The sequence below is a fragment of the Pleurodeles waltl genome, chromosome 1_2 (genome assembly GCF_031143425.1).
Source record: "Pleurodeles waltl isolate 20211129_DDA chromosome 1_2, aPleWal1.hap1.20221129, whole genome shotgun sequence".
Taxonomy (NCBI): domain Eukaryota; kingdom Metazoa; phylum Chordata; class Amphibia; order Caudata; family Salamandridae; genus Pleurodeles; species Pleurodeles waltl.
This window is the reverse complement of record NC_090437.1, coordinates 92994203-93138381: the sequence shown is the minus strand read 5'-3', so window position 1 is coordinate 93138381 and position 144179 is coordinate 92994203. Positions and strand designations below refer to the sequence as shown.

Here is a 144179-nt window from a genome sequence, read left to right as displayed (position 1 = left end):
GTCGCTGCTCCTTGAATAGGAGGGAGCTAATGCCAATCAGGCTGGCTTTGGTTGTTTTTCAGGAAAACTTTAAAGGAAAGAATGTGGTGGTAAAGATGGACAATCAGGTGGCAAGGGCATATTTGAACAGACAGGGAGGTACAAGGAGCATGTCCCTCAATCTGATTGTATCCCTGATTCGTAAATGGTTGGAGGTTTATGTTCTAGGACTCAGATCAGTTAACATTCAGGAGGAGATGAACTTCTAGGCAGACTGTATTAGCACAAACATGCCCTCTTTGGTGAGGTACCACTTGTCTCTTCCTCAGTTCCACCTGGTCTGTTAGAAATTCAGGATCCTGTGGTTGGATGTTTGCTTCCCTGGAAAATGCACAATATCCTCCTTTTTGCACGGAGAAATCTTCTCCTCTAGCATGGGTGGTAGATGCACTGGCAGTCAGTTGACCTATGTTTTTGTTTTAGAATTATGAGGTGATGATATTTCTATTTTTATATTTTGAGCGTATTTTGTTTAAGTAATGATTTGTGATCTTAATTGACTTGCACTATGTTTTAGGGCAACGGGCGAATAAAGCTTGTTTTTATACCTAAACCTAGTTGACCTCCGGGATTGCTAAATGCTTCCCCCACAATTCTTCTCCTTCCAAAAGTTTGCCAGAGGTACTAGTCATCACAAGAGCCTTTCATTAAACATTATCATCTTTCTGTTTGTGATGGTTTAGATGGCAATTTTGGTTCCAAAGTTCTGTCTGCAAGAATGAAGTATTTGTTGTTTTTCTAATAAACATATATTGCATCTGTATGGTGTGGTGGAATGTTTTTTATCGCTTGGATACACACTCATGTGTAACCACTGGGATGAGTATTTCTTTTTTATTTACCAGTGTTTGGTTAACTAAAACCATTACACAATTGATACACAAATAAAAGATCATAAAATACTAAAAGGCCGATTTTAAGTTAAAATATGCAACTTGATTGTGGAATATTTGTAGGAGGCTGGCCTGGCCTATAGTGGGTACCAATGGTACTTACACCTTGTGCCAGTTCCAGTTATCCCTTATTAGTAGATTAGTAGTGTTCTAGCAGCTTAGGCTGATAGAGGTAGCTATAGCAGAGCAGCTTAGGCTGAACTAGGAGACATGCAAAGCTCCCACTATACCACTTATATCATATAGGTACTATGGATGTCATTACAACCCTGGCAGTCGGTGTTAAAGCGGCGGTAAAACCGCCAACAGGCCGGCGGAAAAAAAAGGAATTACGACCGTGGCGGAAACCGCCAACATAGACAGCCACTTTAACACTCCGACCGCCAAGGCGGTACAAACAAACACTGCGGCGGTAACCGCCAACAGACAGGCGTAGGACAATGTACTGCCCACATTATTGCAAGCCACCAATCCGCCACCTTTCCGGGGAGGATTCACTGCGAACAAAAATAGGGAGGAAACAGGACTTGGAAGGGAAAACGCTCACCTCTACACATCCCACGAGGAACCAGGACACCATGGAACCAGAACTTCAGATTCTTCCAGCCCTTATTTTCCTGCTCCTCTACCAGGAGCACGAACGCCGGCGGCGAAGACCACGGTGAGTACTGCACCTACGACACAGGGGAGGGGGGAGGGAAAAAACAGTGACACACACATGCAACACGCAAAACCCCACCCTCACCCACGACAACACACACACCAATACATCATGGTACATCACAGTTACATCCCCCAACCCCCCCTGGAAGAATGCAAGGACAGAAGGAAATGAGTCGAATGATTGTAATATATACAAAGACAGTAATAAAAAATATATACATATATTAAGATATTCACACTATAAACAAATATATACACCAAGAATCCAAGTCCAAGGTCTTCCACTATCATAGTCCGTGGACCACTGGGCCCAAAAGGCATGGGCGAGGCCCACACTCAGTACCCGAACAAGACGGAGAGAACACTGCTGGGGCATCAGATAGAAATAAAACAGGCACCTCAGGGGGAAAGGAAGTCGGATGAGTGCATGACGCCAGATCCACGGGGGGCTCGATGCCCATTGATGCATCCTGGGGAGTGCAAAGCCAGAGTCTCTCAAGTCTCTCCAGTGGGTGGGTTGCCCACTGCTATATCCTGGGGAGTGCAAAGCCACAGTCTCTCAAGTCTCTACAGTGGGTGGGTTGCCCACTGCTAAAACCTGGGGAGTGCAAAGCCACAGTCTCTCAAGTCTCTTCAGTGGGTGGGTTGCCTACTGCTATATCCTGGGGAGTGCAAAGCCACAGTCTCTCAAGTCTCTACAGTGGGTGGGTTGCCAACTGCTATATCATGGGGAGTGCAAAGCCACAGTCTCTCAAGTCTCTCCAGTGCGTGGGTTGCCCACTGCTATATCCTGGGAGTGCAAAGCCACAGTCTCTCAAGTCTCTACAGTGGGTGGGTTGCCCACTGCTATATCGTGGGGAGTGCAAAGCCACAGTCTCTCAAGTCTCTCCAGTGGGTGGGTTGCCTACTGCTATATCCTGGGGAGTGCAAAGCCACAGTCTCTCAAGTCTCTCCAGTGGGTAGGTTGCCCACTGCTATATCCTGGGGAGTACAAAGCCACAGTCTCTCAAGTCTTTCCAGTGGGTGGGTTGCCCACTGCTATATCCTGGGGAGTGCAAAGCCACAGTCTCTCAAGTCTCTCCAGTGGGTGGGTTGCCCACTGCTATATCCTGGGGAGTACAAAGCCACAGTCTCTCAAGTCTCTACAGTGGGTGGGTTGCCCACTGCTATATCCTGGGGAGTGCAAAGCCACAGTCTCTCAAGTGGATAACATTCTCCACTGGTTTCTGGAGGGGACTTTGTGCCCAGAGTGCTTCATTCTGCCAAGGACAGAGGTAGTGGATGTGATACTCCACTGGTTCTGAAGGGGGCTTTGTGCCCAGAGTGCTTCATCCTGCCAAGGACAGAGGTAGTGGATGTGATACTCCATTGGTTCTGGAGGGGGCTTTGTGCCCAGAGTGCTTCATCCTGCCAAGGACAGAGGTAGTGGATGCCTTTCTCCACTGGTTCTGGAGGGGGCTTTGTGCCCAGAGTGCTTCATCCTGCCAAGGACAGAGGTAGTGGATGTGATACTCCACTGATTCTGGGGGGGGCTTTGTGCCCAGAGTGCTTCATCCTACCTGTGGCGGCCTCAGTAGCATCGGAATCATTGGCGCTCACTGGCCTGCGGTGCTGCTGGCTGCGGTGTCCTGGGCAGCGGTGCTGCTGGCGGCGGTGTCTTGGGCAGTGGTGCTGCTGGCGGTGGTGTCTTGGGCAGCGGTGCTGCTGGCGGGGGTGTCTTGGGCAGCAGGGCTGGTGGCGGCGGTGTCCTGGGCAGCGGTGCTGCTGGCGGCGGTGTCCTGGGCAGCGGTGCTGCTGGCGGCGGTGTCATGGGCAGCGGGTATGGTGGCGGCAGTGTCTTGGGCAGCGGGGATGGTGGCGGTCTTGTCCACCGTGCAGATCTTCCCAGACTTGCCGGTTTTACTGTGCCCCTCTTCCCCACCTTGGATGGTGGCGCAGCTGTCTCCACACCCCCAACTGTACCCCTGGGAGCGGCTTTGGTGGCTGATTCCTTTCCCCTCTCCCGCCGGGCACTGGGCAACTTTTTATGCTTTACAGGTGGGGGACTGTCCGTGCTCTGGCTCCTTGCCACACTGGCTGCCCTGCTGCCTGGCGCACTCCAGAAGCCAGTTACTACTAGCACCACTGGTCCTGCAGATGTTGTGGCTGAGGTGCTGGGTTGGGACCTGGAGAGTCGGGCCCTAGGAGACTGAAGGGGTGGGGAAGGTGAGGGAAAGAGGTCAAGGTTGGACAGGAAAAGTTTCTTAGGAACACTGGGACGGGTAGATGGAGGGGGTTTGGGAGTGGAGGAAGAGGTAGTGGTTGTAGGAGGTGTACGTTTGCTGACTTTGGGTGAAGGTGCATGGGCTGGAGGCTGTCGTGAGGTGGATGGCTGTTGGGTGGGTGTGTGGCTGCGTTTGTGTACCAAGTGAGCGGGGTGTGGTGGTGGGTTTGCTGGTGATGGAGGTAGTGGCTGAGGATGTAGTGCATGCAGGTGTGAGTGCAGACGAGACAGGGAGGGAGGAGGGAGATGAGGAGGAGGGGGACACAGTGGAGGCAGTGGATGTTGGTGTATCTGCATGTGTGTGATGCTTGCGTGATTGCTTGTGGGTTGTGTGGTGCTTATGTTTGCCAGAGCTTCCCTTGTGTGGTGAGGTGTGTGCATGCTGGTCTGATGGTGTGCTTGGGATAGGCTGAGGTACAGGGGTTTGGGTCTGGGTGGAGGAAGTTGGAGCAGGGAGGCTAGAGACAGGGACAATGGCTGCCATCAGTGCCAGAGTCTGAAAAGCTCGCTGATGGGCTGCCTGACCAGAGTGAATGCCCTCCAGGTATGCATTGGTTTGTTGCAACTGCCTCTCTACACCCTGGATGGCATTCAAAATGATAGACTGCCCAACAGTGAGGGACCTGAGGAGGTCAATGGCCTCCTCACTGAGGGCAGCAGCGCTGACAGGGGCAGGGGCTGAGGTGCCTGGGGCGAAGGAGATGCCCACCCTCCTGGATGAGCGGGCACGGGGCAAACGCTGAGGGGCTGCTGGGAGGGCGGTGCTGGTAGGGTGGTGGCGGCTGTACCTGTAGATGTGGGGGGCACAGATGGGCCCACCACCGCAAGGGAGCTCCCATCAGAGGAGGAGTCCGTATCGCGGGTGTCAACTTCTGTCCCCGCCGTGGAGCTCCCCTCGCCCTCCGTCCCACTGGTAAATTCAGACTCCGTAGTGTCGCCCTCCAGGGCCATGTGGGATGCAGCTCCCTCCTGCTCCGGTGCCACTGCTCCTCCGCCTGATGATGCTAATGCACACAAGAACAGGGAGACCACAAAAAATGGGGGGAAGACAGAAGAAAGACATGTTGAGTGCATGCAATACCGCTACCGTTGTCGGACACTACAGACACAGAAGCCCCCTGCACTACGCAGCGCATTTGGAGTTCCCTATTCAATCCCAGGGACATGGGTTACAAGGCTATGCCAGATTGCTGCACACATGGATGTCACAGGAGCCTGACTAGGTGTAGTTGGCACTGTACACAGGTGGGGTGGGGTGCCACAGGGCCTGCCTTAAGAAGGGTCCTTGCCTACTAAACTCACCCTGGCCTAGGGGAACCCACAGCCCACCTCCCCCACCCAGACACCTACAATGCGCGCTGAATCAGCAGAATGAGAGTGTACTCACCCCCTTGTGGCTGCTGTGATGCCCTCAAGCGCCCATCCAACTCCGGATACGCCACCGCCAGGATCCTGAACATCAGGGGGGTCATTGTGCGACGGGCACCCCTCCCACGTTGGGAGGCCATCCCCAGTTGGGCCTCCGCTGTCTTCTTGCTCCAGCGGCGAATGTCCTCCCATCTTTTCTGGCAGTGGGTGCTCCGTCTGTGGTAGACCCCCAGGGTCCGGACTTCCTTGGCGATGGCACGCCAAATGTCCTTCTTCTGGTGGGCGCTGACCTACAGGAATAGTACAGGGGAAAAAGATAAGTTATTACCGTCCGCACCGTCACAGTCATTGGCCCGCATCCCTATCCTTGACATGACGCACATGCACTCACCGTTGTTTCAAGAATGCCTCATTCGCCCCCCCTATCTTTCATCCACACCACTCCACACAGGCATTGCCCATACAGCATGCTCACAGTGTACTTACCTCTTTGTCTGGAGGACCGTAGAGTAGCATGTACTGGGAGAGGACCCATCTATAAGTTTCTCCAACTCCTCCATGCTGAAGGCAGTGGCCCTTTCCCCAGACACACGAGCCATTGTCTCTTCCAGACTGAGGTCAGAGCAGCACTTGCAGTGTAGGTCCTCTCCTGTCGAAGATCAGGTATCAAGTGATTGAACAGAGAGAAAATGGCGGTCACGTCCTCGGCGGTGCGTACCGTCACCACCGGCGTACATCGTCATTGGCTCCTGGGATCCGTAGGGTCCAATGTTAACTAATGCAGGACTGCGCCGCGATCTTCGACCGCCTACCACGACGGTGTACAACGCCAGCGCAGTAACCTCATATCCCATTGTCTCACTTTACAGGTCAGGCAGCCGCCATTTCATGGGCCCACATGGCATTATTTTGGACTGCGTCACACATATCTAGGCCTTGCCTAAACACTCATACAGGCATATGTCGATTTGCTAATATTTCTGAGTATGCTGTGTTTACGTACCTCAGAGTTGGTTGACTCTCTGCTCGCTGTTCTCCTCCATAGGCACCGTCCGCTGGGGCATGTGAGGGGATGGTGGCATCCTCCGGTGTACAGACCGCTGGTGGACCTGTCGACAATGGAGGAGCGACATGTGATCATCACCTACAGACTTGATCGTGCGACAATCCAGGAACTGTGTGCCCAGTTGGAGCCAGACCTATCAGCCATCCCACAGGAATCCCCCTCATGTGCAGGTGCTGTCAGTACTCCATTTCCTAGCAAGTGGGTCATTTCAAACAACAGTGGCCATAGCATCAGGGATGTCCCAGCCTATGTTTTCCAACGTGTTGTCCAGAGTGTTGTATGCCCTGCTGAAATACATGCGGAGCTACATCGTTTTCCCTCAGGTGGAGGATTTTCCTACAGTGAAAGGTGATTTCTATGCCCTGGGACATATCCCCAACATAATAGGTGCCATTGATGGGACACATGTGGCCTTGGTCCACCCCGCAGGAGTGAACAGGTTTACAGAAACTGGAAGAGTTACCATTCAATGAATGTGCAGATGGTGTGTATGGCCGACCAGTACATCTCCTATGTGAACGCCAAGTTTCCTGGCTCAGTGCATGACGCTTACATTCTGCGGAATAGCACCATCCCTTATGTGATGGGGCAACTCCAGACGCACCATGTGTGGCTATTAGGTGAGGACATGGACCCTATACAGTGTGGATAGTTGTCTGGGTCTGGGGTTGTCCCTAAGGGTTAGTGTGTGTCTAACAGTTGTCCCTCGACATGGCGGTGCCTCCTGTCCACTAGCGCTGGTGGAGGTGGTGGGAAGTTCATCGTCCAGGCTAGTGTCAGGGGCCCCTTGTTGTGCCACAGTGTCCCTCCTGGTGTTGACAAGTTCCTTCAGCACGCCTATAATGGTGCCCAGGATGGAATTGATGGATTTGAGTTCCCCCCTGAAGCCCAAATCCTGTTCCTTCTGCAGCCGCTGGGTCTCCTGAAACTTGGCCAGTACTGTTGCCATCGTCTCCTGGGAATGGTGGTAGGCTCCCATGATGTTGGAGAGGGCCTCGTGGAGAGTGGGTTCCCTGGGCCTGTCCTCCCCCTGTCGTACAGCAGCCCTCCCAGTTCCCCTGTGTTCCTGTGCCTCTGTCCCCTGAACCGTGTGCCCACTACCACTGCCCCCAGGTCCCTGGTGTTGTTGGGGTGGTGGGTTAGCCTGGGTTCCCTGTAGTGGTGGACACACTGCTGATTGACGTATCCTGGGGACAGAGGTATGGGCCCGCTGGGTGGGTGCTGCGCTGGTGTTTCCAGAGGGGGAAGCTCTGTAGTGGCCTGTGCCTGTGTGAGGGGAACCGTCTGTCCCGAAGTCCCAGATGGGCCGGGCTGGTCATCTTGATCCAGTTGGACAGAGCTGCTGTCATCACTGTGGGCCTCTTCTGTGGATGGAGTGGACATATCTGGACCCTCCTGTCCGGTGAAGTTGGGTAGGGGTCCTGCAGGGGTGTAAAGGCATGATTATTGCATCTGTGTGTGCCATGGTGTGCAATGGGTGGGTGACCGTGTACCCCAGTGCTTAGATTCCTGTGTAGGACCCTGTGTGATAATAGTTTAGGGGGATGTATGAGTATGTGTAGTGGCCATGCATTGGTGATGGGTGTCCATGCTTTTGTGTTACATGTAGGGCTTGAGTTTGGGATGTGTGGTTTGTGATATTGGGACATACATGAGGAGTTGGGGTGATGGGGGTGCAGGCGAGGGTGGGGGTATGTGATAGCATGCAGGTGGGTGGGGGATGTAATAGTTAAGATTTGCCTTACCAGAGTCCATTCCTCCAGCTACTCCTGCGAGGCCCTCAGGATGCAGTATAGCCAAGACCTGCTCCTCCCATGTTGTTAGCTGTGGGGAAGGAAGTGGGGGTCCGCCGCCAGTCCTCTGAACCGCGATGTGGTGTCTTTAGACCACGGAACACACCTTCCCCCATAGGTCATTCTACCTCTTCCTGATGTCATCCCTAGTTCTTGGGTGCTGTCCCACTGCGTTGATCCTGTCCACGTTTCTTCGTCATAGCTCCATCTTCCTAGCTATGGTGGTGTGCTGCACCTGTGATCCGAATAGCTGTTGCTCTACCCAGATGATTTCCTCCACCATGACCCTGAGCTCCTACTCAGAGAACCTGGGGTGTCTTTGCGGTGCCATGGGGTGGTGTGGGTGGTGTGTGGGGTGGTGTGTGTTGTAATGTGTAGGGTGATATTTAGAGGTGTGTTGTGTGAGGTGCGTGGATGTTGTGTGAGTGATGGCGGTGAGTGCCTGTGGATGCTAGTTTGTAGATGGTGGTGTCTCTCTCTGGCCCTCAGTCGCAATGGTGGCCTAAGGGTTTGTGGGTGATGTGGGTGTGTGTTTTATATTGTATTGGATGTGTGGGAGTGGTGTGTGTATGTGTATCAGGTGTGTGTATTTGGAATTGTCCAATGTGGTTGTGTTTTGTAAATGTGTGTGTATTTTGAGTGCAGCGGTGTGTACCGCCAATGGAATACCGCGGTTGAAAGACCTCTGCGTGGATTCGTGGGTCGTGATAGTGTGGGCGTATTCCTGTTGGCGTGACAGTGGAGGTTTTGTTATCAACAGTTTATCACTGACCTTTGGTGTGGCGGACTTGTGTGGGTGTCTGGATTTTGGCGGATTCCGAGCTGTGGGTCATAATGACCGTGGCGGAATTCAGCGGCCGCAGCAGTGTGTTGGCAGTCTTCTGCACGGCAGTAAGCGGCTTTTACCACCAATGTTGTAATGACCCACTATATCATAAGAAAGACAATACTCAGAGTTACTAAAAATAAAGGTACTTTATTTTAGTGACAACGTGCCAAAAATATCTCAGAGGATATACTACTTTAGGAGATAAGTAAAATACACAAAATTTACACAGAAAACCAAATCAGGTAAGTAACACAGTCAGAAAGTAGTGCAAACACTGTAGAATACAATAGGATGCAATAGGCCTAGGGGCAACACAAACCATATACTAAGAAAGTGGAATGCGAACCACGAATGGACCCCTAGGCTAGTGTAGTGTGTAGAGGGTCATTGGGAGTGTACGAAAACACTAAGGTTGTCCACCCCAAGACCCTGGAAAGTAGGGATAAAGTAATACTATTTCCCCCGAAACACACTAAAGTCGTGATAGAGGATTTTGCAAAGACCACAACAGACTTCAAAGCACTGAAAATGGATTCCTGGACCTGAGGACATGTAAAGGAAGGGGACGAAGTCCAAGAGTTGTGAAAGTGTCCAGGGGGAGCAAGAGCCCACTAAACCCCGGATGAAGGTGCAAAATGGCTGCATCTGGATGGAAGAAGCTGAAGATTCTGCAACAACGAAAAGCGCTAGGAACGTCTCCTTTATGCAGAAGATGTGCCACGGCGTGCTGGAGGATGCAGAATTGTTTTCTTGGCAAAATACTGCAAACAAGCCTTGCTAGCTGCAAGAGTCACGGTTGAAGAAAAAGGGTGCTGCCCGGGCCCAGGAAGGACCAGGATGTCGCCACTTGGGAGAGGAGACAAAGGGGTCCCTCAGCAATATAGCGAGCCCATGCAGAAGAAGGAAGCACCCACAGAAGTCCTTCAACACGGGTTCAAGAAGTCTGAACACAGCAGTCATCTCAACACTGCAAAAGAGGGTGCCACGACACCAGAGATCAACTCAGAGAGCTGAGCATCGCAGGACAGAGTGCTGGGGACCTAGGCTTGGCTCTGCATGCAGGATTTCGTGGAAATGTGCACAGAAGCCCTTGTAGCTGCGGTGGACAGGATTACTGTCTGGAGAGAGGAGCCAAGGACTTACCTCCTCCAAATTTGGACATTTGGACCACTGGACAGTCTGGGTCACTTGGGTCCACCACCTGTGTTCCAGGGGCCATGCTCTTCAGGATAAGAGGCGTCCCAGAGTACCGGTGACGCTGAAGTTTGGTGCCTGCTGGAGCAGGGGGAAGATTCTGTTGACCCACAGGAGATTTCTTCGTGGCTTCCAGTGCAGGATGAAGGCAGGCAGCCCCCAAAGCATGCACCACCAGGAAACAGTCGAGAAAGCCGGCAGGATTAGGCACTACAATGTTTCTGGTAGTCTTCTTGCTACTTTGTTGCAGTTTTGCAGGCGTCCTGGAGCAGTTAGCGGTCGATCCTTGGCAGAAGTCGAAGAGAGAGGTGCAGAGGAACTCTGGTGAATTCTTGCAAGTTGATATCTGAGGAAAAGCCCACTGGAGAGACACTAAATAGCCCTCGGAGGAGGATTGGCCACCTAGCCAGGTAAGCACCTATCAAGAGGGGTCTCTGACGTCACCTGCTGGCACTGGCCACTCAGAGGCCTCCAGAGTGTCCTCACACCTCTGCAAACAAGATGGCAGAGGTCTGAGACACACTGGAGGAGCTCTAGGCACCACCCCTGGGGTGGTGATGGACAGGGGAGTGGTCACTCCGCTTTCCTTTGTCCAGTTTCGTGTCAGAGCAGGGACTGGGGGTTCCCTAAACCGGAGTAGACTGGCTTATGCAAGGAGGGCACCATATGTGCCCTTCAAAGCACTTCCAGAGGCTGGGAGAGGCTACCCCTCCCCAGCCTTTAACACCAATTTCCAAAGGGAGAGGGTATAACACCCTCTCTCAGAAGAAACCCTGCCCAGACCTCAGGAGGGCAGAACCGTGTCTGTGGGGTGGCAGCAGCGGTAGCTGCAGAGAAAACCCCAGAGAGCTGGTTTGGCAGTACCTGGGGTCCATAGTGGTGCCCCGGGGATGCATGGAACTGGCTCCCCAATATCAGATTTGGCATGGGGTGGGGACAATTCCATGATCTTAGACATGTTACATGGTCATGTTCGGAGTTACCATTGTGAAGCTACACATAGGTATTGACCTATATGTAGTGCACTCGTGTAATGGTGTCCCCACACTCACAAAGTCCCGGTAATTGGCCCTGAACTATGTGGGGGCACCTTTGCTAGTGCAAGGGTGCCCTCACACTTAGTAACTTTGCACCCAACCTTCAGCAAGTGAAGGTTATACATATAGATGATTTATAAGTTACTTAAGTGCAGTGAAAATGGCTGTGAAATAACGTGTGTTATGTCACTCAGGCTGCAGTGGCAGTCCTATGTAAAGGTTTGTCTGAGCTCCCTATGGGTGGCAAAATAAATGTTGCAGCTGATAGAGCGTTCTGTCCTAATAAATTACCTGTATTTGGACGCTCTTGGGTCGATGAATCTTTTGAACAAGTGGGGCTCTCTTCACCCGAGATTAGTCAATTTAATCAAATCAATAATCAATAACGAACATAAGCAATGCCCTGATCAACATAACACTTCACAATTAATCCAGAAAACATTTCGGCGAACCATGACCTTCCGGCCATGAATAACCACACCAGTTTATTCAAAGTTAATGAATTTATTTCCCTATATTAACAAAGCTAGCACGATATAAATGTGTCTCAACACCAAATGATATATGTAAATGAACATTAATAGCTGTCCATAACGGCGAAAAAGATGCAATCTATGCAGCATTTGAATAACAATGCATTCGATGATAGCAACGCAAACCACTAAAACTATAATCTGTAATGGGCTAATTGCATACATTAGTCAGCATAACAAGGTCTCAAATTGCATCGTGCGACAAATGAATCCTCATCTAACCTCAAATTAGCATCTGCATGTGGGATTTCATGCAAAAAACAATTTAGAAACATTGATTTGGAAAACTCCTAACTAGGGCTCTTATCAAAAATCAGCAGTTGGTTACCTAAAAAGAAACACAATGCAATTGTACATTTTCCTTTCATATTTACCAAATTCAATCAGCATTCAAGGAAGTCTTCGTCTCACAGGTACCGGTTTCGATCAGCATGGGACGGGGGCAAAGGGGGCAGGGTGGACGGGGCAATTGCCTCACAGCGGCAAGATAAAAGGACAAAACTACTACTTTATGCAAAGGGGCAAATCGAAGTTAAAGTCTCTAGGGCGAGAATTACTTAAAGTCTTTCTCTCGATTAGAGAAAGCATCAAAGTATCATTCAAAATGGCGTCGAACATCAATTGGCATCGTAGAAGATGGCAAAATGACGAGGTCGGCAAGATGGGCCATAATGGCTGCAATGGGCAATAATGTCCTCAATGGGTGCAATGGGTAATGGCCGCTTTCTTCTTGTGCACCAGGTTTAAATAAACAACAGTTCAAATCCAGTAGGGTCTTCCATTGGAGGGTTCATAGGTTGGCTTCAAATTGTCCAATCAAAAACAACAATTCACAAGCTTCTACCTAGGCATACATTATCCTTGGAGTCGGGAACGTAAGTTGCAACATATTTTACCAATTAACTCACTTTCAGAGCTTCCATTGTCTGCACCTGCAGATTGACCTTGGAGCAAAGAAGAAGATGCCAGGCTGGCACGAAACCTTAAAGATAAGCATGTGAACCGATCTCACTGGAAAAGTACAGCTTCAAGCAAGAATACACGTTTTATTAGCACATTAGAAAAACACGAGCATCTAAACCGTGAGACAAGGCAACTAGGCCGAAGCCTCCACTAAAGTTATGCTAAGTTAAAACATTTCAAACAAGCAAATCATGGCACACGTTTACGGTTATGTCAGATTAGTACAATTCTAATACATCACGTTATATAAAGCACGCTTATAAATGTTGGCGAACTACTCTGAGGGCACATTTGTCCCCGTACAATCTTTATTAGTTCGGTTAAAGTCACACTTGATTATTGCGGCACTACGTTTATGCGCTAATAAATGTAAAACCTTTGTTTCTGCGTCATCAATCCCTCCTCTGATGACTATTTGTCATCACACAAAACCATTCCCACAAATTTTATTCCATTAAAATTCTGTCAGTTCTCTTTGCCTTTTAGTTCCCCTTGTTCTTGCCTTGTATTCTTCTGCCATTCTTTTCATTATTTTCTCTTCCTTCCTTCTTTTAATTCTTGCCATGATCATTAGTATTCCCCTCTTTATTCCCCAAATCCCAAAGATGCAAATTAGTACTATTAGTATTCCCTGTATTATTTTTAGTAATATTCCATTCCAAATGCCACCAAGCCAATTTCCCACTGAAGCAACTCCCTTTCCAACCTTCTCCCAAACTCCTGGTTCTTTCAATTCCTTCAAGTCTGCACTCTCTTTTGTTAGATTTGCAAGCATTGTTTTAATTTTCACACTGTTGTCTGGTATATACGTGCAACAGTGACGCGCACCAAGCATTTTGCAAACGCCGCCATCCTTTGCTAAAAGAATGTCTAGGGCAAGCCTGTTTTGAAGAGTCATAGCTCTTTCTGCTGCAAGTTCAGCATCCATCAGGATTATAGCACCTGAAAACTTTGTCAACATGTTATCCACTATAGTAGACAACTTTCTTATTTTGATGGAATTCAACACAACTCCCAATGAAGGAATAATGGCTCCAAATATATCTCCTACCACAGCAGCTGCGGTCTCTCTTTTCTGGATACGATGAGATCCAGGCGTCTTTGGAATCACCGATAGGTCATCCAGTTGATAAACCTTTGGGAACACTATACCCAAATAACATCTCCCCCACCATCCCTTTGGAAGACGATAATAGGCATTATGCCCGCAAATGTAATATACACCAGGTATGACAGGGTCAAGTCCGTTCAGCATGAATGTCCATTTGGCCTTAAAGATAAACGTATGTTTACATTCACTCGCTCCCACGAAAATGTTATCATAATAAGATTCACCACGATATATACAAAATTTCCCTACATGCCAAGCGTCTAAAGCTATTTTTCCTTGTGTTTTTATTGCGGCAAAAGCATAATTATCTGCTGAAGTCCTCTTACTTAGCTCTTTTTCTAATTTCGCATTCATTTGTGCCCTTCTATCATCTGTGCGATCTAAAAAGCTTATTTCTACTGCAGAGAGCGAGCAGGTAAGGTTTTCCCTATGAGCGTGAGCTGTTTCAAAAGGTTGCATTGGCTCGAAAAATTCCCTCATTATTTTAGCATCCCAATCTTTAGCAATCTGGCTTAGTTACGTTATTATAGGAACATATGCAAAGGTAACATCATAATTTGAGTAAAAATACTGTATGTTAGTTTGACCATAAAATCTAGAAGTTACTAAACTACATGTAATCCCATATGTAAGAGGCATGTGGTGATAAGTCACCCCTTCCGTTACCAATGTCGGTATCTGTGTACACACATAACAATCTTTCGCATCCATAGTCTCAACATATTCTGTTAGCAGGCGATAGAAAACATTATACGAAAGTTCCTTCTTATCATGCACGTGTCTCTCATCTAATTCTAGTCTTTTCAATGCGGTTAGTTCAGTGACAGTAACAGGAGCAGAAGTAGAAGCATCAATTTTCTCATTCTCACCCTTACCACGCGTTGCAAGCACTATTGCCATTATTATTAGTACACATGCAGTTATCAAGCCTATACACGCATATTTACAATATTTCACTCTACTTTTTTGTGTAGCGTACTTAGTCATGATCTGTATAGAATCAGAGAGCTAGAAGCACTTATAAAGAAACGATTTAGCAATTAGTTACAAAGCTGAACGAGCGCAATGTTCACACAGTTTTCTTCAGGAGCCCAGTCACTTATCGGTTAGCAGCATTTGTCTCAATTCGGCAATAACTCAGTCTTTTATCAGTTAGCAACGTTGTCTCAAATCGGGTTTAAGAGTCAATCAGGTTATCAAAGTCTTATCAAGTTAGCAAATGTCTCATCCGGTTTAGCAATGTCTCAGCTGGTTGTATCACGTTAGATTATAGCAAGCAATGTCATTTATCAGTCTTTCAGTCAATAGTGTCCATAAAACTTTTCTTTTCTATTGGTATCTCTTCTTCTTCGTTCTCGAGGCTAAGAGATACAAATTCGTCGGTCCAATCGTCATTGACTACATATGCCCATTCTGGACCGGAATATCTCCTGTTTGGTATCCTTTTCCTTTTCAATTTTGCATCTCTCTTTGATTCTGCCTCACTGGTACTTTCCTCTTTGGCCAAGTCTTTTTCTTCACTTGATGTTGGTATCACGACAGACACTTCCTTTCTTTTCTCTTTCACTCTTGGCCCTTCACCGTCATTCAACGTTTCTCTAGTTCTTAGTTTTACTGATGATATACTTGGTCTTCTCTTTGCACTGTGTCCACTTGATGGACCTGCGATCTCTTCTGAAGAAGTTTGAACAGTTTCGTTCTGTTCTGCCTTGTCCCCTCCTTCTGGGGAGTCAATCAGGTTTTCCTTTTCTTTTTCTGTACCGTCTGCTTCTGGGAAAGCCCTTCTCTGATCAGGCTCTCCTGCTTCTTCACCTCTTTCGAGCCCTTTGTCACCGTTAATTTCTTCAGGCTCTTTGTCACTTTCAGCTGCTTCGTCGCTGTCTGAGGTTTCTCCTTGGTCTTCCCCAAGTGAATCGGTTGTTTCGTCCTCAGAGAATATTTCTCTCTCCTCTATTTCTGCCTGTTCGCTTCTAGTTCTGTTTTGCTCTGTCTCAGCGCTCGGCACTTTGTTATCAGGTACTGGCAGTTTCAGCGCTTCAACTTCCTCATCTGTGGGACACAACACTTTCTTTGTATGACTGGCGTGGATCCAGTTGGGAACTCCCGCACACTTCACAGCGGTAGTGGTCGTCAGGATCACTTGGAAAGGGCCTTTCCAACGGGGTTCCAGACACGACTTCCTCACGTGCTTCTTTATCACGACCCAGTCACCTGCTTTCAGTGTGTGTCCTGGACCTTGAATCGGTGACAAGGTGGTTGCTTCCACCTGGTGAGAGAAAGAGCGAACCACGTCAGCCAGACCTTTGCAGTAGTCTAACACCATATCATCTGTAATATTCAAAAGCGCGTTTGCGGGAACTGCAGGAAGTCTCATGGCCCTGCCCATGAGAATTTCGTGCAGGGACAATCCAGTCTTTCTGTCAGGGGTGTTTCTCATTGACATTAACACCAAAGGCAATGCGTCAGGCCATTTCAAATTTGTCGATGCACATATTTTCGCCATTCTTGATTTCAGTGTACCATTCATTTGTTCCACCAGTCCTGAGGCTTCAGGGCGATAGCTACAATGCAGTTTTTGCTCAATGTTCAGCGCTGCGCAAAGTAACTTTATCACCTCGTTATTGAAGTGACTTCCTCTATCTGATTCTAAAGAGATCGGGAATCCGAAACGTGGTATCAACTCCCTCAACAATAGTTTTGCAACTGTAAGGCTGTCATTTCTACGTGTGGGGTATGCTTCAATCCAGTGACTAAAAATGCACACAATCACCAACACATACTTCAGACCTCCATGCACAGGCATCTCAATAAAGTCCATCTGCATTCTGCTGAACGGGCCACCCGCCCTGCCAATGTGGCTCACGTTCACAACCGTTCCCTTTCCTGGGTTCATCTGTTGACAAATGACACAACGATGGCAAACTGCTTCTGCAACTTGACGGAATCTGGGGGTCAGTTTTGAACAATCTTATCATGGCATCTCTCCCTAGGTGAGCCTGCCCATGATAGAACCGCGCTAGCTGCGATAAGAGACTATTTGGTAAAACAAATTTTCCTTCATTTGAAACCCATAACTCATCTGGTCTCCTTGTACATTGTGACTTAATCCAGGAAACTCTTTCATCCTCCCTGACGCTATTCTGTAATGCTTTTAGTTCATCCATTGTATCCACGACCTTCAAGGCAAATGCTTCAGCTGGTTCGAGCTCTGGCTCACTTATCAAATTCCATTCATCCCTGAGCAATATACAGTTCAAGGCACAAAATCTTGCGACCTGATCCGCATAAGCATTTCCCAGGGAAACATAGTCCTGTCCTTTTGTATGAGCACTACACTTTACCACTGCAATTTCGGCTGGCATCTGAATGGCGTGTAACAATTCCCTTATTCTCTCCCCGTTTTTCACTGGGGACCCTGAAGAGGTCAGGAAACCTCTCTGTGACCATAGTTGCCCAAAGTCGTGCACAATTCCAAACCCGTACTGACTGTCAGTGTAAATGGTAACCTTCATCAATGTAGACAGTTGGCATGCTCTTGTAAGGGCTACAAGCTCTGCTACTTGTGCGGAATAGACTCCTTGAAGCCAGGACGCTTCCAAGACACCTGTTACAGTACATACAGCATATCCTGCTTTCAATATTCCCAATGCATCTCTTAAACGTGACCCATCAACAAAAACAATTTGGTCATTTTCATCAAGCTTAGTATCCTTGATGTCAGGTCGGGGTTTTGTGCAAAATTCAGTCACCTGAAGGCAGTCGTGCTCGACGTCTTCAGCATTCTCAATTTCAGCATTTTCACCGGGAAGCAAGGTTGCTGGATTCAACGTAGTGCACCTTTTCAGCTGCACATTCGGTGAGCCCAGAATTATTGTTTCATACCTTGTGAGTCTTGCTCCAGTCATGTGTTGCGTTCGGGAGCGGGTCAAAAGTATCTCAACTGAGTGAGGGACCATGACTGTTAATGGGTGTCCCATCACTATTCCTTCACTCTGAGTGAGGCTGATACCAACTGCTGCTACGGCGTGCAAACACCCTGGCAGTGCTGCTGCGACCGGATCCAAAGTAGCTGAAAAATACGCTACTGGTCTGTTTATGCCACCATGGGCTTGGGTCACGACAGACAAAGAACATGCATCACGTTCATGACAAAACAATGTGAAAGGCTTTGTGTAATCAGGCATACCTAAAGCTGGGGCCCTGCACATGCATTCTTTCAATTCAATAAAAGCATCCATCTCATCTCCTTTCAGCTCAATTTCATCCAAGGCATCCTTCTGGGTCAGTTTCAGTAAAGGCTTTGCTAGAGTTGAGAAGTTGGGAATCCACTGGCGACAGTAGCTCACCATTCCCAAAAACTTCCTCACCTCCCTCCTCGTCTTTGGTGGACTCATTTGAAGTACACTTGTTATTCTTTCCTTCATTATTCTCCGTGACCCTTTCTCTATTTGATGACCCAAGTATTTCACTTTCTTCTGACAGAACTGCAACTTTGAAGGAGACACCTTGTGTCCATTCCTTCCCAAATGGTTCAGTAGAGCAATGGTGTCGGCTGTGCAGCCACTTTCTGTCTTAGATGCAATCAGTAAGTCATCAATGTACTGTACTAGGGTTGACTCGAATGGCAATTCTAACGCTTCCAAGTCTTTCTTTAGAATCTGATTGAAAATTGACGGTGACTCAGAAAACCCTTGAGGAATTCGACACCAACTGTAAACTCTGTCTAAGAATTTGAAACAAAAGAGAAATTGGCTGTCCTCATGAAGAGGCACCGAAAAGAATGCTTGTGACAAGTCGATGACTGAGAACCACTCGGCATCGCAAGGGACTTGAAACATTATCACAGCTGGATTCGGTACTACAGGGCAGCATTTAATTATGATGTCATTTATTTTCCTCAAGTCCTGCACGATTCGGACCTTTCCACTCGGCTTTATTAGTCCCATGATTGGTGAATTACATGGACTGCTTAACACTTCTTTCAATACTCCCTGTTTTACAAACTCGTCAATGAGTTGGGCAACTTTCATGAGGGTGTCTTGTGCCATGTGGTATTGTGGGGTCTGGGGAAAGGTTACATTGGGTTTTACGGTCACTTTCACTGGTTCCACTCCTTTCACCAATCCCACCTCTTTTCCTGTCATATCCCACACTTCCTTTCCGACTGTTTCCCGTAATTCAGCTGGAATATCTTCTTCAGTTATCATCGGACAAAGGTTAATCAGAGGATATTCTTCATCGACAGTTTCCATCTCATCCCCTTCTACACTGTCCTCTTCTTCCCCATCACTGCTCGTCTGAATTCTAATTCCATCGTTCGAACACATAATCGAACATCCCAATTTGCACAATAGGTCTCTCCCTAACAGTGCTATCGGGGTTGAGTCACATACCACAAAATTATGTAACCCTTGATAGTTACCAATTCTGACTTGTACTGGATCTGTGATTGGGTTCGTCAGGTGCCTGTTTGCTACTCCCACTACTTGAACTGTTCTCCCTGAGAGTGGCAAATTTGGTACTTCAATGCTCCTAACAGTTGAACGTGTGGCTCCTGTGTCAACCAAGAATGAAACACGATGACCCATAACTCTTCCCTCCACATATGGACCCTTTTGATCAACTTCCAAGGATGCTGCAAGCACACAATTTCCCTCCTCATCGGAACTTTCACTCTCCCATACATTGTTTATTCCATTCTCACTGTGTAGTGGGAACTGTTGTACTGTGCCATTTGTACTCATCACCTGACCCGAGACCTGTGGAGGAACCATCACTTGCTGTTGACTCACTGGTGCCAAGGGTATTTGCATTTGCTGATTAGGTACCATTGGAAACTGCTGTTGCATTGGCTGCATTTGCGTCATCTGCATACGGGGCATCTGCATCTGCTGCGGCTGCATGGGCTGTAATCCCTGCAGCTGATTTATGGTCTGAAAATTTGGGTTTGGACCTCTCATTTTCGGTCCCCTCATTGTCTGGAATGCATTGACATCATTGTTTTGCTGACCAACACCTGCACCTTCCTGCACCACCATCGGGCACTCGCGTTTCCAATGCCCGACGATTCCGCACACGTGACACGGCATCACCCTTTTCATTGCCTGCACACCATTCGGAATCGCAACAGTGTTCAAATCCGGACCATTACTCCCAAAGCCTCCTCTGCCTCTGCCTCTCGCCTGTGGCTGAAACACCATATTTCCCTGCGGCTGCGGCTGTGGTATCTGCTGTGGGAACCCTTGCAACCCTTGCAACCCTGTCTGAGCTGCTCTAAGTTGCATCACCATCACTTTCTCTTTCAACCTTTTCTGTTTCACTTCAATTTCGTCGCTACAGTATTTCGCATAATTCAACACCTCATCAATAGGTTTCGACTGCCAACAAATCAAATGCGTCTTTATCATCTGACTTATCTCTGGTCTCAGCCCTTCCACAAATCTAAACACAAAATGAAGCATGTCCTTCGCCTCTATTGTTTCCGTGCCACTGTAGTTCTTGAACGCCTTCAACAACCTCTCATAGTAACCATGAATCGACTCTTTAGCCTCTTGGGCAGTTCGATCAATCTTCTGCCAATCCACATTTTTCGCGGCAACCTTCGTCTTCAAATGCTCAATCACCTTATAGTACAAGCTCATTACCATAGGTGATGGTGCACCCGTATCCCTGTCTCTCTCTGGTTCACTTGTCGGCCAACCTACAGCCCTTTTGCAGTCTTCCCACAAATCTGCCGGAACCACAATCTCAAAGAGGGTGTTCAGGTCTTCCCAAAGACATTTTGCAAGCTTCACAAACCTATCAGTCTGTTGATACCATTCAATCGGTTTCTCTCTCAGTTTGGGAAAATCATCCGTAAAAGACTGAATGTCGCTTCTGTGCCACGGTACATGTATTAATTTTCCCCCTGCTGTCTCCCTCATTGGTAACATGGTTATTGCATCACTACTCTGTGATCTTTTCTCGTTGTGCTCTGGGACACTGTCTTTCCTCTTTTCCTTTTTCTTTGCCCATCTGCTTTCCCATTTGTCTAAGCACCTCCACACTTGTGCACTCTGCAGCAATTCTCTAAGGTGCGTTTTCATGCCTGCTGACCTCATGTGTTCAAAGTCTGTGGTCCCGAAATCCAATCTATAGCTCCTGCTCAAGTGTTTTGTCTTGTCTATCTCAACCCCGTTTTTGTCAGCTATTTCTTGCAACCTTCTATGTACCTTGTTCACTTCTCTCGTAATCCTGGGACATAGATACCTCAGCTCTTCTTCCGAGTAGGACTCTAACCTATTCAAACCCATAGTCCCTTCCACCAATTCTTCTGCTTCCATGTTCAACCTTACCCTATTCAGATAGTCTTCTCCCTTCCCACTGGCTGAGCTTTGTGTGGAATTCAGACTGTTGAACCACTGTGTTAGCTGTTGCGCATTCAACCCCATCAGTGTAGCATTCACATCGACTGCCATTGATGGTTGCGGCAACTTTTCAGTGTTCGATGATAGCGGTATCATCAGTGGGGGACTCGACCTCACCACTGTTGACTGAGCACATATGGGACTAAACTCCATCAAGGACCCAGATCCAGTTGGCTGAGCCGCTATCGGAGTTGTCTCTGGAGTGTTTTCTATGCACCTCCTTTCCGTCCCATTCTGCACCACTGATCCTTGACCGCTCATACCTGAGTTAGGCTGAATGTACAAAGGTACCGGTGGACCTACAGTAATGGGTAGGGATATCGCATCTGGGTTCTGTCCATTCCCCAGGTTCTGAGGCATGTTCATTCCCACACTATGGGTCATCATTGCCGGCATGCCCGTCTGACTCCCCGTCATCTGAGCATGTGCGGTTCCCCCCTGCATCTGCTTTTGAGGCATCAAAAACTGGGTTGATTCAGCTTGTGCCAATGTTGGGTTGCGACCATTCTGTACTCCCATTACGGTTGGATCTAGAATCATTCCCGTACTGTTGTCACTGCTGTAGTACCTTGGGACCTGCGGCTGATAATTTTCTGCTGTTTTCAATATAGGCACATCTGGATATATTCTCCTAACCTGCGGTATCTGCGGGGTGAACAGTAAACTCGGGTCCTTAGATCCCGATGGCGTTTCTGAATTCGGAGTTTCATTATTCTGTACCGGTGCCGGAGGGGCAGAACTGGTACTTGGACCTTGTTCACTCTCTACATAAGGTGGTGGACGGTCGTTCAGCAATTGCATGATGAACTCCTCATCCTCCGACTCGTCTTCTCTCCTTAACTTTTCCTCGTCCTCTCTATCTTTGGAACACCTCCTGTTTGTCTTACAGGTAGCTTTCTTGCCTGTCGCCTCTTCTTCCTTAGCAATTGCGGGAAACAATTTTATCCCCTGCAATATATCTGACCTCCACACCTTCTGTGCATTATCCCACCTAGCGTCCGCTAGTGTCTTTTCTACCTTTCTTATCCTGGTCTCGAACTTCTTTTGCTGTTGCTGTCTAGCCATTAGTTCCCAAATCGCTAGAGCCTCAAACTGTGCTGGCCTTGGAGGTACCTTCATGTCGTACATCGCGAATCTCAAATTCTCTAGGATCCTTATATTGAATGTCCCATGGATCGGGAACGCTACGCTCCCATGTCTCTCTGTCAGCTTGTGCCATTGCTTTAGCCAAAGGCACGGAGCTACCCCCCTTTCCTCCATTACAATGTAAGCTGGTGTACCTTCGGGTGGCGTCTCCTCTCCTACGCTCGCTTTAATGTAAGACTCCCCCTTCATCGCACTCTTTAATGCTTTCAAACATTTCATTTTCTCGTCTTTTATTTCACAAAATTTGTAATCAATAAGTGACTTTAATTCCCGGAATACTCTTCGCTTGCCTTTCCCCTTCCAATCGAGCCCCACGGACTGCGTCCAATCCGTGCGTGACCCTTCTCTGCAACCAACCTATCCCAGCGCGGCTCCTAGTGACGTCACACTCACACACTCTGCGGCTGACAAAGCCTCGCGGCTAGTCCTCCTTCACTCAGCTCCTCTCGTAACAACTTCTGGCATGTATCGCGAGCAACCAAATAATAATAAAACAGATCTGTCGGTTTACTACAGGAAGGGTAACACAATCGCTTCAGGACCTTAGGGATTTTTCACTAGCCTCGGCAGTTATTCCATCTTTCTCGGTCCCCACTTTCGCAAGCAAAATCTGACCCGCAGATTCTGCTCTCAACTTGTCAGTGATCTATTCTAGTGCACTTAGAATTTGTCAATGCCCGAAGTCGAAGTTTTCTTCCACTCCCTTAACACACGTACCGACTCGTTGACCACGCCCGGTCAACGTATTAAACCGACCAGACCACAACATAAAACAAGTGTCTCATACACTTTTCAACATACTCCGGAGTCTCTTGACCTCGCAGGGCCCGTCTCAACAACAACAACCACGTGGACCTTTTTCTGCACAAAGCGCCACATGCACATGAAGTTCGACGACTTCCCTACTCTCACACTCGGAGTCGCACCTCCGCTATTCTCTAAAATCCTCGCAACCTTTTCAAACAATCTGCGGCAATAAGCTGTGCAAGCGCAAAATCCTGACTTCACTCATACCGTCACTAGTACCGCCAACGCCGATTTCACACCTCCATTCTCTCCATTCGCAAGCTCCGAGATCCCGGGAAAGTCGCGGGGGACTTAGGGCATCATCATTCTCTCAATCTGTTTTACCCAAGAAAAATCTAATTCAACACCATATACCTCTCGAGTGGGGTCTCAAAGAGCGCAACCGTTACCTCTCGAGTGAGGTCCCAAAGGGCGAAACCGTTACCTCTCGAGTGGGGTCCCAAAGGGCGAAACCGTTACCTCTCGAGTGGGGTCCCAAAGGGCGAAACCGTTACCTCTCGAGTGGGGTCCCAAAGGGCGAAACCGTCCTCTGCTACCATCTACTGATAGAGCGTTCCGTCCTAATAAATTACCTGTATTTGGACGCTCTTGGGTCGATGAATCTTTTGACCAAGTGGGGCTCTCTTCACCCGAGATTAGTCAATTTAATCAAATCAATAATCAATAACGAACATAAGCAATGCCCTGATCAACATAACACTTCACAATTAATCCAGAAAACATTTTGGCAAACCATGACCTTCCGGCCATGAATAACCACACCAGTTTATTCAAAGTTAATGAATTTATTTCCCTATATTAACAAAGCTAGCACGATATAAATGTGTCTCAACACCAAATGATATATGTAAATGAACATTAATAGCTGTCCATAACGGCGAAAAAGATGCAATCTATGCAGCATTTGAATAACAATGCATTCGATGATAGCAACGCAAACCACTAAAACTATAATCTGTAATGGGCTAATTGCATACATTAGTCAGCATAACAAGGTCTCAAATTGCATCGTGCGACAAATGAATCCTCATCTAACCTCAAATTAGCATCTGCATGTGGGATTTCATGCAAAAAACAATTTAGCAACATTGATTTGGAAAACTCCTAACTAGGGCTCTTATAAAAAATCAGCAGTTGGTTACCTAAAAAGAAACACAATGCAATTGTACATTTTCCTTTCATATTTACCAAATTCAATCAGCATTCAAGGAAGTCTTCGTCTCACAGGTACCGGTTTCGATCAGCATGGGACGGGGGCAAAGGGGGCAGGGTGGACGGGGCAATTGCCTCACAGCGGCAAGATAAAAGGACAAAACTACTACTTTATGCAAAGGGGCAAATCGAAGTTAAAGTCTCTAGGGCGAGAATTACTTAAAGTCTCTTTCTCTCGATTAGAGAAAGCATCAAAGTCTCATTCAAAATGGCGTCGAACATCAATTGGCATCGTAGAAGATGGCAAAATGACGAGGTCGGCAAGATGGGCCATAATGGCTGCAATGGGCAATAATGTCCTCAATGGGTGCAATGGGTAATGGCCGCTTTCTTCTTGTGCACCAGGTTTAAATAAACAACAGTTCAAATCCAGTAGGGTCTTCCATTGGAGGGTTCATAGGTTGGCTTCAAATTGTCCAATCAAAAACAACAATTCACAAGCTTCTACCTAGGCATACATTATCCTTGGAGTCGGGAACGTAAGTTGCAACATATTTTACCAATTAACTCACTTTCAGAGCTTCCATTGTCTGCACCTGCAGATTGACCTTGGAGCAAAGAAGAAGATGCCAGGCTGGCACGAAACCTTAAAGATAAGCATGTGAACCGATCTCACTGGAAAAGTACAGCTTCAAGCAAGAATACACGTTTTATTAGCACATTAGAAAAACACGAGCATCTAAACCGTGAGACAAGGCAACTAGGCCGAAGCCTCCACTAAAGTTATGCTAAGTTAAAACATTTCAAACAAGCAAATCATGGCACACGTTTACGGTTATGTCAGATTAGTACAATTCTAATACATCACGTTATATAAAGCACGCTTATAAATGTTGGCGAACTACTCTGAGGGCACATTTGTCCCCGTACAATCTTTATTAGTTCGGTTAAAGTCACACTTGATTATTGCGGCACTACGTTTATGTGCTAATAAATGTAAAACCTTCGTTTCTGCGTCATCAATCCCTCCTCTGATGACTATTTGTCATCACACAAAACCATTCCCACAAATTTTATTCCATTAAAATTCTGTCAGTTCTCTTTGCCTTTTAGTTCCCCTTGTTCTTGCCTTGTATTCTTCTGCCATTCTTTTCATTATTTTCTCTTCCTTCCTTCTTTTAATTCTTGCCATGATCATTAGTATTCCCCTCTTTATTCCCCAAATCCCAAAGATGCAAATTAGTACTATTAGTATTCCCTGTATTATTTTTAGTAATATTCCATTCCAAATGCCACCAAGCCAATTTCCCACTGAAGCAACTCCCTTTCCAACCTTCTCCCAAACTCCTGGTTCTTTCAATTCCTTCAAGTCTGCACTCTCTTTTGTTAGATTTGCAAGCATTGTTTTAATTTTCACACTGTTGTCTGGTATATACGTGCAACAGTGACGCGCACCAAGCATTTTGCAAACGCCGCCATCCTTTGCTAAAAGAATGTCTAGGGCAAGCCTGTTTTGAAGAGTCATAGCTCTTTCTGCTGCAAGTTCAGCATCCATCAGGATTATAGCACCTGAAAACTTTGTCAACATGTTATCCACTATAGTAGACAACTTTCTTATTTTGATGGAATTCAACACAACTCCCAATGAAGGAATCATGGCTCCAAATATATCTCCTACCACAGCAGCTGCGGTCTCTCTTTTCTGGATACGATGAGATCCAGGCGTCTTTGGAATCACCGATAGGTCATCCAGTTGATAAACCTTTGGGAACACTATACCCAAATAACATCTCCCCCACCATCCCTTTGGAAGACGATAATAGGCATTATGCCCGCAAATGTAATATACACCAGGTATGACAGGGTCAAGTCCGTTCAGCATGAATGTCCATTTGGCCTTAAAGATAAACGTATGTTTACATTCACTCGCTCCCACGAAAATGTTATCATAATAAGATTCACCACGATATATACAAAATTTCCCTACATGCCAAGCGTCTAAAGCTATTTTTCCTTGTGTTTTTATTGCGGCAAAAGCATAATTATCTACTGAAGTCCTCTTACTTAGCTCTTTTTCTAATTTCGCATTCATTTGTGCCCTTCTATCATCTGTGCGATCTAAAAAGCTTATTTCTACTGCAGAGAGCGAGCAGGTAAGGTTTTCCCTATGAGCGTGAGCTGTTTCAAAAGGTTGCATTGGCTCGAAAAATTCCCTCATTATTTTAGCATCCCAATCTTTAGCAATCTGGCTTAGTTACGTTATTATAGGAACATATGCAAAGGTAACATCATAATTTGAGTAAAAATACTGTATGTTAGTTTGACCATAAAATCTAGAAGTTACTAAACTACATGTAATCCCATATGTAAGAGGCATGTGGTGATAAGTCACCCCTTCCGTTACCAATGTCGGTATCTGTGTACACACATAACAATCTTTCGCATCCATAGTCTCAACATATTCTGTTAGCAGGCGATAGAAAACATTATACGAAAGTTCCTTCTTATCATGCACGTGTCTCTCATCTAATTCTAGTCTTTTCAATGCGGTTAGTTCAGTGACAGTAACAGGAGCAGAAGTAGAAGCATCAATTTTCTCATTCTCACCCTTACCACGCGTTGCAAGCACTATTGCCATTATTATTAGTACACATGCAGTTATCAAGCCTATACACGCATATTTACAATATTTCACTCTACTGTTTTGTGTAGCGTACTTAGTCATGATCTGTATAGAATCAGAGAGCTAGAAGCACTTATAAAGAAACGATTTAGCAATTAGTTACAAAGCTGAACGAGCGCAATGTTCACACAGTTTTCTTCAGGAGCCCAGTCACTTATCGGTTAGCAGCATTTGTCTCAATTCGGCAATAACTCAGTCTTTTATCAGTTAGCAACGTTGTCTCAAATCGGGTTTAAGAGTCAATCAGGTTATCAAAGTCTTATCAAGTTAGCAAATGTCTCATCCGGTTTAGCAATGTCTCAGCTGGTTGTATCACGTTAGATTATAGCAAGCAATGTCATTTATCAGTCTTTCAGTCAATAGTGTCCATAAAACTTTTCTTTTCTATTGGTATCTCTTCTTCTTCGTTCTCGAGGCTAAGAGATACAAATTCGTCGGTCCAATCGTCATTGACTACATATGCCCATTCTGGACCGGAATATCTCCTGTTTGGTATCCTTTTCCTTTTCAATTTTGCATCTCTCTTTGATTCTGCCTCACTGGTACTTTCCTCTTTGGCCAAGTCTTTTTCTTCACTTGATGTTGGTATCACGACAGACACTTCCTTTCTTTTCTCTTTCACTCTTGGCCCTTCACCGTCATTCAACGTTTCTCTAGTTCTTAGTTTTACTGATGATATACTTGGTCTTCTCTTTGCACTGTGTCCACTTGATGGACCTGCGATCTCTTCTGAAGAAGTTTGAACAGTTTCGTTCTGTTCTGCCTTGTCCCCTCCTTCTGGGGAGTCAATCAGGTTTTCCTTTTCTTTTTCTGTACCGTCTGCTTCTGGGAAAGCCCTTCTCTGATTAGGCTCTCCTGCTTCTTCACCTCTTTCGAGCCCTTTGTCACCGTTAATTTCTTCAGGCTCTTTGTCACTTTCAGCTGCTTCGTCGCTGTCTGAGGTTTCTCCTTGGTCTTCCCCAAGTGAATCGGTTGTTTCGTCCTCAGAGAATATTTCTCTCTCCTCTATTTCTGCCTGTTCGCTTCTAGTTCTGTTTTGCTCTGTCTCAGCGCTCGGCACTTTGTTATCAGGTACTGGCAGTTTCAGCGCTTCAACTTCCTCATCTGTGGGACACAACACTTTCTTTGTATGACTGGCGTGGATCCAGTTGGGAACTCCCGCACACTTCACAGCGGTAGTGGTCGTCAGGATCCCTTGGAAAGGGCCTTTCCAATGGGGTTCCAGACACGACTTCCTCACGTGCTTCTTTATCACGACCCAGTCACCTGCTTTCAGTGTGTGTCCTGGACCTTGAATCGGTGACAAGGTGGTTGCTTCCACCTGGTGAGAGAAAGAGCGAACCACGTCAGCCAGACCTTTGCAGTAGTCTAACACCATATCATCTGTAATATTCAAAAGCGCGTTTGCGGGAACTGCAGGAAGTCTCATGGCCCTGCCCATGAGTATTTCGTGCGGGGACAATCCAGTCTTTCTGTCAGGGGTGTTTCTCATTGACATTAACACCAAAGGCAATGCGTCAGGCCATTTCAAATTTGTCGATGCACATATTTTCGCCATTCTTGATTTCAGTGTACCATTCATTTGTTCCACCAGTCCTGAGGCTTCAGGGCGATAGCTACAATGCAGTTTTTGCTCAATGTTCAGCGCTGCGCAAAGTAACTTTATCACCTCGTTATTGAAGTGACTTCCTCTATCTGATTCTAAAGAGATCGGGAATCCGAAACGTGGTATCAACTCCCTCAACAATAGTTTTGCAACTGTAAGGCTGTCATTTCTACGTGTGGGGTATGCTTCAATCCAGTGACTAAAAATGCACACAATCACCAACACATACTTCAGACCTCCATGCACAGGCATCTCAATAAAGTCCATCTGCATTCTGCTGAACGGGCCACCCGCCCTGCCAATGTGGCTCACGTTCACAACCGTTCCCTTTCCTGGGTTCATCTGTTGACAAATGACACAACGATGGCAAACTGCTTCTGCAACTTGACGGAATCTGGGGGTCAGTTTTGAACAATCTTATCATGGCATCTCTCCCTAGGTGAGCCTGCCCATGATAGAACCGCGCTAGCTGCGATAAGAGACTATTTGGTAAAACAAATTTTCCTTCATTTGAAACCCAAAACTCATCTGGTCTCCTTGTACATTGTGACTTAATCCAGGAAACTCTTTCATCCTCCCTGACGCTATTCTGTAATGCTTTTAGTTCATCCATTGTATCCACGACCTTCAAGGCAAATGCTTCAGCTGGTTCGAGCTCTGGCTCACTTATCAAATTCCATTCATCCCTGAGCAATATACAGTTCAAGGCACAAAATCTTGCGACCTGATCCGCATAAGCATTTCCCAGGGAAACATAGTCCTGTCCTTTTGTATGAGCACTACACTTTACCACTGCAATTTCGGCTGGCATCTGAATGGCGTGTAACAATTCCCTTATTCTCTCCCCGTTTTTCACTGGGGACCCTGAAGAGGTCAGGAAACCTCTCTGTGACCATAGTTGCCCAAAGTCGTGCACAATTCCAAACCCGTACTGACTGTCAGTGTAAATGGTAACCTTCATCAATGTAGACAGTTGGCATGCTCTTGTAAGGGCTACAAGCTCTGCTACTTGTGCGGAATAGACTCCTTGAAGCCAGGACGCTTCCAAGACACCTGTTACAGTACATACAGCATATCCTGCTTTCAATATTCCCAATGCATCTCTTAAACGTGACCCATCAACAAAAACAATTTGGTCATTTTCATCAAGCTTAGTATCCTTGATGTCAGGTCGGGGTTTTGTGCAAAATTCAGTCACCTGAAGGCAGTCGTGCTCGACGTCTTCAGCATTCTCAATTTCAGCATTTTCACCGGGAAGCAAGGTTGCTGGATTCAACGTAGTGCACCTTTTCAGCTGCACATTCGGTGAGCCCAGAATTATTGTTTCATACCTTGTGAGTCTTGCTCCAGTCATGTGTTGCGTTCAGGAGCGGGTCAAAAGTATCTCAACTGAGTGAGGGACCATGACTGTTAATGGGTGTCCCATCACTATTCCTTCACTCTGAGTGAGGCTGATACCAACTGCTGCTACGGCACGCAAACACCCTGGCAGTGCTGCTGCGACCGGATCCAAAGTAGCTGAAAAATACGCTACTGGTCTGTTTATGCCACCATGGGCTTGGGTCAAGACAGACAAAGAACATGCATCACGTTCATGACAAAACAATGTGAAAGGCTTTGTGTAATCAGGCATACCTAAAGCTGGGGCCCTGCACATGCATTCTTTCAATTCAATAAAAGCATCCATCTCATCTCCTTTCAGCTCAATTTCATCCAAGGCATCCTTCTGGGTCAGTTTCAGTAAAGGCTTTGCTAGAGTTGAGAAGTTGGGAATCCACTGGCGACAGTAGCTCACCATCCCCAAAAACTTCCTCACCTCCCTCCTCGTCTTTGGTGGACTCATTTGAAGTACACTTGTTATTCTTTCCTTCATTATTCTCCGTGACCCTTTCTCTATTTGATGACCCAAGTATTTCACTTTCTTCTGACAGAACTGCAACTTTGAAGGAGACACCTTGTGTCCATTCCTTCCCAAATGGTTCAGTAGAGCAATGGTGTCGGCTGTGCAGCCACTTTCTGTCTTAGATGCAATCAGTAAGTCATCAATGTACTGTACTAGGGTTGACTCGAATGGCAATTCTAACGCTTCCAAGTCTTTCTTTAGAATCTGATTGAAAATTGACGGTGACTCAGAAAACCCTTGAGGAATTCGACACCAACTGTAAACTCTGTCTAAGAATTTGAAACAAAAGAGAAATTGGCTGTCCTCATGAAGAGGCACCGAAAAGAATGCTTGTGACAAGTCGATGACTGAGAACCACTCGGCATCGCAAGGGACTTGAAACATTATCACAGCTGGATTCGGTACTACAGGGCAGCATTTAATTATGATGTCATTTATTTTCCTCAAGTCCTGCACGATTCGGACCTTTCCACTCGGCTTTATTAGTCCCATGATTGGTGAATTACATGGACTGCTTAACACTTCTTTCAATACTCCCTGTTTTACAAACTCGTCAATGAGTTGGGCAACTTTCATGAGGGTGTCTTGTGCCATGTGGTATTGTGGGGTCTGGGGAAAGGTTACATTGGGTTTTACGGTCACTTTCACTGGTTCCACTCCTTTCACCAATCCCACCTCTTTTCCTGTCATATCCCACACTTCCTTTCCGACTGTTTCCCGTAATTCAGCTGGAATATCTTCTTCAGTTATCATCGGACAAAGGTTAATCAGAGGATATTCTTCATCGACAGTTTCCATCTCATCCCCTTCTACACTGTCCTCTTCTTCCCCATCACTGCTCGTCTGAATTCTAATTCCATCGTTCGAACACATAATCGAACATCCCAATTTGCACAATAGGTCTCTCCCTAACAGTGCTATCGGGGTTGAGTCACATACCACAAAATTATGTAACCCTTGATAGTTACCAATTCTGACTTGTACTGGATCTGTGATTGGGTTCGTCAGGTGCCTGTTTGCTACTCCCACTACTTGAACTGTTCTCCCTGAGAGTGGCAAATTTGGTACTTCAATGCTCCTAACAGTTGAACGTGTGGCTCCTGTGTCAACCAAGAATGAAACACGATGACCCATAACTCTTCCCTCCACATATGGACCCTTTTGATCAACTTCCAAGGATGCTGCAAGCACACAATTTCCCTCCTCATCGGAACTTTCACTCTCCCATACATTGTTTATTCCATTCTCACTGTGTAGTGGGAACTGTTGTACTGTGCCATTTGTACTCATCACCTGACCCGAGACCTGTGGAGGAACCATCACTTGCTGTTGACTCACTGGTGCCAAGGGTATTTGCATTTGCTGATTAGGTACCATTGGAAACTGCTGTTGCATTGGCTGCATTTGCGTCATCTGCATACGGGGCATCTGCATCTGCTGCGGCTGCATGGGCTGTAATCCCTGCAGCTGATTTATGGTCTGAAAATTTGGGTTTGGACCTCTCATTTTCGGTCCCCTCATTGTCTGGAATGCATTGACATCATTGTTTTGCTGACCAACACCTGCACCTTCCTGAACCACCATCGGGCACTCGCGTTTCCAATGCCCGACGATTCCGCACACGTGACACGGCATCACCCTTTTCATTGCCTGCACACCATTCGGAATCGCAACAGTGTTCAAATCCGGACCATTACTCCCAAAGCCTCCTCTGCCTCTGCCTCTCGCCTGTGGCTGAAACACCATATTTCCCTGCGGCTGCGGCTGTGGTATCTGCTGTGGGAACCCTTGCAACCCTTGCAACCCTGTCTGAGCTGCTCTAAGTTGCATCACCATCACTTTCTCTTTCAACCTTTTCTGTTTCACTTCAATTTCGTCGCTACAGTATTTCGCATAATTCAACACCTCATCAATAGGTTTCGACTGCCAACAAATCAAATGCGTCTTTATCATCTGACTTATCTCTGGTCTCAGCCCTTCCACAAATCTAAACACAAAATGAAGCATGTCCTTCGCCTCTATTGTTTCCGTGCCACTGTAGTTCTTGAACGCCTTCAACAACCTCTCATAGTAACCATGAATCGACTCTTTAGCCTCTTGGGCAGTTCGATCAATCTTCTGCCAATCCACATTTTTCGCGGCAACCTTCGTCTTCAAATGCTCAATCACCTTATAGTACAAGCTCATTACCATAGGTGATGGTGCACCCGTATCCCTGTCTCTCTCTGGTTCACTTGTCGGCCAACCTACAGCCCTTTTGCAGTCTTCCCACAAATCTGCCGGAACCACAATCTCAAAGAGGGTGTTCAGGTCTTCCCAAAGACATTTTGCAAGCTTCACAAACCTATCAGTCTGTTGATACCATTCAATCGGTTTCTCTCTCAGTTTGGGAAAATCATCCGTAAAAGACTGAATGTCGCTTCTGTGCCACGGTACATGTATTAATTTTCCCCCTGCTGTCTCCCTCATTGGTAACATGGTTATTGCATCACTACTCTGTGATCTTTTCTCATTGTGCTCTGGGACACTGTCTTTCCTCTTTTCCTTTTTCTTTGCCCATCTGCTTTCCCATTTGTCTAAGCACCTCCACACTTGTGCACTCTTCAGCAATTCTCTAAGGTGCGTTTTCATGCCTGCTGACCTCATGTGTTCAAAGTCTGTGGTCCCGAAATCCAATCTATAGCTCCTGCTCAAGTGTTTTGTCTTGTCTATCTCAACCCCGTTTTTGTCAGCTATTTCTTGCAACCTCCTATGTACCTTGTTCACTTCTCTCGTAATCCTGGGACATAGATACCTCAGCTCTTCTTCCGAGTAGGACTCTAACCTATTCAAACCCATAGTCCCTTCGACCAATTCTTCTGCTTCCATGTTCAACCTTACCCTATTCAGATAGTCTTCTCCCTTCCCACTGGCTGAGCTTTGTGTGGAATTCAGGCTGTTGAACCACTGTGTTAGCTGTTGCGCATTCAACCCCATCAGTGTAGCATTCACATCGACTGCCATTGATGGTTGCGGCAACTTTTCAGTGTTCGATGATAGCGGTATCATCAGTGGGGGACTCGACCTCACCACTGTTGACTGAGCACATATGGGACTAAACTCCATCAAGGACCCAGATCCAGTTGGCTGAGCCGCTATCGGAGTTGTCTCTGGAGTGTTTTCTATGCACCTCCTTTCCGTCCCATTCTGCACCACTGATCCTTGACCGCTCATACCTGAGTTAGGCTGAATGTACAAAGGTACCGGTGGACCTACAGTAATGGGTAGGGATATCGCATCTGGGTTCTGTCCATTCCCCAGGTTCTGAGGCATGTTCATTCCCACACTATGGGTCATCATTGCCGGCATGCCCGTCTGACTCCCCGTCATCTGAGCATGTGCGGTTCCCCCCTGCATCTGCTTTTGAGGCATCAAAAACTGGGTTGATTCAGCTTGTGCCAATGTTGGGTTGCGACCATTCTGTACTCCCATTACGGTTGGATCTAGAATCATTCCCGTACTGTTGTCACTGCTGTAGTACCTTGGGACCTGCGGCTGATAATTTTCTGCTGTTTTCAATATAGGCACATCTGGATATATTCTCCTAACCTGCGGTATCTGCGGGGTGAACAGTAAACTCGGGTCCTTAGATCCCGATGGCGTTTCTGAATTCGGAGTTTCATTATTCTGTACCGGTGCCGGAGGGGCAGAACTGGTACTTGGACCTTGTTCACTCTCTACATAAGGTGGTGGACGGTCGTTCAGCAATTGCATGATGAACTCCTCATCCTCCGACTCGTCTTCTCTCCTTAACTTTTCCTCGTCCTCTCTATCTTTGGAACACCTCCTGTTTGTCTTACAGGTAGCTTTCTTGCCTGTCGCCTCTTCTTCCTTAGCAATTGCGGGAAACAATTTTATCCCCTGCAATATATCTGACCTCCACACCTTCTGTGCATTATCCCACCTAGCGTCCGCTAGTGTCTTTTCTACCTTTCTTATCCTGGTCTCGAACTTCTTTTGCTGTTGCTGTCTAGCCATTAGTTCCCAAATCGCTAGAGCCTCAAACTGTGCTGGCCTTGGAGGTACCTTCATGTCGTACATCGCGAATCTCAAATTCTCTAGGATCCTTATATTGAATGTCCCATGGATCGGGAACGCTACGCTCCCATGTCTCTCTGTCAGCTTGTCCCATTGCTTTAGCCAAAGGCACGGAGCTACCCCCCTTTCCTCCATTACAATGTAAGCTGGTGTACCTTCGGGTGGCGTCTCCTCTCCTACGCTCGCTTTAATGTAAGACTCCCCCTTCATCGCACTCTTTAATGCTTTCAAACATTTCATTTTCTCGTCTTTTATTTCACAAAATTTGTAATCAATAAGTGACTTTAATTCCCGGAATACTCTTCGCTTGCCTTTCCCCTTCCAATCGAGCCCCACGGACTGCGTCCAATCCGTGCGTGACCCTTCTCTGCAACCAACCTATCCCAGCGCGGCTCCTAGTGACGTCACACTCACACACTCTGCGGCTGACAAAGCCTCGCGGCTAGTCCTCCTTCACTCAGCTCCTCTCGTAACAACTTCTGGCATGTATCGCGAGCAACCAAATAATAATAAAACAGATCTGTCGGTTTACTACAGGAAGGGTAACACAATCGCTTCAGGACCTTAGGGATTTTTCACTAGCCTCGGCAGTTATTCCATCTTTCTCGGTCCCCACTTTCGCAAGCAAAATCTGACCCGCAGATTCTGCTCTCAACTTGTCAGTGATCTATTCTAGTGCACTTAGAATTTGTCAAAGCCCGAAGTCGAAGTTTTCTTCCACTCCCTTAACACACGTACCGACTCGTTGACCACGCCCGGTCAACGTATTAAACCGACCAGACCACAACATAAAACAAGTGTCTCATACACTTTTCAACATACTCCGGAGTCTCTTGACCTCGCAGGGCCCGTCTCAACAACAACAACCACGTGGACCTTTTTCTGCACAAAGCGCCACATGCACATGAAGTTCGACGACTTCCCTACTCTCACACTCGGAGTCGCACCTCCGCTATTCTCTAAAATCCTCGCAACCTTTTCAAACAATCTGCGGCAATAAGCTGTGCAAGCGCAAAATCCTGACTTCACTCATACCGTCACTAGTACCGCCAACGCCGATTTCACACCTCCATTCTCTCCATTCGCAAGCTCCGAGATCCCGGGAAAGTCGCGGGGGACTTAGGGCATCATCATTCTCTCAATCTGTTTTACCCAAGAAAAATCTAATTCAACACCATATACCTCTCGAGTGGGGTCTCAAAGAGCGCAACCGTTACCTCTCGAGTGAGGTCCCAAAGGGCGAAACCGTTACCTCTCGAGTGGGGTCCCAAAGGGCGAAACCGTTACCTCTCGAGTGGGGTCCCAAAGGGCGAAACCGTTACCTCTCGAGTGGGGTCCCAAACGGCGAAACCGTCCTCTGCTACCATCTACTGATAGAGCGTTCCGTCCTAATAAATTACCTGTATTTGGACGCTCTTGGGTCGATGAATCTTTTGACCAAGTGGGGCTCTCTTCACCCGAGATTAGTCAATTTCATCAAATCAATAATCAATAACGAACATAAGCAATGCCCTGATCAACATAACACTTCACAATTAATCCAGAAAACATTTCGGCAAACCATGACCTTCCAGCCATGAATAACCACACCAGTTTATTCAAAGTTAATGAATTTATTTCCCTATATTAACAAAGCTAGCACGATATAAATGTGTCTCAACACCAAATGATATATGTAAATGAACATTAATAGCTGTCCATAACGGCGAAAAAGATGCAATCTATGCAGCATTTGAATAACAATGCATTCGATGATAGCAACGCAAACCACTAAAACTATAATCTGTAATGGGCTAATTGCATACATTAGTCAGCATAACAAGGTCTCAAATTGCATCGTGCGACAAATGAATCCTCATCTAACCTCAAATTAGCATCTGCATGTGGGATTTCATGCAAAAAACAATTTAGCAACATTGATTTGGAAAACTCCTAACTAGGGCTCTTATCAAAAATCAGCAGTTGGTTACCTAAAAAGAAACACAATGCAATTGTACATTTTCCTTTCATATTTACCAAATTCAATCAGCATTCAAGGAAGTCTTCGTCTCACAGGTACCGGTTTCGATCAGCATGGGACGGGGGCAAAGGGGGCAGGGTGGACGGGGCAATTGCCTCACAGCGGCAAGATAAAAGGACAAAACTACTACTTTATGCAAAGGGGCAAATCGAAGTTAAAGTCTCTAGGGCGAGAATTACTTAAAGTCTCTTTCTCTCGATTAGAGAAAGCATCAAAGTCTCATTCAAAATGGCGTCGAACATCAATTGGCATCGTAGAAGATGGCAAAATGACGAGGTCGGCAAGATGGGCCATAATGGCTGCAATGGGCAATAATGTCCTCAATGGGTGCAATGGGTAATGGCCGCTTTCTTCTTGTGCACCAGGTTTAAATAAACAACAGTTCAAATCCAGTAGGGTCTTCCATTGGAGGGTTCATAGGTTGGCTTCAAATTGTCCAATCAAAAACAACAATTCACAAGCTTCTACCTAGGCATACATTATCCTTGGAGTCGGGAACGTAAGTTGCAACATATTTTACCAATTAACTCACTTTCAGAGCTTCCATTGTCTGCACCTGCAGATTGACCTTGGAGCAAAGAAGAAGATGCCAGGCTGGCACGAAACCTTAAAGATAAGCATGTGAACCGATCTCACTGGAAAAGTACAGCTTCAAGCAAGAATACACGTTTTATTAGCACATTAGAAAAACACGAGCATCTAAACCGTGAGACAAGGCAACTAGGCCGAAGCCTCCACTAAAGTTATGCTAAGTTAAAACATTTCAAACAAGCAAATCATGGCACACGTTTACGGTTATGTCAGATTAGTACAATTCTAATACATCACGTTATATAAAGCACGCTTATAAATGTTGGCGAACTACTCTGAGGGCACATTTGTCCCCGTACAATCTTTATTAGTTCGGTTAAAGTCACACTTGATTATTGCGGCACTACGTTTATGCGCTAATAAATGTAAAACCTTCGTTTCCCCAGCCTTTAACACCAATTTCCAAAGGGAGAAGGTATAACACCCTCTCTCAGAAGAAACCCTGCCCAGACCTCAGGAGGGCAGAACCGTGTCTGTGGGGTGGCAGCAGCGGTAGCTGCAGAGAAAACCCCAGAGAGCTGGTTTGGCAGTACCTGGGGTCCATAGTGGAGCCCCGGGGATGCATGGAACTGGCTCCCCAATATCAGATTTGGCATGGGGTGGGGACAATTCCATGATCTTAGACATGTTACATGGTCATGTTCGGAGTTACCATTGTGAAGCTACACATAGGTATTGACCTATATGTAGTGCACTCGTGTAATGGTGTCCCCACACTCACAAAGTCCCGGTAATTGGCCCTGAACTATGTGGGGGCACCTTTGCTAGTGCAAGGGTGCCCTCACACTTAGTAACTTTGCACCCAACCTTCAGCAAGTGAAGGTTATACATATAGATGATTTATAAGTTACTTAAGTGCAGTGAAAATGGCTGTGAAATAACGTGTGTTATGTCACTCAGGCTGCAGTGGCAGTCCTATGTAAAGGTTTGTCTGAGCTCCCTATGGGTGGCAAAATAAATGTTGCAGCCCATATCTCCTGGAACCCCAATACTTTGGGAACTATAAGGGTGTTCCAGTGTGCCAATTGAAAATTGGTAAAAGTGATCACTAGCCTAAAGTGACAAATTCAAAGGCAGAGAGAGCATAAGCACTGAGGTTCTGGTTAGCAGAGCCTCAGTGACACAGTTAGTCACTACACAGGTATACACATTTAGGCCACAAACTATGAGCACTGGGGTCCTGGCTAGCAGGATCCCAGTGAGACAGGCAAAAACAAACTGACATACATGTAAAAATGGGGGTAACATGCCAGGCAAGATGGTACTTTCCTACAGTATTACAGAATTGCTTGCTGACTAATTGTGCGCGCATGCCCTAAGCTCTCGGTCTCCAGGAGCTAGCTCCTAAATTTGTCCAAAAAAATCACCAGCCTGCAGCTAAGCTGCACATCGTCCCCTTTGAACCCGGACAAAATCGCTGGCCTGCACCTACACAGTCCCCTTTGAAGCAATACTGGTCCGTAAGAGCTTTTTGCAGTCCATCATAGTACTTTTGCAGAAGCATATCTGATGGATCAGTGTTTCCGGAGCCAGCCCACAGAGCCAACAGGTGCCCGTCATGTTACCTTGCATCCACCTGGGGTGATGGACATATGTTGGAAGACAGCCCATTCGGTATTTCATGACAGCTGCTTTAATCCGTGGAATGACTGCTACTCCCAGGTAAGACTGTGAGACAAGGCTATCGTATGATGACAAGAAGAGCCAGGCATGGCTTCTTTTCAATAAAACTTATTTGTCCATTAGCTGTGAGAGAGACTTGACTCTTTCATTGCACGCTCGACGAGCTGGTACCAGTAGTTGGGATGAGTATTGAAGTTTACCAGTAACTAAAAGCTTTATTACTTGGCCTCTAGGAACATTACATTCACTGGAAGTATTGCAATCTTGTGAAATTGTACTGGAAGTATTGCAATCTTGTGAAATTGTAAACTGGTCTCCTTGAGGAGTGTCACTGGTCATCACCAATACCAACTCCCTCACGGTCTTTCTGGAATTGAATGTAACAGATATTTATGACAGTTTTTTCACACTTTTAAAACGCATGGCAGAATGCGTTGGAAAAATTGAGGTAAGTGAGCTCTTCATCGTCTGCTAGAAGACAATTTGAAAAACATCGGGTTCGCCTCGCCCTCCTCTTGTAATCCTTTTTTATTGCATTTCCCATCTGAAGAGAAACATGCTCGGAGTTAAATTAACAATCAGCAAGGCGTCCATCCTGGCGCGCGGCCACCACCAACACGCGTGCGGCAGAGGCAACACGCCTCGTCTTCAAGAGCCTTTCACAATCGGAAGTTTAAGTATTCAGATGGGGAAACCGCTCATCTTAGCTGCCTTTTGTATCCTATTTGACCGTTGACCCACTCTCTGTAGTTACAGTGCCTATTCATCACCAGCGAAAACACAAATAAGAAAGCAAACACGCAGGGAGCGGCCGCAGGAATAGCCCCAATAGCAGAGAATTCCACTGAGCTACGTGTGGAAAAGGCAGTTTTAAAGCATGGTGGTGGTGGGGAGAAGTTAGCAAAGATGCAAAAAGCCGTCTCAACGAGCAAGGAGAAGTCATAGTATATGACTTTTGGGCCACAATGTTCTGCTTGTAAGGTTGGTGATGCGAGCGAGCGGGCGGGATCCTGACTGTATTGTTGTGGTATCACCCTGCGCCGGCAGCAGCAGGGCCGGTTTTTCAGGTCATTGTTTTCTCGTCTCGCCCTCTGTGCCGCTCACGCTGGGAGCATAAAGTGGACGCTGACAGCAGAGGCGGCAGCGTCTGGAGTGTTCGGCTATTTAAACACTGCTGCACGCTGCGCTGCAGGGCGAGCACTTTCCATCACATGACCCGCCGTTGGGCGTTTGGACCTTCATTGAAAACAGGATCAGTCAGCAGCGCCCGAAGCACCGTAAGTACGCTTCGCAGAAGCAAAGGCCACCTGGGCAGAGGGGGCGGGGAGGCTGCTGGGAGCCTTGTGCGCTGCTGCAGGCTGCTTAGCGACGCCGAAGGTGATCCGCGGCGGTCCAGGGAGCCCGGTTGGTGGGGTCGCCTTCAGACGCGGGACCCGACCGCTTCGCTGGAGCGGTGCGACTCCCTCTCTCTGTCAGGACAGAGCGACAGTAAGCTGCTTAGGGCTGCGCACGTGAGAGCTGAGACACTGGCAGCGTGCGCAGAGAGGGGGACTGAAAACCGATACCTGTGCATCAGTGATGCTGCCACCGTGGACCATTGCACTTGGGATTCACCCCGCGGCGGTTACATCCAATTATATCTGCTCAGCGTGTTTCTGAAAGCGAATGGAGACCCCCGCGTGCCGCGTTTTTGTGTATGAGTGGAATGGGTGTGTAATGTGTGTTTTAAGCTGTCATCGGGTCCTGTGCAAACAGAAAACCTGACTTCGGCTAGCGCGGAGGCCGTACGCGTTCCCATATGCTAAACAAACTCATTGTTTTCCAAATATGTAGTATTCCAGTCTCTCGTGTGAGGCGTTCACTTCTAAAGTGTTTTTCTTGGGCGAGTGGCTGTTCACAAAAAGGGGCGCGTTATCCGCATACAGTGCAAAATTAGACAAAAAAGGCCATCGTTGGTCTATGCCAGTGCTTAATTTGAGCCGGTGGGTGTAGGTAAGGACCACAGTCACTCATTTTTGGGACCGGCACTTAGGGCCTGATTACAACTTTGGGAGGGTGTTAATCCATCCCAAATGTGACGGATATACCACCTGCGGTATTACGAGTCCATTATATCCTATGGAACTCGTAATATGGTGGGTAGGATATCCGTCACATTTGGGACGAATTAACACCCTCTGCCAAAGTTGTAATCAGGCCCTTATTTTTCTTCTCAGGTTTTGTACCCGGAGCAAGGGAGGTGAAAAACACGCAGGTAGGAAAGAAGGAGAAAGAGAAATACGTTAAACAGTGATAAAGGGGGATAGTCTGGATGAAAAAGAACATGAAAGAGTGAGATAAAGGCTCAGGTAGTGTGTGTGTGGTGGATGAAGGAGGCAGAATCACAACTAGGCAGCCTTGGTATTCGGCAGCCCAGACAGATAGTTGTCGCCACCGGCCTCTGCCCAAAATTTTGCCCCCCCCCTCCCACTTATTCTTTCAAAAATTAAGCATTGGGCTAGATATGTAAATGTACGTGTAATGAGTTCTTGCTAGCTGACCTGTTCACATCCTGCTGACATGGATGTGTGGGGCAGGGAAGACGCCCTGTCCCGTGAGGCAGGGCCATGCAGCATTCCCTGCCCCTGACATCATGCCCAGCTACTGGAATCCAGGCAGTGTATTTGACAGGCTCACGTGGCATCGTAAAGCACAAGTTTGTCGCACGTAAAAATAATTTAAAGGTTACACTCGGATTCCTGGGCCTGTTCTCCTTTACATATGACTGACAAGCCACCATTGGAGATAAGCGCACTGAAGAGACAAAATAAAAATAGAAAGCAAAAACAGGTGTTTGTCGGGTTATGCAAGGATACAAGTTATCCTGGCATTTCTTCCTTGTAACAATAGATGATTGTGTGTGGTATTGAAAGTACCTACATAGACACCTCTGCTGTTAACTCAAAAATACTTTATCCACAGGCCTTAATTTGTTAAAAATTTTTTTAAAAAAGAGTGCCGGTGCCCAAAGCTCTGCTCAGAAGCCTGACACTGGTCCTTTTAAACGTTGTGGCGCTAAATGCGTAGTTTTAAATCCACCTCATGCCTCTTTACTACACTTCCAGACAGTCCCTGCATATTTATCCCACTCCTGCAGTTTCCTGCTTTCTCCCTTTGTGACAGTTTTTCTCTCTTTCTCTTCCCCCTTCTTTCTCCAGGGTATGTTTATCCCTTTCTTGCTGTCACTCAGTGTCTGATGAGTACTGGTGCTAAAAAATGTGTGCGGTGGACCCCACCGACCACCACTGATTCAAATTAGGCACTGCTTTTCCAAACCTAACCCTCTATGGATCTGTTTAAAGGTTTTTCCAGCTTTTCTCTTTTTTCCTATCAAGTGTATTTTGTGGTTGCTCACAGGACAGTTTTTGCAAAGGAGACAGCTATATAGGGGGCGGGGCCTGCACAACAGTTGCTGAGGGAGTGTTGCAGGTATCCGTGGTCGCTACCAGGAAGGCTTGGCCATGGCATTGTCCAAATGCCTGGTTTGCCTGTGTACCAAGGGGACTTGCGAGCCATTGAGGCGAAAACTCTAGTTTTCAAGGCACTGACCCTTTCCAACTTTAAGGCACTTTTGTAAAACTAAATCTGCCAAACGAAAGAGAGCTTAAAGTTAAACAACAGATATAAACACATTGGGGCTTATCTACAAGACCTGTGCGCCGCCAGTGCATCACTTTTTGTGACGCACTGGTGGCGCATAGTGCAGGCCCATGTCTACAAGGCCACGCAAAGCCACTTTGCGCTGCTTTTCATGGCCTTGTAGATATGGTGTAAGGCAACGAAGCGCAAGTCGCTGCATTGCCTTACACTGTCTCAGGGAGGTATTCCTTGGAAGTTGCGGTGGGTTTTCACACACAATACCCATGGGTTTTGAAACACACACAGATTTACAAGAATCTGTAAACTTAGGGAATGTGTCAAAATCCTCCGCAGGGGAGGCACAACAAGGAGAAATATCTTTATTTCTCCTTGTTTTCTCCTCTGTGTGATGCAGCAGGCATAGAGGAAACCCCCCCCCCCATGTATTCTTTTTGTGTAGTAAGTTTCCCTTCCTGCACAGAAACAATCCTGTCCACAACGCAGGCATCCTTGCATCATGCTGCAAGGGTGCCTGTGTTGTTGCTAGGCAGCACATTATGAACCAACGCAGGGGGAGAGGACAGAAATGTGCTGTATCTTGTAAATACAAGTGTCCAAACTGGGGTGGCATGGTGAGCAAAATAATTGATGGATTAAACCCAGATCTGTGACTAGGGGTGAATGTTTGTTTGTTTGATTCCGCATTCCGTCCATCATTTGTGTTTGTTTGTCTTTGTCTCCATAAGTGCACCGGGTATACCCAGACGTGGGTCCTGGGCTCACTATGCCACTGGATTCAAGCTAGCCCGGCTGACGAAGGGTGATACTTTGAAACCGGTCCTAGGACGCTTGTTTCCGGTCCAGGGAGGACCTGGCCTGGCAGCTCGGGCTGGACTGTTCCCATGGGGAATAGGGTCAAGACTGATTTGCATATGGCTGTGTCCAAACTGGGGTGCCATGGGGAGCAAAAGAATTGATGGATTAAACCCAGATCTGTGACTGGCAGTGAATGTTTGATTGAGTCCGCATTCCGTCCATCATTTGTGTTTGTTTGCTTGTATCTTGTAAATACAGCACCTTTTTGCTCTTTCCCTGTGGCGCGGCGCAGCAAGGTTACTGTGCTGCCCTGCGCCACAGGGCTTGTAAATAAGCCCCATAGCATCTAAGTGAAGTTTCTGTATTGGCAAGACAGTGTTACTGAAACAGTTTTCAAAGTAGGGATGCTGCGGCCAATGTAGCAGTGAAGAAATAGTGACACCAAAAAAGCTAGGCTTTTTACAAAGAACAAATACATCAAATGAACCATGCCCATAAAGCAGGCGAGTGGCAAAGGTGAGGTATGTGACCAGTCGTGCTTTTTGGAGTACACTGCATGCATGGCGTGGTAAGAAACTCTAATTTACAGATAGCAAATTTTCCTTTAAAATAGCCACAAAATTTGCACTGACATGCAGTTTTATTGATAAAACTATATAGCACACAAACGCAAATGTGTGGAAATCGAGTTTCAGGAAATATTTGTCAATGACACATCACAACGTAAGATGTGGTGATTTATTTTGATCCTATTAAAATCTTTGTTCCCTTCACACGCCAGAGTTGTAAAAAATGTGCTTCATTTGTACTTTTATAATTGATAATATATTTTACATTATTTGTCCAGTTCATTTGGAGGTCTCCCACTTTATTGTGTTAAGAAAATTGTCACCTTACAGTCTTTCATATCACACTCCCTGCACCCCAGCAAAATTGTCAGGTAGTTCACATTACAAAATCCTCAAACTTTGTAGTTCGAGGGAAAAAAAAGTAAACAACTATCTTCGTGTTAAAAGAATAAGCAGCAATTTGTCAGTCATTCAGAGAACTTTATTCGGCAATTGCCATAAAAGTGCATACAAAAGACACATATTACGAATCTGTAAATAGTATAAAACACGATTAAAAACTGTAAAACAGGTTCTAAAAGCACTGTGTAAACATCCGGCCTAAAACCCCTTGACATGTAACAAATAAATATACTAAAACATGATTAAGAATCGCAAAAACACAAGTTTACAAATATTGTCACGGAATAGAAAATCTCTCACAAACATATAGAGATTAAAATAAAGTAGACCTTTTCCTAATGCTTAAAGAAGCTGTAACAACATTTAGTACATGATAACAGATTTGGATATCTGGCAATCTCTGAAAATATAATAAAGCTTCCTTGTAATGGATAGGTCTAAGATGACGTAAAATGGGTAAAATAAAACCCTTTCTAGGAGCAGCATATAAAGAGCAAAGGAGAAAAAAATGTGAGGTGCTCTGCTTTGATTTAGAATCACAAGGGCAGGGTGGTAGGTCCTTTTTCCAGATACATGGTTCGGGAAAGGCTACCTTGAAATTAATTAGATTAAATCTAAAAAAAGTTAAGAGAGAAGATTTTTTAGAACTTGAAAACCAGATCAAATAAGGTTCAAGATATGGGACAGTTATAATCCGGGTATAAGGATCAAAAGATTTCAAATTCAGGGAGCTATAAAGTCTCAGCTCTGATATGTGCTCAAAATAAATTGACTTCAAGACAGACCTAGAGTTTGTGGTTAACAATTGAGGTTCTTCAAACATGTACCTAAGCCCTAGCTTCTCAAAGGAGTTTCGCAGAAACACAAGCCAGGGAATCCTATTTGAGTTGTCCAATTGTAAGCAATCAGAGATACAGTCTTGAACAAGTTTTGCTGCAGGGTTCAGCCAGCATCTAATCCAGAACAGTAGAGGAGCGATAGAGACCCTGTCCTCCAAAAAACATTGACCAGTTTCCTCATGGCTGATGATGTTTGCTATACATTTTGGAACCGTCAGTAGTCTACGCAGGAATTTGTTTTCGGCACTTTGGAGAGAGGGTATTTTATTGTAGCCCCAAACTCCAGCCCCGTATAAGACTGCTGCAGCACACTTGGAGTTATAAAGTGTTTTTATCTGTGCAAGAGGTCTGTGACCTAATTTGCTGGTAAAGCGAAAAATCGCTTCATTGTTCCTTGTCAACTGTTGGAACTTAAAATTAATGTGTGTCTTCCAGGACAGAGAGGAGCTCATATACATACCTAAATAACAAAAGTTGTTTACCTTGTTTAAAGTATGTCCTCCCATAATAAATTGTTTAGACTTTGTATTACGTGGGCCACATGTCATAACAAAAGTCTTGGGGTAGTTTACTTTCAGATCAAGGTTCCACATAAAATTGTAAAATAGATCCAAAAGTCCCTGTAAACCATTTGCGGTACGGGCAATTAAAACTGCATCATCATCAGCATATAATAAAACTGGAAGCGGTCTCTGGCCCAACTTTGGTACATCCATTCCATGTTTTACCAGCGAATCGTAACGCCCATTGATATATATCAAAAAAAGAAATGGCGCTAAGATACATCCCTGTCTTACGCCCCTTGTTGACGGAATAGAAGAAGTTCTCTGACCATATAAACCTGTCTGAACTGAAACCGTTAAATCTGTATGTAGGCGTTTAATAAGCTCCAAAAGGGACGTATCACAACCTAAAGCTCCCAGAATTTGCCATAGCTTTGACCTATTAACCATATCAAAAGCACTAGTTAGATCGATAAATGCCATATGAATAGACTCTTTTTTGGCTGTCACGTATTTACTAAGTATCAGATTTAAAACTTGCTCAACTGTGCCTACACCGGGTCTCAAACCAAATTGAATTGGGGATAAAATCTGGGCCTCAGCCACCCAATCTTCTAGCCGGGAAAAGGTCACACTTCCTAAACTCTTTGCCGTTGAATCAATAAGAGAAATTTGTCTATAACAGGAAGGATCTTGTCTGTTTCCTTTTTTGAAGATGGGAACAATGATAGCCGATTTCCATGAAATAGGTACATTACTATTTACCGCGCTATTCAACACATTTGTAACTAAAGGACCCCAAAGGTCAATTTCAGATTTGAAAAGATCAGCGGGGACCCGTCAGGGCCAGGAGCCTTTCCCTGCCTTAGCCGATTAATGGCGCATAAGACCTCATAGAGATCAAAGGTAATATCTAGGGCCTTGGTGTTAGAGTCTAAAGTGGAATATGCAGTAGGATTATCTTCTGTATACAGGTTATCATTATCATAATTTCCTGGGCTAAATACTTTCCTAAAATGGGTCACCCATACATCCTCTGCAATAAGTCAATCATCGGCCTTAGTGTTGTTATCTGAAAAGTAAGGGTGATTTATCACCTTCCAAAATTTAGAGGTGTCCTTCAGCTCAGCGGCAGCCAGAAGTTCATCCCAAGCCTTAGACCTAATTTCGACCTAATTTCTGATTTCCTTTTTTCAAGAGCAGCCTTATACTCTGCTCGTCCAAGTTTAACTAGTTGGTGGGAGGGGGAACTGCTTTAAGAGCATCTTTAAGTTTTTTATGAGCAGAAGAGCACACAGAATCAAACCATCTATGGGCCACTGGCCCCTTCAAGGGCCTGTCCACCACCAAGGCTTGCGAGATATTAGTACTTAAAGATTCAAATTCATGGACCATACAATCAGGTTCTAACTGCTGAGATAGACACTTATTAATAGAGTTAAACCTACTTCTTACGATTTCCTGATTAAAAGATTTTGGATTTATTTTGTCCCATTTTAAGCGTAAACCGCAATTTGGATTGTAAACAGTACTGGCTCTCAGACTTTTGTTCTTAGGAACCTGGTTAATTTTTAAATCCAGATTAATGCTGAGGGGATTATGGTCACTGGCGCAGTGAGGCGTGATCTTAAATTCTTGAATAAGATGATAATCAGAGGAACCAATAAGTATATAATCAATAATGGTCCCCTTCGAGTTCCCTGTTAAGGTTGGTATATTACAGGCATCAGCAGCCAGTTTCTCTGTAATGTGTACTAGATCAAACTTACATATAAAATAGTTTAGGGCATCTCCTTCAGTAGTGTGAATAAAATGGATAGATGACTGTCTGCCCTCATCAGGGAAGGCACACATATCCGTGTGTTCCTTGCTATACAAAGGAGTGTTAAAATCGCCCACCCATAGTGTAATAAGATCGCTATCCTGTAAAACATTTGATGAATCAATGAAGTCTGCTGCCTCTTCCAGGTGTCCCATAAGCAAACCCCGGGGAATATTATTATACATTTTTTAAATCAGAATATCTTTTTGTCCACTAATAGATACTAAAACAACCATAAAATGGGGGGAAGACCAGATTAAGGACACGTTTAATAGAGGGAGATGTAAGGATACGAGAACTAAAAGGCCGCCACGTGCTCTCCCCATTGGGGAGGTTATAGCCGGCTGACACAGAGAAGTAAATCCATTCAGGGGGAGCGTATCCTTAGACCAGGTCTCCTGTAGACAAATTATGTCATAAGAAGAAATGAAGCTCCTCCAATCCACGTTGTCAGTTTTAGACCGCAACCCCGCTATATTCCAACTAAGCAGAGTTAGTGGCCTAAACCCAGGACATGGTGTTAAAACTCTGGTATTTATAGGAGATGACAAATCCGATGCAGATTTTCCTGCGTCCCTAGTACATCCATTGTATCCGTTCCCAGCTATGGATCTCTCCATGTTAATAGGGCAGGGGTAGACCGAGGCTGTCTGTCAATCGTTCTCATCAAAATAATTGAGCCGTAAACCAATTGCTAGTGGGTACATTTACCTGCAATTGGGACCTTGCTGGGTCAGGTATGTGGGTTCTTAGGTTAGTAGCAGAGCGTGGTGGTAGGAGCACGGGGTCATAAAATTGACACAGAGGATGAATTTGGATCCTATTACATGACTTATTGCATTGATCGGAGTTGGTCAAAAAGTAGTCCACTGAACAAGAGTTTGCAAAACTTAAAACAACATAGGGCCTGATTCTAACTTTGGAGGACGGTGTTAAACCGTCCCAAAAGTGGCGGATATACCACCTACCGTATTACGAGTCCATTATATCCTATGGAACTCGTAATACGGTAGGTGGTATATCCGCCACTTTTGGGACGGTTTAACACCGTCCTCCAAAGTTAGAATCAGGCCCATAATCTCCTTCCTCAGTTTTCTTTGAATATCCAACCCTCCTCACTCTGCGGGCCATAAGAATCTTGTAATTATGATGAAAATTAGGTTTAATATTGGATTTCAACCAGTGACCAGCTTTCGTGATTAGGGATTGGGTATCTTCAATTTTGGAACTCACCAAAGGGGGAACATTTGATAAAACCAAAACATACGGATTGCAATCTGGGGGTAAATGTAAAGAATCTGCATAGTTTGTAGGTTTATTATGACCCGTAACATGCAACCTAGAGGAACAGACCTCCCTGGTCAGCCCCTGTACAGAATCGGCAGCTGAGTTTCCTTGGCCAGAAACGGCCTGTAGATCGGGCAAGGGATTCCTTGCTCCATGAGGTAACAAGGTAGATGGAGGGTTGGTTTGATGAGCCGGGTCTTGGCTGTGAGATTTTCCCGTTCTTACTAAACCTGGCTTGAGTAAATGAGATAAAGTACTGGTCACGTCGTTACGAAAGCAATCGAGCTTTCTAGTAATCAGTGTAATAAGTTTCGCCTCTAAGGTTGCACAAAAAGAATTGAGTATAGAATCAATAACACTTGTGAAATCTTCAGGGGCATCCTTTCTCAGAAAACATTCACAGGTGGAAACCAGGGAAACTGGGTCTTTAGCACTTAAAACCGGAAGGATGGGTGTTCTCTTTTTAGGGCCCAAAGCCTTTTTAGTATTTTTAGACTTTTTCCCGGCATTCCTCTTGTTCAGGGGAGGAGAGTCAACCTGAGAACAGGAGCTTTCCACAGGTGAAATAGCAAATGGGGTAGAAGAATTGTTTAAATCTGTGGGAAGAAGTAAATCATGGCCTGACTTTATAATACTATAAGGCAGGGCCGGTAGTGAGGGCCCGGTTCTTGAATTAGTGTTTATATGAACAATAGGTTCCAGAGGGGGCTGCTGAACAGTGCTTTGGACAGCCCCAATCCTTTCTTCTACTTGCTCTAGTTCAGATTCAATGGCCCCATCACAGAAGATAGATAGCTGGTAATGGAGGACTGGAGAGAGCTGGGCCCACCTTCCCCCTTTTGCAAGTTAATCTTTCTCTTCTCCATTATAGATGACTGTCTCCCACGGCACCTTTTATCAACTTTAAAAGAATTTACTGCAGAACGGGAGGAAGAAACATTAGGGGGGGGCCCAGCCCGGCCTCTTCCGGTCGATGACGGGCGAAGGACGGGCCCGCCCTTGGCCCAGGCGCGTCCCGCGAGGCGGGATCGCTGTGAAAGATTTAAAGGGCTCCTGCCCTTAAGGTGCTGCTGCCTCCGCCTCCTCCCGTGCACACGCTGCCAAATCGCTTCCCGCGAGGCGGGAGCGCTGTGAAAGATTTAAAGGGCTCCTGCCCTTAAGATGCTGCTGCCTCCGCCTCCTCCCGTGCACACGCGTCTAAAGACAAAGCCTAACATTTGACATCTGTATATGAATGCACTGTAAATTGAAAATGCAATTTAAAGTTGTCTTAATTGCTCATTCACCATCTGAACTCCATCATGGTTATTTTCGGGCTGCTGCAGCACCCCAGCAATTCTACATCTAGCACCTATGAGAGTTGCTGCGTTTGATATGTGGCCCTTTGAAGACTTGTAATCTCTGAGAGAACTCTAATGAACCTTGAATTTTCATGTCTTTTTTTTGCTAATCTGTTTAGTAGTCCTATTGGTTTCATGGGGTCCCCCTAAATTAGCTTCCAGTGAGGGGAATCCAGTGGTATTCCTGCTTTCCTTGTCCCATAATTTTGTACTATTGAGAGCAGATACGTTTTTCAATGTCCTAGATTGCCTTGTGTATTTTATAGAAAGACTTCTGACATATAGTCAAAATGATGATATATGACACACGTATTTGCAGATCAGTTGTGGTGAATATAACATAGATTAGCTCCTTAAAGAACTGAACACTCAACATTGTACTTTGGTATTAAACGTGAGAGGCACAGTGATATCTATCCAGTAGCGGAATTGTACAACTCAATTTCAAACCCGGAAAACTAAGCTCAAAACCTACTCCACATGAGCAAATTATTTGATCCTCTCAATTTACAACACTTAATTTTCTTTGAAGCATTTTAGCTCAGGATGTACATCATATACATGTATAATTGACTATCACGTTGCTCCATATATTATGGCCGTATTGGCAATACATTCAGTGCACTTAGCAAAACTGACTTGACTTGGTTTATTCAGGACAGAATCACCAGGGCATTGGGGTAGGATATAAAAAGGAAGTAGTCAGAAAAGTAGCCCCCCATTTTGAGCCATACCTTTATTGACACCGAGGGGGTGAATCTTAACATTTCCTAGCATGGTTCCTTTTGCCCTCCTTCCTTCCAGCTGTCATTCCTTTTACTCATCTTGCTTTAACCCTTCCATTAACTTGTTATTCACCATACCTCTGATTCCCCTTCTTTCTTTTCACCCATCTCTCCACCATTGCTTCCTCCCATCATTTGCCCTTTCTTCCATTGTTCCTCCCTTACACTATCCCTTTCACTCATCCTTCCTTTCACCTTTGATTCCCACCCTCTTCATCCTTTCTTTACACTGTTCCTTTCATATTTGATTCTTCTCCATGCCCTACTTTCCTTCTTATCTTCTTCAATACTTTCTCTTTCCCACCCTCTCAATTTTCCTTTATCTGAACTTTTTTTTTCCCTGTTCACATCATTTTCTGTGCAGGTTCAAGCTTCCACTGGATTATTGAATGTTCCTAAGTTTATTTTTATCAACTTGTTTTTAATAAACGCCACTTAATTCAGTGATATAAACTAATATACTAAATTAATACACATGTAGAAGGAGTATTTATAACATTTTAGAGTATGTTGTATGATTTACATCCTAAATATATTGATGACTCGTGTTTTGTCCCTAAGGTCCAAGCCACATCCTGGCTCGGCTCTTTCTATACTTATGCTGGCCTACCCACCTCTCGTGGAAAAGCACACTTTTGAGATCTAACATTACAGGTTTGGTGGGGTGTTGTGAGGGTAGAGTTGCAGTGATGATGTTGGGTAAGCTAGGTGGAAAGGACCTAACAAGGCCAGTAGTAGCCAAGATTACACCGTGACAATCGCTGGTGAGCAGCGAAGCAGGGCAGGGTACTCGCCAGTCAGGTGCATTAATAATTTCTGCTCCTTCTCCTCCTGCTTGGGCTGAGGTCTCGTATAGAGTGGGAGAAAACATTGCTGTGAGTGTTGAAGATGTGCACTTTTCGGCTGGAAATTTATTGTAACATTGGATAAACAAACCGTGCTTGCCCACCCTAGTGCAGGTAAAAGTATACATTTGACAACAGAATATTGTCATAGGCACATGACTACATTTCTCTGTATAAAGTGATGAGATTGTGATCGGGTAATCTAAACAATAAAAATATGCAGGTAGGTACTTGTTCTTAACCTGAACGTGAAACACACTTATCTAGAGAAAGGTGGTGCTGGGCTTGGTCTTCTCTGCAGTCTCACCCTCAAACTTTGTGTCTTCACCCCTCCTGCCTTCCGAACCCATTGTTGTTGGCTTTTATGGCTGTGCACTTTACCACTGCTAACTAGTGCTAAAGTGCTTGCACTCTCCCCTTAAAACATGGTACACTTGGCGTACACCTAACTGGCAAATTTAATTAAATTATAAGTCCCCAGTAAAGTGGTACAACTTGTACCTAGGGACTGTAAATTAAATGCTACTAGTGGGCCTGCTACACCTATGCGCCCCCCACTTATATTTCCCTTTAAAAGATTAATCAGGGCTGCCATTGCAGCCTATAGTGCAGTTTTAAACTGCCAATTTGACCTGGCAAAATAAACCTTTCACCAGGCCTAAACCTCCTTTTTTAGTACATATGACACCACTGTAGTAGACCCTAAACAGCCCACAGGGCATGATGCATTGATTTGTATTGTATTGTCTTTAAAAAGTTGGACATGTACTTCTAATTTTTACTTGCCCTGGTAGTGAAAACCCCCTTAATTCATTTTTCACTACTGTGTGGCCCACCTCTTCCTTAGGATACCATTGGGTTACCTTATTTAATTTAATAAGTGATGACGTTTGTTTGTGATTAGGTAGGCATGCCATGTTCAGTCTCGAATGAATTGTAATTTAAAACCATCTTTAATGGTAAAATTGGCTTTTAGATAACAATTTTGAAAATGCTACTTTTAGAAAGTAGTCATTTTACTACCCTAAACTTTCTGAGGCCTTCTATGAATTTCCAGCTGCCAGGGCTGCCTCATCAGGAATGTGGATTGAGCCCAGACAGTGAACAGTAGCACCTGTATGGCTTGGAAAGGATCATCCTGCCAGGATGAGGTTGGGGGGTGGGGGGAAGTTAGGTGCGGAACAGTTCTCTGCCCCACTTACATTTCAAAGGAGTTGCCTCGGCACACTCACAAATAACCTGAAACCAGGCTTTTGTCACCCAGACATATTGGGACCTGGGCAAAGAGGCTCACAATTCCAGAAGCATATGTGGGGGGAAAAACTCCAGAAGCTTCTTCAACTTCTTCCAATTTGTTATTTTACTCAGCTGTATTCATTAAGTTTTCCAAGGGGTGCAAAATGACACAAGCAGTATCATCTTAAAACTTAGCTGTACATGGTGATGCGTATTGATGACCAAGGTTTAAGATACTTGAATCAACACATATCAAAATCAATGGAATCTTATGTAAATTGTATACGTAATTGCCCAAGCATAGTGCTGAGATGTAACATTACCTCAAATCGAGAGTGCAAACATGAAAAAGTATAGAAAATCAAGGGGGGAGGGCTCTTGTCCTTCTTGTCTCAGTTTAAGCCTCTCATTAAGAGAAACAAAAATAAAGGTGAAGCATTTCCTTGGGAGTGGCAGGAGTGGGGGGAGGTAAAAGGAAGGTGGTCGGGGGGCAGTCAGCAAATGTTATCAAGACAAGTTGCAGACCCTCTCTTACGTAGCAACTGAGCCTTCAAGAGAGGGAGTTCGCAGCGTGCTTTCTCCATACATTGTTCAAAAAGCTGCACAGCACGGAGGGACTTGGCAAGAAGCAAAGTAGTTCAAGTCTGGACATGTAGTTGGTGAGAGAGTCTGGTAGTGGTAAACCTCTTCTTGTGATTGCTAATGAGTGGGGGATGTGTTCCATTGCTAACACATGCCACAGTCTGTTGAACCTATAGGGGGCTGGGGGGGAGAGGTGATCTCTATTTTTCCCACCAAAAAAGAGCAATCCATTGTTTTGCCATTCCTGTCATATAGCTGAGGGTTGTCCAGTCAGAGTGTGTCACACCCTCTAACTGAGTGGTTTGTAGGCCTAAGATTAGTATGGCCAGGCTTGGTGGAATGGGATAGCTAAGTGTATTCTTAAACTGACTCAAGATTTCTTCCCAAAAGGACTGGATCATTATGCAGGATCACCAGATGTGCAGAAAGTCGCTACTGCCTAGGTACAGTGGCAACATGTGGAGAGGCGGTAGGGAACATTTTGTTGAGCCGCAACAGCTTTAGGTATCATTGGTACATTATCATGTATGTATTTGCCCTATGGGAGATCCTTCTATGGGTTTTGAGCAAGACTCTCCATAGTCCTTCCATTATTTGGTAGTTATGGGGATGCCCAGTACCATTTGCCAGCGAGTTTGATATGGGTGGGTCACAACCACTATGCAGTCTTGCAGCGCCTGATATGTGTTGGGGATGAGGCCCTGTGTACCCTGATATGATCGATCATTTTCTCAAAAGGCAAGATAGATCGAGTGGTAGTCACAACATTGTAGGGGTGCAATGGTTTAATTGTAATGGGTTAATTGCAACTATTGGAGGCAGGAGGATTCAGATAGTTGAAATTCAGTTTTGGATTGTTCAAATGCCTTAAAGGGGCCCCTTGTAAAGAGATCACTTAGGGGGTCATTCTGACCCTGGCGGTAAAAGGCTCTTACCGCCGGTCAGAAGACCGCCATCATACCGCCGCGGCCACGGTAAACCGCCACAGTCATTCTGACCCACAACTGCCAAACCGCCAAAAACCCGACATCCACTGAAGGCCGCCTCATCAGCGGTCAGCGATAAACTGGAGATGACCAAACCTCCACCGTCACGCCAACACAAACACGCCCATGCCATTACGACCCACGAATCCACGCGGCGGTCTTTCAACCGCGGTATCCCATTGGCGGTACACACCGCCGCGCTCAAAATACACACACATTTACAAAACACAGCCACATTGGACAATTCGAAATACACACACCTGATACACATACACACACCACACCCACACACCCATCACGATATAAAACACACACCCACAAACCCCCACAAATCGAAATTCAGAGACAAGGCGCAATACACAGAGAGAGAGCACAGGGAACGCAAACCACAACACACACAGGAACCCAACATCATCACCCACACCACATCTACGCACAAAACACCACACACCACCACACTCATCACCACAAACACCACCCCACACCTCATCCACACCACCCCATGGCACCCCAAAGACACCCCAGGTTCACGGACCAAGAACTCAAGGTCATGGTGGAGGAAATAATCAGGGTAGAGCCCCAGCTCTTCCGCACACAGGTGCAGCACACCACAATAGCCAGGAAGGCGGAGCTATGGCAAAGGATCGTCGACAGGGTCAACGCTGTGGGACAGCATCCCAGAAATCGGGAAGACATCCGAAAGCGCTGGAACGACCTACGGGGGAAGGTGCGGTCGATGGTGTCAAGACACAACATCGCTGTGCAGAAGACTGGCGGCGGACCCCCACCCTTCTCCACCCGAATTCACAGCATGGGAGCAAGAGGTCTTGAACATCCTGCATCCTGAGGGCCTCGCTGGAGTAGGCGGAGGAATGGACTCTGGTAAGTCTAATCTCAACTACTTCACCCCCCCCAACCACCAGCATGCCAACCCACACCCCCACCCTCACCCCTAACCCCCAGAACACATACTCCCTGTTAATGTCTCACCAGCACAACCCACCCAACCCACCCCAAACCCCTGAATGCCAACACAAACCATGGACACCCATCACCTAAGCATGACCACTGCACATACCCATCCCCCCCCACAAACCACCCTCACAACTCCACACACATGGGACTGCAAGCACTGGGGGACAAGGGCACCCACAAATCGGACGCCACGGCACACAAAAGCAATAACCATATTATTTTACCCCTGCAGGGCCCGAACGCCAACACACCGGCCAGGAGGGTCCAGATTTGTCCATCCCACCCCCAGAACAGGCCCCCAGTGATGACAGCAGCTCTGTCGACCTAGAACCTGATGACCAGCCCGGACCATCGGGGACCTCTGGACAGTCGGTTACCCTCAGTCAGCCACAGGCCACAGCAGACCTACCCCCCTCAGGAAACACCAGCACAGCACCCACCCAGCGGCCCATGCTTCTGTCTCCAGGACAGGTCAAGCAGCGGTGTGTCTACCAGTACAGGGCACCCAGGGTAACCCACAACCCCAACAACAACAGGGACCTGGGGGCACTGGTAGTGGGCACACCGTCCAGGGGACAGAGGCCCAGGAACAAAGAGGAACTAGGAGGGCTGCTGTGCGACAGAGGGAGGACAGGCCTAGGGAACCCACTGTCCAAGAGGCCCTCACCACCATCATGGGAGCGTACCACCACTCCCAAGAGACGATGGCGACGGTCCTGGCCAGGTTCCAGGAGATCCAGGCCATGCAGGAGGGCCAGTACATGGGGTTCCGGGAAGAACTGCGCAGCATCAGTTCCGCAATGGGTACAATCGTGGTGGCACTCAACCAGATTGTCACCACATTGCGGGACCATGTGGCCCCCCAAAGTGCCCCTGCCACTAGCATGGAGGAAGAACAGCCCACCACCTCCGCCGGCGCTAGTGGTCAGGAGGCCCCGACACAACAGCAACGGCCCTCCCGGACCCCACCCCCTGCAGAACAAGAACCACCCCGCAAGAAAGGCCTGAGATCGAGGAAGAAGACAGAGTAGGATGTCAAGACCCCCGCCATGCACGGAAACCCCCGGATGTCATCCCACTGTCCCACTTGTTTACCCTGTCCAACCTTGAACTGCCCCTGCTCCACCTTCCACAGGCATATGGACAATGGACCTGTAGGAACGACAGTCTGGACACTGCCATGGACATGCCTCCACCATCACCCTGTTTGAACTATACACCTTTTTTAAAACTTCAATAAACACAATTATTGCACATTAACCAACTGGATTCTGCTATCTATTTATTTAAACCAAATGTATTCGATATAACCAACAAAACATTTCTAGTTACATTGTGATGACAACATACCAGTGTCACACAGCGGTAGTCCATGGGGAAAAAAAACAGAGGGCACTCCGTGGGGATCAGATCACTGAAATAGGAAGTGATATACACAACTGAGTTACCATACATTGGGGTGAAAGGTCAGACAGTAGAAAGCCACTACAGTTACAGATATAATACAATGCAGGAGTAGATTCTTACCTGTGTGTCACTGGAAATACTGCAGTATCACTCTGTCCCTGTTGTCTGTGTCGTCCTCTTCGTCTTCCTCCTCTTCATTCTCCGCAGGCTCCACAGCGGCCACAACACCACCATCTGGACCATCCTCCTGCAGGAAAGGCACCTGGCGTTGCAAAGTCAGGTTGTGAAGCATGCAGCAGGCCACGATGATATGACACACCTTCCTTGGTGAGTACATTAGGGATCCACCAGTCATATGCAGGCACCTAAACCTGGCCTTCAGGAGGCCGAAGGTCCGCTCAATCACCCTCCTAGTCCGCCCATGGGCCTCATTGTACCGTTCCTCTGCCCTGGTCCTGGGATTCCTCACTGGGGTCAATAGCCAAGGCAGGTTTGGGTAACCAGAGTCACCAATTAGCCACACACGGTGTCTCTGTAGCAGTTCCCTCACATAAGGGATGCTGCTATTTCGCATGATGTACGCGTCATGCACTGACCCTGGGAACTTGGCATTTAAATGGGAGATGTACTGGTCAGCCAAACAGACCACCTGGACATTCATCGAATGATAATTTTTACGGTTCCTGTACACCTGCTCATCGTCTTTTGGGGGAACCAAAGCCACATGGGTACCATCAATGGCACCAATGATATTGGGAATGTGTCCAAGGGCATAGAAATCACCCTTCACTGTAGGCAAGTCACCCACCTCAGGGAAAATGATGTAGCTCCGCATGTATTTCATCAGGGCAGACAACACTCTGGACAACACCTTAGAAAACATAGGCTGAGACATCCCAGATGAAATGGCCACGGTAGTTTGAAATGATCCACTTGCCAAAAAATGCAGTACTGACAGCACCTGCACTAGAGGCGGAATCCCTGTGGGTTGGCGGATGGGTGACATCAGGTCTGGCTCCAGCTGGGCACACAGTTCCTGTATAGTGGCACGGTTGAGTCTGTAGGTGAGTATGACGTGTCTTTCTTCCATTGTCGACAGGTCCACCAGCGGTCTGTACACGGGAAGATTCCTCCGTCTCCTCGCAAGTCCCAGCGGACGATGCCTAGGAAGGACAACATGGAGCACAGAGTCAAGCAACCCACAGGTAAGTGCCCACAGCATGCACAGTACACGAATCTCTCGGGATTGAATGGCTAGTATGATTGTCGGTGCAAGGCCTAGGTATGTGTGACGCAGTAGGAATGAAGCCATGTGGGCCCTTGAAATGGCGGCTGCCTGACCTGTGAAGTGTGACAATGTGAAGTGAGGTCATTGCGCAAGCGTGGCACACCGTGGCGGTAGGCAGTCGCAGTCCGCGGCGCAAAGCCGCATTGGACAACATTGAACCCTATGGGTTTCAGGAGCCAATGGCGGTGAGCGCCGGCGGTCGCGGTACGCACCGCCGCGGCCGTAACCGCCATTTTCTCTCGGCTTGATCACACGAGACCTGAGCATCCACAGGAGAGGATCTATACTGCAAGTGCTGCTGTGACCTCGGTCTGGAAGTGACAATGGCTGCTGCGACTGGGGAAAGGGCCCCCGCCTTCAGTTCCGAGGAGTTGGAGAAGCTTGTGGACGGGGTCCTCCCCCAGTATGCGCTACTCTACGGGCCTCCAGACCAACAGGTGAGTACACGGGGGGCAATGCATAGTGCCCAATGCCTGGGCTGAGTGGGGAGGATGTACGATGGAGGGGAGGGCAGCGAATGACGAATGCATGGCACGACAGATGAGAGCATGTGCCACATGGCAAGGTTGGGGAGGGGGGGCCACTCACATCGAGCATGCAGAAAAGTGATGATGTTTCTCTTCCCCCCCGTACATGTCACATAGGTCAGCACCCATCAGAAGATTGACATTTGGCGTGCCATCGCCAAGGACGTCCGGGCCCTGGGGGTCCACACCAGAAGGGGCACCCACTGCCGCAAGAGGTGGGAGGACATCCGCCGCAGGAGCAGGAAGACCGCGGAGGCTCTGCTGGGGATGGCCTCCCAACCTAGGAGGGGTGCCAGTCGTACCTTGACCCCCCTGATGTCCCGGATCCTGGCGGTGGCCTACCCCGATTTAGATGGGCGCTTGAGGACATCACAGCAGACACAAGGGGGTGAGTACCAGCACATTCAGCTATTTTGCGCGCAGTGGAGGTGCCTGGGTGGGGGAGGAGGGCTGTGGGTATCCCTAGGCCAAGGCGATTTCTGTAGGATAGGCCCGTCCATGAAGTATGGTCCTGTGCCCCCGCCCCCCACCTCTGTAGGGTGCCTAGTAACGCGATTCATGGACCAGTGTATACTGTGTGGGCAGTTGTCGCCCATAGGCTTGTAGGGCATGTCCCAGTGAATGAGTAGTGTACCCCAAGTGCGCAGCGTAGTGCAGGGGGCTTCTGTGTCTGTCCTCTCCGCCAACGGTGTCCCCAATGCATGCACTCAACTTGTCTTTATGTTTTCCACCCCCCCCCATTTTCTTTGTTTTACTGTGAATGTGTGCATTAGCATCATCAGGCGGAGGAGAAGTGGCATCGGCGCAAAAGGGAGCTGCATCTCACATGGCCCCGGAGGGCCATGCAACGGACTCCGACATGACCAGTGAGACGGAGGGCGAGGGGGGCTCCACCACGGGGACCCGTGGAGACGGCAGCGACACCGACACGTCCTCGGAAGGGAGCTCCCTTGCGGTGGCGGCAACATCCGTGCCCACCGATCCTACAGGTACAGCCGCCACCCAGCGCACCAGCTCCGCCCTCCCAGCAGCCCCTTGGCCTTCGGCCCGTGCCCGCAAGGCCAGGAAGCCGGTCATCTCCTTCGCCCCAGGCACCTCAGGCCCTGCCCCAGTCACCCCTGCTGCCCTCAGTGAGGAGGTCATTGACCTCCTGAGTACCATCATTGTTGGGCAGTCTACCCTTTTGAATGCCATCCAGGGTGTGGAGAGGGAGGTGCATCAAAGCAATGCATACCTGGAGGGCCTTCATTCGGGTCAGGCTGCCCATCAACGATCGTTCAACGCTCTGGCCTCAGCACTGACGGCAGCGATTGTCCCTGTCTCCAGCCTCCCTCTTCTGACTCCCTCCACCCAGTCCCACTCCCCTGTTCCTCTGCCTATCCCATCCACACCTACAGACCAGCCTGCACACACCTCAACACCCAAGGGCAGCTCATCCAGACATAAGCACCACAGGACACACAAGCATTCACCCAAGCAACATCCAGATGCAGACATGCCAACAGCCACTACCTCCTCTGTGTCCCCCACCTCCTCGTCTCCCTCCTCCCTCCCTGTGACGTCTCCACACACACCTGCAAGCACACCACCATCAGCCATTGCACCCATCACCAGCACACCCTCCACACCAGTCCGCACACGTGCAGTCACCACCCCCACTGCCATGTACACGTCCCCTGTGTCCTCTCCCAGTGTGTCTGTCACCCCCGCTTCCCAACCACACAAACGCAGGCAGGCACCCAAACAACAGCCATCCACCTCACGTCAGCCTCCTGCCCAAGCACCTGCACCCAAAGACAGCACAATTGACTCTCCTACAACCACATCCTCTTCCTCCACTCCCATACCCACTCCAGCCACCATTCCCATGGCTCCAAAGAAAATTTTCCTCGCTAAAGTGGACCTCTTTTCCTCACCTGACCCACCCCCTCCATCCCATAAGAGTTCCACAAACACCTCAGCCACCACCAGCCCAGCAACTCCAAAGAACGTCGTGCCTGGTTTTTGGAGTCCACCCTTTCCTTGGGCTGGGACATCGTCCAGCAGCAAAGGCACAGCCAGCCCCCCCCCCCCCCCGGGAAGAGGACCAAAAAACTGAAGGGCAGGCGCGACAGGCCTGATACGCCTGCCCCCAAGGAGGGTAGCCTTGCACCGTCACCTGTCACATCGGGTAAGGGAGCCAAGGGTCACTGACAGTCTGCCAAGGAGGGCAAGGGCAGCAAGGAGCAAAAGGCAGGGAGCAGCCGACCTGGCCATGAGGGCCCCACCAGCCCCATTCCGGGGGTATCGAAGGAGAGCCAGGGCCCCAGGACTCCATCACAGGAGGGCCCCGCAACGGAAAGGTCCGATGCAGACTGAGCGGCAAGTATTGGCCAGGTGTGGTTCACTGGAAGCACAAGACAGGCACCGCTGAACAGGGCCCCCCCGTGACCAGAACTGCTGAACAGGGCCCGCCGTGAGAAGCACCGCTGAACAGGGCCCCGCCGTGACCAGAACCGCTGAACAGGGGCCCGCCGTGAGAAGCACCGCTGAACAGGGGCCCGCCGTGAGAAGCACCGCTGAACAGGGCCCCGCCGTGAGAAGCACCGCTGAACAGGGCCCCGCCGTGAGAAGCACCGCTGAACAGGGCCCCGCCGTGAGAAGCACCGCTGAACAGGGCCCCGCCGTGAGAAGCACCGCTGAACAGGGCCCTTCCTGTCAAGCACCGCTCCGCTGGGCCCTTCCTGTCAAGCACCGCTCCGCTGGGCCCTTCCTGTCAAGCACCGCTCCGCTGGGCCCTTCCTGTCAAGCACCGCTCCGCTGGGCCCTTCATCTCAAGCACCGCTCCGCTGGGCCCTTCATCTCAAGCACCGCTCCGCTGGGCCCTTCCTGTCAAGCACCGCTCCGCTGGGCGCTTCCTGTCAAGCACCGCTCCGCTGGGCCCTTCCTGTCAAGCACCGCTCCGCTGGGCCCTTCCTGTCAAGCACCGCTCCGCTGGGCCCTTCCTGTCAAGCACCGCTCCGCTGGGCCCTTCCTGTCAAGCACCGCTCCGCTGGGCCCTTCATCTCAAGCACCGCTCCGCTGGGCCCTTCATCTCAAGCACCGCTCCGCTGGGCCCTTCATCTCAAGCACCGCTCCGCTGGGCCCTTCCTGTCAAGCACCGCTCCGCTGGGCCCTTCATCTCAAGCACCGCTGGGCCCTTCATCTCAAGCACCGCTCCGCTGGGCCCTTCATCTCAAGCACCGCTCCGCTGGGCCCTTCCTGTCAAGCACCGCTGGCCCATTGGCAGTCCTGGTTCTGTGTCAGGCAGGCTTTCACGACGCACTCTGCCCACCATGCCTCCTCCATGACCAGTGGTCTCTGTAATCCACCTGATGGACTGTGGCTTTGCACTCCCCAGGATGGCACAGTGGGCAATCCACCCACTGTAGAGACTTGTGAGACTGTGGCTTTGCACTCCCCAGGATGGCACAGTGGGCAATCCACCCACTGTAGAGACTTGCGAGACTGTGGCTTTGCACTCCCCAGGATGCCACAGTGGGCATGGAGGCCCTTCGTGGATCTGGCGTCGTTCACTCATGTGGCTGAGGTGCCCCCCCTTCCCTTCCCCCTGAGGTGCCTGTCTTTTTATTTTAGTGATGCCCCAGCAGTGTTCTCTCCAATGGACTCGATCTCGTGTGTGGGCTTTGCCCATGTGTTGCTGCACATTGGCCCACGGACATTTGGACTTTGAATGACTGGGCCGGACTTTTGCTACTGGTATGGATAGAGTTCTAGATGTCGATTCATTCTTCATATATTGCTATGGTAGCTATACTTTATTGTTGCAATAATATGGTTCTACTTTTACATTCATTGCCTTTTGTCTTTGTTTTTGGGGGGGGTTGGGGGTGTCACTCTGACTTTTTTATCTGCATAGGTGTGTAGATATTTCGGTGAGGGTGGGGGTGGGTGTGTGGCGTATGTGTGTGCCCGTAACCTTTCCTCCTCCCCCCTCCCCTGTGTCGTAGGTGCAGTACTCACCGTTGTCGTCTGCGGCGAGGTTCGTGATCCTGGAAGAAGAGCAGGAAGGCAATGGCTGGGAGGATGTGGAGTTCGGGTTCCATGCTGTTCCGATTCCGCGTGGAGTGTGTCGAGGTAAGCGTTTTCCATTGGAGATGTCTGTTTCCGCCGTGTTTTTATCGGCGGGTCTCCCGCCCCGGAAAAGGTGGCGGATTGGTGGGTCGTGATAGGGTGGGCGGTACATTGTCTGCCGCCTGCCTGTTGGCGGTGACCGCCGCGCTGTTTGTTTGTACCGCCGTGGCGGTCGGAGTGTAAAAGCGGCGGCCTGTGTTGGCGGTTCCCGCCAGGGTCAGAATTCATATTTTTAGGCCGTTAGCCTGTTGGCGGGTTGGCCGCCGCTTTAACACTGACCGCCAGGGTCAGAATGACCCCCTTAGTGTCCTGCCTTCACCACACTCTCGGGGAACAAGGTTGCATAAAGTGCAGGAGTGAAGTCATAAACCCAATTTCTAATTGGTATATGGTTGCTTCAAGCATTACATTTCTGTAGCAAATGTGTGCAAGTTTGGCTTTTTCTGGACATTAATGCCACTCTTTGGGATGCTTACATAGTTTGGTTTCCAACGCTAACCAGTTGCTCCAGTTAGGCTTCAGATTGCCCTAAATGCTGGGTCCGGACAACATGTTGAGGGCCTGTTACAGTACTTGCAAGCAGCTAGTTTTTGAGTACTATTATACCTTGAGGGGGTAAATATTTACCTGTGCATTTAGCATCTAGATTTGGGAACCATGATTGGCAAACTTCTGTAGGTGTACATTTACCCCCTCTTCATTCCTCTGCTCCTGGTGAAAGTAAGTGAACATACATCAGCAGGAACTTTGTCTGACTTGTTCTAGGGTATATCTATGTAGCTTTCACACACGTTTTAAACAGTTATGAAAACGTTCAAGTTACAGTGTGTGTGAAGCCCTAAAGCCAGTGCAGATTTTGCAAGTTCCTCCGGAATGTTCTGTTACTACCTCTCAGGCATCAACTATGTCTTTCGGGCATGGGGAGCAATCTGAAGACTGAACCTGACCTTCCAGTTCCACACCTTTTCATTGTATGCATTAGAAGTCCATGTAAGCATCAGCCTGTCAGCGTTTGGGTCACAGATAAAATATAAGAGCTGTCTTTTCGTCCATAGCTTGAGGCTGAAGTAGAAATCTGAGTCTGGGTAGTCACTTCGTTGGATCCTTCTCAGCCAATTAACTGTTTATATTCCATTTACCCTTCTCCTGGGGGGTAGTAAGGTTGGGGGGTGGGGGGAAGCAGAATGAATGGGCCATGAAAAGGATATTTTTTTTCTCCATAGTATTTTTTTCCTCAATATTCGTTATCCTCTAGTTCTAACCCTTTTTTTGTTTTTAGCATTTTATTACAAAATCCCATGACAAAACTACACAAGAGGAAGCTTTCCCAGCATTACCTCAAACCATATCACAAATTGTCCAAGAAAAATCTTTACCAATAACTATCCCAAGTTAAATGCCTCCATATTAGAATCAAAATCACCGCAGTAAAACCATTGATGTACCAAATCGTCTCTGTGTCCCACCACAAGTCCCAATTATGGATCAAGAACTATCCCCTGGAGACTAGTATCTGGTTCTTGGTTGCTGGACCATTCTATGACCTGAGCCTAGATCTGTTTCTCCTTTATACATGCCTTCTTGTCTCTCCTTGAATTTAGAGCTTTTTCCTCCTTTTTCCTGAGTCTCTCTCTTTTTAACTCTGCAATGGCCTTCTCTGGGCCAGACGTGACTATAGCAATGTCGTCGGTGTAGGCCTATACTTTAGTATCTATTCCCTGTTGGTGCATCAGTATTATCAGGGGGTTCGATTCTAATTTCAATAATAGGGGGTTGATATACAATGCAAAAAGCAGAGGAGAGCATGGACACCCTTGCCTGGTACCTCTCTGTATTTCCCCAGACTTAGCACCCACAGCTGGATACGGGCCATGGGCTTATAAAATAATGATCTTATTGCATTGATGTATCCTGAACCTACCTCCAAACTGACCCATCTTGGTCCCCAGGTATTTCCAAGAAGCCCTATCAAATGCCTTTTTGACATCTATAAAATCAGAGCCATAGGACTCCTGGCCGCATCAAACAATATATCACATCCAGGAGAATGTGATCTGTGGTTCCCCTTCTAGGTATAAACCCTTGCTGTCTAGGAGATAAGATCTTCACGATCACTAAGCTCAAACATGTGGCAAGGACTTTTGCATATATCTTAGCGTCGCTATGAGTTAGCATTATCGGCCTATAAGACCCTAGCTATTGAGGTGGTTTGTCGTTTTGTTTTAGAAATACTACAATATTATCCATGCACCATGACTCAGGAGAGCGGACTGCCCTTTCTGAATTTGCAGAAAAGTCGACAACAGATCTTCCCTTAACTGCAAGGTGAAAGTTTTATAAAATTCTATTGTGATTTTATCCACCCTGATAGCTTTACTCGAGGTCAATTCTCTTATTGACATTTGAAGTTACTCCCAGGAAAGAGGGGCATCCAGTGAATTTGGATCCTCTATGCTTAACCTTTCAAACTAAACTGATTTTAAAAGTTGTACCAAATTTCTCTCTGCTTCCTCCTCAGCTATTCCAGCTCCATAGAGTTTTGCATAGTACTCTCGAAATACTTCTCCCTTATTTCCGATTAAGAGTTTTCTGCCTAATATGGATGGCCAGAAGATGCCCCACCCGCTCACTATGTTCATAGCAACCCCTCTTCCTTTTGATAAAGTCTTCTGCAGCCTTCTTTCCATATTCTATTAATCTCAGCTTTAACTGATACAACCCTCTATTGAATTTTTTCAATATCCTATCTTCTCGTCACTGCTGAAAACCCCATCTCAGTTTCTTCCAGACCTTTATATAGCTAATTTATATATGTTTTTTTTTTTTCTTTCGATGATTTCATGTAAAACTAGGCGTCTTTCCTGTATCCATGCCTTAAAGGCATCCCATATTGCCCCGGCTGTTACACTCCTCCTGTTACTCTCCATAAACATAGGGATTCAACCCTTCATATGTTGAATATTTGCTTCATCAGTTAGTAGAGTTCATTCGAAAGTCCATTACTGAATATTTGATTTCAATCTTGTCCCTTCTAATCCCAACACCACTGGGTTATGATCTGACATTACTCTGTGAAAACTTTCTGTCGCAGAACCATTAGCCAAATTACGCCAGAAAAAAAAAAAGTTGTCTGGCAGAGCATGTAAATGATGTGGGGGAGGGGGTAGTAATATGTAAAACCTGAGTCTGACAATTTTAATTCAGACCAGGCATCAATAAGCCCATGATTAGATACTAGTTGAACCAATGACCTGTAGACTTTTGGCTTCTGCCCTGAATACGAGTTCACCCTCCTCTACTTGCCCCCTCCTTATGTTAATATTAAAATCCCCACATATTACAATCAGAGTCAGCCAGAGATCAAGTTCACGGTCTAGCCACTCGAAGATCCCTGGGTCATCCAGGACAGAACCATATATCGCAAATAACCTAAAGATGCCCCTTGAATGGTGCCACTCCGTTATTTTCCATCTTCTAGCCTTACCTGTCTTAGTACAATTAAACTTATAGCTGTTCTTACAGGCTAGACTGGCCACTCCCGTTTCTTGAATCCTTGTGTTGTCTACCCTATCTAAGTGAATCCCAATAGTTCTAATAAATGCTCTTCGCCCCCTTTAATAGGCGTCTCTTGCAGACAGAGAATATCTGCCAGTAATACCTTCAAATCTAGGGCCACTTTCTTTCTTTTATGATTGTCATTTAGCCCACAGATATATCCACAGTAGCTATTTGTATCTTATGAATTAGTTTTCTTTAGAAAGACCAGTGACCCTGCAAACTCCAAATATACATTCATATAGCCGTTCTCTACACCTTGTCTGGGATAAGCCCCCTGTTCCTTTGGTCAACCTCTTGTGTTGTCCCTAACCCGCCTCCCCTCCAGAACCCAGAAACCACACCACCCCTCTTTTCCACACTGAGGCAATCAGACCACCCATGGCCTGAGTGATGACTATCTGAGAACCACCGTTTTGGCACCCCTCCCCTGGTGCAAATCCACAACATATAGGAAAAAAAACCTTTAAGGAGATTAAACTGAAGCTCTAGCGTTTACTGTTTCCAAAAACATCCCCATTTCCCCTCTTAAACATATTTCTGTTATGCAATTGACCTGCACCTTCATTCTGAAAATTCAGACCTTCCTTGTCTCCATTGGTGGGCCTGCCATCCTGCTGGAATCCTACATAAAGTGCCCATAAATCTTCCTGAAGGGTGGCTGCCCAGAAAGAATAAGCAACCCCCTGATCTTATGTTATCCATGCATTAAGAGTTGGTCTGCTTAGCTTCTCAACTGTGTAGGCTTCTGACCACCTGTAGAAATGTCCTTGAGCTAATCTTCTGCCTTAACTTCAGAGGTAACTGTCCGAGTTTGGTCTAGCGGGCTTTAGCAGATACACTGCACAGCCTTGATCCTGAAACGGCTTGATAAGTTGCCTGAGTCACCGCCTCTGCTCCAACGTGCTATGGCAGACAGCTGGTCTCACAAAGAAGGAATGGCCTTCAAAACTACGCTTTGCCTCTCGGCGAGCATTTAAAAAAAATGCATGTTGAAGAAGGAAATTGCCAAAATAAACCAAAAGAGCATATGGTTCCCCTCTTGACTATTATGTTGTTTTTGAGGTTTAATGGATATCTGTGTACACGTTGAACTTCCATTTCCCAGTCCCATGCTGTGAGGTCAGGAAAGGCCCCTCTCAGAAGATTCACAATAAAAACCCTGATGTCATTGCCCTCTGCCCCCTCTGCCAGACCCCAAAATCTTAAAATGTTCCTTTGCTGTCTATTTTCAAAATAGTCAATTTTCCACATTATGTCTGTTATTTGGGATTGTTTGACGGAAGTAATCCTGTCCCATATCCCCATACAACTTTTGCTTACTTTCAGAATGGCTCCTTGTAATTTTGTAGAATCTGTTAGCCCGGCAGCTCTCCTCCTGTAGCTGTTCTAAAGAGCTATAGAGCTGACCAAGCAAGGGCACCTCTGCAACAGACGGAGTCAACTGACTGTTTTCATTAGCTGTTACCATCATAGATTGTGGAATGGAGTCATCTGGGTAAACTTGTCTTGTCGCAGAATAATCCCACTTCAGGGCCTTATCTCTGAAGCCCTTCCTTTAGTTTCTGTCTACCCCCACCCCCGATTGGCCAGCTCCTCGTGATCTGTGCTTATGCTTCCTATGCTTAACAGTGCTCATTGTGTCACCAAGCTTGCTGTTAAATCGTGCCCCAGATACACTGGAAGCACCTGACAAGGAAAATTGTAGATCATGCACGAAGTCATGTTCTGAGTCAGAGGCACCTAAACGTGTACTTATTTTGGAAGCTTCTGACTCATCCGTCAAAAAGAAGAATTTTTCTCCATGCTCTGGGAGTCTACCTGCTTTGGTAAAGTGATTGAGTCTGATTCTGAAAGATCCCACCCTTCCTGTAAAGATTTATCTTTACTTTTGAGCTTCGGTGGCTCCTGCCCTTGCCCTTTTGTTTTATACATACAAGAGAAAGAAAAATATACTGTAGGAATACCACTGTCCAATGTAACATTTCCCACTAAGAGCTGACCTTCAGATACCCCTCTGAAATTACTCTTTGAGTTAGCCAGTATCTGAGACCCCTCAGACACTGCCACATTTGTATTTTTAAATACTGAACCTGTCAGAGCCCCCATGACATTATCCCGTCCCACACGGACCTTCAGCTTACTTGAAGAGTTTGATTCCATTGTGCATTCGGATGACCCACTTCCTTGGCTCTGTGCAACTTTGTTGCCTTCTAGCTGCAGCTGTGTCAGAAACTCCTCGACTTGGAGGGTTACTACTTTAGGCTCTACCATTAACCCCACACAGTCCTTCCCATCTTCAGTTGGTTCCTTATTGTGGTCGCTTAGAGGCTACACCATCTCTGTGCTAGTTTTTTTCTTTGCCGTGGGAAAATACGCCATGAAAGAGGTTTGAGGCTGTTTCGGGGACACACATTGTCCTTGCTGTATCTCTGTGCGCCTCACCCCAAGCTGCCGATGTTCTTTCCAGGGGGTGCTGGGAGGTGAGCGGTTCCATCCCTGGAGATGCCCGCTTTGTGTTTTTGAGCCCCAAAAACACTCCTCTCCATCTTTGGGCACATCTGCCCAGAAGACTACTGAGAGCCTGGCTGTAGGGTTCGTTTTTCATTTTTCATTTCTCCTGACGCCGTAGTCCTTTTGGTGGCACAACTCTAGTCAAGTCAGAGCAATCAACCCTAACCAAGTAATACTGTTCTTATAAATTGGAAGACCTTAGAAGAAAAACCAATACACCTGAGAATGATACCAACCTTTACTACGAATTCTGGAGATGTTTTCCTGAACTGCATTGGTAGGATCTACAGTCCACAGTGCAGGGACTCCGTTTAGTGCACACGATGAGCTATCGCCAAATTACTGCAATTTTAACACAAGCACACCAAGCTATTCTTTGTGCAGGCATTGTTTTCTGCAGTCCTGTTAAATGAGTTCACGGCCATCGTGGTAATCAAAACAATTAGTTTTTTTTGCAGACCGCATACTCCAACATTGCAGTAAGAATTTGGGACTTGTAGTTTTAAACATTTATTTTAAATGTTTTAAAACTACAATTTTTATTTATTTTAAAAGTATTGATCTTGTGCAAATTAAATGAATGGTAACAACCTAGAATGAGAATAATATTACTGTTAAAATTGCTACCAAGACAACAATAAAAATATTTTCAAGCATATTTGCTAGTTAAATAGAATCCTAGACCCTAATGCTGTAGGCTGAAACATAAGATTGCATGTCTGTTGTCCAGTATTTGGAACGGATCTCAAAGCATATCTTTTGAAAGAGGAAGTCTGGCTATTTGTTATCAGAGTTCTTTCACAGAGGGACGGGCTCATGCTTCAGTCAAGAACAGGAATCCCTGTACAGCTGTTTCCCAGCTCCTACAGCTGGCTCTAGCAATGTATCTCTGCGATTGAGAGCGGAGTTTGGATCAGAAATCAGCAAGACCTCTGGTGTAAATCTCTAGCATGAAGACCTCTTCTAATCAAGGGTCAAAAATCTAGAATTTTTACAGGGATTTGGCCAGGGATTCAATATGTTTTCCAACTCAGAGTTTGAGACATTGTTATTACCTTAGTCTAAACTATCAAAGCCTAATATGTGTAACCTTAAATCCACACTTTTACATTTAGGAACGGAGCCATGCTAGCCTTGAGCACTTGTAGAGAGCTGCCATGATGACATGTGTGTAATCAAGTAAGATGTCAGCCTACAATGAAGAGTGCCATTTTGAAGATATAAATAGAAACAAGAAATGTCTGGCCGCATTGGAGGCATGCATGATTATCAGCAGTTTGCATGGAGTAGTAATCTCACTCTGCAGATACTAATAGGTCTGAAAGCCAAGCAAAGCAAACTTAGAAAATAAATGATTCTAGATGGGAACTATTGTAGTGTTCACAACACCTTGAGCTACTTCCTGAAAAGTATATCGTGCTCAAGGAACCGAAAACCCCATCAATGCCTCTGAGCTACACCTGAACAAATACCTCACTTATAAGCTAAAAGTTTCTATAAATCAATCTCTGCACCGCTTTTCCAGGCTACTTTACTCAAAATAAAATTTCACCTCAGAAAAGGTGAAGAGGACGCTTATATGCAATGAAACCAATAGACAAATTCACAATAACAATATACTGAATTCCAAAATGCCAACAAATACTTCTTTCTAGCTTCAAAATTAGGAGTTCCCAAAAACTCTTCACCCTTTTGTCAGAATCTTCAAGCAGTTATGAAAATTAAAGAAAAATAAAAGTGACACTAAGGGCCAGATTTACAACAAACTGACGTAGGGCTGTCTGCTTGAAAATCAGCAGCGAAGTGCTGTACCAGTTTTGAAACACAGGGATGCGCCATATGCAGCACACATAGCATGGCACAACGAAGAGAAAAGCTTTCATTTCTCCTCGTATTTTGCTATTTCTAAAGCCACCCCCAGAGGTGGTGGTAGGGTTGGTGGTAGTTTTTGGCACTGCCACAGATTTACAGATTCTGGTAAATCGGGGGCATCGTCAAAAGCAATGGGCGTTGCAGTGGAACACCCACAGCAACACCAATTGCACTCCCCTCTGCCTCAGAAAACTGCGTCGGAGACATATTTACAAGGCAGCTTTAAGCCACAAAACGTGGCTTAGCGCTGCCTTGTAAATATGCATAATGCACAGTGCCACCGGAGCATAACAAAAAGTGACACTCTGGTGGCGCTATGGGGCTTGTAAATATGCCCTTAAGTGCCTACCAACACTAACGTTTCCGAAATACCTGCAGCTCAAATCATCTCAAATTCATTCAGTTAACACGGATACAGAACAAACAACTCCTCCTTCGTCAATGTCGGGGACCAGAACCTGGTAAAGCTTCCACTGTTGCTAGCAACAACCGATTAGATCACTTGAAAATAATACGTTTTTGTTTACTCAAAGGCAATCATATGCACATACCTGCAGCTCGGCTTAAAAACATTCAGGAAAACATGACATCTGTTTTGCAGTTGTTGAAGACGTTATACAGTAGGGATTGACTCTACTTCCTATTTTACAAATCCTAGATTACTTCCCAAAAAATACTACTATATACCCTGTGGACACACTGTGATGCACATGGCTCATACTCATTATAAGCTTTCTCCCAAACAAAATGGCGAGTGGTGTTACTTCCTTACACTTTCATATAGACTCCCACCAACTGATCTCTGCGTGGAGCTCATACATCAGTAATTTGTTTTTTCATATCAAGATCATAGAAGTTGCTAATAGCACAAGGGGTTCAACCCAGTATATACCAAAGGTGTATAACAGTAAACAATTTTGCAGTGCCACATGAAGGCCAGGTGTCCTCATTGGTGGTGGGTTTGAAATTGATTTTGAGGGTGGACGGACCAGGTCCCTAAATTATCATGTCATTACCTTCCTAAAATGTGATATCCTTGAAGTTAGAAGTAAAGGTAGAGATAATCTTTAATCCTTTGATTACAAAGTCCTGATGTTACAGAAGGAGCTGTCAAGCTATTTTGTTGTGATAACTTCTTGGGTCTGACAGCACATGTCAGCATTTAGGGTTGGAATAATACCACTAGGGGAGTATATTCAGATGTAATAAGCACCCTTCAATGTGGCTAATGTTTGGAGACTTCAACAGCCTCTAGAGGGAAGCATGGGTTCTGCTCAGTCGTCCAGGACTTACACAGTGATGGCGCAAATAATACTCTAAGATGCACCCAAGAGAATAAATTCATTTGTAGACAATACCACCAGAGATTAGTGTGGAATTTTGCAACAGAGACATGTAGCAGAATTTGTTATTTTTAGTCTCCTTTGAATTTCTAAGGCCGTTTTCAGAGTGATCTCCAGACGTTTGTATCTTTTCTCCACCCAGAAGGAGGGTGCTCCTTCCAGTTTATCAATATCAAGGACTCCGATCCTCAGGTATCAAGTAGGGCCCTTGTCATTTTATTAGAGATACCTCTTTCTGTATTCTCTTCAATTCTCTGGAAGGTTATGAAAGTACAAACGTGTCCAGCATATTCTCCTCTTCTACATGCTCCGTCAAGCAGGATTGTTGACAAGAAATGTTTTCGGTTTTCTTTGAGAGGGTGTCACTCAAACAACTAATCAGGTCTCTGCCTCTTTTCTCTAACAGTCACTATTGCCTGTGTTTTCCTGTGTGGTTTTCTGCTACTCAGCAATAGATCTGCCCCTTCTCACCTTTTGGGCTTCAGGGGAATCATTTGTCATACTGCAATCCAGGAGTACACATATTTGATTGTGTTTCTGCATTAATTTTGCGTTTTATGGGTAAGATTCCGACATAAACCTGAGGTAGGCCCTCTGTAGGGCACAAGATCATAAACCATTGGTGTAGCATTTCCTGTGTAGTTTCCTGGTGAGATGGGATCTGGTTCCTCTATTCCAGTTTGTTACAGTGGTGCAGTTCATGTAAGGCTTCCAAGCATTGTTACCAATAGGCTTTAAAGCACAATACCTCTCTGAAGGACGTTTCGACCAAACCGGCATGCAGCAACTACAGGAATGTCTGTCCCTCTGCCCATTGTCTTGTTTTTTTAGGCATTCCTGCTTAACGCCACCCACTTAAACTGCCGGGGAAACTCACATGGCTAGAGCCCCACTCATCTATTTCCGTTGTGTAAGTGTGCTTGTTTATGGCATATGTTCTAGGTTTAAACTAATTGTTTTACCTCCCACCAAGCAGAAACACTTTGAGCCCCAAAGTTAATTATTTCTATCTAATGCAAGTTGTTTTTATTTGCAGCTTCACTTGTCTATCACCGCTCGGCTGTGCTGTCAGTAAGTAGAAAACAAACAAAAAATGAATCGGTTGCTACATGCTATTTTTTCACTGGGTCTTCAGTATGTCACATTGTTTAGTTTATTTTGTTTTTTTTTAATTTCCTCATAGACAAAGGCACACACGTAATCTTAATAATCATATGTCCTCTCTTCGTATTTGACCCCTATCCCTCGGCTAGTGAGATTCCGACTGATACTTTTTTCTGTGGTACAGGACAAGATCTGAAAGAGGAGCAGACACTTTCTCTACAACCCGAGAAGAGGTGGAGTTTCACAGAATTGTTTATCCAGAAGCATAAACACCAGCTCATAAAAGTAAGTACTGTGATGAAGAAAAGAGGGCTTGGTGTATGTAGTGTGGATTAGCCAAAGTACAGAGGCGTAGGTTTAAGAAGGGTCTTTGGGGTGTTAGACCCCCTTAATAAATTTATTTTGTGATAAATAGTTGGGCACATGTGCTTTCAGTTTGGTATGGCGTGATGTCTGTTGGATTTCACATACACACTACAAATACACATGCACAAACTCTCCCTCTCTCTGTTTGGAAAGAGAATGAAAAAATGTTGGTTATTTCACAAAATAATGTATTTTGCCTCATCCAGTACCCCTACCAATCCGCATTACTTAGATCTAAGTGGGCTTTTTTGGGAGGTTTTGGGTGATGCATGGGTTTTTCCATTCAGCTACCCATGGTTATTGATACAGAAGCCTGTTCACTAAAAAAAAAAAATTTAAATTAAAAAAAAGGCAGTCTTGCATCATTTCTAATAAACACTATCAAGGAGAAATGGTTTTATTTCTCCTTTCTTTTATGACTTTATGTGTGTGCTGCACTGTACAGCACACATACAAAGTGGGAAACGTTTTAAAATGTGTCTAAGCATTGTATTTTGTACTGGAAGGGTACCCCTCCAGTACAAAACCTAGGAGAGACTCACGCAGATACGCTTGCACTATGGTACAAAGGTGTGTGCTTGCCGCACAGCTACCTCATTGTGTGCTGGCACCAGGGAGAGGCGAGGAGAGTACCATATCTCTGTAAATATGGTGCTTCCCTGCTCTCTCTCTCATGCAGCACAGCATTTTTTGGAAGCTGCGCTGAGCTGCATCTGAATTTGATAAATAGACCACTATGTTCCAGCGTGACTGTTGGGAAATCTGAAGCTCCCCCTTCCCCATTCTTACTGACCAAGTTACGATCCTGACAAAGTAATCAGTATCTTTTCAGAGATTAAGTTTGAAAGTACAGAACAACTTGCTACTTTTTAATTTTGGAAATCTAGTAAATTGAAAAATACTCAATATAGGACAAAGTGAATAGGAACGTAGTTCCAGAACTTGAATTGTATTTGTTGCTAAGCTTTTTCTGAAACACTTTTCACTGTTCTGGCTCTTCCTTTTTTACAGTTTTCCTTTTTCCAATTGTAGCTGTTATTTTGGAAAGAAATGTTTTCATCTGTTCTTTAAAGTAAATAACTATGGATTGGAATACGGCCTGAGCAATTACCAGCAGCTGAGATTAGTTCAAGCATTTCATCCATCACCTTGTTTTTTTTTATATAGTTTTTATTGTCATTTTAACATTCAACAGCTGTGTAAAGCAGGCATATATAAAACAAAACATACCCCCTCTTTCCCCATACCTTACTCACCCCTGCTGTACCACAGGAATGCACATGTTACCTGGAGCAATAAAAAGGTGTTGGTGATCATACCTAATTTCAATTACACAGTTTCCTGGAGATTAATTTATATTCAATAGGCAGTCCAGATCACGCAGCTGCTAAAAAAAAAAAAAAAAAAAAGCAAGACAGGTCACTTACTAGAAGTTCTAATCAAACCGTTCATTGCATCATCATCATGGCCACAACCACAGTCAATCCATCTAAGTAGGTCTGGCATCCTGGGGTTCCAATAAGTCAGCTAGCACAGAAGCCCATGTCTGTAAAATGTCTGCCAACTTTGTATCCCTCCTACATTTACACATACAGCTGTCCTCAGCCACAGTTCATTTAGTCACCTCCTTCACCCACATACACGCCCCTCTGGAGGGGTTGGGAAAAGCCAATAAATAGTGGCTCGTCGTTTTGCCAGGACTGACCCCAAAACGAGGAATTTCCTGCTCAGAGCCTTTTTTTGCAGACAGGAGGTAAGCCCAACAGACGCTGTTTAAGGCCTCTGGGGACTCCCCAACCCATTGCTAAGTTTAACCCGTCTATCACTGTCTGCCAAAAAGTCCGGCATCCCCAGAACAGTTGCAGAAAATCTACATAGTCAACCAGACAAGAGGGACAAGCAGAGGTCCGTTCCGGATAAATAACATGTAGTATAGTTGGAGTTAAATATACTTGGTGAATGGCATTATATTGAATCAGTTTAAACCTCACATTGGCAGTGGATTTTTGTACAGATGAATGTATTGAATCCCACGCTTTAACTGTGCGTTGGTTTCCCAGTACGTTCTGCCACTTATCCTGTATGGGCAAGGTACCATTAGGGACATCTTTGCAGAGCACCCTATATGGAAAGGGGAGTAATCGTCTTCCCCCGCCACATACAACAATGTAAATCCATCACCTTGTTGTTTTTGCATTTGCCTAAGTACGCCGGGTATGCCCAGTCGTGGGTCCTAGGCTAACTCTGCCACTGGAACTGGAACCAAGCTATAACTGGCCAAAGAGCCCTAACTAGGGAGAAACAAGTCCTAGGTTCCCTGATTTCCAGTTCAGGGAGGACTTGCTTTGGCAGTTTGGGCTGGACTGCTCCCATGAGGAGCAGAGTCCAGACTGATTTGCATATGGTTGGGTCCAAACTGAGGTGACATGATGGGCAAAAAAACTATGGATTGGGATGTGGCCCGAGCAGTTGCCAGTGGGTGAGATTAATTCAAGCATTCCATCCATCACCTTGTTGTTTTTTCCATGAAATAAAATATAACTAAACTGTAAAATATTTTGACCAGTCCTATTCCCATTTCATCATCCTCCTTGATGTCACAGTTCTGATACTTTAGTTTTTTTGTTACTTGTCAACCACTTTGTCTACCTTGTACTGAAACTGTGTTTTCAAAGGATGCCCTCAGGGACATTGTGGTGTTCCAACTAAGAGCAGGGAAATCATGCTTTAACATGGTCTGTACTTTGTGCAGGCTTTGGTAACATAAATGCAAGTCTGCCTGGTCTTGAACTTGTCAGTTTGCTTAAATATTTTATGTCAGGTAATATTTAAATGTGAGTCACAATTTTGATTCCAGATTTGTGTGGTGGCCCTCAACATTTTGAACAGGTGCAGCACCAAGACTGGGATAGTTGCTTAGGCTGTGGCTGAGCTGCTACAAATAACCACTAACCAAACCAATTTAACTGCTACTTCTCAAACTGTGGACAGCTTGGAACTTTCAGGATGTTTACGTGGAATATCACAAAGTAAGAATGATGTCTGAAATCACAAATTCACTCACTCATCCACCTATACATTCCCCGAAGTGTGTTGAGCACCAGAGATCTGTTTCTTACCTGCAGGTCACTCATGCCCTAAGTGCATATGTTCTCTGTCCAATGAAGGCTTGCACTAGTCAGCCCTGCTGGATTCGGTCTGCAGGGAAAGGAAGATTGCACATGCTCCATTCTGCTAAAGGCAGGCTTGCTCGTCTACTTCCACCGTGTAACAATGCTGTGAGGACGCTGCTGCCTGATTAATATGTGTTCTGTGATGGGGGGAAAGCATGCGCTACTGCTGCCCTTCCTGTACTTGTCCTCTGTAGGAGGGAAGCTTACACTATTTCCGCCCTTAGAGTACCTGTTCTATGAAGAAGGGGTATTTCCACTGCTTAAGAATCAAAAAAGGAGCTATATAATGCATTTGAATTGCATGCTTTATAAACAGAGACTGTTCTTTAATAGTTGATGTGAGATGTGAGGTCCTTTCCCTGAAGTTGAAATATTCAAGCGCCAGAATATGCTGACAGAAATGAGAAGCAGAGTCCATTGCTCTACCCTCAGCTTTTAATCTTGTGTCAGGGTGACAGCATTGAAAAACATTTTTAGCTCAAAGCGGAATTTTTTTTTTAAAGTAAGGGACATAACTTTACCAACACTAGGGAACTCATAACTAATAGACTGTACAACAATTTAATAGTAGTGTTCTTGTATGTTTACAGTGGTAGATATGGAACCCACTGGTGAACTATACCATTCTAAATAGGTGGGTTTCATCAACCTCTATGAGTAAATGAATGTATGGTAATTCTTTTAGAGGTTTGGCTCTTTCTTCCAGGTGTATTGTTCTTCTTGTATGTTTACAGAGAGTGTGCAACAGTCCCTTAACTCCTCTCACTGCTTATTCTTTGTTACGAAACCTGCGCTGCTGCTGTCCATGTTGCACTTTTTGTTGTGAAGCTTGGTTTAAAACTTTCCACTACATGAAAGGTAAAACAATTGGTATTGCCGATCCTCTTTTTAGTGCATGACCTGAAAGTAAGAGTGAACCCTCACAAAATATCTGAGCAGAGTTTACTTTTGATTTTGAAATGGACGAGATGACTTTGTAATATTTTACAACATATCTGTGAAGTGACACCATGTCATAGCACCTTCAGCCAGTTCAGACATTTTAGCCAACATCACTTTGCATTCTGTAGCTTTGAATGTCTGAAGAATGTGTTAAGGCAAAACTACAAATGCCACAATGCAATATGCTGCTCACTGAAAAGTGAGGAATGGCTGATGTGTTATAATCTACCTAACAGACTAGTGAAATGCAACATAAAATTGTTTTCCTGGCTTTCTGCCTTTTTCCTGGAGAGTTAAACAGCCCAGTGGGTAAGAGAGCAGAGATGCAAATAGTGATAACTCACTACCATTTGCCTTACATTAAAACTCTTTGGGGGAAATTTGGCATGCTAAAAAGACATTGTTTCCCAGAAGAGTGTGAGCAGCAGAGACTCTATTGAAAACACAACTTTAATCAGATCCAGAAAAACTTGAAACTGGCAATCTTTTTGTAAGTTCCAAGGGGTAAGGAGAAAAACATTTATATTTCAGTCAATTTACAGTGTAATCCATTTGGTCACACATTTAATCTCGCAAGCAGGATTACGAGTTCAAGCTTTTTATTACAAACTCAAAGCCAAACTGATGTAAATGAGTCTCTGAAGCATACTATATAAGTACATAATCACCAAAGGCAAATAAAATCTAATCAGATTAAATTGTACAAGCATAAGGCATACCAATATTTCAGAGGCAGCAATACAAACAATAAGAAAGAGCACCTTGATGATCAGATTCCAGACTGTTATCCTCCTGCCTAATCATGTGAAACGAATGAAATCTAAATAAGCTAACTAAAGGGAAAGCTAAGGACTCCTCCAAAGTTGGGAATAGCATTCTTGTCAGGAAAGTGTCAGCATAACGGAGACCTCAGCAGAAGCTCTGCAAGAGAGATGTGCGTAGCATAAACCCACTTCAACCAACATAAGGAGATCAGTACCTCTCTAAGGGTCAAATCTAGTCAAAGGGCAAAAGGGAGTCTGCATCTCCTAACTAACCAAACACCACTTTAAACCTGGTGGAACGTTTAAGAGCTGTTGTCATTATCAGCAGTAACTTTCCACCTTACACACACAAGTTGGAATCTGCAACTCCCATTAGTCCAGTGGTCAAACTTTGTAATGTTGTGCCCCCCCCTTCCCAGTGGGGATGAAAAATAATGGGGTCCCCCTCGGAAAATTTTCACAAATATTCTATTAAGTTGGCAATATTTAAATATAGCTAGGCTTATTTAAACATTGCAGATAAGTTCTATTACAGGTTTTAAAAATGCAATCAAATACAGGCCTTACTAACATGTAAAAGTATCCACAGCTTGATTATTGGAAATGAGGGTGGGGGGTTTTGTAGAATGTTTGGAGCTCTTTTATCTTTTGACGCATACACCCAGCTAGGATGGCAAAAGATGTTAGTGATGGCCCATTACAAAACAGTTTTTAAAACAAAGCTTCTTTTGGCCAGAACCTGCCCCCCCCGGGTTAATTTGAGGCCCTCTTAGAGGGGCCCACAATTTTGAAGACCCCTGCATTAGGCTTTCATCTCACAAACCGAACATCAGGAGATCATTGGACGCCTCCCGTGTCCAGGAGCTCGGAAAGGGAGTTCTTCACATGCTCCTTGTTAGAGCGTTCCGTCCCTAGCAACTTATCCTCCCATACCCCTAGCCCCTAAACCCTCCCATCATCTTGGACTAACAATAAGCTCTTTTATTAACTGTGGATCCGTACAGACGCACCTGCAAAAATAAAGAATTCTGCAAAACTGCACTTTGAAGGTTAAACACAGAAAAACATTTCAGCCATTCTTAAGTCAACTTAACATAGAATCAATGCACATTCAGATACAAGGCTATACGTGCAAATCCTTCCATAAGTACAATGATTGAAGAATGAATGCACAATATAACAATTAACTATGATACCATAATCTAAATATGTTTGAATATGAATGCATACATGTATTAATTTCTAGTGTGTCATTACAAAACACATATATCACCTTTCTACTTATAAGTGCACCTTGTGTAATATGTTTTTCGATGCACCACGTTAACATGAATACAATTGAACACACTTGATATATGTTATTGATTTTCACCAAAAACACTTTTTTATGATGTATTTCGATACACACTTATTGGCCGAATCGTAACTTTTTGGGGGAAAAACACGCACGTCAGAAAGAAGACCACGTGTTTTTAAGGCCCACAAGAGAAAATAGAAGCTCAAGGAATACCCTTGCGTGTTTTGTGAGAATAATGTAAGCCAGGCATATACAATAACAGTCTGATGAAAGTGGGGCTTTAATGCGGATTACACGGAGCACGATTATTCAGTTATCCTCCCTCGGAGGCTGGGAAGGACTGCCTGGGAATGCAATAGGACAACTCCCAGTGTGTGAGAGCTGCTAAAGTTGGCACATGAAGTGTAATCCCAGGCATCAACACACGTGTAAGAGACGCCTGGCTGATTCAGCGTTCACACCCACCTTCCGGTTACTATCAAGGGAGGAACCGTAACGCAAATTACAAACTAACAAAGGCCAGAGCCTAGCTGGAGTACGCTGTTGTTTTTCTCTCCACACCCCTCGCCCATATTTTGAAATGTGCATTGGGTGAAACTCGAAGCTGGGAAGTCGCCTTCCAGTGACGAGCTGTCAGAGGAGGGGAGGGTGGGTATCGTGAAAGAAGACTGCCAGCATTAGTCCGAAACTGGTGAAACTAGCCAGGCAGTAAACGCTGCTCACTCCCTCACTCCGACTCCACTATTGGCACAGTCAGCAACCTCCAGCACAAATGCTGGTGAGTGTGAACTAGATGGGGCAATAAAGATAGACATGAGGCAGTTTAGTGGCCCTTGTCTTTGGGACAAGAGGAGAGCAACGCGTTCATACATTCAGCGTGGCAGAGATGTTTTTTGATATCCCATGAGTACTGCTTTTTGGGCGACTCAGTTTGGTCCACGAAATCAAGTGATATGTATACAGTATATGTGAGTACTCACATAGAGCGAAACAACCCTTTATCCACATGTGTTTTTACAATGTCTCTTGGATTTTGTCTGGTCGTAGAGGATGTGGTGGATCAGACATATGTTTTTCTGGAAAGAACACCTGATTGTTCGTGTTTTTGTAGAATGGGGTAAGATTTGATTCCATCCAGATAATTATTGGAAGTGTTTCATGCAAATTAGAGTCTTGCTAATCCGAATATTTGTCCCCACCTATACGTTTCTTTCTTCCTGGTATGAGGATGTCTCTTTTCATTAAGAGTCAGAACCAAGATTACATGACATGTCCTATTTGATCTTTTTGGGTGACATATTGGGGTGCTTCTGTTTCAACATTTTCAGTTTTGTTTGTTATAATTGAGGCTCCCAGTTTTCTGTTTTTTTATGTTTAAATATTGAAAAAAAGGAAAAAGTATATTTGTTTATTATTCTCAGTTCTGCCAACAAAGAGTGAAAAGTCAATAGCTATGGGGATAAAAAAACTAGGTGATTTAAAACCAAAATGTTTTCTTCTTGAGATTAAACTGCTGTAGATACCTGTGTGATCTACTATGCTCATGCTCTTGTCTGAGTGTATTTATGTATGATATGGTTATATATGTGACATCAAAACGCATTATGCATTCAAGTATGAACATACATTAATCAATTCACAATATAGAATATAAAGCTTTTCCCGCTTCAAAATAAATATGGATAAAAAGCAGATAATATAAGCAAAAAGTAAATCCTGTAAAACCAGGGGTCTCCGTTATAACTGACCGTGGGTACCTCTCCTCTTTATCCAGAGGTGTGGGACTCTCACTTCTGTGTGATGGTATTCCAGAGGCACTTCCATGCTAAAGGAGGTGGTGACTGTAGTAACTTTCAGGTGTTACTATTTTTATTAATTAATGTAGTAGCAAGCCACGTGAAGACTGACCTTTTCTGATCACTAGCAGCATTTCTCCTCTGCCAAGCTGTGACCCCACACTAAAAGCCAGAGGAGGGCAAACACGCATTGATAAAGCCAATTGGTCTCAGCAATCCAGAAGTATTTGCATTGGGGTTGTCAACGTCTTTTAGCCATAGTCCCTCTAACAGTTAACCTTTTGACTATGTATCAAGCTGCTCAAAAACTGAGAGGATATGAAACAGTAAGTGCTTAAGTGACTTAAAAATTCATAGATAGATAGATCAGAACTGCAGCTCCTGTTCTATTCAGGCCATGGTTTGTTCTCTACTCACTTCAGGGCCACTAAGATCTCAGAGAAGCAACCCATGTGAAATGTCTGCAAAATACCCCAGTTTTATCTTAATAAAAGAATGACAAATACATTAATAATCTCTTTGTTACCATTCTTCTGATAGCACATGACACATAATGCTATGAATAATAGAAACATACAGTGGCCTTTCTCATCTGTTTTCCACAGTGCGATAAACTTGAAAAGTTGACATGTTTCTCTGGGGAAAATAAATATTGGAATGCTGGCAGTCACTATATTTCATAAGATGGGAATTCATACACCGGCGGAATAAATAAAATTGGACATGCACGTTCATCACAAACATCTGAGCTCAGAGCTAAGCAGAGACAAGCTCAAGCTCTGCACAATACACCAGGCAGTCTGAAAGGCAAGCACGACAATAGGTGAGGCAAGCAGGTGCAGTTGCATTTCTAGTCTCTCACCATACAAAATGTCAGGAGCATGAAAGAACATTAAAGGGTTGGCCACTCAGCCGAAGAGATGCGTTTGTTCAATTGTTATTAAATCCAAAGTCGCTTCCTATTAATAAACGCTCTGGAATAAAATTATTCTGTACTTTTTTTTGGCCAGTTTTATATAGCGTGAGCTCAACCCTGAAGGCATTAAAGCGTTTTACATGAGCACCAGTTACATTAAACAAGGACACATCAATTGTCTGTAGGCATGGGGGAGATTAAATGAATTGCAGAGAACCACAGGGTGCTTATCCAACACTGAGACTCAAACCTGGTTCCCCAGTTCCAAAGTCGGCAGCTCTGGCCATTAAGCCACAACCTCTCCTAGTCAAAAGCTGTGTTTTATACATATTAATACTTACTTATCCAGAGACAAACTTGGCTGAAAAAGGGCTAAACAGCCAGTTGATTACAAACTAAGGGCCTGATGTAGAGTTTGGCAGAGAGGTTATTCATGGACATCGTTTATGGTTTGCCCGGGGTTGCAGCAGCACTCCTGGCTTGCCCTTTGCGACCCCTGTCACTCCCTTTGCAACCTCTGGTCTTAGAGGTGGCAAATTCAGTGCCAGGTACACACTGGCCGCATGTCCATATGGTCATAAGTTTGGGCTCCGCTCTTTGTTTTCTATCCATTTTTTATTACACTACTAGTGAATAATAGTATATTATTCACTATTAGTGTAATAAAAATAGAGTACAATTAGCTAAAATATGCCCTTTCAATGCAGCAGAGCTCAGTAAAAAAAATTCTTAAATGTATGCTGTGTGCATGCTTGTGGGCAAGAGTGTATTTATGTGAGAGAGAGAGTATGTAAGTGTGTGTGTATATGTGTATGTCAGTGAAAGTGAAGGTCAAAGGGAATGTGATGTCACTTTAGCTACCCTTGGCATTTCAGTGGATTGACACAATTCCATTATAGCCTATGGAACTTGTAATATGGTGGACAGGACATCCGTCATGTTTGTAATGGAGTAACCCCTCCGCCACACTCTAAATCGGGCCCTAATTCTAAACTATATCGATCTGTTGTGGTGGTACCTCAAATATATTTGCACCACAGTGATGTGCAGTTGTAGCATCGGCAGAAAAAGGCGTGTGCTATGTGTACAAAACAACTAAATGCTTTAAAAATAACAGAGGAATTTTGTGTAGCCTTTGAGTTAAACAAGGGGGGTTGTTTAACTATCTTGGCCATGCTACTCTTTCCACCAATGCCCTGGCATTGGACAGACAGGGTTCTGCCAGTTCTTACATTGGATGGTGTGGAAGTCACAGTCTGGCTGCCTCTCACCAAGTTTCAGGGCTTGCTCCTTGCTGTTGCTACCCAATTCATCATCCAGTTGGGATCCACTATCACTGCTGACCATCTGTTGCCACAAAAAGAGTGGGAGTGGGGTAGTAGAGCCAGCCAAGAAAACTTTTCCTTCTCAGTAGACAGGCATGCGCTGCGCCTGTTGGGAGAGTGGCGGATTTGTATGTTTGTGACCCCAATGTTTGTCAACAACTGTACAGAACTGAAAGTTTATTTGGAGATGTTGGTAATTTTTGATTTTTTTTTACAAGAAAATCTTTCAGTAACAACTGCACCCAGGACAAGCGCAGTGGATGGTCAACTGCAGACATATACAGCACATGTGCACATAAACACCAGGAAAAAAACATGCTTATACAAAGCAGGAAAAATGATGATGCAGGGCCGATATGAAAAACATGCCGATCAGAAACAAGGCAAGCACCAGCTTGTAACAGGAATCAAGAAAAGCAGATCCAGAGTACGAAATGTGTGTCTGAACTAAACAAGGGGGTGGGGTAACAGGTGAATCCAGACCACATAACGACAAGGGACGCATCCTTAATAAGAAGCATAGAAAACAAGGGAAGAACAAAAAAAAAGTCCTCAGTCTTTGAATGCACAGCAAGTGTAACAAGCTAAAAACAAGATATACAGTCCTGTTTACAGTGGAGCTCGGTAAACCACGAGCACTTGTCCCAAGTGTTCCAGATTAAATAAAAAGTAGTTCTGAACAGATGTTAAAATGGTGACCAGTGTATTCGTATAATACTTAATCCCTGCCCTCAGGGAGGGCTAAACACAGGAAGAAGCATGATAAATGCATGCCATGGACACATGTGGAGAAGGAATAGGAGAGCGACAATGGAGCCAGCAAAAGGGAAGCCTATGGGCAGGCTGAAGCCCACAAAGTATATATTACATGTCTCGAAGGTACCGACCAAGCGCTGTCTAGCTGAGACCTAGAAAGGGATCAAAATCCAGGCAGTTAAAAAATGAAACACTGCAAGCAATTGCTTCTAATCAGTATTGCCAGATTTGAAGCCCAACAAGCATGCACAACTCAAATGAAATCCTAGGTAAAGGTGAACTAAGAACCAAGGCCCACAGACATGAACCTTCAAAATGTAGAAGGCTTAGTCGCATTCTAAGATTATCTCCAGCAAAGACTTTATCGTGGCGAACACCTCACCAGAGCAGTTAGGTGATCCAGAGTCTCTGTTCCTTTGACATTACTCCACAAGGAATACCACCACCCAGTAGCAGATTTTCAGCGCACTTCACTTATTCTTCACCCTGCATCCCATGGCTTGGGTGTGGAACAATGATTGTCACTAGAAATATCCACCATGCGTCTGTGCGCCCTGTGCGTAGAATTAGAGGCGGCATTCTTACCACATTGTTCTGCGCCAGCAGAGAGTAAGAGGCCCATCACAAGTGAGCCCAGGAATTCTTCCCCCAGGTTGGCTGACACTGATACCATAAGTAACTACGGGGAAGCAGAATTACACCCCATTAAATTTTTAGGGGAATAACAGTGGGAATTGTCAGTTCCACGCTTATTTCTGCAAGTTATTGTTCAGTATTCCGATCTGTCTATACGTTTTTCACTTTTTAAAACATGTATTTTATCGTATGGAACATCTTTCATCTCCTGCCCTGTTTCTGTTAATCATTTTTAAGCCCCAGTTTTGTGAATTTACTACGGATCAACTTGATGCAGGTTAACATATTGTTAATTTACTAGTCCTCACATTAATAAATTATTGTATATTTTTAATTTCTAAAGTATGACCTTATGCTTTGCAGAGAATACACCCTCTTTTGGGACAATAGAAAAAAGCTTCCCATTGCTGGAAACCAAGTACAAGCACAAAGCTAAATAACGATTGAAAACAGAGAATAAATATGAGTTCACAGTAAAAACTAAAAAACAGCAGTCGCACGTTCAAGAAATGTTTCAACAACATAAGAGCGTTTGATGTTATGCAAAGTCAGTTTTATTGATCAGCAAAGCCTTTAGAATATAATCACTTACATAATGATATCATGGTTCAGAGGTTCATAAATAATGTACACTGAAAGCACTAACACAATCAATTTATTTATAAACCTTGTAAAATAGGAATCCAAACTTTGATATTCATATCACCTTCCTGCTGGCTTGAAGCCATTAAACAGCAAGTTGTAACGACAGACAGCGTAATACCAGAGTTCTAAAGGCTACTGCTGGACGTCCATTGCAGTGTTAGTTGGCAACTTGTAATACTACCAGGTGTGACATGGGTGCAGGCAGGAGCGGCTCGAGGGACGGGGGCATGTGGGGCATGGGGAGGGCCACAGGAAAATAAATAATACACAAAAAAACTTACCTTCTTTGCTCCCGCACCACGCTCCTCTCCCGTCACTGCTGAGGCTCCCAGCCTGCCCTGCGCCAATCCTGACGCTGCTCAGACTAGCACCAGAATTAGATTGTTGCTGGGCTGGAGAGAGCCCTGTGTGCATGTATGTTTTGCCGGCCCGAAACAGCTGGCAAACACACATGCGCTCTGAGGGGAGTGCACAGTGCACTCCGCTCAGCTCGTCACCCCTAATGCCCCGGCCCTTTTACATGGAAAGTATAATAAACACAGTTTATTATCCTTTCCATGTAAAAGGGTAAAATGAAAAAAAATCTAACAAATATAAAATGTATCAATTTAAAATGACAGTGAACCCAATACAGACTGAAATTAATGTCAACAAGTTCACAAAGCAGCTTTGCAATTTCTGTGCCCCATTGAGTATAGAACTGGATAAAAGAATTTCGTTCTGGGCTCAGAGAAACAAGCAAAAAATAAAAAGGTGCATAAAGATTGCTTTGATGAACAATCACTGGGACTCAAAGTGCATATTATTCTGGGCTCCTGGTTTTAGGGATACTGAGCATCTCCTAAATGAGACACAACTTCAACCGTGACGAGATGTTTTGATCCTTGGAATTAAATATTCTTATCAGGTAGAGTTCGAAATCTGGAAAGACTAATGGCTATAAATATGCCCTAGCTGAGGGATTTAGTGACTGTTCCTTGATCTTAGTTGACAGATGTAAAATATAAAGCAGATATTTGCTGCCTATCCCTTAACATGCATGAGGTTACCAGGAGTCTTGATAATACTGAGGCAACCTAAACATCTAATGCACCTAACATTGTAGTCCTAGCATGTTATCCGTGTGGATTTTAGAGTTCAGTAAATCACAGAAGATGAATCCAGTAAGACTGGCATGTGGCTCAACTCGCACTGAAATCCACAGTGCCAGTGGCACTCACTTGATCCTATCTTAAAGAAAAGTCCAGCCTATTTCTTGGGAGTAGACGTAATCAGATGTAGACCCGGGGAGGCCAGTGGTTGTTTAAAAATCTATGTATATTCCGTTGTCTGCAATAACTGTGACTTAACATGAGTCCCTTATGTGAGCCCTGTAAGTCACCAAGGGCTCTCTCTTAATATTCTCAATTTAGAGCGGATGTTGGTCCCTCTGCTTTTTGGGCAAGGCGGGAATGCTACACCGTTGGTCCTAAGGAATTTAAGCACTGCCAAGCCTAAGAGGGAGGACCGATTTAATTTAGTTTCAGAGGTCACCCTCAAGTAGAAGTCCATTCTGTCAATATAGCAATTGATTGTAATTTCGTACTCTGGAATCCAAGAGTCATCAATTTTGACTTAGCCATATTTGTTTTTAATTCTAAACCATTCAGAAAATGTACATAAATCACACCAATGCTCCAACGCTTTGCAGCTGCTAAATCTAACACTTGCTGCAGATAAAAACTAAGCAAGAGGACTAAGATCTCCTCTTCCAGACATTATGAATATAGTTTATCAAAAATTTGGAACGGTTCACCATATTAAAATGTGGAGACCAGGTCCATAGATAGAAAATTAATGGTCACATTCTTCAGTCTGATGTTTTTACTGATTAGCAGATACGAATTTATGAACTGCTGATGCGTGCCCAGACCCAGTTGTTCCTCTGACAAAATGACATATTTTATGGCTCTCTCTAATGGCTTAACCTTTAAATCAATTAAACAGACAGGTTGGTAACAGAAAGAGTCTGCCGTAATCCCCTTCTTAATAATTGCCATGTTTCTCAGTGAGCCCTAGGTTAATGGGGAATTAAGTGACCTATATGCAGTATTTAATGCTATAGTTAACAAGCACTGGTTGATCCAAGATATACATTTGTATTAGGTGCTTGAGCTGCACCTTACAACGGCAAAGTGATCACCAGTGGTCCACTGTTATAGCTACGTTTAGGGCAGTAGCACTGAAACTGGGCCTCCATGGCCTATGGCCAAGCTCCAGAATTATCTTTGACTGATCTGAAGTCCCCAAAGACATGGCCTACGTAACCTTTCACCTTTCAAGTGTAATCTAACAGTTGAATGCTATGCAATTCTAAAACGTTGGTGGAAGAGTTATATTAAAGGTTGCAATTAGTGTTATTAACATTCCTGTTTTACGAGGCTTGTTTTGAAAACTATCACTTTCAAGGCAGCAGTGTACTCTCCACGCATTTCAAGCATTCATAATTAAAAAAGGAATCGGTTCTCTCCTGAAAACAATTACCCAACGAGTTCCTGGGAGTCCCAAAAAGACTCCTTATGTGATACCTCCATCTTCTCATCCTGTCAGTTCCTGAATAATCTCCGTGCGTTTTCCACACCCCAGGTAAGCAAACGTGTGTTGTTATGGAGCAGGCTTGCCAGACATGGGTGTGGATCCCAAATTATAGGGTTTGAGATAGCAGGGTCTGAAAGAAGATACAAAGCTTTCCGATAATATTTTAGGGAAAAAGTTAGGAGCTGGAGATTCAATTAAAAATCGTGTTCTGCTTGCATTATTTGATCTTTTGCCAATTGGCGCTACAATTCTGTTGTGAATTAAAAAAAAATCACCTTTCAGTCCGTACTATCCGAGGGCACATTTAAACAAACCGCAGCCTAAACATGTACTATCAAGCCCCGTATCGCAAAGTATTTTTAAAGCTGTACTACATATATCGAAGTGCTTATGTAGTGTCCGTAACAGAAGAGATACCCAGCACTGTACATATTACTGGAAAGTTAAATCTGCTCAACAGCCGAGTTTTCAAGGTGCTTTTTTTAAAGACGTTAATTCTTGTGCTTTTTTAATATATCAACTGGGTGCCGGTTCCACAGACGGGAACCCAGAGTTCAAAGATATTTCTAGTTCCTAAAGTGGTTCTCTTAAATGGGGGAAAAGCTAAAAATGTCAGATCTTTAGAACCCACCTAGTGACATTACTGCTGTAACTATGTCCAAAAGCGTTTTTAACCCCCGTGTTCCAACATTATGCGCTCTTGATAGAGTCCTATATTCCACGAGCAGAGGGATTTGTAGCCAATGGAGTGCCCACCGAGAATATACACTGGAATATGGTCAGCAGCTATCTTAAACGGTGCAGTATGCACACACCACCAGATAGAAAATATGTTTTCCAAATCAATAGCAAATATGTTTTCCAAATCAGTGTTACAAGGCCCAGTTTTATTTACAATTTAAGGCCTTCCAGAATTTTTCCAGCACCAGCAGCGCAGAGTAAATCCGATTTAATCATGACAACGGTGGAAAAGGACTGCATGTAGCTGAGATATTTGAGGGAAGCTTTTTCTGTCTCAGATCCCTCTTGGACCCTCATCAGATGAAGGAAAGGAGTCACAAACACTAGAAGGTGAAGCATGCTTTTCCTGCCCTGACAGAAAAAAGTTATTCAGGTGTGGATAACATGGAGAACACACACTTTCCAGCGAAAGGGGAACCTGGGCTATCCAGCTGGAGAATGAGGCCGTATCAAAGGTCTAAAGAGCTAGATTTCCACACTTCCTGTCTTCGTTCATGTCTAGTCTATACCCACTCAGGAGCAAGGTAGATTTATTGACAAACTGTGCAGGTGCTTCAATGGCCCTGGTGCATTGCCACTGATATATGCTAAACTGCCTTTGTTGTGAGGCCATGCGGGTTGGCCTCACATTCTGCAATATAAATATTGTATGTAGACCTCCAGGGGCCTCTAAGATTCAACACAGATTGAACTGTAGCAGAGAATCAAACTCCATAAATTCAGGCATTCACTCATCTCATAATCCAAAATGTACAGCATAGTGTGCTACTGAGCCACCAAAAGTGCTTCAGTGGCTCGTCACAGGGCCCCATGAAAGGCTTTATAAATGTATTTTCATACCATTATCGGGTATTCCAGTCTCTCCAACAATCTTTCTAGAGTTCTGTAAAGCCAATAAAATAGGCCCGAGTGTACTTCACGTCAGAAGTATATTGAGAAAAAGTCAGCATTGCTTTCAGTTTGGGCATTCATTGACATACATGCCTTCACAATGGCTGCAGCTGGAGTGTATAGCCATCTGAAGAAATGGAAAATGGATGCTGCCCAAAAGGTAGCAGGCATGAGCCTCCACGTGTAGTTGTTTGGGATCCAGCTCGAGGACAGGTTATGCAAGTTCTTTGAAGAATGCAGATATGCAGAAGCAGTTCAGCCTAAGTCGTGGAAGTCTCCACCATCGTATGTTGGAGGTACTTTCTCACAGAAACTCATTTGAAGCATCAAATATTCCTCTAGGGATCAGGCTTCCACAGATTTTAGCAGAGCAAATGTCAGAATTCCCTTGCAACTGAGCAACTGACATTAGTCCTCACTAAGATAGTAGTGGCACAATGTGGGCTATCTGACATTATTTCCAGGTATCACAGCTTGGATCTCGAAATAAAGAGGTTCTTACACCTAGGTGACAATGAAGAGTTCCAAGATGCTCTGGCAAAACCTTCACAAAGAGCATATGCTGTTGCCAGCCAGAAGGGCAACACTGTGAACTGGCAATGACTGAAAGACTGCAGATCTGAGGAATGTCTGATTCTATTGATGGATGTGGATGTGAAAGTAGAGTTGGCATACCCAGGAGCCCAAAAGACTATGAAATCTCCAAAGGAATCTGATGGAAACATTTCTTGCTTCCATGTATCTTTTAACTTGGCAAAACTAGTGAACTTGTTGTGGATGTTCAATTACAGAATGACTCTTCCGGCTACTTTCTGGTCCAGAAATATAATATAAAAAATGTAAAGTAGTGCAAATCACAAAGTATATAAAAATATACCCCCTCCTAAAATTAGGACTGTTCTCAAACCTTGCCCCAGAGATCCTCACTAGAGGGAGCCCTCATTGAAGTGATTCGGTCACTAATTAATTCCTTCAATCTAGTTTCTCATCACGAACAGGCGCAAGGGATATATTTGATTATATTCTTTGGGACACATTTACAAGGATGTGGCACGGGGCAGCACAGCAAGTGACCTTACTGCAAGGCTGTGCACCACAGGGAAAGGTTAGAAATGCACTGCATTTGCAAGATACAACGCATTTTTGTCTTTTCCTCTGCACTGGTGCACAATTTGCTGTCTAGTGCCAATGCAGGCACCCTTGCACCATGCCTGCATTGCATACAGGATTGTTTTTTGTGCAGGAAATGGCACCTTCCTGCACAAAAGCAATCCTGCAAGGTGTTTTTCTCTGTGTGCTGCAGAATGCTGCATACATAGGAAGAAGGAAAAACGAGGAGAAATAAAAATGACATTTCCTCGTTGTACCTGCCCACGGGAGGCATAAGATTTTGATGCATTCCCAAGTTTGCAGATCCTTGTAAATTTGGGAATGCTTCAAAACCCATTGGTGTTGCGTGGGAAAACCCACCACAACGCCCATGGAATGCCCCCCTGACACAAGCAAAATGGCTTTAAGTGGCCTCGTAGACATGGGTCTGCACAATGTGCTGCCGGAGTGTCAAAAAAAGTGACGGACTGGCTGTGCAAGGGGCTTGTAAATATGCCCCTTAGTGGACAAGGTTCAGGGGCAGAAAGCATGAGTCACAAAAGCAATATCCTTGTAGTCGACTCTGATAGCAGCAAATCTTTGCATCGGTTTGGCAGCATTCTTTAAAGATAAGATTGTTAAAATCTACTCCACTGTGCATTTGCAATGGAGGGCCAATTATTTACCCTTGTGCTAGCCATTCATTGGAATGCTCTTCCACTAAAATAGTTTTCAATGTCTAATATAGCTGTATTCCAAAGATTATTGAAAACACATGGGCTCACTTGAAGGAATTTGATGCATCACCATTGATGCATCGGCTTTCTTACACTGTCATTCACCCCCCCCCCCCCCCCCCCCACCAAGGAGCGCCATGGGAGCACTGTATTTACTATACGGAGCTCCATGGCACACATTGTCCACAGATGCATCAGAACTTCTGACGCATCTGTGGCGCTAAAATGAAACATTGCTGGACTAGCGTAGTAAAAGATGCTACTCCAGCAGTACCAGGAGGCCCGCTTCAAAAAAGACCTGCATCAGTTTAACGCCTGTTCTGAGTAGGTGTTATAAAAGTGATTCTGTGAAGACAGAACAACGCAGTAAAATCTTGTAGATTTCAGTGCACCAGTGCTGTGTGGCTTCTAACAGGGGACCGTGTACCTTGCATACATTACATGGGGGACTGCTTTGCACCACCGCTGCATCAAAAACAATGATGGAACTGTGACACAAGGGGCTTGTGAATAAGCCCTATGGTTTGTAGGAAGTGGTTCTCTATATAGTACACTAAAAAGAAGTACACTGTACAGAGAGTCCAGTGGATCCCCAACTGAATTGCAGAAGCAAAAGTAGATAGGACTAATGTTCTATTTTGTGGTAGAGTGGGTGAGCAGTTAGGCCTATCATAGTGCAGTGCGAGGTATTTGTTGTACTCACAGAGGTAATAAATAAGACACACACTCAAAGAATAAATTAGAGGCCAATTTAGAAAAATATTTCTGTTTATATATACTTTAAATCCAAGAACTTTGTTATAAGGTAAACATGTTTTCAAGCATAAATACTTCTGAATTTCAAAAATCAACAAAGTGCAATTACAGACTTCTTCGATGTTAACCTATGTAGGGAAACAATGTTCAGCAAACACACAGTTAACCACGATGTACGAGGCCAGTCTTGGAGAGTTAAGGTAAGTACAGAGCACTGATCAGAACCACACCATCAGGTCACTCCAGGCAGTACTGGTGCAGATGGATGCAAGGGTGCAGCAAGGCTTCGGGTGTCCAATGGTTTTCAATGGGAATTGGTCCTTGTGAAAACAGGCGGCAGGCTCTGGTCAGGAAGCTAGTCTGGGACAACAAACAGGTAGGTTGTAGACATGGGGTGTTCGGGATGTAGGTGCACCTTTGAGAGTTTTCTCCACGGCCAACGGATGCAAGGGTGTCTTTAGGCGTCAGGTTTCTACATCTGGGAGCACTCACAGTCTGGGGGTCCTGTGTGTTGAGGCTGCAGGCATCGTTATGGAGTCCTGAAGGTTTGAACCCAGGGTGGACTCGAGCTCAGGGGAGCCAGGGGACATCGTTGGCACTGATGACCCACCTCAGATTAGGTCGTGGGTGACTGGTGCCGTGGTTGCTGGAGATGTCGGGTTTTCTGTCACCACAAGACTGCGGGAGAGGGTGGCCTGCATGCAAAGCTGCAGGCAATCTGGGGGAGTCCAAGAGGGATGAACCCACAGTGGACTCCGACTCTGGACAGCTGGGAAACCTTTCTGGCACTGTTGGTTTGCTCTACTTCGGGTGGTCACTTAGGGTGTTGGGTCTTTGCTGTTCCGGAGTCTGCAGAGTTGTTGAGACTCAGACTCCTGTGAGCAGTGCATCTGCTCTGTAACAGAGTCTTTGTGGCAGGCAGTCCTCCTGGTTTTCTTGGAGGCTTAGCTGTAGGATAAGTTGTCTTTTTGAGCAGAGTCTGTCATGGTCTGCAGGCAGGCTGGTGGGGCTGATGCGAGGTCAGCTGTTTCTTCTTTTCCTCTTCTGCAGATGCAACTCTTCGGTGTTCTTCTCTTCATAGATCTCAGTTCTAAGATTCTGGGGGGCCTCCTAAATACTCAATTTAGAGGTGCTATAGGGAGCACCACGTAGTAGCCAGTGGGCTGAACACCTTTAGGGGGACTACACACTTTTTATGACCACTTCTGATGGGAAGTGGTCATAACCCTGACCCTAGTGGCTTAATTCCTTCCAAACAAAGGTGGTGTCCACTTCAGCTCGTCCACCTTAGGGGTGGAAATCACATGAAGGGGGCACACCTCCTAATCTGCCTAATTTTCCCTTCTTCTCTGCTGCCAAAAGTGGGGTCAGCACAGGGGGTGGGGGGAATCTGTCATCTCTGCCATTTAGAGAGACCTGGGTCGCATTAAAAAGGCAGCTAGGCATTTGAATCTCCCCGCCCTGTAATGTCCATCTTGCCTGGGTGAGGCACCAACACCCCCGCCTAGTGAAGGCTTTTGCCTCTGGCCCTCAAGAGCGCTGGCTCTCACCTTGGGTTGCCAGAAAAGTGTCTAAGGTGGTTGAACTGGTCAAGACCAGTCGGGACACACTAGTAGCTGGTAGGTGTTCAGGGGCACCTCTAAGGTGCCCTCTAGGTGCAATTATTAATAAATCCATTACTGGAATCAGTGAGGTTTTATTAATCTGAGATGTTTGATACCAAACATCTCTATATCCAGAGGAGCCATTGTGTAGCTGGGAAACTCTTAGTGACCAGTGTCCAGCACTTGCATTTAGAATGGCTTCCCTGTTCATTTACTATATTTAAGAATCGAAATAGACATTACAGGGGCATATGTGCTCATATACATATGCTCTCACGTGTCAGTATGCACCCTGCCTTAGGGGTGACTTACACCTGGCACATGCAGTGGTAGGGGACCTGGCACACAGGTGTGTGACTGGTCCTGTTGTCAATTTTGACCTCCACCAACCACACGCAGTCTACAAAGACAGCACTGTGTGGGTTTGGTGAGGGGTCCATGGGGGTGGCATAGCTGGTGCTGCAGCCCTCAGGGACCTTCCATTGTACCCCAGGCACTAGGTACCCGGGTTACTATTTACTAGGGACTTACAGTGGGCGCTAAAGGGTGTGCCAATTGTGCAAAACAATTGTGCAGTTTTGGGAAAAAGCTCTGGCACCGGGGACCTAGTTAGCAAGGACCCAGTGCACTAACAGTCAATATTATCTCAGGTACCAGGCACAAAGTGGGGGGCTAACCATGTCAAAAAAGGGTGCTTTCCTACATGGTTGTTTTCAGGTTAGTGGCTTTTGGCCAGTGCGTTTTAGGCATTGTGGGATACCCTTCTGGAATCCTTGTGTGTTTTAGAAAACTATAGCTAAATAAACTATGCTTGAGACTCCTTTTACATGTTTTGCTTCTTAATATTTACGATGGAAGAGGGCTAAAATCCAAGCTTATGCTGATAGTTGTTTGGGCTGCATTCCACCAATTTACATTGATATGATATTTTATTTTACTACATTTATAACAGGTGTTTTTTCAATTAATTGTTCTGGTGTGTTCATTTGTTGTTGTTTTCAAGTCTGAACCACTGAAGCTTGGTTTCTTTGTTAAAGACTAAGTACAAGGACCTAGTCCATGAGAGTAATGCTCATGGTTATTGGAAATCTTTATTAGTCCTAAATTTTCTCTCCTTGTTGAAGGCCTTATTCCTCACATTCCTTCACATATTAAAGAGGCTTTTAACCCACTTCAAGTACTTGGATATTATTCCAAATGACAATGGACAAATAGGGGTTTGTAGTCATGCCAGAAAAGGAGCTGTCTGCAGAGAAACAAATTAGCCATACAATTGAAAATGAATCGGTCATCATCGGTTATTTCTAGTAGAAATGTCTTAAAACATGCACAAAAGGTTGTGCAACGTAAAACTGCTATAGCAGCAAAAGTAAAAACATAAAAGCAGCCGTAAACATACATGAATACCCATTCACAGGTTAAAATTGACACTAGCCCTCAATTCCTCATTTCATTCTTAATGTTAATGGCAGCATCTATAAACGTATTCATTTCAAAGCAAATATAGAAGCAAACACATAAAAAAACAGATCTGTCTGCGCATTTGATGACCTAAAGAAATTACTGGTTTAACACATTTCTTCCAGGGTGCAATATAACATTTAGAAAAGATGTTCGTTGCAGTTTACAGTGACACTTTGTCACAAGGGCATCAAAATGTGTTTCTTTCAGGAGCCCTTACTTTAGGGAAACCAAGGAACACATTGCGTTCATAACACAAGGAACCAAGTACAAATACTATGTTTGAGAAGAAAAAAGCAAGACCAGACAGAGGATTTCTGTAACTCAAACAATTCCCGCTCTGCTTGCAATGTATCAAAAAACACTTTGAAGAGTTCAAACCAAGTGGACTATTAGCCAACTCAATGTCTAAAATCTCCTGTTTTGCAAAAGTAGTCATACCACAGGATTTGGCAACGTCCTCTAACTTCATAATACCATTCAAAATTAACCTGGAGAGTGTTGCGGGTGGATTAACTCAAGATAAACTCAGGCCAATGAGCTGCATCTAATCCTGTCCGCTACAAAAGGTAATGAAACTTCTCATGATAGACAAAATTAGATATGAAAGTTAGTGGCCTCGCTGACCTTTCAAAACGGTATGTTTTTTCCACCTGAGTGTTTGCCTACAGGCATATAATCCCAAAACATTTATCACCAAAGGAGAGCAACGTCTTCTAACTTCATAATACCATTCAAAATTAACCTGGAGAGTGTTGCGGGTGGATTAACTCAAGATAAACTCAGGCCAATGAGCTGCATCTAATCCTGTCCGCTACAAAAGGTAATGAAACTTCTCATGATAGACGAAATTAGATATGAAAGTTAGTGGCCTCGCTGACCTTTCAAAACGGTATGTTTTTTCCACCTGAGTGTTTGCCTACAGGCATATAATCCCAAAACATTTATCACCAAAGGAGAGCGTAAGATGTTCAGTGTCTCACTTCTGCATATCTTCCCACGTAGTCAAACTCTCTTCACCATCGAATGCAAAAGTTAAAGGACTATTTGTGCCCATATAAAAAAAACGACCCTACAGAATTATTAAAGATAATTAGAAGAGACACCTCACCCACCCAATGGTGGCATGGCTCCATCATTGGTATGTCGTCTTAAGTCTGGTTGATAGTGTATATTATTTTATATATATCCATATTAACTAGTTACGCGACCCCCAGCGCCCGTATTTTTGTTTATTACCTCGGTATCGTGATTTTTGTCTGCAATAAAATTACGAGGGTGCAGCAGTACAGAGTGCCGGTGTTCTCCTTTGACTGCGATTTGGGAGGAGTGTCTTTGATATATATATATATATATATATATATATGAATTATGGTTGATAGTATATATAAATATCTGGACTATTGCGGAGGTCCAGTTCAGGCTATAAAAGGTTATGGGAATACCCTACATTAATTTATCCATGGGTCCCATATCATGGTTAAATACAGTTCAGCAGGATGCTAAATGAAAATCCATCTCTCATCTGCCAACCAGTTTCGGTTGCATCAGAAACTGCCCAGTGGGTCATGATGCCTTCTTTAAGGCTCCAAGATGTCCCTACCCACCCTCTTCTAATTCTAGATGAGTGTGTGCCTAAGGAGGCATAAGGTTCTCCTACCATATAATTGAAGCAAAACCTGTAGGATATGAAACATATAATGTCAACATAATACCCTTGTTTGTCAAGCATATGAACATTCATTCTATAGATTGGCTCCATGCAAATGAGGTGATTCACCATTCAGGTCCGAGTTCACAGCAACCCATGCTCACTCTGTATTTAAAAAAATAACCCAGCACCACCATAGGTGTACAGTGCATGCCATAAAACTAATCCCTGCTCATACGTAATGCAGCACCACTTATCTGTTACTATCTAATATGGCCGAGTATATGTGGATTTGTATTCTGGGCATGTTCTAGATGTGGCCTAACTCATATTTCTAGGTTTTTTCTAAGGCCCTATTTGCTTGGAGAAAGAAGATGCTTCGCTATTGTCACACTCTTTAAAGTTAGATGATGGAAGCTTTTCGTCACCATAGTTCATCTGTGTGTACTCATGCTATATATACCTTATTTCTCTGCAAACCTGGGATCACTACGTGTTCTTTTCATTATTTTTATTAGGTGATTCTTGTCTTACCTAAATACAGTGAAAAAGAAGTGTGCATACATTGTGCTCTTTGCTTACTTTTCGCTTTTGCCTTTATTTGATCTGATATCAATCAGTGTGCTATGTTTCTAATTTATTTATATTATAGACACTAACTGTGTGCTAACACATTACATATTCAGAATGGTATTCCTGTTTGGATGCTGTGTGTTGTGCCCTGTTTATTCACAGGCTAGTTGAGACGATTCATATCGGTGCTCACATAGCTAGACTCCGTTGATGGGGCAATTTAGAGTATTCCCATAATCATTTTAGCCTTCACAGGCCATCTGCAATAGTCAGATCATTATATCCATATAAAAGCTCCCAGACTCGATAGAGCCAACCAAGGTGACAGTGACCTACCCAGGTGAGAAGAGACACCATTGATGAAGCATTTTTATTTATTTATTCTGATAAACAAATGTTATTGCATTTTGCAAAAATACAGTAGGACACACAGGTAGCACACCAGAGAAAATCAAATAACATACAAGCACAGCATTCACAATCAAATGACATTTTGCATTAATAAAGCAGTTGCTCCAGCTCTACCCTGCATCCGGATCTTAGGCCAGTTTACCCAGCCATTTTCTTTAGACTTGACCATTCTTTGCATGGACAGTTCCAGGCATCATACACTGGTTTCTCCTGCTGTGCACACCAGTCCACCCCTTGATGCCACTGGGAAATGGTTCGAGGGTGGCGGCGGTATGTGACTTCCAGCGAGCATTTGGCAACCATAAGGGCTGTGCCTAAAAATGTCTTGTCAGCCGTTGTTCCTCCGGAGCTCTCGAGGACTCCTAGAAGAAGCGCCAAAGGAGAGAGAGAGGGACCTTCCACCCCATCACTTCAGATAGTTCTCCCACCACTGCCACCCAGAACTCGTTACACATCCAGACCACACAATAGAAGTCGGCAGCAGAATCACCACAGCGTGGGCAGGTGGTTTCAGGGAGGAAGCCACTCGGTGCAGTCTAATGGGGGAGAGATAAACAGTGTGTAGGTGATAAGTTTGGATCAGGTGTAAATTGGAGGAGGTTGTGATAGTTCTGGGTGCTATTCGGGCATCCCTCCAATTGTCATCTTCAAGGGGACCTATCCAGTTCTCTGATTGAGTTTGAATGTGATTTAACTGCCTGGGCCATTGAAGATCAGAGTTTAGTATATCTTAGAGACTCCCCCTTTGCCCTTCACACCTGTGAGGAGCTTGGCTTCCAGCATACTAAATTCAGGGCTTGGGCTGGTCTGTGAGAGATGGGATTGAAGGGCATGTCTCAGTTGAAGATATTTGTAGACTTGTGTGATAGAGAGGGCATAAGTGGTCTGGAGGTCTTGAAAGGACCTCATGTGTGACCCGACCAGATAGCATCCAAGTGTGAAATGCCTATGACGTCCCATTTCTTGAAACCCTGCAGTGATGCCACATCCCACAGCAGGTGCGGTGTCAGAGTGTGTTTGCTGCTTGAGTGTTGTATTCCAGTGAGTGTAGAATAGGGCCACTCTCCAAGCCAGCAAGACTGTTTTGGTCATGGTTGGCATTTCTTGTGGTAACGGGAGCCATAAAGCATATCTAATATTTGGGAAAATCCTAGAAGGGACAACTCCAGTCGGTATGCGGGATCTGTCAAGCCCTGTTAAACCAGTCTTGAATTACTAAGAAATGAGAGGCAAGGTAATACAGATGGAGTTTAACCATACCCAGGCCGCTGTCATATGAAGCATGTTGACAGTTGGTAAGGGCAAGGTGGGGCCTAGAGCCATGCCACAGGAAGGACATTGCAACCCTGTCCAAGCCATTGCACCAAGACAGTGGTATTAGAACTGGTAGATTCAGAAATATGTACAAGAATCTCTGCAGGATAATCATTTTATATAGTGCTATGTGACCGATAGCATTTAAAGGGAGGGACTGCCGTCTGGTGAGGTCAGCCTTGGCCTTCTTTGTCAGCGGCTCAAGATTGAGGGTCCAGGTAAGCTCAGGATGCAGACCCACCCAGATCCCAACGTATTTAAAACTATGGGAATGGTATCTTGCCAATCGAAGCAGTCACTGGATGGGGCTACCAACAAGGATTTGGAGGGGTTCATCTGGAGACCTGAGGCCTCCCCGAACCACCGAAGGAGATGGAGACAGCGGGGACCACTTGTTGCAGGGTCTGCCAAGAATAGCAGTGACATGGTCCACATATAAAGCTATTCGATCCTCCTGTCCCCCACCCAAACTTCATCAACAAAGTTCAGCTTGACTACGGATGAGGCACGCCAGTGGCTCAATCTCTAGTGCAAAGAGAAGTGGGGACAAGGGACAGCCCTGTCTTGTCCCTCAGCTGATGGAGAAGACCTGGGAGAGAATGCCATTAATTTGGACCCGTGCCGTAGGGTTGGAATAGAGGGCTTGGACCATTCCCAAAAAACAGTTCCCCAACTTGCCATGTGCCAGCACTGCCCCGAAGTAACCCCAGCTCACCATATCAAATGCCTTTTCCAACTTGATAAAAAGCAGGATTAAGCCAGGAATCAGAAGGTGACAGTGGGCCAGGTCCACATGAAGGCATCTGAGGCAGTGCCTTGTGCTACGGGTCGGCATGAAGCCACATTAGTTGGGGTGTACCAGTATGTGGGGGACCTTTTTAAGCGGGGACGCCAGCAATGTTGCGAAAATCTTGACCTCCCCATTGATGAGGGTTATGGGATGGTAATCTGCACACTTGCTGGAGGGGGGCTGTGTTTTTGGGGGCACCACAATCGTGGTGGTGTCCATAGCTGATGGGAAGGTGCCTCTCTGTCCCACATCTTTGTATAGGGCCAGACGTTGTGGGGGGTTGGAGAGGATCAGGATGTCCCAAAATGCTGAGTAGTATTCAGTGGGAAAAGCATGAGCCTGGGAGTTATCCCAGGAGCTATCGCCGACATGACAGCGCTTATCTCTGCGACCATGAATGGCTTGTCTAGCATTCGTGCCTCAGCTCTTGATAGTCAGGGAAGTGGTAGCTGGCTAAAGAACCCGGAGGAGACTATGGGGGTCATTCCGACTCCCGCCGGCCGCGGTAACCGCGGTGCCGGCGGGAGCCGCCAGAATACCGCTGCGCGGTCAGAAGACCGCCGCGGTTATTCTGTGTTTCCCGCTGGGCTGGCGGGCGACCGCCAGAAGGCCGCCCGCCAGCCCAGCAGGAAACCCCTTCCCACGAGGAAGCCGGCTCCGAATGGAGCCGGCGGAGTGGGAAGTGTGCGACGGGTGCAGTAGCACCCGTCGCGAATTTCAGTGTCTGCTATGCAGACTCTGAAATTCTCAGTGGGGCCCTCTTACGGGGGCCCTGCAGTGCCCATGCCATTGGCATGGGCACTGCTGGGGCCCCCAGGGGCCCCACGACACCCCTCACCGCCATCCTGTTCCTGGCGTTCAAAACCGCCAGGAACAGGATGGCGGTGAGGGGGTCGGAATCCCCCATGGCGTCGCAGCAAGCTGCGCCGCCATGGGGGATTCCTCAGGGCAGCGGAAAACCGGCGGGAGACCGCCGGTTTTCCGTGTCTGACCGCGGCCAAACAGCCGCGGTCAGAATGCCCTTAGGAGCACCGCCAGCCTGTTGGCGGTGCTCCCGCCGACCCCGGCCCTGGCGGTCAAGGACCGCCAGGGTCGGAATGAGGCCCCAAGTCTCCTCCAGAGAACCTCATGTATTAAACAGAGATAGTAACGTGTAAAGGCCTGAGATATCTCGGGAAGGGCATGGAGGGAATTACCCTGCTTGTCAACGATTTCAGGCACAATTCTGGTTGCATGGTGGTGGGAGACCAACCAGCACAGTAGCTTCCCATTCCTACCCCCCCGCCATAGACCTTAGCCATTGTGGCCTACTGTAGGAAAGTACCATCTTGCCTGGCATGTTACCCCCATATTTCACTGTATATATGTTGTTTTAGTTGTATGTGTCACTGGGACCCTGCCAGCCAGGGCCCCAGTGCTCATAAGTGTGCCCTGTATGTGTTACCTGTGTTATGACTAACTGTCTCTCTGAAGCTCTGCTATCCAGAACCTCAGTGGTTATGCTCTCTCATTTCTTTCCAAATTGTCACTAACAGGCTAGTGACCAATTTCACCAATTTACATTGGCATACTGGAACACTCTTATAATTCCCTAGTATATGGTACTGAGGTACCCAGGGTATTGGGGTTCCAGGAGATCCCTATGGGCTGCAGCATTTCTTTTGCCACCCATAGGGAGCTCAGACAATTCTTACACAGGCCTGCCCTTGCAGCCTGAGTGAAATAACGTCCACGTTATTTCACAGCCATTTACCACTGCACTTAAGTCACTTATAAGTCACCTATATGTCTAACCTTTACCTGGTAAAGGTTGGGTGCTAAGTTACTTAGGCCCATATTTATACTTTTTTAGCGCCGCATTTGCGGCATTTTTTGACGCAAAATCGGCGCAAACTTACAAAATACAAGTGTATTTTGAAAGTTTGCGCCGATTTTGCGTCAAAAAGCGGCGCAAAAGCGGCGCTAACAAAGTATAAATATGGGCCTTAGTGTGTGGGCACCCTGGCACTAGCCAAGGTGCTCCCACATTGTTCAGGGCAAATTCCCCGGACTTTGTGAGTGCGGGGACACCATTACACGCGTGCACTATACATATGTCACGACATATGTATAGCGTCACAATGGTAACTCTGAACATGGCCATGTAACATGTCTAAGATCATGGAATTGTCACCCCAATGCCATTTTGGCATTGGGGAGACAATTCCATGATCCCCCGAGTCTCTAGCTCAGATCCGGGTACTGCCAAACTACCTTTCCCGGGGTTTCACTGCAGCTGCTGCTGCTGCCAACCCCTCAGACAGGTTTCTGCCCTCCTGGGGTCCAGCCAGGCTTGGCCCAGGAGGGCAGAATAAAGGACTTCCTCTGAGGGAGGGTGTTACACCCTCTCCCTTTGGAAAAAGGTGTTAGGGTTGGGGAGGAGTAGCCTCCCCCAGCCTCTGGAAATGCTTTCATGGGCACAGATGGTGCCCATTTCTGCATAAGCCAGTCTACACCGGTTCAGGGATCCCCCACCCCTGCTCTGGCGCGAAACTGGACAAAGGAAAGGGGAGTGACCACTCCCCTGACCTGCTCCTCCAGTGTGCTCCAGACCTCTGCCATCTTGGAAACAGAGGTGCTGCTGGCACACTGGACTGCTCTGAGTGGCCAGTGCCAGCAGGTGACGTCAGAGACTCCTTCTGATAGACTCCTCCAGGTGTTGCTAGCCTATCCTCTCTCCTAAGTAGCCAAACCTCCTTTTCTGGCTATTTAGGGTCTCTGCTTTGGGGAATTCTTTAGAGAACGAATGCAAGAGCTCATCAGAGTTCCTCTGCATCTCTCTCTTCACCTTCTGCCAAGGAATCGACCGCTGACTGCCCTGGAAGCCTGCAAAACTGAAACAAAGTAGCAAAGACGACTACTGCGACCTTGTAACGCTGATCCGGCCACCTTCTCGACTGTTTTCCTGGTGGTGCATGCTGTGGGGGTAGTCTGCCTCCTCTCTGCACTAGAAGCTCCGAAGAAATCTTCTGTGGGTCGACTGAATCTTCCCCCTGCAACCGCAGGCACCAAAAGACTGCATCACCAGTCCTCTGGGTCTCCTCTCAGCACGACGAGCGAGGTCCCTTGAACTCAGCAACTCTGTCCAAGTGACTCCCACAGTCCAGTGACTCTTCAGTCCAAGTTTGGTGGAGGTAAGTCCTTGCCTCCCCACGCTAGACTGCATTGTTGGGAACCACGTGATTTGCAGCTGCTCCGGCTTCTGTGCACTCTTCCAGGATTTCCTTTGTGCACAGCCAAGCCTGGGTCCCCGGCACTCTAACCTGCAGTGCACGACCTCCTGAGTTGTCCTCCGGCGTCGTGGGACCCTCCTTTGTGACTTCGGGTGAGCTCCGGTTCACTCCACTTCGTAGTGCCTGTTCCGGCACTTCTGCGGGTGCTGCTTGCTTCTGAGTGGGCTCTTTGTCTTGCTGGACGCCCCCTCTGTCTCCTCACGCAATTGACATCCTGGTCCCTCCTGGGCCACAGCAGCATCCAAAAATCCTAACCGCGACCCTTGCAGCTAGCAAGGCTTGTTTGCGGTCTTTCTGCACGGAAACACCTCTGCAAGCTTCTTCACGACGTGGGACATCCATCCTCCAAAGGGGAAGTTTGTAACCCTTGTCGTTCTTGCAGAATCCACAGCTTCTACCATCCAGTGGCAGCTTCTTTGCACCCACAGCTGGCATTTCCTGGGCATCTGCCCACTCCCGACTTGATCGTGACTCCTGGACTTGGTCCCCTTGTTCCACAGGTACTCTCGTCAGGAAATACATCATTGTTGCATTGTTGGTGTTGGTCTTCCTTGCAGAATTCCCCTATCACGACTTCTGTGCTCTCTGGGGAACTTAGGTGCACTTTGCACCCACTTTTCAGGGTCTTGGGGTGGGCTATTTTTCTAACCATCACTGTTTTCTTACAGTCCCAGCGACCCTCTACGAGCTCACATAGGTTTGGGGTCCATTCGTGGTTCGCATTCCACTTCTAGAGTATATGGTTTGTGTTGCCCGTATACCTATGTGCTCCCATTGCATTCTATTGTGACTATACATTGTTTGCACTGTTTTCTATTGCTATTACTGCATATTTTGGTATTGTGTACATATATCTTGTGTATATTTGCTCTCCTCATACTGAGGGTACTCACTGAGATACTTTGGCATATTGTCATAAAAATAAAGTACCTTTATTTTTTAGTATATCTGTGTATTGTGTTTTCTTATGATATTGTGCATATGACACCAGTGGTATAGTAGGAGCTTTACACGCCTCCTAGTTCAGCCTAAGCTGCTCTGCTAAGCTACCTTTTCTATCAGCCTAAGCTGCTAGACACCCCTCTACACTAATAAGGGATACCTGGACCTGGTGCAAGGTGTAAGTACCCCTTGGTACCCACTACAAGCCAGGCCAGCCTCCTACACCTACCATATGTATTTGGTGGCTTCCAGGGAGTGAAGATGCATTTCTTTATATATCGTACACAGCTGGCAAGAGATTTCACCCCGTGGATTTGCTGCACAGCTTCCTTCTAACCAGAGGGCCCATACCTCTAGCTGAGTAATATGCAAGGAATGAGCACGTTTGTGCACCCAAATGCAGCCCCGAGCAGTTCCCCTCAGGGTCGCCTTACTGGTAGCCCATAGGGTGCCAGCAGAGGCAACAAAGCCCTCATTATTATGGAAGGAGGCTTTGAGTATCGTGCTAAGAGCCTGGACATATGATTTGTCTTGCAGATACCAGGTGTTAAGTCACCACATGGGACGCAGACCTTCCTGGGGAGTGCCAAGATGGAGGAGGGTCGCATGGTCCGATGCTCCCCAGGGAAGAGTCTGAGCATGGGAGATAGCGTGACAGTCAAGAGCAGGAATATAGATAAGGTCTATACCAAGTGGGTGTGATGTGTCACTAAAGTCTGTGTGTAATGGAGACGCCGAGGATTCCAGGTCCTACATGCATCACAAAGGCCAAGGGTGGTAGTCAAATCAGAGAGATGACGAGCTCCTGAAGGTCCAGCGGTATCATCCTCCGGGTCGGGCACTGCCTTCAAATCGCCTCGTTTATGGTAAGTCCCTTTGGGAGGTCTAGGAGGATCTTTAAAAGATCATGGAGACAGGCAGTAAAGTCCGCCGGAGGGGCACAGACACTTACTAGGTTAATTGCAAGAAAGTGACTCTGTGGTTCTTGAAGTTAGCCAGAGACTGTCAAGGGGAAGGATCCGCACAACAGAACATCCCACAAGACCCGGAGGAGTAACCTCTACACACCAGGCAGGGGCAATTGTTACCCAGGAGATGGGTCTCTTGGAGTAATAAAACCTCAGAAAAGTTTTGATCAGCGAGGCCGAGGACTGCTGTGCGCTTCACATGGTCCAAAAACCTATTAATATTCCAGAACAAAATTCAAAATGACATCATCATGAAGACATTGGGGCCTAGTGGCGATCAAGATGAGGGAAGATAGATCAGCCTCTTATGCTCGGCCCGATGTATGTGCCTGCCGTGTGAAATAAAGAGCCGTGTTCCTGTGTGCATTGTGTTGGGTGTGTTGCAGATGTATGTCCAAGTGCAGTGAAACACAATTAAGCAAACAGTTGAACATAACAGAACTACCTTTAAAATGAACATCAACATTATACTGAATCCCAACCCCCAACTTTCACCCCACCCCATACTTCCACTCAGGAAGCATCTGTCGCCTGTAAAGAAGAAAACACAGGTACAAAACAAAACAAAAATGAAATTGGAGTGGTGGACCCCTTTTCATTCAAGGATCAGCATCGGCCATCAAAGGTGTCTTAGGAAGAGATGAGTATGCATGCCTTTGCGCCGCAACTCAGCAATTAATGCACATTATAGACTGCACATTATAGAAAGATCTGTCTCTGCTTGGTCCACTGTATGTCATGGTGACACATCTCTTAAAGGGTCCTTGTGCTCCATGCATTGCAAAGAGGATTTGGAGCATGGGGTGTAGTAACTTTTACATGGGTGAGTTCGGTATCTTATTCGTTTGGGCGCCAGTTTAGTCCTGTTTGACCCAGTGATGCAAGATTCCTAATGAGAAATATCCACCGGAGCACGTAGCAGACATTTCTCCGTAAGCTAGAATGAGGCTGCTTCTAGGGTATTGAAGAAGTGGAATTTGTTAGCATGGAGCCTGGCAGGAAAGGGGAAGTGATATTGAAGGCTCTTCGCCCTGAGCTTCTGTTTGACCTCCAGGTAAGATCGATATTGTTGCTGAAACTCCCAGGTGTACTCAGGGAAAAGAAGATCCTTGGCATCCCCAAAATGAGATGAGCTCGAGAGCGGGACTCTCTAAGAATGGTGTCTCTGTCTCTGAAGTTGAGAATCCAGGCAATCACCAGTCTGGGAGATGCACCCAGGGGTGGTTTGGGGGTCAGAGCTCTGTGGGCCCTCTCTATTGCAAACCAGGATGACAGTTGGTCCAGGGGCATCCAGGATTTGATCCAAGTTTCAAGAAAGTCAGTGACTTGTTGTGATTCTGTGCCGTCAGGGATACCCAGCACTCGCACATTGTGTAGCCGGGAGCAGTTGTCTGCATCCTCGGCGTTGCTGTGCAGCTCCTTTGTATACCCAAAGAGGCTGGACATCTGGTATTTGAGAGTAGCTACATCGTCCTCCACTGTGGATATTCGGGGTTTTGGCTTAGGTGATCCTGGCCATGGTCTAGCAGAGGTCCTGACGAAGTAGGCCAACGTCAACACACACCTTCCCGATCTTGGCCTTAATAGCTTGAAGAATGGCTGCGAGGTCACCATCGGAGGATTGGGACTGTTCTGCGCCGGCACCTCCAGGCTGTCCAATAGTAGGACCGGTGGTATGTTGTTCCATTCGTATTTAGGACGTCACAGGGCAGGCGTGTTTGTCTTTTCACATGATGTATGGTCAATGTAAGCAGCCAGTACTCTCCTCAGTGGCGATCCGACCCGCTTGCTACAGGTTTGCGGCAGCACGACCAGTCAGTCTCTCAGAACTCGATGGGGTCTCCCAGGGTGGATGACCAGATATGATGGGTGCTCCAATTTGTACGCAGTTGGACCGACGGGCACCCCCTATGGCACTATCCTTGATTGGACTCCGGGTAGGATGAAGGCCGTGTGTTAGGCAGTGAGGAAAGAAGGCCCAGACAGGGACCTCATAGGCCCCAAGTTTACTTAAGTCACCCTACAGGGCCCAGATGGGCTTCTGACTCCTTTAGAAGGAAGTCGTGACCCCAGATCATCGGACCAAGAAAAGGGTGGGAGAGGGGCCTCTGCACATGTACAGCCAGCGCAAGAAGAGGGGGCCCCCAAATGATCCCCAATATGGTGCTGCACTGTGCAGTTAGTGGTATGCAGGCCTACTGTGGCACAAGAAGAGAGGGGCCAGAGCGTTTCTCCTCTGTGGGCGGCTACCCTAGGTGAAAGATGTTTGAGGTCATCTGCCTACCAGACTCCCACTAAGGTGTCGTCCCAAGTTGGGTGAGCCCTCCATATATATAGGATGAGTACTTGTAGACAGAGGAGGGAGCTCCTCCAGAGGGCAGGGGCTGTGGTGAAGCGTTCAGTTGAGTCCCGAGGTGGCACCCGTCGTGCACCTAGGCCACCAAGGGGCCCACATGATCATAGAAGGAAGTTCCTGGTAACTGCCCTGTATATGGTCATTGCCGTCTCTCCCCCCCCCCCCGGGGTGGTGTCAGCAGAGGTGCAAGTGACCACGAGTGCTCCCTTTACCTGGCTGGGGAGTAGAGAAATCAACTCCCTGGGGACGGATGCCCCACTGCTGAGCAGTTCGGTAGGTAGCTTACCTCAGGTCTCCAGCAGGCCCTGTATAGCACAAGTGTCCACTGGCGGCTGCCGTCCAAGATGTAGGATCCCCTCTGTGACCCAGGAGGTCATCCCCCAAGCCCAGGGGGGACGCGACGCTGCACGGGACAGCTGCAAGGAATTGACCACCCAACCATGTGCAGGGCGCAGCTCAGACCTCTCCAGTGGAGGAGAATGGGAGGGAGTCAGACTCACCTCCCTCCGTGTTTGCACCTCAGTAGGGCAGTATTGCCTCCTCAGAGGCCGCAAGGTCATGCGTCCAGGCCCGAGCTACCGAAAGGCACTGGCAGATGGGGGAGGGCCCAACAATCTACCACTGCACAGGTTCTTGAGTGGTTCACTCTCACCCTGCCAGATCCTAGTTCTTGTTGGTGTGGCACCTTTCATAACTCGGCGGAAAGGGTAGACATCAGTCGGTGCCGGTTGCCATTTTGGGTGGGCCTTGGACCTCTTGGGGACCACAGGAGCTAAGGTGGCAGTACCTCCTCCTTGGTGAAAATAGCAGCTGTGGAGTTTAAAGGCCGAAAGAGGTAGATGTTGGGGATGGATAGAACAGTCTGATAGAAGTAAATTGAAGTGGATGACAGAGGGGTCCAGAGCACTCTTAGAGTGTGACCGCCAGCTTGGTGCTCAAAGCCATGCCCTTCTTATTATTTTTAATGATCCTGAAGGGTAGTTATTTTGATATGGGCACACATAGTCCCTTATCTTTCCCATTCTATTGTGAAGAGAGACCTAACCCCAAATGCTAGCCCCATAACGAACTGACGAGGCCATTTTGGTCTATATATTTGAAGGAATGTGCACACCCCGTGCCCCAGTGCGAAACTAACCAGACCTCCGTTTATTTTTGCAGTTTAGCTATAATATGCATTTGTAGATTCAGTTCAACTCAATTTGGAATGAAAAACTGCTATCAAAAGAAGTTCACCTCTTCCAGCTTAATGTAGCCACCCCAAATACTCTTCAGACTTTTTGATAGTAGCACCTAATGACATTTTGTTTTATAAAGATTACTCCTTAGTCCCAAGGCAGACAAAAAACACATTGAGAGACCAACTGCTGGAGCCCAATCGGAGTTTGAGAGATAAGTACTGCATCATCTGCAAAAAGTAATAAGAATAAACAAAAGGAACCTACCTTTGGAGAGTCAAACAGAAGCCAAAACATTATCAAGCCTTTTACTGTGCAATATATGTTAAGGTAAAAAAGGAACAAAACACTACCCTGGAAAACGCCAATAGTTACCGGATATATATATCTATATATATATCATAGGTGACTGTTTGATATTGTAACCACTCTCTCAGCTCTGAATAAGAATTTATATGTTTTCACCAGTGTTTAGATTTTGTCTGCCTTGTGTGTGCTTCCCTATCAGATGAAAAGGCTGGATTGTTCAATATTCACTCAGCACCTGCCCTGGAAGAGGACCAGCAGCAATGGCTAGAACTCCTTCATCAATTGCGTAACTGTTACATCACAGGCTTTACTAAGGAGACTTCATTGGCACAATATGTGAGGTTGTTTTGTGTTATGTACTTGAATTAAGTAATTATTGGAACGACCCCTTGAAATACAGAGCACTTAAGAATGGAGTTCCTGTTTCGTCTTTGTAAAAGTCTGCTCAGCTATGGTGGCGAGGGCGGGTGGGACTGCATTCATGCTGGTTGTAGGTCTCTAGTGATCGCGTGGTATCCCCTTGTGTGTCAGGACACACGAGCACATTCCCAGGCACGCATTCACTTGGCTTCAGCTGAAAAGCCGGGGTGGGAGGTGCCCTGCAAATGCGGGAGTGGGTCTAAAGCCAGAAAGCATTCCTTGCCTCAGAGTAAGGGGTAGCAGGTTTCCTGAACGAGCCAGTGTCCTACTTTACATTTTTCACAGTCTCCCTCCAACCTTTTATTAAAAGTGTTCCAGAAATCCCCCGGCAATTTTCTTCATCGTTCTTTCACCTCGAAGAGAGATGACCTAAAATGCATAGGGCGCCCCTTTCAACGAGACAACAGAACATCTTTAACCGCAACACCCTGCTCCTGAGGAAGTCACCTTCAGCCAGAGAATGCAAGCAAAAGGGCCCTGCTGCCAGAGGCCGCACTAGTCTGTAATCAGCCCGCGGTTCCAGGCTCTCTGAGTGCAGCTATGTTTAGCATCAAGCATTTTACTGTTATCAAACGCCAAATGTAAAATCCAAAACCATCTTAAGTGGGAATGTGCCCACGTGCATTCCGCTCTTTGCCAGCCCTTGTCTTTTTCTTTTGCTTACTGCAACTCAGAACTAAAATTTAGCGTCAGTTAAAGATAAACATAGTGGCAGACTAGAGATGTGCTTTCCAGATGAAAAACAAATACTTAGACAATGTTAGGTCAATAGGTCAAGCTAAAAATAGGCTGTGCCGCATGTAGCTTCTCACGTGAATGCTAATACTGCAGGCTAACTAAAGAAACTGACACTAAAATACGTATATTTTGCTGTTTCTGAAAGGCGTAGTGCATCTGTGAAAAATTCTAGTTTTACAGTTTTTTAATAGCGATATAAAATTGCTAAAGGTTTTCCTTACAGTAACCCGAAGGATGCCTCAAACCAGTGTACCTAAAGTGCAAAAAACTGAATCCACACCAAAAATAATAATAATACAAGTTTTCCTTTCAGCTTGCAGGCATAGTAGAAGCCGACAGAAGACTACATTTTTCCTAATAAATATTACACGTTGTGACCAAAACAAGCATAATTCTATTGCTATTGTGCACCAAATTATTTGTATTATTTAAATTTATTGAGAAAATTTCTCCTCAACCGCTAGGAAAATAACTATAATACAATGCTAGATTCTCAATGTAAAAGTTATCATTTATGATTTTTAACAAGTGTAATATCCGACTTTGCATAAGATGCAGAAATAAACTTTTTAAGCTGCCAGATATGGAAAGTGATTGAAAATACCCCTACTTAATGTTCAATTTCTGCTGTCATTGCGTCCGTCCAATGGACACCAACGTTCTCCTCTCCTAGTATATCCAAAGTAGGATTGAGCATGGCATTCATTTTGTAGAGCATTTATGTTTCGATACAGCATCCCATGATTGTTTCGTGTCAACGTGAAATTATCCTTGTATGGATAAAGCTAACTGGTCAACATATTGGGGTACCCTGGTATAGCACCCCTCCTCCCCATTCCTATTGCACAGTGACCTGGAAAGGTAGCCAGCAACGTATGTTCACATCACATCCGCAAGTGAGCTGACTGCTCTCAATTCTACCCGTCCACTCAACCGAAGAGGAATGGCTGACACCAGGGTACAAGTTCCACTTCCAAATTATTATAAAACAATGAATGCCTCGCCTTCTCTTTGCTTGATTACCTACAGGTAATCTTGATGAGTCCTTGTCCGACTGTATAATCACAGCCTTTCCTGTGAGAAGGAATTTACTTCTAGAAAGGATATCCCAGGCCCTGTTCTGAATGGCGCTCAGATCAATCTTTAGCAAACTAATGCAGATCGTAGGCCCCTTATTTTGCTAGAGTCCTTGGTAGTTTTGATGCCCACTTTTTCAAATGTTCCGATGTTCTGCCCCTGTTGTTTAAAAATGCGACTGTGCTATTTCCATTCCCTTATAGGCCAATTTTCTTGTTAAGCTCCTCACTTAAGTTGTTGTGGGGAGGGACGGGGGTTGGGGGAGATTGGTTAATTGGTTATTCTGGGCAGGTTGCACGGTTGGACCGAAACAGAACTGGATACAGAAGAGCAATGTTTGAAATCCCGTTTGCTTATGAATAAGTGTTTCGGTGGTGATAGATGGAAACTGCGTAACATTTATGAACCTTCACACTGCGTTTCACACAGTGGACAGATACAAACATTTGGGAATTATGCTGGCTGTGCGGGGGGCGGGTCAAGAATTGATTATCCTGCTGCACCAGATTCATATGTACAGGGAGTGCAGAATTATTAGGCAAGTTGTATTTTTGAGGATTAATTTTATTATTGAACAACAACCATGTTCTCAATGAACCCAAAAAACTCATTAATACCAAAGCTGAATATTTTTGGAAGTAGTTTTTAGTTTGTTATTAGTTTTAGCTATGTTAGGGGGATATCTGTGTGTGCAGGTGACTATTACTGTGCATAATTATTAGGCAACTTAACAAAAAACAAATATATACCCATTTCAATTATTTATTATTACCAGTGAAACCAATATAACATCTCAACATTCACAAATATACATTTCTGACATTCAAAAACAAAACAAAAACAAATCAGTGACCAATATAGCCACCTTTCTTTGCAAGGACACTCAAAAGCCTGCCATCCATGGATTCTGTCAGTGTTTTGATCTGTTCACCATCAACATTGCGTGCAGCAGCAACCACAGCCTCCCAGACACTGTTCAGAGAGGTGTACTGTTTTCCCTCCTTGTAAATCTCACATTTGATGATGGACCACAGGTTCTCAATGGGGTTCAGATCAGGTGAACAAGGAGGCCATGTCATTAGATTTCCTTCTTTTATACCCTTTCTTGCCAGCCACGCTGTGGAGTACTTGGACGCGTGTGATGGAGCATTGTCCTGCATGAAAATCATGTTTTTCTTGAAGGATGCAGACTTCTTCCTGTACCACTGCTTGAAGAAGGTGTCTTCCAGGAACTGGCAGTAGGACTGGGAGTTGAGCTTGACTCCATCCTCAACCCGAAAAGGCCCCACAAGCTCATCTTTGATGATACCAGCCCAAACCAGTACTCCACCTCCACCTTGCTGGCGTCTGAGTCGGACTGGAGCTCTCTGCCCTTTACCAATCCAGCCACGGGCCCATCCATCTGGCCCATCAAGACTCACTCTCATTTCATCAGTCCATAAAACCTTAGAAGAATCAGTCTTGAGATATTTCTTGGCCCAGTCTTGACGTTTCAGCTTGTGTGTCTTGTTCAGTGGTGGTCGTCTTTCAGCCTTTCTTACCTTGGCCATGTCTCTGAGTATTGCACACCTTGTGCTTTTGGGCACTCCAGTGATGTTGCAGCTCTGAAATATGGCCAAACTGGTGGCAAGTGGCATCGTGGCAGCTGCACGCTTGACTTTTCTCAGTTCATGGGCAGTTATTTTGCGCCTTGGTTTTTCCACACGCTTCTTGCGACCCTGTTGACTATTTTGAATGAAACGCTTGATTGTTCGATGATCACGCTTCAGAAGCTTTGCAATTTTAAGAGTGCTGCATCCCTCTGCAAGATATCTCACTATTTTTGACTTTTCTGAGCCTGTCAAGTCCTTCTTTTGACCCATTTTGCCAAAGGAAAGGAAGTTGCCTAATAATTATGCACACCTGATATAGGGTGTTGATGTCATTAGACCACACCCCTTCTCATTACAGAGATGCACATCACCTAATATGCTTAATTGGTAGTAGGCTTTCGAGCCTATACAGCTTGGAGTAAGACAACATGCATAAAGAGGATGATGTGGTCAAAATACTCATTTGCCTAATAATTCTGCACTCCCTGTATTTGCAGTCCTCTGTGAGATTCCAGACATTTTTTGTAACTGATCTTTATTGTGGTTACGAAAAATACTAGTGACCATAGGACACTAAAAACATTGTATAGACAGTAGAAGTGCACCAACAATAAGACAATTTAAACTTATCCAAAAGCCCCCTACCCCCTTTTCTTGTACAAATCTTCCCAGATAGTAGAGTACACATTATTACAAATATTTTTTGGTCATTAACATTAAAATGTATCCCCTTATCTGTCAGACACGTTCACACTCGCTAGGTTTCCTAGAAGAAGCCCACGTAGGGAGCTCTTGCAAAAATAAAAAAAATGTCTGTGTCAGAGGAGGGGAGGAGCAGCCTTTGAGGGGGAGAGGCACTTCTGCCTCTTCCCCCACCAACATCTCCATCCTAAAACAAAAAAAGATAGCTGTATTTGTGGCCAATGTCTTCAGGTGTTTTCAAACCCTATATTAGAAACCAGCACTTCAGATCCTCCAAAGAATAGTTGGAAAACCACTCAGTGCAGGGGTTTTCAGCTTACCTTTCTATCACCAGCTCTTCACCAGGTGACCACATGAAGGGCGCAGATATCATGTGACACCCTGTGGCATCATGTGAGTTGACCAGTCTAGGAATGGAGTAGGATACCCATACAGATGATTTGCTATCTCCGGATTCTCGGATGTGTGAGGGACAAAGTCCTCATGAACTATCTTTTCACAGCCTTCCCACTCTGCAGATTGGAATTCGCGTGCCAGATCTGCAGATTAAATCCAAAAAACAAAATATCAAACCCTGCACCCATTCTCTTTAAATTATTTGTTTCTACCATGTAGCGCAATGACCAACAATATATTTCTTCATCCTTCCAATTATTTCAGACTGAGAATTAGAAAATGAGCACTAAGGACCAGGTGGGGTACCGACCAACTGAAGATTTCAATCTTGATGAAGATCAGTTGGAAATTTTGGAAAAGAATTTCAGCAATGGTAGCCGGCAGCCCAACGGAGCAACCTTAATGCTAATTGCAGCTGAAGCTGGGCTCTCAGAAGAAGCAACAACTGTACGTATCTCTTCATAGTCCTCCTTTCTTTACCTGCCCCACCTACTCTCCACACTCTCTTCTCGTAGCTGCTCTTTTTGTGCCTCTTGTCACTCTTAACCTCCATTTATACTTTATTCTCTTATTGAGCCTTTTCTTCTCCTCACTTCTACTTTCCTTTCTAAGGCCCCTGCTACACTTTTACAAAATTGAAGACATTTCTAGTCAATATTATTAATAATGTAACTGGGATGGGAGCCTGCTTACTTGACATCAATGAGTTCACTTGACAGGGGTGCAAAAGTACACTTAAGTAGGAAGCAGACACTTCCCAAGCTGATGATCAGGGGTGTTTCTCCATTAGGGCTCTGGGGCTGCGCCCCTCTGAAATCCCTACACGTTTACAAGAGAAAAGATTGTACCTCTAAATAAATCAATGTATTTAAGTCTGGGCTCTCTGTCTCAGGCTGCTTGTCCTCTCTCGCCCTGAAGCAAGAGACGGAAGCCAGGCAGTAAATCAACTTTCTGCAATGTGACGCACAACGCAGGGCTTAACTTTCTAAACCCCTCCGTTTTTATTGTGGTCTATGGAGGTATCCATTGTAAGCCAGTGACTCAGCATCACAGTTTCAGGCATCAGAGTCTGTTTCCCTTCGTGAAACCAGATGTCTGTCATTCACCATTCACAGGTGTAAATGTGTGAAGGGGGTACGCACATGTCAAAATATTTACAAGGCAAAAGTAGAAGAAAATAAAATGCTTAAATGTGGGTGAGCTAAATGTTTAGGGGTGGTGAAGTGAGGGAGATGTGAGGAAGTGCATTCAGGGGAGACTGAAAAGAGGGTGCTAGAGAGGAAAGAGATGAGGTTGAAGATATGCAGATGGACAAGATGTGCAGAGAAAAGGGCATGCATATCTAACATAAAGCACACATAACTGAAGGTCAATACTCCTTGCACAGGCCTCAATAATATTTAGTTCAGTCTCACAATTTCAGAATATAAATATTTGCAGTGTTAAATATTTATAACAAATCATTGTTGTTACTCTTATCTTAAACAGCTAACAACCATTGGCAAAGCCAATAGTACTGGCAGGTTTTAGGTTTGTTACAGTTGTTTTATATATCTAGATGCAATAACATCTCAGAGAGAAACCAAAATTCCAGTCAGGTGGCAACCTATAGGAATCAGAGAAATGTATTTTACATTTTCACTTTCAGAGAGGTCCCACTTTTTTCATCCCACTTAAAGTCCTGTCTGCACATATTTCTATGTGACTAATTGCAGCCAGTACCTGTGGGTACTTCCTGAAGTCTGGTTAGACCATTTTGTCCCTTAGTCGATGCTGCATTCAGTGCAAGACACTGAGAAAGCACACTCTTTAAAGGGCCTGAAGTTGTTGCGGTGTACAATTTGCACATTACAGTATCAATCAATCAATAAATAACTTTATTTCGGCTAAAAGCCATAAAAGTATCCAATAGACACCATACCATTATCATACAGTAAACCAGTTCAAAAGAAATAAACGAGGAATACCACATAATACATTAAGAGACCCTAAAATTCCTTCTTAAATAAATTGGAAAATGGCATAGTTGTTAAAACAATACAAAACAGACATCAGTCTTAAACTCTTATGGGCCTTTGCGTCTTAATTCCAGTCATTAATCTGCTGCTACATTAAGTAAAAATAAGTTTATTAAAACACACAGCGATTCTCTGGTTCTTATGGCCCATGCATTTTGCAAGTATCTTGCAACTGCAAAGACTACCTTATCAGTTGTGTCACTTGCCAAGATGCGTAAGGATGTATTGCATTCCCTTATCCCCATTGACTTGCATAGAGGAAAGATCCACTTCTTCCTGGGAACCAAATATCTAGGACAGAAAAACATGAAATGTGCGAGGGACTTTGGTTGCTCCTGGCAAAAGTGACAAAAGGTCAGATTGCAATCCTCCGTGCTCCATCTCGCAGTAAATGTCTTAAGTGGCAGAGTCCTTAATCTAAATTTAATAAAGAGGGTTTTGATGTAGGGGGGGGTTTACATTATCCATATAGGCCTCAAACTTGGGGTTACATTTATAATCGGAAACTGTAGCGTCCTGCTACCTTGGTTTTTTTTGGACCAAATTTGCACCAGGATAGTCTCCCAGTAGCACCTTGTTATACGCGCTCTTGGTCAAATTACGAGGATCTCTCCACACCTCATCCATTTTAAGGCATTTGCTCATATCTCTAATATATTTAAACCAAGGGATTTTTAATGCACAGTCGTCCACTAGGAACTCATCTGTTGCTGTTTGGTAGGTGGACAAGTATTCGGAAGTCCAAAGACGGACCCAGTACATAAGAGGTCTTAGAGCAATTTCACTGTGAAACTCGTTTAAAGCTAAATCAGATCTAAGGGGTAGGAGAGGGGTACTCATCGGCAGCCGCAAGAAATTACGTATGAAGCGGTTTTCCACCGTCGTCAGACACCTAGAATTGCAGTGCCCCCAAAGCTCGGCACCATAAGTTGAAGCAGCCACTGCCGCTGCTTTGTAAACTGTAATAGCAGGTAAGATCTCCCCTTCCGAAATATTAGCGATTTCCCTCCCTATCACTGCTGACCTCTGCCTGAGGACTGACAAGCTCTTCCCAATCTGTGCCGACCACTGTTGGTCTTCTGCTAATCTAATCCCCAGATAGTCAAATTGACTAACTCTCTCTACCGGTTGGCCTGCTATAGTCATTATCCCCATAAATGACTTATGCGGGTTAAAGACCATGAACTTTGATTTAGTTAGATTTATTTCAAGTCCCCTCTTGGAACAGAAATTAAAAAAAGCATCAAGTTCGTTTTGTAGGCCCATTGGGGTTCTTGAAATCAATAAGGTGTCATCCGCAAACATTAAAATGGGAACAGGGGCTCCTGCTAGCTTTGGAGCATTGTGGTTACAATGCATCAACTGGTCCACCGCATCGTTGATAAAGCGATTAAACAATGTGGGGGCCAGAACACACCCCTGCCTGACCCCCCTGTGGACTGGTATAGCTTCTGTTAGATCACCGCCTTGAGACCAACGTGCCTGGGCGTAAGTCCCCTCATGAAGGTACCTAATCAATCTCAATAATTCTTTGTCAAGTTGGTAGGTCTCCAGAACATTCCACAATAAGTCTTGTGGGACCATATCAAAGGCAGCTTTTAAGTCGATAAAAGCCACATACAAGTGGCTCTTATTGAGTGTCCGGTATTTCCAGCAAAGGAGATTAAACCTAAACGCCTGGTCTATTGTACTCATTCCTGTCTTAAATCCTGCCTGGAAGTCAGAAAGGATATGAGAATCCTCTATCCATGTCTGTAGTCTAATCAGGACCTGTTTACAGAATATTTTTTGGCTGACATCAATTAAACGTATTCGCCTATAGTTAGATGGTTCTTCCCTTGGCTCTTTTTAAAAAATAGGGACTATGATTGCTCCTTGCCATGTGGGGGGGAAGTCCACCACCCCTCAGTATCTCATTACTGAGCACATTTAAATATAAAGACCAAGTTGTAGGTCGAGACAAATATAAGTCACCTGGGATACCATCTAGCCCAGGGGCCTTCCCTTTTTCGTACTGATTGGAGAGCCAAAGTTGTTACTTTTAGAGAAAAGAGTTCCAAGTCAAATTTAGATTATGTAACTGACCCGACAGTTGATATATGAGAAATAAAGGGCCCTTTGCATTTTGGTAGAGGAACAATAGTGTTACTATCACATTACAGTAAATGTAATGCAGTAAGATATGGGACAGTTTTTAATGTATTTAATATTTCAAGACTATGGGGGTCATTATGACCCTGGAGGTCACTAGACTGGCAGGTTCACGGTCGCAGTCGGACCACCACCCTGGACAGGGCCCTGGCCCCCCTGGACCGGCCTGTCGTTTTTTTCAGTGCCTGAATTATGGGCTGTGAAAAGCGCGATGGGTGCTGTCGCACCTGATGCACCGATGCATTGCCTCTGGATAAATTATGAGCCGGTGTCAGTGTTAAGGGCCAGCAGGGAACTCGTTATAGGGCCGGCAGGCGGAAGACTGGGGTGGCGGTCTTCCATGCGAATGAGGCCGCCCGCCAAACTCATAATGAGGGCCTGTGTGTTTTGTTGTGTTTCTGAGCCGAATTGAACACAACCGACTTCAGAAAGAGCACCTTAACCTCAAGGTCACACCTCCATCAATTGTATTTCTGCTGTGAACGTGCCAGTTGTGGATGTTGACACTAAATGACTATGCACAAGTAAGGTTATCAGATGACTTAATGTGACCAATGATGCAGTGCTGTAATACTTGGATTTTCTTTTACAAGTCTTTATTTTAGTTCAATTCTTTCAACTGAGGTGAACTAGGACTCCCAGAATGCATTTGGTAAATAAAAACTTATATTGGGAGCATTGTATCCTTAATGATGTATAGTCATATGGTAAAATATATGGGTGCATTGCTGTTAAGCAGAATTAATTTGGAACTTCTAAGGAAGACTTGAATGTTGTTCCAGTGAACTGCTGACGAGTGTGAGACAACAGATTTGAGATTACAAAACTTTGTCCAAGATCTCTTTCAAAGTTTTAGGGCATGAAATATCTTGTTATTTAATACATAAGCCTCTGTACACAAAAAACTACCCAGCCTGTTTCCTCCCTGTTTGAAAACGCTAAGCCATTCATCACCGATTGAGTGAAGGAAGGAACTGTTAAATCCTAATCCTGACAGCGTGGGGTTTGGTGGGTAGGTGGAATGACTGCAGCGGGGGTTGGTCCTGAGGCCAACCCTCGCTGTGCAAGGCCTTAGGTCAACCACAGTCTTGCACAGCCTTTGGCTGTGCGCGGCGGTGGTTGGATTGATGTATAGTAATGAAATTTACTTTACGTTAAAAAAAAACATAGAAATTCACTGAAAAAACAAAGGTTACAGGGACGATATAGTTAGGAAATAGAATTTTAAAAAACATAGAAATTAATTTAAAAAATGAAAGGTTACAGGGACGTTATAGTTAGGCTCAATTTTAAATGTACAAAACCATAGAAATTCACCTGTTATAGTTAGTTCTCTAAAGTAACTATAACTCGTGTCCTAAGGTAACTATAACTCGCGCCCTCGCCATGCACTGCTAGTTACCCCACAAATTATGGCGCTCATGACATCTTTGATAACATTATTGATAATATCAATGTAATATTTGCAGTAAAACCTTTGATGTAAAAACTTCACACGTCAAGGGTGTGGGTTATTGTTAACTTTGGGCACACCTTATAGTTACTTGAGATAAGTCTAACTATAATATCTCTGTAACCTTTGTTTTTTAAAGTGAGTTTTTATATATATATATATATATATATATATACACAAACACACCAATTTTTTTTTATTTTATTTTTTTTACAAAAATGTGGCCAATGAGGTACTATAGAGCGCATCGGGATTGCAACATTGCCCAGGGCTCAAACAAATAATGTATGGTGAAAGATCTGTTAGTTTGGAGACCTAGAACCATCATTTTAGAGTAGTCTTGTTTACTTGGAGCCTGATTTATATCCATGGTCGTCTGCCAGGGCAACAGAGTAAATTACTATGTTGCCTTGGAGGAAGCACTGCCAGCCAGATTTATCAATGACTGGCAGGGAGGCGGTAATTTATAACAGCATTAACAGAAACTGCTGTGACGGGTGTTGTGATGGACTATACATACCGCCAATATATAAATCAGGCCCCTAGTGACGTAGCATAGCATTTTCTCAAATTCCATTGTTGGTATATGGAAATGGCTCATAATACTATTTCATTAGAACTCCCTTTTACACAAACAAGCCCTCCGGATAGAACGTGTTAATAATGTCCTGTCAACTACCCAATTTGTTTAGGGTTTTAGGCAGGTGCCGAACTTAACCTCTGCGTTTTGAATTTCTCATGCGAGCTGTACCTTGGTAGTGTTAGAAGTGGATCTGAATATTTGGTTACATTTGCATGTCCCTAATGTAAACAGCAGCAGTTGGAAGAATGAAAATGAAGCTGCTCACAGCAATAGTAGCCTAAAATTAGATCATGTGTTGTGAAAGAGCACATACAAGGCTGAAAATTCTAGCTCACACATTTTGTGCAGCCATCTTTCTTATCTCCCTTGTCTTCTTTACCTAAACAAACTCCTCAAAGAACCAGTTTGGTTGTTTATATCATTTGTTGCCTGCATTTATTAATTTAGAGCTGTTCTTTATTCACACAAAAAACAACCACCTTAAGGTTCACCACAATATCTATGAAGATTATTATTATGAATATATAAAACCTATAAAAACTATATAAAATGTTTACCTACTTTACCAAGTGGTACCAAGAACTACTAATGATAACGTTTCCCCCGTTTTTTACTGAGTCCTTCAATTAAATAAGTAAAGATAATAATTAGTCTTTATCCCTGCACTAGAAGGGGAGCCTTCTATTCTAGTATTAGAACTATGCTTTAATACGTTTCCCACTTTCAATGTGTGCTGTGGATTACAGCACACATGCACGTTTGAAAAGTATGAAGAAAAACAATTTCTTCATCATTATGCCTGCCTTGAGAAGGCGTAAGGTTTTGACGAAAATCTTTGTCTACAATTTTTAGTAAATGGGGATTTGTGTCAAAACCCATGGGTGATTGCATTGAAACACCCATGTATCACCAGTGAAATGCCCCCTTGATGCAAGGTAGGGCATATCTCTGCTTTACTTTGGCCAACATTCCAATGCAAGTTCTGATTTGAGTTGGAAAGTATATACCACCACTAGGCTTTGGGCAGTTTGTGGTATGAAAATAACACAGACCCAGGGTAAAGCATTAGTAAATCAGAGCCTTAGACTTGGTATACAACTTTAGCTTTTTTTTTAATTGGCACAGAACTTGCCAGCAGAACACTCTCAAAAACAGAGTTTTTCTCTAAACCAAATAGAGGAGTTATTTATTCTAGAATAATGTTGTGACAACCACTGTTCCCGATTCAGTTGGCTTATTTTTAGTTTGGCTTACATAGTGTGAATTTTGGGTTTCTTCTTTATTAATCTGCTCTGATCTGTAGGAATAACTCGTAGGATCCCATGAATTGAGGCTGGTTACAGAAGATTGAAGAATATGAAGCCTGTGTTGTCAAATTACCCCCTCCAATATTTTCCTGAGCACATATCCCAGTGTCTGAATTTGACCTGCTTTTACTGATAAAATGGCAAACAACAACATTTATCATAGATGCTGCTAAAGGTGAGATGTCCTTAGAAATCTCAGGGATGCTCTGCAGATTATTAGTAATGTTTCTTGTTTAATTGGATCTTAGCTTGGTACACCTTCCTTCTTGGCTCTAGTACATAAATCATGAAAGAAGATCAAGGATGTATAGATCATGGGTTCTGGTCCTTGCCCTCTAGCTTCGGTCTACTGATAATGCACTTTGTGAACATATATGCAGCGTCCCCACACTAAATTAAGTAGTACTTGAAGGCAGTAGGATGGGAGGACGTGGAACCACCCTAGCCAATCCTAGATCATGCCATTTGTCATGCCCAAAAAGTGTATACAGTCTTTACCCCATAGTCTTTACCCCTCAGAACCTTCAATGGAGGTCTTTTTTATGGTACTTAAAAAAACTTACCTATGAGGTAATGTCATAATTAAATGTTTTTTAAAAATGTGGAATTAAAGGGTTATGGGATGGGTATGGGTTCGGGTTTGTAAGGGTTTTAAAGGGATTTATAGGGTTCAGGGCTGGGTAAAGGTGCACAGAAGTGAGCCTTGTAAAGGTGTTTTAGGATTCACGGGTGGGTAAAGTACAGGGTAGTAAGTGTTTTAAAGGGATTGATAGGATTTAGGCATGGGTAGTGGTAGGGGTGGAAAGATGTTTTCGGGGTCATGGATGAGTAGTGATAAAGAGAAGTAATGGCTTTTTAAGGTACAGGTGTGGGTAGTGGTAAAGGGTGGTAAGGGGTTTTAGGGTTCAGAGCTGGGTAGAGGTAAAGGGATGGAAGAGGTTTGTAGGGTTCCGGGACAGGTAGATTTAAATACATATAGGACATTTTAGGCATTTGGGCAGTAGAGGTAAAGGGAGGTAAGGTGTTTTTAGGGTTAAAGTGCAGGAAGAGGTAGGAGTTAAAACATAGGGGGTGGGAAAACAGAAAAGGTTTAACAAAAAATAAAAGAGGGGGTGTTTGCAGATAATCCCCAAAAAGACTATATACATATAAATAAAATCCACATATAAATATATCCACTTAAAAAACCAAAGGTTACAGGGACCTTATAGTAAGGCTTACATTTTAAATGTACCAAACAATAGAAATTCACCTGCTATAGTTAGAGTTATCTAAAGTAACTATAACTCGAGCCCTAAGGTAACTATAACTCACACCCCGCCATGCACAGTTATCTGATCAATAATTATACTGCAGATGTTAGTGACATTATCAATGGTGTTATCAAAGATGTCATGAGTGCTGTAATTTGTGGGGTAGTTAACAGTGCATGGCGAGGGTGTGAATTAGAGTTACCTTAGGGCACAAGTGTACAACATAAGGAGAGATCTGTGGTCTAAAAATCATGTTGACCATATTCACACCCCCACCAGTGAAGTCAGCAGAATCTGATGTAGATCGGGTACGTTTGTTTTGGAATGTAGCTGGTTTGGTGAGTAAGCCTAAGGATTCAGATTGGAACAACTTGATAAAGCAGTACTAGATTGTTTTTATGCAGGAGAACTGGGTCTGTGACACTGTACATATTGATGGTTTTGTTTCTAGGTCAGCAGTCCCTTCTAGAGTGGGTTGTGTTGGAAAATGGCCCTCTCTTAAGGCTCACCCCAAACATTTTTCCTTCCTCCTCCCCTTTTTCTGATCTCATTTTTGTTGGCCTTAAGGATCTGGGCATTTTCTCACGGCTAACCAGTGAAAAAGTGATCTCACCATAAAACATGATAACATTGGCTCGTACCAAATTGGCATATTTAATTTACCAATAAGTTCCTAGTAAAGTGCACTAGATGTGCTCAGGGCCTGTAAATTAAATACTACTATTGGGCCTGCAGCACTGATTGTGCCACCCACATAAGTAGCCCCTTAACCATGTCTCAGGTCTGCCATTGCTAGGCCTGTGTGTGCAGTTTCACTACCACTTCGACTAGGCATTTAAAACTACTTGCCAAGCCTTAAATTACCCTTTTCTTCCATATAAGTCACCCCTAAGGTCGGCCCTAGGTAACCCATAGGGCAGGGTGCTATGTAAGTAAAAGGCAGGACATGTACTTATCCATTTTATGTATCCTGTAGTGAAAAGCTCCCAAAGTTGTTTTTCACTACTGTGAGACCCACTCCTCTCATAGGCCAGCAATAGGAATTCCCTTCTATGCTTTTAAGTGGTAATTTCTGATCTGAGAGGAAGAGACCTGTCATATTGAGTATGGTTGGAATGGTAGAAAGAAATCATACTTACTGTTTCAGAAATGCCACTTTGGAAAAGATGGCATTTCTCTGCACGTCCTGCCATCTGTACCTTACAGCCCGTCTCCAATCCACGTCTGGTCTATGCTGGGTGACAGCTCCCCTTGTGCATTCCACCCAGACAGCCATAAACACAGGGCACTCAGCTGCATCTGTATTCATCTGCTTACAGATGGTTTTCTCTGGGCAGTAAGGGTGGAGGGTCTCTCTCTCTCTTACACGTCAAAGGCCAGTGGCCTGCCCTCACACAGTGGAATAACAACTCCCCACAGGGCTCCTGGGAAACAGGGCTGGGTTTAAAGGGGAACTTGTGCACTTCAAAACCACTCTTTGAAGTTTCCTTCAGAGTATACATACTGGGTGCTTTTGGGTATACATACTAAGTGGGTGACCCCACCAAATCAGACACTTCTGGATCTACAACTGGACTCTGTCAGAAGGACTGCTGAGCTGCCCAAAGGACTAATCTGGACTGCTTTTCTGGAAGGACTGCTATCCTGCTTGTTGCCCCTCTGACTCTGCTGGAAGGTCTCTGCCTTCCTACACAAGTGCTTTCCAAAGACTTGGATTGAGCTTGCCTCCTGTTCCAAAGTCTCAGGGCCAACAAAGACTTCATCTACTAGCTCTTAGCTAGTCCACCGACTTCATCGACTCCAGAATGGGCACTGCTGTCCAACGACATGCCGCTGTCTGCTCTGGTTCAGTGGTCCTTGCTGAACACAACAACTGTGGCCTGCAACGGAAGTGCGTCATTGCCGCAATGCTGCTGAAGTCCCATTGTGTGATCACGATACTCCGAAGTCAACACATCACGTCTTGACCTGGAGGACTCATCGACCCCACCGGGTCACAATAAACCGCGACCTCACCACCAATGTCGCATCATCTCCCTGCAACCGGATGGAACCGATGCCTCACCTCCCCGGCCGCAGCCAGGAACCGATGCCGCACCTGCCCCAGCAATGCCTCATCTCCCCAACTCAGTGCTATGTCTTTGTTTGCTTGTTTATCAAAAGTACTGTGCTTGGGTCTGAAACTCGTGGCTGGCCCATACTCTCCCGCAAGTAATGTTGGGCTATTGGGAACGATGTCATAATTGCCCCAGTTGGAGCTATTGTGTTTTTAAGTGCTATAATAAGAGTTAATCTTGCAAACTTCATATCTTTTACTTGTGTATCTTGGATTCTTGACATTTTGGTCTTATTTTATTCAGATCAATATTATCTGTTTTCCTGAGTTGGTGCGGAGTACTTTTTGTGGCGTTTTCACTGTGCTACTATATGAGTTATTGCACAAATACCTTACACATTGCCTTCTAAGTTAAGCCTGCCTGCTCTGTGCCAAGCTACCGGAGGGTGAGCACAGGATAATTTTGTTGTGTTGTGACTTACACTGACTAGCATTGTGGTCCCTACTTGGACAGGGTGCATACCTCTTTGGTCTTTGTTTCTTAGCTATTAGGATCGCCATAACATATTGTGATTCACTACATTTTCAAATTGTGTTTATCTTGTGCTCACAATAAGCTAATATAGCCTTATAGCCCATCGTAGTGGGCCAAACTAGCCATTAAAGGCCTGCTCTAGCTTTGCTGGTATAGCCCAGCTCCAGAGGGCTATACGACTATTAGAGCATTCCGCCATTTGAGGCCAGAATGTTCTAGTAAATAAAACACAGGCCTCAGAGAGCTTGAGAGGATTGAAATCCAGTCGGGCTCCATGAGGCCCTTGTTCACAGTAACAAATGTGAATGACAACATTGGAATGTTGGAGCTCCAGCCTTCTACCAGACATGGGAAACCCGATGCACTCCATTGTTTTCAATGGAGCTTCCAGCATACCAATGTTCTAATTGTCATTCATAATTTCTATCACAATAATTTCAATTGTTACAACACATAAATAGTACACCGATTTGATCAGATGTTTAGCAAAGTATTAGGTGAAATAAAAAGTTACCAGGTGGTAATATGGGGAGGGGATTTTAATTGCAGGCTTTGCTCCATATCGAGGAACTCAGTTTGGGGAATGATGAGGACTAAGAATGTGGATTATCTGCATTTTGAACATAACCTATATGTCCAGAATGAAATTAAGATAAAGGATTCCCTTGTGTTTACACTAGATATTGTACCTGTTAAAAATTGGGTTTCTGGCTGCTAGGGTATGCACCTAAGCCAGGCAGAACCCACCCACTTTAGTCAGGGCTCAGGCTTACACACCCAGAATAACCCCTGCTCACCCCCTGGGCAGCTTGACACAAGCAGTCAGCCCTAACCCGGAGGAAATGTGTAAAGCGCTTGCACAACACACGTGACGCACTATCCCCACCACAAAGGAAACACAACACCAAATTATATAAAAATAAACTGTATTGTACACAACATCATTAGACCAAACACATGTCAGTAATACCCTGCTACCCAAGCAGTCGTCAGAACATTACACAGTACGATTATGACCTATGAGCCACATAAAACACATAGGCTACTGATTATTCTGCAACATAAGCAGTAGTCAGGAAAACATTACTAAATAAAGGGACTTATCATAAAATCATCTTAAATTCCCATAAAAGGAACATTAGGAAATACATATGGCAAGTCATAAAAACAGATTAGCATGGAATGCCCATAAAAGGAACATAAGCAAATGCATGGCAAGTCATAAGAAACAGATTAGCATAAATGCATGTGCCATAGTAAACATGTCAGCAAGCAGAAAGCACATGGCAAGTCACAAGACCACATCAACCTAATCCTACCATCATAGGATCCCATAATAGGAACATGTCACAAGAAGAACTAACATCATAATTACGATGATTTTGCAATCCAGGGTAACGACCCTGTTTTTTTTTACCGGGGGGAAGAGTTGCTTTCACAAGACCTGCGTGCTGTAACTGTGGAGGAGGGAGTGGTGGTGCCTGCCAGCCCTGTCTCTCTACGCTAAAGGAGGAAAAGAAACTACCATGCAGCTGCCCGTGGGCACGCGACACAGCTGCTACCTGCCCTCAAAGTACTACCTTCCTGGTGCAACCTGCCCTCAAGGGTGAGGAACTCGGCCGGGCGGCTCCTGCTGCCTCTGTCCTAGGAGACCGCACATCTCCCACTCTAACAGTGCCACCTGGTGGGCGAGCCTCTTTTTCTCGTTCCACCGACAGGGGCAGCCCACAGAGGCAACGTTGTGATCCCTGCTCCGCCCTACTCCAACTCCATCTTCGGGGGCCACAGGGATTATGGCACCATAAAAGGTGCCGGCTGGTGGCCCGGGGGAATGCTCTACAGTGCTCCAGACCCAGGGGGCACTCAGTGGAGCGCGATCGCTCCGGATTTTGTTCTTCTGCGCCCCGTGGTCACACAGTACCACACAATGCGGGCATGCCTCGCAAACAAGAGCTGCCCAGCTCGCGGTGGTGATCTCCTTCGCAAGGCTCTAGAAACTCTCTTGAGGCACTACCTCATTAAAGGAAAAGGTGCTCTGGCCAGGGAACCAATCGCTTCTCAAGGTGCTTTGATAAATGAAGAGAGGCACTCCTCATATGCTACGCTCTACCAAAGGAGCCTTGAGGAATAGTGATGTCATCATGCTGGGAAGCAACAGTTGCAGGGGGGGCAGGGGCCACAGCACCCAACCCCTGGGGACACAAACGGAGCACAGGGCAGTAGGGGCCAACAGACAGGCTGGCACAAGTGATTTGCAGTCAGTGGCAGATCCTCCTAGTGACCTAGCAGATCACAGGTCAGCACAGCAGAAGCAGCAGCACTCCAAGGCGGTTCCTGGTGAGTCCCTCCAGCAGCATTCTGTGTCCAGTTCCAAGTAGGTTTCTTGTGTGTCTTTATGGGGAAAAATACCATGTACTTATATTCAGTTTTGCAAAGCATTTTCAATGGGGGGGAGAGGAGGTTCCAACCTGTTACAAGTGGTTCTAGGAGTGTCCCCTCTCTCCTCCAGCACAGGCTTCAGACATCAGTTGGGGTAAACAAGCCCTATGTGTGAGGCCAGGGTATAGCCTTTACAGATGCAAGTGTGCCCGGCCTCCCCTTCTCTTAAGCCCAGGAAGACCATTCAATATGTAGATGCACCTCTGTGACACCTCCACCCTCCCTGTGTACAGGCTTTCTGAAAAGTATGGACAAAGCCCAGCTGTCGCTCTGCCCAGATGTGGACTGGAGTCAAGCTGCAAAACACCAGAGTCCTAACCACAAAGAAGTGCTCACTTTCTAGAAGTGGCATTTTTGTAATAGAAATAAAATATCCACCTAAACCAGTAAGCAGCATTTCTCACTACCATTACAACCATACCAAACATGCCTATGCTACCCCACATAAATCAGACAATACCTCCTAGACATAAGGCAGGGCATTTCTAATACAATCTTCTGAGAAGACAGCACTCACAGCATGAAAAACCACATAGGCTGTTTGTCACTACTAGGACAGGCCACGCTACCAGGCACATGTCCTGCCTTCTACATACATAGCACCCACCCTGCCCATAGGGCTAGCTAGGGCCTACCTTAGGGGTCACTTACATGTAGTAAAAGGGGAGTTCTGGGCCTGGCAAGTAAATTTAGATGCCAGGTCCCTGTGGCAGTAAACTGTGCACACAGTCGTGCGCTAGCAGGCCTGAGATGGGTTTGAAAGGCTACTTCTGTGGGTGGCACAAGCTGCGCTGCAGGCCCACTAGTAGCATTTGATATACCAGCCTTGGGTATAAGAATACCACTGTACAAGGGACTTACAGGTAAATTAAATGTGCCATTCAGGTATAAGCCATTCATACCAAATTTACCATGAAGAGCACATATACTTTAGCATTGATTAGCAGAGCAGAGCCATAATGTCAGCCAACAAGGGTTAGAAATATTACGAAGAGAAGGCAAACATTTTGGGGAATGACCCTGTAGGAAGGGTCAGGTCCAACAGTACCAGCTCCAGTCCATAAGCAAATTAATGTTATAGGGAAAGGCTTAGAGATTATGATTGATTTTATTGCTATTTCAGTAGCCTGGGTAAAGGGGTTGATCACTTTTTCATTCTATAGAATAGTTTGAATGATCACTACCTGCTAGCACTAAAGCTGTTGACCGGCTATTTTTCAGTGATGCACAGTTTTTTGATTCCACCAATAGAGCCTAATATCAACAAGGTAATTCTGAGAAAATGGGCCAGTGTGGACCCGGGACACCTGTTAACAGAGATGTTGGCGCAGGATTGAGAATAACTAATGATATGTTTGAATCAAGAGAGAGAACCATCTGCATGCTTACAGCTGTTAGTGAGACATGCAGAACTGTCACCCAGCTTTTATCTTCTAAAATGCCACGAGGGTAGGTGCAGTAACGAAATGGTTTTATGATGCATGTTCCTCCGAACATAGCTGCTTAATAAATGTCCGTAACAGGACACGAAGAAAAATAGATGAAGTGAGGTGGTGCAGAAGGCCATGTAAGCGTGCTATCAAAGAGAAAAAGGAAGTCATAAGACAAGAGACCTGGGGCAAATTACATGAGGACAACTCCAGAAATGATACATCACTTTTCTGTAAAACTGTTTACGCTCGCTTTTTTTGGAGACACCCATAACACATCTACATATATGGTAATACGGTCATTTAAATGGTGTTCCTACAGGGAGTGCAGAATTATTAGGCAAGTTGTATTTTTGAGGATTAATTTTATTATTGAACAACAACCATGTTCTCAATGAACCCAAAAAACTCATTAATATCAAAGCTGAATATTTTTGGAAGTAGTTTTTAGTTTGTTTTTAGTTTTAGCTATGTTAGGGGGATATCTGTGTGTGCAGGTGACTATTACTGTGCATAATTATTAGGCAACTTAACAAAAAAAATATATATACCCATTTCAATTATTTATTATTACCAGTGAAACCAATATAACATCTCAACATTCACAAATATACATTTCTGACATTCAAAAACAAAACAAAAACAAATCAGTGACCAATATAGCCACCTTTCTTTGCAAGGACACTCAAAAGCCTGCCATCCATGGATTCTGTCAGTGTTTTGATCTGTTCACCATCAGCATTGCGTGCAGCAGCAACCACAGCCTCCCAGACACTGTTCAGAGAGGTGTACTGTTTTCCCTCCTTGTAAATCTCACATTTGATGATGGACCACAGGTTCTCAATGGGGTTCAGATCAGGTGAACAAGGAGGCCATGTCATTAGATTTCCTTCTTTTATACCCTTTCTTGCCAGCCACGCTGTGGAGTACTTGGACACGTGTGATGGAGCATTGTCCTGCATGAAAATCATGTTTTTCTTGAAGGATGCAGACTTCTTCCTGTACCACTGCTTGAAGAAGGTGTCTTCCAGGAACTGGCAGTAGGACTGGGAGTTGAGCTTGACTCCATCCTCAACCCTAAAAGGCCCCACAAGCTCATCTTTGATGATACCAGCCCAAACCAGTACTCCACCTCCACCTTGCTGGCGTCTGAGTCGGACTGGAGCTCTCTGCCCTTTACCAATCCAGCCACGGGCCCATCCATCTGGCCCATCAAGACTCACTCTCATTTCATCAGTCCATAAAACCTTAGAAAAATCAGTCTTGAGATATTTATTGGCCCAGTCTTGACGTTTCAGCTTGTGTGTCTTGTTCAGTGGTGGTCGTCTTTCAGCCTTTCTTACCTTGGCCATGTCTCTGAGTATTGCACACCTTGTGCTTTTGGGCACTCCAGTGATGTTGCAGCTCTGAAATATGGCCAAACTGGTGGCAAGTGGCATCGTGGCAGCTGCACGCTTGACTTTTCTCAGTTCATGGGCAGTTATTTTGCGCCTTGGTTTTTCCACACGCTTCTTGCGACCCTGTTGACTATTTTGAATGAAACGCTTGATTGTTCGATGATCACGCTTCAGAAGCTTTGCAATTTTAAGAGTGCTGCATCCCTCTGCAAGATATCTCACTATTTTTTACTTTTCTGAGCCTGTCAAGTCATTCTTTTGACCCATTTTGCCAAAGGAAAGGAAGTTGCCTAATAATTATGCACACCTGATATAGGGTGTTGATGTCATTAGACCACACACCTTCTCATTACAGAGATGCACATCACCTAATATGCTTAATTGGTAGTAGGCTTTCGAGCCTATACAGCTTGGAGTAAGACAACATGCATAAAGAGGATGATGTGGTCAAAATACTCATTTGCCTAATAATTCTGCACTCCCTGTATGTATTAAGTAGGACTGTGCATTAGGTCAGCATTAACATCAGCATATAGAGACTTGGGGCCAGATTTAAGAAAAGTAGTGCTGGACCTAGTGCAATGCCACTTTTCTTGTGCCACTTAGCGCCCCCATAATGCCACCAGGTGTGCGCCGTATCTAAGATACGGTGCACCATGCCAGTAATTGGGGAACTAGCGTCAGAGTTTTTTACACTAGTTTGGAGCTTTAAAGGATTAGCATCAAAAAATGTTGATGCTAATCCTCCTACAAAGCCCATTATAAACAATGGTGTGCCTCCTTTTAACGCCTGCTCTGAGCAGGCATTCAAAGTACCGAAAAAAATGACAGAAACAAATCTCTTCGATTTCTTAGTGACATTTTTTTGCCCCCTGCCCTAACGGAGGAACGCCCCCTTTGCACACATCATGCCTGGTGCAGGCATAATGTAGCGCAAAGTGTGACAAAATGGCGCATCGCACCACTTTGAAAATTTGGCACTGCAATTTTGGCCTTGTTGGGTCACATTAGCATAAAGAAAATGATGCTAATGTGGCGCAAGGAGGAGCTAGATACTGTTAAATCTGCCCCTTTGTCAATATATACCATCAATATGTGCTGACACAATTCCAAGGTAGCACGTGGTGCCCCATCTGAACTGCTACCCCTACCAGGGTACCAGATAGTATCAGCAACCGCGAACATGACAACGCTGACTTCCAAGGAAGGTGTGGAAACCAATCTAACCTTTTGTTGTTATTTTGCTTTCCCAAGGTGAACACAAGAATGATATAAAAATAACTTTTCAAACATTTATAGAAAGTGTGTTCTTGTGTAGAAAGCTTGAGCTGCAGTTATTAGACAGATGAATCAAAGCATAGAAACCAGCATTATGAGAATGCTAAAAAATAAACAATTCAACCATGGTAATGTTACTATATTGTGTCACTCCTATTTGCCACTACCAACACTATCAAGGGTGTAGTGGTAGTACATTCTGCCATATTCATTGGGATAGCTTAGCTCTCTCATACTTGGGTAGGATGTGCCAGGACGCCTGTCTGATGTAGTGCAGGCTATCGCCTTTTGCAGCATAGAGGTCAGAGTCAGCAGGGCTGCATCTTAGTCACAATGCACCACGTTCCAGGATAATTCCAGCAGAAGTGCTCCTCTGCCAAATGTAGCACAGAGGCAGTTTATATAATAAAAGCACTGTTCATATTGCACAGTGTCAAAGGTGCAGAGCAGATGTGATGGTATGCCTGGAACATCAGAGCTGTCTCCAACAGACAATCATGATACAAGGGCATTGTGCTCTGTGAGCCTAGCTGTGACAGAGTGTACAGACTACATGGCAGCAATGCTTCCTTTGAATAAGCTGTATGTACAGTGTCTTCTCAGTACATCATCACATAAGTGTACAAGCATATATAAAAGGCATCATCAGAAAAAGATGTCATGCTAAAATGTGCACTCTAAAATAGAGGCTCAGCTCAGTTCAACCTTTTGTGGCTTCACCACAAAAGGTTGAACATTTATCCAAGGTATATAACAGCAGCACAGAGTCTGATCACCCTTATATTGCAACTTGACCGATGGTGCTATGGGTAGTACTGAATTTACCCCAGTCACTCTGAAGGAAGAAATGTCAGCTATTGAACACTGTCCTAGGAATGAAGCCCCAGGACCACATGGGGTTCCAATTGAGTTATTTAAGGATAACATGGAATTGTGGGCCCCATTGATAGTAAATGTTCTGCAGAGTGCTGTGAGTCGTGGTTCCTTGAAGTCCTGGTCTGCCTCCATAATTGTACCTATTTACAAGAAGGAAGATAGAGCTGATCCATTCAATTATCGAACCATCTCTTTAATCAATTGAACTGCTGAGCTAATGGGTAGGATTCTATTAGATCGATTGGAAGATTAGGTCACTGAAAAGGGTATTTTTCTGAAGTTTAATATGGGTTCAGGAAACCCTAGGGGCAATAGATCAATGTTTGAACCTACATCTTATAATCAGTAGACCTACAATGGCGCATAATGGCTGTCTATATTTAGGGTTTATTGACCTTAGTTCTGCATTCAACTGGGTTAGCTGTGAGAGAGAATGTTGGAGATCGGAGTGGAATACCCAGTAGTACATTTCTTGCATCAACTTCCTGAGGATGTCTCTGGGCATATTAGATACAGATGGTGAGTGTACAACTGCAATTAAGATCGGGTGTGGAGTCAGGCAAGGATCTGTGTTGATGCTTTTTCTGTTTGGCACCTTTTTCTATTTTGCCTTTATATTAATGACCTCTATTACAAATAAAGGCTGACACACCTGGGTGGGAACCTAAAGTCTCCCTGCATTGCTATACTCCTATGAATGTGTTTAATGTTCAAAACAGGGGTAGGCCTACAGAGGTTATTGAACAGAGTTCATTAGAAGGCTTGGGCTGTCAACCAACATTACAAACATGTATCATATGGTGTGCGTGAGAGCATCATGCAATTTGATGGCGCACTACATTAATAGGTCAAAACGTTTGTGTGTTCCTACCTTTACATATATTGGGGTTCTGTTCGATAGTAAAAGCAGTTGGTCGCCTCTGCTGAAATCAAAGAAAGTGCAATTTGAACAAATTATAGAATCTATTTTCAGGTTTTCTGCTAAACTAGGCTAAAAACCATTAGATGTTTCTGGAGTCACTGTAATACAGCACATATGCAAGTTAGAAAGAACAGTAGATTGTCTGTGCCTGCTAGTGCCCCGACTCATGCATGCCATCTGAAGCTAGTGCTGCTTGACACGGAGATCATGTTAAACTAGCTCCACTCATGTTATGGTTATCCATATGGTTGAAGCCCGAGGTCTTCCTTATTCACCATATTATCACCAATTGTCTCCAGTAGGGCAAGGCTTGTAATATAGCCTGGTTGAGATATATAAGAGAATAATTAAATATGCTAGGAAGGCCTGAACTTTTTAATTACCCAGGGGGATAAGGGCTCTAGTTAAAACCAGTATTAAAACAGAATTGCTTATTGTATGGAAAGGAGAAGAGAAATGATAGAGAGAAGGAAGAGAAGTGTGGCTGTGTATTACATAACTACTATAAATCAAATGGAGCCTTATTGCATCTTTCACCATTTCATCATCAGAGATTTTACCTGATCAGGCTTTGATTTAATCTTGCTCATTTTTTGGTGTCATATCCAAAAGGTGTGTAGGGAGACAAGGTCTTGCACCATGCCCTGTCAAAGGGTTTGTTTACAGAGTTCACACAAATTATATAAATATTGGATTGAACTACATGTACTTCTCCACCTTGCCGAAAACCCTCCCTCACAGGTGATTAAACATTTCCTTAGCATCTAATAGTATATTTGCCTCTGATAGCTTTAGTGTTTGATGCCTGTTAGCCATACTTCTTAAAAAAACGTGGGGTATGGGGTCTTTTGCTGGAATAATTCTACACTGCGTTTGTAATGTCATTTTTCCTTTTGCCTTTGAGACTTGTCTTGTGAATATTTTGAAAATGATCTTTGAGCCTGCATTTCGAAGAGAAATTGGCCTGTGTGAGGATCTAAGTAAGGTTTATTCTTCTTTCAAAAAAATAAACTACTGTTCCTGCAACCATGTATCTGGAATTCAAAAAGTGCTTGGCATTTACAGCTTGCTAAAATAGTGGACACATCTTTTATAGTCTTCTTGAACTACTTTTATGCTAATGTCTTTGTAAGACACTGTGTGTTGGGGCTGGAGGATGGGGAATATAAGACTTGCCACAGGGCAGGCAGGAGCTACTAATCCCCAAACAAGGTAGTCTACTACTGGTGACCTGGAGTCCGTTCTATTTGTTCATGAAAAATAGAACACATATACTGTTTTCTGCTCTTCACTCTCAGGTTTGCGAGAATGAGCAGTCACAGGCTTCTCAGGGAGGTAGGGTGGGAGTTAAGAACTTAGAATTTAGCAGGCACAATAACGTAATGTTCAGCTCAGCAATCATCTTTTATGGAAAAAGAAAGTACGTTAATCACAAAGTAATTTCTATACAATACAATGAGAACTTAATACAGGATTGTTATCTGTTGATCCAACATTGGTGCACTATGCCTATCACCTCCTATATCCCTCTCCTTCCACCTATATTCGAGTTTTGGACTCCACGGTTCCCAATGCTTCAGTCAGGTGTTCCCAAAAGCGGGCAAAATGAAAAGTAATGTCTCTGTACCTGGCTGTCATGGGTCTTCCTAAAGCAATACTCAGAGACAGACAAAAGGACCGGCCCTGCTTAAAAGCTACCTCACATTGAGCAACGGAACCTACAGTTCTAGCCCTCAACCCTGCCATCTATTGAATGAGAGTGCTCAGGAAGAATTATGCGGGTGCCCTTTGCTAACAAGGTATTCATAGATTTTCTGATGGTAGCCATGTCACTCATCTCCTCACTTCATTGTCTTAGTCTCCACCGTCCACCCATAGGGATGCAAGCAATTCACTTCCACTGTATGGAAGAGGTTATCACTCATTTTGTGCCACGTTCAACCAGGGGCATCTAAAAGGATCCCACTAGCCCCAGTACTCACACACACAGAGTCCTGCTACCAAACATGTGTTATACTTGGACCATGCACACACATGCACTTGGCATGCACACGCAAGCAGACCACACTCTACCTGACACAGAGAATAAGGTTGGTTACACAACAATTTCATACAATATGGTACACCGTCACCACCAATTTATATGATGTACCCAGGGCAGGGACAGTAGTCCACAGCCTACTATGAGGACATGCTTTTTGCATCCTTCTCAGAACAGGTCCTGGACGTTGCTATATGAGGGACAAGTCTAGGCCTCTGCGTACTTGCTAAATTATCATCAGTTCCTGGCAGTCATGGCTCGCAGCGCTAAAAAGGGGTGGCGCGAAGGGGAGGGAGGTGGGGAGGGTGGAGAACCGGGGGGTACATTTAATTATTAAAAATATATATATATTAAAAAACGTACCTGATCCAAGTGGCTGGGAGCATTCTCAGGCAGACTTGGGAGCCCGTGCAGGCACTCTCCAGCCCGGCAACTGTGTTCCTAGGCTGGAGAGAGCCTATTGCGCATGTGTGTTTGGCCGGCCGTAGACGGGGGGGCCAAACAGACATGCACTCTGAGGGGGAGTGCTCATTGCTAGTCCCTGCCCCTTTCATAACGAAACATAGTTTATTATACTTTTGTTGTGAAAGGTTTGCAGCTTCTGCTGCTGGCCGTGAGGCGACGCTCCTCCACCCTAATGGAGGAGCCACCCCTGCTTCCTGGCCAAAATAAAAGTCAGGATACCAATTTCTCATGGAGTTGAAGAATCTGGGAAAGGACTTATGGACATTTACAATTCAGGGTACATTCCAATCCCAACAATCTCTTGCTAATCGCTGAGTTTGTTTCATGCTAAGCATGGGGAATGTAATTGAAGTACTGCTGATTCTTAACAGCGGTGATAGTTCCACAGATTCTGAGCTAGAGTAGCGCTCAATACACTAATGCTGAAAAGTGTGTAAAATTTCAGATATATTGTTAGCCTGGCCATTTAAGTCCTTAATTGTGGTATTATGAATTGTGATTTGTCAGCCACTTATACATAACAAAGGATGGGCTCTTTTGATCTTCTGTTCCTTGTTTCCGCAAATATCAGTCTGAAACTTTAGAGCACAAAAGTGGCCATGATTTCTTAAACCTGATTTGGACTGACATACAAAGATTGCTTCAGACCTGTTGCTCCTTCATCAAATAACCACTTGTATTTTATTGTGGGGCTTAAATTGTGTGGTTGTATATGATTCTTTGCACTATTTCTGTTGTTTCTTTACATTTCAACTGATTAGCCTAAATTATCTCCATAGTCATCTTTTAGAGGAACTACTCTTGGCTTTCTTTTGGTGTGGCTCTGGCATCTTCTTTGGAGAATACTGCACAACTTTGTTTTAAAATAATTAAATCCAACCAGAAAGTTTCAAAGCTTCAAAGCCAAGTCCACCTATTAGGAAAATAGACCAAGCTAAAGAAAAGCCTGAAAAATATTGTTGAGACGGTGGAACAATACGTTCTACCCAATTCAGTAGGAAGGTGGAGGTAAAACCAACTATTTCGAAGAAAGTGAAGAGGTTTTGAAAAGGTGAAAATAGAATAATCCCTCACATAGCAATTGAAATTCCCATATTACAGCATAATCTCACAAAAGATCAGTTGGTCCCCCTCCAGAGTTGTTACCCCAATGTAATTGCTCAGTGCCATTGTCGAAGCTAAGCAGTCCTCTAATTCAACTGGACCCATCCCTATCTCATTCTAAAAAAGTAGCTCTTCTGTTATTCCATGCTGAACTAGGATCTTAAAACCTCCTTGATAAAGGGAACAGTCATAAAATGTTTACAAATAGGCCATGTTTGGGTTGAAATCCTTTGAAGCACTCCAAATGGAGTATGACAGAAATCCCAAACAAATAAATATCCCCATCTAACACTCATCACAGGCGGAAAACATTCAGTGGGCGAAGGTTCCATAAGCCAGCCCACTAGAGAACAGAATGCTGGGGAAGGGAATGACCAGGAACGCAATACCATACATATTTAGGACTATAATAAACAGTAAGCCAGATATGTTGACAATACTCTGTGAAGCCTGGTAGAGGGATGTGGGTTAGAAGGAGGACACTGACTGGGAAATGGTCCTAATGCATCTAAGGGAGGTGGCCATAAATTCTAAACCCTGGCTAATCCAGTTAAAAACCCTTCATAGGGTTTATTATAATAGAAGCAGGCTACTCAAAATGGGTAGGGCCCAGAATCTGCGATGCGAGGGGAGGGAAAGTACTTTTATCCACACTCTCTGGGAATGCTCCACATAGCAAGATACTGAGTTATAATAGTCCGGGAGCTGAAAGCTATCTTGGCCGTAATCGTTCCCGTAGAACCACTGTTCACCCTACTGGGGGTCCTTGGCTATGTGAATGTCACCTGAGCTTATCTGTTATTTTGTAACCTGGGACGCATGCTAGAAAAAAAGAGTTATAGCTAAGATGTGGTGGGGGTAAAACAAGCACATACTAAGCAGTAGTGAGATCAAATGGACCAATGTATGGAGGCAGAGTGGTATAAGTGGGTAGGGACTGCCTTAAGAAATTTAACAGGATATGCGGTAAATGGAGACAGTATTATGGCCTGAGGGAAGAGCGGGCAGCCATGCAAACAGAGCTTTACAATTTCAAGGGCCGAGGGAAGAGTCTGCTGGGAAAGATGTCACTAAATAGAACATGGGGGAAAGTAGGAGGGAGGGATAAAGACAATGCCTGATTGTTAATACTCTTGAGAAGAAAGCGGTGTATGCCACAGAAAAATTGACATAAAAGACTTTGGCGTTTTAATGTATAAACGTGGATGTCATCTGTTTAATGTTCTTAAAAGTGCAATAAAAACTATGATAAAAAGATAGGCCAGGGGCAGACACCTATATTCTGAATAGTTTTTTGTCCGATTTCCAATCTTTATCTTCTCCTTCTGGCTAAAGTTCTAAATATTTGATTGAGACCCAGCTGGAATGCTTCTTTGAGAGAAGCTATCAACCAAATGAGCTCAGGACAGGTTGCAGTACTGGAATATGCATTATTGTCTTCTCAGCTGCTTTCAGCATGGAGAACTGCACCACTCTTTCAACTCTTCAATGATCGAATTAGACTCAATAGCATAATCTTCAGTTGATTCTCAACAATGTCAATACATACAAACAGGCAACTTTCTCTCTACCATTCAAAACTCCTACACTTGTTCTCCAACATTCTATTCTCTCTCCTTCCCTCTTACCTGGAACCCATAGACTCTACTCTACATCACTCTAATATTTCAAACCACTTTCATGTGGATTATACCCAGCTCTATCAGAAAATGTATTCCAGATAAAGATGTTGAATTCATGGCCTTAAGGACATTCAAGATTGGATGTGGCACGACTTAGAACTTAACCTGCTCAAAACTGAGTCCTTCCTGTTATTGCCAACTTTTGCCAGATCCCAATTCAAACTTTGCTCAACTCTCAATGCTAAAATGTACCCTCCCAATCATTTAGTGCTTACAATCTGTTGGCTTCTTCTTATGAAAAACCTTACCCTTGAAACACATGTCAATTTAATAGCGAAGGGGGCAGAATTTTAACATAGACTCCTCCATGAAAACTAAACGTTTATTCCAGATCCAGTTGTCATGCTCGTAAACCGTCATACTGGTAAGATTAGGTGATAGAAACTCCCTACTCACTGGAATTCTCAAACTACATTAAGTTCCCCTCAGATTATTCCTCCATGCAGCTATGTTGGGAATTGGCATACAAACCTTGACCACAGCTCAGTGATCTTGGTTTTGTTGAAGAGGCTGTTGATAGAAGTGACGGGCATCTTTAAACTAGCATGGGTCGTGCCTAAACCTTTATTTTTTGGAGCCACAAACTCTAACCGAGAAACTTGCAGTGCTATGAGGCCAATGCCTACATTGGAATTGACCCTTGCTTTAAGACTACAGGATTTAGAAAGACAAAAAAGAGTGTGCAACTTCATCTCACTAGATATTAGGACAACCAAAGCCTACAACAACTGAAAATAACTGCCATACCAGTACCATCTTCAGCTCTCAAAGACCTTTGAGGTAATTTATACAAAAAGAAGACCCCTTAAACTATGCCTGCTAGGTTATGATTTAAGGCCGTGTATAACTAATATATGCACATTATCCGCATGAGTACATCAAGCAGTACCTAATTTGAGCAGGTGGTTTCTGGTGCTCGGCACCAACATTTAATTGTCAACACAGGTACTTATGACAGGCTGCCACAGAGTGCCATTCTTTGTCGAATATAGAGATGAGCACAACAAAAATTGTTTTTTACACATACATTAAAAATGACTAGTAGCTGCCGCCAAAGCCATTCAAATAGCTTTTGGGTTCTGAGATGGTCTGAATTGTTACAGTTGTAGGAGTCTAATGGTTTGTAGTTATGTTGCGTTGGTTCTATCATTGTCAGCACTGGCTGGGGCTATGGGAGGTGTAAGCTGCAGTGGCCTTCTGGCACGGGCCCTTGCATTTATGTTTTTTTTTTTTTTAACAAATTAAGCACTGACTTCAAGGGTTGTTTTAAGATGTGTGATGGGTAGGCACAGCGCATGTTTGACTTTTGCAGAATGTGCTCTGTTTTCATCATTGTCCTGCTGAGGTTGGTAACTTTTAATCTCTATATATTTGCTCCAGGAATGGTTCAAGAAACGTCTTGCAAAATGGAGAGAATCCGAAGGCCTTCCAGCCCAATGCGGCTCTGTCACAGACTAAGGGATTCTACTTGGCGTTCAGCTCACCTTGCGACCCAATTTCTTTGTGTTCTTTTAATTGTGTTTTTCACTTCTACTTCTTTTCAGTAGCTTCTATGAATTAATTTATTTGAAGAGGACTAATGTGTACATTAGCAAGATAGGTGTATAAAAGCGTATGTAACAGGTATAACTTTTAACACTGTATATTAATAGTGTATATTTAAATATAAATGCATAGATATATATTTAATTTGAAATAGAGAACTTGTATATTTTTTCTACAAAAAAAGTGCATCTTTCAGTGCCACTGTCGCATGAAACGCGTCAAATTGTGAAACATCCTAGGACAGTACAGAAATTGCTGCAATCATGTGTTTTATCGACAGTATTGGGTGTCCTCGTCACGACTGTATTCAGACACACTGGTTAACACAAACAAAATTAAACTAGAATGGGCCCGATTCACAAAGCGTTTTGTACACTTAGGGCCATATAAGAAATTAAGGTCTAAATTTCGATTCTCAGTACTAACCACAGTTTTCAATTTGATTGGAACTATCCCTCCCTCTCTATTTTCCTTGATTAAATCCCTGCAGGTCAAACCTGCCAACATGTATGGGGTGAAAGCGGAGGCCCAAAACAATGCAAAACATGGAATTTGTTGTGTTAAAACCCCTTTTTATGAATATAATTCCTCATTTTCATGCTGGAAACTCGGACTAAGAGGTATTTCCCACCCATAGTAAATACCTCACCCTGGTGCAATTGTATTTACCACATGTGGTAACTACATGGTATTTGCCACGTGAGGTAAATACCCCAACCTATTCCGACCAACGTGTATTGAAAGCCCTAAATTGGAACGACACCACTTCCTGGAATGTGGGAATTTATGGGTGGGCCGACCTGCAAAGGAAGGTTAACACTGGGTGTCGGAAAATGTCTGTCTACAGTCTTCCTGACTTTCCAAACTTGCACTTGATAAAGCGAGCCAAAGGAAATTGTTTAGGTGAATTTCAAGTAGAAATACTCGTGCCAAAAAAACTGTAACCTGAAATAGCAAAGGGGGACAACTATCCCTGATGGCGATTGTGTAACTTTAGGAAGGAACCTCGAAGAATGTCTCCGTTACTTTTTCAGAAACTTCTGTTGATGTAAAACAAGTGCGAGGACTCCAAATATCATGCTTACGTGGTGGTTGCATGGAAACGCAGGTAAAGGTCTACTACCATATAATGATTTGTGTTTTTGTTTCCAGTCATTACAATTCTTCAATAAACCGACTTGAATTTTGTCCGTTGTCTTGTGTAAATAAGTTTTAAAACAACTGTTGCCAATGTATAAGGTCTAAACAGGTTATAGCCAGTGATTCCATGTGTGTGTTATTTCAAGACGACAGAAGCCACCTTAGTATACCCATGTCTTCACTGTCTTATACAACTGGCGCGCCAAAGGAGAGCCAAAGGCAAGCCCGTCTGCGCCCGTCCACGCCTGGACCGTGCCCAGCACCAGAACCCCTAGTCCCGGCAACAGCCACCCTGTCAGCATTCACTATATCGCCGACACCCTTAGCACACTCTACTTAAACACGCGGCTGCTGCAATTAAATGTGGGAACCAGGAATACCGAGGCGGGGTAATCGTGAAGCCATCTCGGGCCTCTTCAATACATTTAAAGCCCCTCCCTGCCCCTTCAGCTCACTCTAGCAGCGTTTTTCTTTCTCCCTTCGTGACGCTTTTTCGTTTTTCCCTTCCTCCATCTTTCCCATATGTGTCATTTGCTCGCAGCATATGCTTGAGGCAGAGGAATAAGCGCCGTCCCTCAAAAATAAGTGCCGGTGCTCAGCACCGGAAACAACAAGCACAAATTAAGCACTGGTCTCTACACATGGTTTTGCAGTCCATAATGCTTTTGTGAAATCATGTGAAATAATGCACATTTTCCCTCCTTTTTTGATGCGAACATTCATGTTTTATTAATAGTCCTTCCAATCAAAAATGTGTAGACCAATATTAAATGTATTTATTTATATGTAAACCCAGACTATCACGAAAGAGTGGGGGACACACAGGTAAAATGTATGCATCAAGAGAAAAGTTAAGACAGTAGCAAATCTTGACGGTCTTGGGGATTGCAAAAAATCTTCACAGCATCCTTGACTGTAAATATTTGCTGGTTAAAAATAGATTTAAAATGAGGCCACCTGTTTACTTTTGATGCCAAACCGACAGATCTTAGTTAAGGAATGTTCTGAACGCCAGAACAACATAAATAATAGCTGTGATCCCCATATGGCTACAACGCTGTTTGCACCCAAAACTGAACGTCACTGAAAGCCAAATGACCCCCAACCTCCTTTCGTACATTTAAATTCATGATAGCTTCAGATACAAATGTCTTTTGGCTGATGAGCAATAATGTCAATCATGTTACAAAGTGGGCTGAGGCGTGGCTGGATTTGTGCTATTTCGTTTGGTATTTAAACTTCTTTACCTGGATATTTTGTTTTAAGAGAATCCCATAAAGTTCAGAGTCTATTTAATTGCAAAAGCAGACTAGAATCGTGTTAGATCAAAAGCTAGGATCTTTAGCAATGAGTCTCCTGCTGCATGACTGCATGACTTCACTGGTACAGCAACCTGGCTATCTGAATGTGGCCTTTTGATTGACCCCTTAGCTGCTGATTCTGCAAAAACCCAAGGTACCCAGACCCAACAACTGAGCTTCACCATACAATGGATTTTCATTGTGTACCGAAGATTAATTCATGTAGTGAAATATGTAGTATGAAAAAAGAATTTGTGGGTACCCCAACAAGCTTAAAATCTAAAGGATACTTTTCAAAAGATCTTCTTTCTTGCACACTGGCTTACATTTGGAAAGCACAAATATAGAGAAATCCAATTGGTAAAAAAAATGTATATCCTTATATTCTGTGCTCTCACATGTCTTCTGATAAAAACAGTACCTCACTTGTGTTGGTAGGCCTAATGGCTCGAACAAAAAAACAGCCAATAATGCAACATGAATACGTCCCATTTTTGTACTCAAAAGTGAACTTATTTGTGCAAAATGGGTAGCTGAGGATTTTGGGCCCTAATTCAGAGAGCACCTAAGGAAATCTAGCAAACCTGCACATTTTTAAACACAAGACATTTTGGAATCCAGGGTAAGGGTGACTTGTGTGGCTCATGCCAGGTTGTTTTACCCAGAATCCCTTGATAACCTTAATCTTTGACTGAAAAGAAACATATTTTACCCACATTTCTTTAATGGAAAGTTCTGAAATCTATAGGGAGCCACAAACATCCTTCTACCCAGCAACTCCCTAGGTCTTCTGATAAAAGTGGTACCTCACTTGTGTGCATAGGCCTAGTGCCTGCAACTGAAAATGTCTCAAAACTCAATATGGACACATCTCATTTTTACAATCATGCAATCAAGTGATGTGTATGTATCTAAATGAGTAAAGTGGTAATGATTGGGACAAAAAGA

The 144179-nt window shown here is 45.0% G+C and overlaps 1 protein-coding gene across 2 annotated transcripts; it reads left to right on the top strand.

The window, feature by feature from the left end:
* Positions 1-39855: 39855 nt before the first annotated feature.
* HOPX (HOP homeobox) lies at positions 39856-141977 on the top strand. Of its 2 annotated transcripts, none has more exons than XM_069236618.1 (5): positions 39856-40043; positions 73027-73061; positions 73279-73379; positions 114520-114702; positions 140626-141977. In XM_069236618.1, the coding sequence occupies exons 4-5, from the start codon at positions 114535-114537 to the stop codon at positions 140701-140703; spliced, it is 246 nt and encodes an 81-aa protein (XP_069092719.1). In that variant the 5' UTR covers positions 39856-40043; positions 73027-73061; positions 73279-73379; positions 114520-114534; the 3' UTR covers positions 140704-141977. The 2 variants fall into 2 exon arrangements, with proteins under 2 accessions (XP_069092719.1, XP_069092723.1); XM_069236622.1 differs by lacking the exon at positions 39856-40043 and adding an exon at positions 40108-40254.
* The last annotated feature ends 2202 nt before the right edge of the window (positions 141978-144179 follow it).

Coding starts and splice junctions, on each gene's coding strand:
- HOPX (XM_069236618.1), top strand. CDS start 114,535: ATGAGCACTAAGGACCAGGTGGGGTACCGACCAACTGAAGATTTCAAT. Junction 114,703..140,625: donor TCTCAGAAGAAGCAACAACT/GTACGTATCTCT, acceptor TATTTGCTCCAG/GAATGGTTCAAGAAACGTCT.